Source organism: Poeciliopsis prolifica, unplaced genomic scaffold (genome assembly GCF_027474105.1).
Source record: "Poeciliopsis prolifica strain line A6 unplaced genomic scaffold, Auburn_PproV2 SCAFFOLD032, whole genome shotgun sequence".
NCBI lineage: Eukaryota > Metazoa > Chordata > Actinopteri > Cyprinodontiformes > Poeciliidae > Poeciliopsis > Poeciliopsis prolifica.
The window spans coordinates 886,693-1,015,001 of record NW_026562407.1 but is presented as its reverse complement, the minus strand read 5'-3'; the positions used below and the strand labels follow the sequence as shown (position 1 = coordinate 1,015,001).

The 128,309-nt window shown below is 41.6% G+C and overlaps 1 protein-coding gene across 2 annotated transcripts; it reads right to left on the bottom strand.

Moving 5' to 3' along the window:
• Positions 1-9,917: 9,917 nt before the first annotated feature.
• On the bottom strand, positions 9,918-117,077 carry efnb3b (ephrin-B3b). 2 transcript variants are annotated; one of them, XM_055050945.1, is made up of 5 exons: positions 115,633-117,077; positions 66,594-66,883; positions 24,114-24,206; positions 20,993-21,058; positions 9,918-15,569 (listed from the first exon to the last, which is right to left on the bottom strand). In XM_055050945.1, the coding sequence occupies exons 1-5, from the start codon at positions 115,779-115,781 to the stop codon at positions 15,148-15,150; spliced, it is 1,020 nt and encodes a 339-aa protein (XP_054906920.1). In that variant the 5' UTR covers positions 115,782-117,077; the 3' UTR covers positions 9,918-15,147. The 2 variants fall into 2 exon arrangements, with proteins under 2 accessions (XP_054906920.1, XP_054906921.1); XM_055050946.1 differs by lacking the exon at positions 20,993-21,058.
• Positions 117,078-128,309: the final 11,232 nt, after the last annotated feature.

The window sequence follows — 128,309 nt, the reverse complement described above, 5'->3', positions numbered from 1 at the left end:
TTTTTATTATTATTACCACTTTGTGGCAGCGATGCCACGGTTGCTAGACGACAAGACACATGATGCATGGGTGGGAAAATACTTGAAGGCTAGTCAGTCCAATTTTATATGTGCTCACTTCTGGTCTTTGTGGTCGTTTGACGTAGGCCGGGTCCTTTGGACACACCCATTTATCACTTCTTCTCCACTTCATAGTGAAGTTCTCCTTGTGTGGCCGTTAATTACATGAAATACAACGACAATACAGTAAACTTTGTGGTTGCCAAGTGACAGAATACAGAAAAGTTTATGGGGTATGACTGCTTTTGCAAGACACTGTACATCTCTAATCCTAGCGCTGGTAAAACCTTAACGCTGCAGAAAAGATGCAACGCACGCACAAAAAAAAAAAACCCTCTTGAATGTGCAACGAGGTGACACGCTTGAGTCAGACGCTCGTTGTTCTGAGCTGATGATTCACACTGAAGATGTGGAAATGATTAGCAGTCTCATTTTCTGTTATAACTGGGAAAGTCAGGAAAAACACCAACCAGACTGGATATTCTGTTCTCGTTTAATCCCGTTTTTGTACGTTGAGCTCGTCATTGGGAAAGCGTGCTCAAACACGATGAGCCGAGCGCACTCACAGGCTGGATTAAAGCTTTCCAAATATCCTCCTTTTTTTTCTTCTTTCACAACAGAACATTTCTGAGTGACGAGGCAAAACTCATCCGGCTGCAGAACGTGAAAGGAATAGTTCTGATTGTTGTAAAAGTGCTTTTACTGATCATTTTGTCTGATTTTAAAATCAGTTTGGTGGTTCGAAACATTTAAATGCAGCAAGAAATCAAAAAGGGAAGAAATCTCCAAGGTCACTGCACATGTAAAGGGTTTGAAAATAGCTCTGAAAAGAAGATCTAGCCTCGAAAGTAGCCGTGATCTTGAATATTGAAAATATTTAGTGTGAAGTTTCGCAGCTTGATATAAGAGCTGCCATAGAAACGGCAATCATAGTATTTCCATGAACGGGAAAGAATGCTGCAGCTCTTAATATTGTGAAACATTGTGCAGTATGTGGTAAAGTTGTGCAAGCTATATCAAATCAAAACGCCATTATTTCCTCTGACGACTCGAAGACGGATGAATGAAAAGAAGGAAGCACAATTGATTTTTTTTTTTTTTTTTTTGATTGAATTGTTTTCTCCTCACGCCTCCATGCACACCAGAGAAATCCGAAGCTTGACAAGCCTGCCATGCCTGGTTACTGTAAATTATGATTGGACAATTACTGCTCATGCAAGGAGTTTACCAAAACTGTCAGTTCAATGCCAGTGCATTCTCCAGCCAAACAAAGTGCTTGTCTCCACAGTTTGGGCTGTTCACCAGAACAGATCATAAGTTTCCGCAAACTTATTACTAGATGTCTTATTTTAACTGCTGGGGTTCAGAAGCCTCATTAGCTGAACACAACCTGCTTTGTGTTTTCCTGCAGGGCTCCAGTTGCATATGGTGCATCGATGCAGGAGAAGGTGTGGGGTGGGTGGAGGGGTGGTGTCAGGGGAGCATTTTGCGTGACAAAACTTTGGCTGCGGCGACTTGATCCACTTGAGAACATTTACAAGTTAATCATGTGAAATGAACGCTCCTGTGTCCTCCGGCTAAACAAACAGAGCAGCTCCAACCTGCTGCCGCGTCCCCTCCAACCACACTCCCACTGCGCAGCGGCACCGGCTCCTCACCGTCCCGCTCCCCGCTCCGGCTCACTGTCAGCTCCGCTTTAGCAGATCACTGCAGCGCTTGTCATCGGCTCTTTTATTAACAGTTTCTCACTCGGGGTAAAGAAAGTGAGGGATTTTTGGCAGGGAGAGGAGGAGAGGGGAATAAAAAAAGAACAGGCGTAAAGAGTGAGGAGCACATTTTCCATTAAGCTCCAAGGTTTTTCACGCTTAAGGTTTTTCACGCTTAAAAAAAATCCTGATGTTTGTTTATGGTTTTCACATTTCTAAGTGCGAAGAGAACCACTGGGTGCAGTGGTTAAACTGGGTGCGATGGTGGCTGTGAGTTGTGGGTTTGATTCCAGCTTCATCCTGCCAGATGTTGTTCCGCTCTGCAAACCGGTGCATGTTTCTGGTGAATTCATGACTTGTGGTGGGAAAAATACTTAAACTAGACCGATTGGTCAGTGAGTCAAAAACACCTCATGTAGGAACTACAAGTTCACATCTGGTTCAATATGACAACAAAACAATAACCAAAAATAATGCTTTTCAAAATTCATTTCTGGAGGTTTTTCACATTTTTCTTTGTTAAAAAATGTGATGTTTTCTATTATTTTTTAAATAATAAAACTTTATTTTCAGTTCCATATCCATCCATCCTTCCACCTGTCATCCACCCACCAATTCTAACCTTTTTCATAAAATTACTGCTTTACCAGCTAATATTGTTTTGCGTCTTCATGACACTAAGGGGTTAATGATTTCCACGTTGTGGTAAAACCAAAAACAAAATGTCCTAATTTGTGTTTTCTTTCCTTTTTCTTCTCTCAGTCTCAAACCGTTTCCCCTCCACAGATCTGGGAAAGGAATCTGGAGACTCAGACATGGCTGCCAGCATCAATCTTGTGAAATCGTGGATTTTCGTCTGATAATTCCTGATCCACTGAGGTTTAATTACTCTCCCTCGGAGCTGTCTGTGCTCCTCTGCACAGATAAAGCTTTCTGCATACAATCAAGCAGCTTGACCTTTTAACCCTTCACTCTTCTTCCTCCGGTTGTGACGTGACATTTCAGGTCTGTCAGGTGCAGGCCGTCCCTGAACCCTGCCAGGCCTCCCTCCTGCGGGTGTGAAGGCGGTGGGTAATCACAGCTACGTTACCCTGATTCAGCAGCTCATTCCTGGGGATTCTGCTTTGATTTCCAGCATCTCTCTCTCTCTCTCTCTCTCTCCCCCCATCTCTTCCTCTCATCCTTGACCTTCGCTCGCACCCCCCTCGGATAAACGTGCTTTACTCGTCGGTGAGTCAAGTAGGCCTCTGCTTTGGTTTCAAGTTGTGCTTCGCCAGCAAAGCTTTTCAAAATCTAATTTAGGGGATTATCTCTATTGATTTAACTTAAAACCGATTCTTTTCCCCATCCCTCCTTCAGCTGCCGTGATAATGACGGCACGTGCTCTTCCCCGGCTCTGCCGTTTCACTTGGCGACACACGGAAAGCGTGTTCGCCTTTGCGCGTCCAACTTCTTCTCTCCGTTTTCTATTTTTTTTATTTTTATTTATTTATTTATTTTTCTGCCTATCTGCATCTGTCTGTGTGTGTTCTAGCAGCACACGTGCACGACTATCATCCTCCGTGGCATTAATATTCATCTGTATGAGCAGTGAGCAGAACAGATTAGCAGGAGTAATGATGAGCATGTAATGATAAGGGGACCGCGGCAGTCCCGACAGTCTGAACAGGCCTCCTTTAAACCCAACTGGAAAGAAGCAAGCGGACTCATTAATGCCTAACAGCCATTAGATGAGCATTAGTTCCTCTTTGAAGGGAATATTGCTGCTGGTTTCCATGAATCTGCAGCTGTGGAGAGCCGCTCACAGTGCATTATTGCCACTGGTTTGCTATTAGAGTTAGCGATCTGTTGTCAGCTTCCATCTTCTTTATTGTTAGACTTGTCTTAATAGAGCTAATCAACCGCTACAGCTGCTGGCATGTTTTTTTGGGGGGGATTTGATATCACATGACAAAAACGGAGCGAATGCTGAGCTGCTTCTGCAATGAGGCGCCAGACACCACAGGATATTAGCTGCTTCTTCTCCGTCTCTGAATATCATTTATTAAAGTGGAGAAGAGTTATTGGCTCCCCGAAGTGGACTCACTCCCAGTATACTCCAGCTTGCTCACACCTCCTCCTTATGACGCATTCACACTCGTCAAAAATCCACTGTGTGTTTTTTTTTTCTTATTTTTTGAGAGATTGTAGAAAAAATAAAGTGAATCCTATTTAAATTCAAAGATATCTGAGGTGAAGCCTGATATGTTCTTCTTTCATTAATAGGAACCAACACTGTCAGAGGTTTGATTTTACTGACGTTCGGACTTGAAGGGAAAGACCCAGCAATGCCTTGAACAAGTTTTAAACTCTTTTATTCAAGGCATTTTATTGGCATTTTATGTTGTTCATAAAAATGAGGAGGGAGAAAAGATAAATATTTATCTCATCTGAACTTATTCGTACTTTCACAAGCCTGAGTTCTGCTGCTGTTTTTCTTGATTTGATGTTTTACGAAATGTTTAAGTGATCGCAGATTATCAAAGCTTTTAAGCTCATGACAGTAGTTTCGTCTTTTTTTTTGTTGTTGTCAATGATTCGATTCTTTTTGAACAGACTAACGGCTGCAGGATGTGTTTTTTAACATGCTTGTTTAAGAAATGAGAAGCTACTCATTGCATCAGTTCGGGTTAAGTCATTTGTTGTCCATGCAGTGACACGAGGCGAACAGGAAGCTCAGATCTATTCAACTAGTTACATTCAGGTGTTGAATTTTTTTGCCCCCTAACACACAAACTATTGTGCAGCATCTAACCCATCTGTTTTGTTGCTGCGTTGCAGTCAACCTTTAAAAATGCTCGGCAAATTAGACTCAGAACAAAGAAAGTCAAAATAAAAGAGAAAAAGCCCACTCCCACGGTTCTAACCAGGCGATCATCGGCCCCTCCTCTTTGACCTCTTTACAGGACCTTTGTTCCTTGTTTATGAAGAAGATTTGAAGAATGACGCTTCCTGTCTGGAATTTACTGTTGGTGCAGAACAGTTAGCAGCGGTCTACAGCTAAAGGTTAAAAAGCGACGGAGCTCGTCTTCAGGGCTTCCTGAACGTCTGAGCAAAAGTGGGACGGTGCACAGTGAACCTCCGCCTGGCCGCAGTTCAGCATCCACACATTTTTCTACAGAATTTAAATCCAAATCATTCAAGGAAAACATGTTTATTTTCAGTCCAGAAGCACCATTCACCTTTCTTGGTGCTGATTGGCGGAACCCCTGGACTGGAAATAGGGAGTAAACTGTGTGCTAGCTTGCTAATTGTAGATCAAATCAAAGCATATTAATGTTCTAGAACGGCCCAGTCAAAGTCCAGGCCCTAATCTGATTAAGAATCTGCCTCACACTCGTCCAATCTGACTGAGCTTCAGCTGGCTTGGAAATATTTATTTCTGTCTCCAGTCCAGACCGGAAGTGCAACACACAGCGAGAGATTATAGGTGTAGCTGGAACAAAAGGAGAGTACAATACAAATGGACGCCACACTTTAGATTTCTATTTGGACATTTTTGTGTCCACTTCACAGTTAAGTTGTGTTGGTCCATCACATAAAAGTGTTTGTAGCGTGACAAAATGTCAAGGCGTATTGATGCTTTTGCTACGTGATGCATTTTATTCAATCCGAACAATCAGTCTGAAAACCAAATTAGAAAGTTGAAAAAGTGTTAAAGGCCTCGGATGATGGTTGGATATTTAATCAGATATGTTCAAACTGAAGTTGGTTGTAAATATGTTGGATATTTTTGCATAATTAGCATAAAATTAAATTTCAGATAAAAGCAGCAATTGTCATCTTTTCCTGATGGAGATCCCAGAAACCTCTTTAAGGTTCCTGCTCCACCTGTTGTTTCACTTTCACACTGAACACTGTGAACCTCTACTAAAGGTCTGTAAATGTTGACGCAGGGGTGTTATTTCAAATTAAACAGGGCAAACTAAATATTTGGACACATTTGTTTCACTACCTGCTGCATTATGTGAATATTTGCAGATCTTTGGATAACAATATGACTGGAAATGTTTCAACTGCAAAGGCGACAAAATTATACCACATAAATGTACTGCTGGTGTTTATGCAGATGGGATTATCAATGTCAAACACCAGACAGGTGAGGCATCCTCTTCTTCTTCTTTTGTAGAATTTGAGGTTTTAAAAATGTTGATAAATATACATATGTATTTTTATTTCAAAAATCAAAAAAAGATTTAGCAAGTAAACAATTTCTGGATTACTCCCGGCGCTTGTTTAGTCAATGTCATGCTGAAATGGTTTTAATTTTAAAATGTCTGTTCTGAAAAAAAGAAAAAAAAAAGGTATTTGATATGAGAAATCACTTGAGATAAGAAGACTGCTGAGCCAGTTTTAATTAGAATCCAGTTCACAGTTCTTAGTCAACAGAGAAAAAAAATAAGCTTTTTGCTTTACAAGCTGTTTGTGATTGTGGTTTATAAGATTAGAGCTGAATTCTTCCTCCCGGACTGAATGTACAAATGGAAGGAAAGCAGATGAAAATGGGAAAACTGCTCCACAGGGAAGGTGTTGGGAAGATTAGCAGCCTCAGCAGGTTGCTGGTGGAAAGACGCTCGGTGTCTTCCCACATTCATTGTGTTCGGCCCTCAGAGCTGCTTTCCTTTTGCCACCAGCACCGAATCTGGCCTGGAGCTGGAGCCAGTTCCCATCTGGTTGATAAGTTAAGGGTTTGGTTTTACTCTGTCCTCCCAGACGTCTTCATGTCTTGGCTCGTACAGTGGATGTTGTATTTCTGTTCTATATTTTCACAAATGACTGTATTTGTGCCATTGTACCCATAAACAGATCGCTTTACATCATTACTCTGATTTATAAATGAAGTTTGAAACAAGAGTCTGTGTTTCTGATGCTCTTTCCCAGAACTGATGGCATTTCTGATCTTTGGTCTTTGATCAGAGAAGGAATTACGGACATTATTTCAAGCAAAATTTATAAATACCCACTTGTGATATAACAATACCCAAAAGTGTTTGGAAATGTTGTAGAAAATGACGCGCAAGATCCAAATGGAGTCAATAGGCATCATTATCTTAGTGATGTCGCTATAGTTTTTGAACATTGGGTTATTGACTAACTAATGTTTATTTAAAATTTCTGGAACTTTAACTCCAACACATTTAAAAATGTGCATCCATCAAAGGGCTGTTATATGATAAGATCACGATGAATTATATTTTTGGTGCTCTGTCCTTTCCTTTTGCTCAACAACGTTCACATGCTCATCGGTAGTTTCCTTGTTGACTTGGGGTTTAGTGCCTTGCCCAAAGAAACAATGACATGAGGTGGGGAAAAAAGCATTAGGTTTCTGACTCATCCACTGAACAGCCATCCCTGTGGCAAATGCTAACAAAAACTGTTTGGTCGTTATATCTCCTGTCTTTATTTATTCCGTACAGTTGAGCTGAAGAACAAACAAATTCACAAGGTGCGGAAATCTAAAATATAGCAAAGGTGCAATTACCCGCTTGAAATTTGCGCTCACACCCTTCGGGTTTATTTTGTTGAAGCACCATTTAATTTCTATTCAATCTTGTTTTCTGGTTGCAGTTAGAATCTCACGTAATATCTTGATAGTACTTACCCACGCTACGTTTGAAAAGACGTCCACATCGGTCCAATCGTGAGGACATCTCCGCCTCTTTGGCCGTCTCCACAGATTTTCTATCAAATTCCCTTCTGGAGTCTTTTTATAAAGTTATATAACTTGGTCTGGATGTCTTCTTGGTTTGAGAAAGTGATACGCCTCATTATCATTTTGTTTCCAAAAGAAAATTGAAGTTCTATGGAGAAAAATTTTGAATTTCGAATTGTTCAGTTCATATTTTATTAACCTTTTAAAACACCATCGTTCTATTTGTTGCACAACATGTTGCACTGTTGATATGATTGTTTTGGTGATGAATACTGTTGGTTTTTGTTCAGGACTTAACGTTTGCAGAGGAACAAAAGTTTCTAGTTTGGTGTGATTTTAGTCAGGCTTGGTTTGTTTCCTTGCTAAGGAAAAACTTTTATTTGACACTCCAACTTCTTAGGAGAGACACATTTATAATACAGGAGACTGTCGTCACATATAGAACATCACCGGTTTCTATAAGAAGTGCCTGCAGCTCCTTCAGAGATGCTCTCTGCCTCTTTGCAGCCTCCTTGAATCGTTTCCATCTTGTCTTTTCATCAGTTTTGAAGAAACATCCACTCTTTGTATTGCACTGTAGCCTCTACTTGATGATGACTACAGAGAATGTTGTTGATTTTTAAATTAAAGAATGCAAATAAGTGTCAACAAGTTCCTACAAGGATGGCTAAAACTATTTAATCCTCATCAGATTCATTATAACTGCTGTAAACTCAGGAAGACTGAGCCCTGAAATTGAATCAAAGTTGCTTGAACAGATTTAGTTTCAAAGGTTTCTCTAAAGTACCAAAACCTTAAAAGAAAATGCTTTTGGAACTAGTGACTGAATCTCAACAGGTCTCTGTGTGTAGTCCTAGTTTTTTGCTCATTTTGAACATTTTTAAGCACATTTAGCTTCCCCTAAATTTTTGTTTCTAGATACATTCGAAACTGAAATTTTCCTTGGCTGCTTTACAAACTTTCAGCTCAACAAAGTTCAACATCTGTGTTGGAGTTTTGGTTATCGACTGCTAAGATTCCTTCAAGCAGTCGGGCGTCTATATTCATGTTCTTGTTATGAAGTGGGTGGACATTGTTTATGCTGCAGTTCTGTTTCCTCTCTTCATATTCTCTCTCTTTTTTCCCCAAGACTTTTATTTTAAGCAAAAAGAAAAGGATATAAACATGAATACATAATCTAAGGGCATCATAGAACATGTAAATTATTAATGTCTATATTAAATTGGATCTCAAGAGTATTTTAAAGCAGATATAGTTTGAATTGAAGTTAGCTCTTCGGCATTAGCGTCCACTGTGTTTGGGCATTAGTGAAACTAATGTTTATGATGAGTGCTTTATGGATAACACAATTAACTCCCTAGCTTGTCATGTCCACTATCGGTTCTTATTTCTCTCTACCAGGGTGTGATGGGCTGTTTTCTAGATTTTTCAGCCCACTTCATGTTGTCAGGCAGTAGTTGGGCCGGGGTGTGGCGAGGTGAAATCTATATCAAATATATAAATTAACAGATAATCTCAGTTTTTATCTTTTGTTTTGTTTTGTTTTTTCTTAAGCTATAAGCAGACCAAAACAAACAGTCCACTTGAAGGTCTCAACATGGCACTTGAAACATTTCGGTTGCCTGTTGGTCTCCTGGAGCCCGCCGCCCACAGCAGCTGATGAAAGTCGTTTTTAGCTCTGTCCCAGTAGGAAGTTTCGTATTAGTTTGATTTTCTCAGTGCCAGTGCCGGGCTTTAGGAGTGGAAACAGAAAACTACTGGTTTGACAGAAAACAAACAAAAAAGTAAGAGCGATAGGTTGTCATGGCGGAGGCAACGACGAGCATCCTCTGGGACCAACGGCGACGGTGGGGTATTCCAGGAGATTGTGTCGACACATGTGGCTGTGTTTGTGTGGGTGGGACCACCGTATGAGAGTGTGTGTGACAGCGAGTAATCCACTCTCATGCATCATAGATCAAAGGGCAAAGGCAGCCGCCTGGTCATTTTACCCTCGGCCACCCTGATGGCACGGCATGCTTCCAAAGGCACCCCATAAAACACACACCAGCACATAGACCTACAACCGGATGGAGCGCATTTGGGAATGGACGCCAACAGTTGCCAGGGAAATGTCCCACAAAGCTGAAGGGGGAACCGGGGGAAGAAAAGGGGAGTCGAGACGGCGCTCTGACAATATGTCGCCAGGCAACGCTCAACACTAACGAAGCTGGGTTTGATAACTTGTTGATAACACTGGTGGGAGAGTTTGAAAGTGTGTGTGTGTGTGTGTGTCTGACATGGACTTGTTATTAGCAGAGGCAGTGAAAGAGCCCCTGCTGAGACCAACCCAAAGGAGAGATAAGGGCAGAGACCTGCTATTAGAGGCAGGGTTAGTGGGCCTCAGCAACCTTCTCTCTGCATCTACAGGCAGAACAAAAGAGCCGGCTTCATAATGAATCACACAGAAGAACCCAAAGTGTGGTGCTTAAACATTTTTGTTTGTTTTTTTATTCAATCTTTTTTTTTTCTTTTTTTTTTCCAAACCAGGAATGTACTAATTTTTCCTCTCTTTAGAGGTGTGTTGGAAGGGGAAAGGGCGGGTGAGGAGCAAAGAAAGGGAGATGGGGAAGGGGAGGAAGGAAGAGAGGAGAGGACAAACAGAGGAAGAAAAAAAAACAACTCTTTTCACACAGAGGTGTCCCCAAAATACAAAGTCGCAACACGTCACATAGGAGCGCCGCGTCGACCGGCGGCCTCCGCTGGCCGGCTATTGGCACAAAGAAGCTCACGCACGTTTTATGCACATACACACAGTTTTTACCAACGGGGAGATGAGGCAGCGGTTTTCTTTTTGTCTCTCTCTCTCTGTCTCCTCTGTACCACAGAAACAGCACTTTCTTTCTCTTTTTCAAAATAAAAAAAAAAAATCGTGGGCTGGGTCCGAGGTTTTTCTTCTTTTTTGTTTTCTTCTTTTCTTAGAAAACTTGAGAAACAGTGAGAGCTAGAGACACAACTTTGAGATATAACATCTTCATGAAGATAAAGGAGAAGAACTGAGTCCAAAAGGTACAGCTCTGCTCAAAAGTTTACATGAAGTCGTCATCGGGGTTCAATTTAAGCAAACTGCTCACTCCCAATGATGCAGTCGAAACCGTCCTTTTTTTTAACTTGGAATGATTATTCAATGAATGTCTTTTTAAACAAGGAACGGGTGCCGAAACTTGGATTTGTTGTGGTTGTTCAGGCTCTAATATATACATTCAAATCCACTAATATTTGGTGAAATTTCCCTTAGCAAATTGTACCTCAATCACAGCCTTTTGTAAGAGCCAGAAAGCTTTGCTGGATGTTTGACAAGTCTTTTTATAGAGTTAATTTAAAAGGTGTGTCCTCCAGCCACACAGTGCCATTTTACAGCATAATCAAGTGACTTTTTTATCTTCAGTTTTCATAATGTCAATGTTAAAGAAATTTGGCTTCATAATAACATCTGAAAATTGCCTTGTTAAAACCAACACCTCTAAGTTCAACTTAAATTTACAGCTGCTCATGAGGGACACACCAAAGTCTCTATTGAGAAATATTATTTGTCACAATGGACAAAGATTGACAAATGAATGACATGAAGGTGAAGATTCCAAACCAGTGTGTGTAAATAACCTTTGTGTCAATTGTTTGAAGTTGCATGTCATATCATCATCCCAGCCCAAAGAGGAATGGTTCAGACCGAAATCACTGATCGTCTCATGAAAGCCGATGAAAGATGGATGTAAACTTTTGATTAGACTGCAGCTGACATTCTGCTGAGAGGAAAAAAGCAGGAAAATAGACCAGAAAGTATTTTTTTGTTGTTTCATTTGAGTTCAGAAATTTTAACCATTCCCCCTTTCTTAGTCAAATTTTGTAATTCCAGAGAATAACAGACACTTCATTTGGCTTGGAGGATTCCTTTGAAGTACTTAAACATCATTCATTAAAAAAAGGAAAGAAATTATTGATCATTATACAAAAAAAGGAGAATTTGAGGTGCTTTTCCCCCCTCTCTCTGTCTTTTTGTTTTTCCAAAATCAATTTTAATACAGTCAAAATACAATCCAAACTCCTCCGTGGTATTAAAGAAGAAGAAAATAAAAAAGAAACATCGTCATGTGTGGAACAAAGTCATTTTAGACGAATGCGACACTTAGGTATGAAGGATTATATGATACTGATACAAAAACACGGCTGAGAAATGTGGAAAGGTTCAGATTTTTAACACTGGCTTCACACAGGAAACATGGCAATAACACTGGAGTCTTCATGTGTCTGCACAAAGTTGAAAAGAAAAAGAAAAAAGCATAAGCTCTCCGCGGTTTTACACATAAGCCAAAAAACATGTCTGAGCAACACAAAAACAGCTTTATTAGTATGCACAAGGTGAACATAAAGCACCTCCCCACACAGCGACGGGCTGCTGCTCTCTGAGGTCGAGGTGCAGGGCACTGGTGTGTGTTTATGTATGTATGTGTGTGTGAAGGAGGGAGGAAAACACAGCACAATCAATCTTTTTTTCTTTTTTAAATCCCTTCCCCGTCCGTCAGGTGATTCACAGGAACACAGATCAGACGAAAGCAACGTTTTCTTATGTTGAGTGTGGGTGAGCGTGTTTGCAGAATGTTGCTCGGCAGTCGTTAAAAAACAGTGTGAGATCTGAGAGCGTGTGTGTGTGTGTGCGTGTTTCAACACAAAATTTTGGCGGGAGAAAGAGAGGAACGCATCCGAAACGTGCCGGAGTCACAGTGGATGTGTGTGTGTGGATGTTTTGCGTGCGTGTAGAGTTCAACTCCTCCGAAAGTCCGTTTTTTTGCAGGATTTTTCTCTCTTTTTTTTTTTTTGGCTGACAGTCCAGCACCTCAGAGGGTTCTCCTCTTCGCCAGCCACTCTTTCATGTGCTCTCCGTCCATCCATCCTTCCTTCCTTCTACTGGATCCTTCATCTACTACTCCTGCTGCTCCTATTTTTTTCCTGTTTGCTTCACAGTCTCGTCTTTCCTCATCTCCCTCCCGCTCGTTTTTTTTCTTTTCCTTAAAGTTCTGCATTCAAACGCCGCTTTATTCCTCCTCCCAAGACAGCGCTCTCTCTCTTCTTTGTTCTTCTTTTTTCAAGTCGTCCTCTCTCTCTCTTTACCTTTCCCCTTCCCCGTCCTCCATCACCACCACCCCGCCCCTACCCCAGCTTCTTTTACGTCTGCCTTTTAAAACGAAAGAAAAAAAATAACAGAAAAACTTTCATTGATGGTTCTACCTCAACACTTCCACAAAAATGAGGTCTAGACCTCAAAACTACAGCATAGTACGATGAGCTATAAAAATATACACAGAGTTGACCTCGGGCGGGAGGAGGAGGGAGAGAATGAAAACAGAGAAACAACTTCCAAAAAACCAGGGATTTTAGTTAATGTACAGCGTCCAGCAAACGTTTCCATACCGTCTGAACTTTTTCACGTTTTGTCACAACACAACCCCAAACGTCAACACATTGATAGACCGATACAACACACTGCATGACTGCAAACCTTCAAAGTCAAGCTGCTTTAACTCTTCTACAGAATCGACAACTATTATCCACACAATCCTCAATTTGCTTACCAGCGATACAATACTGATCGATAACATAATTATTTTGGCCATTAAGCCAATAAGGCAATAACTTGCCAGTTTTTGAGCCATCAATTTAATATTTTGCCAATAAAGTTATTACAGCCAAACACTGCTGCCTGCGAATAGCTAACATTTCTGAAACCTCCTTCTGAAGAAGCTTATAAATGGCTATTTTAATAAGTTTATGTGTGTGAGCTTCATTGTGCACCAAATATACAGTAATGTGTGAATACTGAGCCACAAACAGACAATTGTCCCTGCTATACGGTTTATTCACATAGATTTAAGAATTGCAAACTGTAATACTTGCAGCTGGTGCATGCAATGATACGTTTTTTTGAAGTTGTCTGGTTTTGCAGGTTTTGTGCAGCTTGATAGTCAGAAATAGAAATAGGCAATGGGGCAGTAATATTTATTGTTTGCCAGATATGTGAATACAACTGAATTAAATTGGTGCTTTTGGTAGATGGATCACATAATGGAACGTTCTTAAATTTAGAAAGGACATTGGTTTTGTGACTAACATTAGTGGGAAATGGTTTATATTAATGGCTGCAAAACTTTACTGCACTATTGATCCTTATTAAATTACTGGTTTCTATGTCTGGCTTTTATGGAGAAGTGAAAACATTTGCACGCTGGGATGGGGATGCATCTTGTGGGAAGATGGATGATGATGAATACAGAGCAATGCTGGAGGAAAATATGTTTGTGGCTTAAAATGGGTTGTTCTGCATTTTATTAAATATGAGTAATTGAGGGTGAATTCAGACAAATGCCAGAATCTTCATATTGCTTCCTTTATCTTCCTCTTCTCAATTACGTAGCCCTTTGCGTTTGTCTATCTTCATATAAACCTAACAAATACATTGAAGTCTTTGGATGCAACGTGACAAAACGTGAAAACTTTTGGGAGGTGTGAATACTTTTGCAAGGCACTGCAAAATATAAAGGCAAAAGGGCAGGAAATAGGCAAAAAATAAAAAGTAAATAAAAACATTTAGAAACAGAAGTGTAGTTTAACAGAGTGGGTAAAAATAATAAACCAATAAAAAACATCTAGAAATTATTTACTGGATATTCATATATATAATCTATAAGTGTTGATAGCCATAAAAAATCTCACTTTTTTGATATTCGCTCACTATTTTGTGTTTTGGTATTTAAGACAAGTCTAAAGAACACACACACTCACACGCACACACAGAAAAGCACACACACACATTCACATGTATGCAAACTTGCTGAAGCACACTAACTGCACTCTAATGTGGAGCGGCAGCAGCATCGCCATAATTATCACCCAACTGTTTTGCACGCTCGCGCACAGTCACACAAACACACGCTTTATTAAAATATACACGATTCTGAGAGTCACCGATTGGTCAGACCTCGTCCGGGGATCCGGTGTCGGCTCAGGGTGTGAGTCCGAGAACCCCCCCCAAGCCTGTTTTCTCCATTGAAACAAACACGAACAAACTAGGAGGCTATTGTTGAGTTAGCGGCAAGGGGCTCGTCTCTGATTGGATGATAGAGATCTAAAAGGGGGGTGGGGTGCTGGGCAAGGCGGGTGTGGCTCTCTGAGAATCAGAGTTCATTGGTGCCAAGTGGGTCCAGGAGCGTAGTCCTCTTTTCAAAGTCCTTTCAGGCTTTTTTTTTTCTTTTAAAATATCCCAACACCATGTTCACACTCTTAAAAAAAAGTGTGTGGCACGTTAAAGGGTGGGGGGCTCTGCGATAACAAGAAGAGGGAATTCAGAGCCTCTTGCCCAATCATGAGGGCCTTGTTAGGAAGGGTTATGTGCGGTTACAACATAACCCCTCACTCACACTTAATGGCCTAGTTGTGTGAAATAGGGTTATGGAAGGAAGGGGGGGTTATTCAGCTAGAAACACAACAGTGGCCAGGGCAAGTAGGGTGGGGGTTTCCGAAGGACAATACTGGTACTACTGAGGCGATCCAGTTTGGAGCTATGATGGCAGATTCTGTAGTGGCTTCATTTAAGAGATGTTGGGTGTGATTGGCTGGTTGTGGTTGAAGGAAGGCGATCGTGTCCAGATGGCTGCCTCATACTTTGTAGTAAATGTTGGCCGGGCTCTGAGGCGGCATCTCCTGGACGATGTAGACGGGGTGCCCGTAGTCCCCGCTCACCTTCTCGTAGTGCGGGCAGTAGGCCGAGTCCGACGTCCGCAGGGGGATGATGATGTCGCTGGGCTCTGAGCCGTTGTTGTTGGAGCTGGTGATGCCGCCGCCACCGCCGCGCTTGGGGCTGGTGAGGGACGACAGCGACAGAGGAGGGTGGTGCGTGTCGGAGTGCTTGGCGTGCCTGCGGCGGTAGCACACGACGCAGATCACGGCAGTGACCAGCAGGAGGAAGGCGGAGCCTCCTGCGACACCAGCGATGAAGGCGATGTTGGTTGACTCGAGGGGTCCGTTTTCACCGTTGCCTTCATCAACATAGGGCCTTCGAGCTCGGGTGGTGTTTCCACCTGGAAAAAGTAAGAGAAGGTCATTCGGCGATATCAGTAAAAGGTCACTTCAATCATGGAAAGCTGCTACATCTTTTGGTAATATATGAATAGTAGTGCCTACTATATCAATTGGAGAGAGGAACCCTGGATAGTTTGCCAGTTTGCCTGCAAGTCACTAGGTAAGAGGCGGGGTACACCCAGAGCACACACACAATGACATCTAAATGTAGTTTTTAAGAGGCCAATTAACCCAACATGTATGTGTTGGGACTGTTGGAGGAAGCCAAAGCACCCAGAGAGAACCCACACATGCACAGAAGTGAAAATGAAAACTCCACGCAGAAAGGCCTGTGATTCAAACTCAAGCTTTCTTGCTGGCAACAAAGCAACAATGCTAACAACTGCAGCGCCATGCAAGCCACATTTCTGAATTCATGATATAATGGCAAAAATTCTTGAAGAGAAATGTAAAATTGATACAGACAGATCAAAGCTTGAAACCAAAATTGGTCACAGATCACGTATGGATGAACCTCAAGTTCTAGTTTTTGTTGCACCGTCCAAAGACTCAGTAAACAAACTATCTGCCCAGCCCTTTGAAAACTTTCTGAAGGCACCACTGAAACCCAAAGAAGCTTCTCAGTGCTTCTACATTAAACCCACCAAAACAATAACACTGCATGCTTTCACAACTCCTGCTTTCATGATGCTTCGGAGAAAACATACAGTTCTTTATGGCCCTGCACCACAATACCATGAGTAATGGTGATGGTTTAGCTTAATAAGCGGAGACTGTGTCGGCTCCAACCCAGCGGAATGCAGCAAGTATGCAGCAGATCTCACAGAAGCTTATTTGTGGTCTCTTTATTGATGTGATGAAGTGGACAGCAGCGCATATAAAACAGCGAGGAATGTCCGCAGTGAGCGAGAGGCGCTCCACACAGTATATGCTTTTGTGGAGAGCCAGGCTCAGCCGCAGTGTATATCAAGGTAAGAAACTGTATTTCCCCAACCCTGAAGATGGTATTTGCTTAGTATTACAGGCGGCCACATGAAGAAAGCCTCCTGGGTCTGCTCCCACCAACGGGCCACACACTGGCCCGCTCGCCTTTCTTCCTGAACATCTTTCTCTTTATCTGTTCTCACTCTGTCTTTCTGTTTTGTGAGTCTTCGTTTGCCTGAAAGTTGAGATTTTTACAGCCTGGAGTTGGCGGCTGTCCCCGCAGGAGGTCGGGTCAGAACTCAGCAGGTGAATGATGTTCTTAGGGTGGGTTTGTGCTGTTTCTCTATGTGTGTGTGTGTGTGTGTGGGTGTGTGTGTGTGTGCGTACACAGCCAGGGAGCGTGTGAGCAGGAGTTTCGAACTGGTTAAGGTTGCGATAGAGTCGCTTGGATTGGCCCATCATTATTCTTGGCACACATCCCTTTCTGCCTCTCTCCTGCTTCTCCCTGTTTCCTCCCCTCCTCCCTCCTCGCTCCGTGGTCCTCGCTGTCTTTGGGTTATTGTAGCCGTAATGACCTACCTTGCTCTGAGCTCAGTGCCTGGCAACAAAGACACACTGGTACACTCACACACCGACACGCACAAACACACGCAGTCATATGTGCGGATACACGCCGGCTCGGCTCGCCTCACAGACCCCCTCCCCTCCGCTCTCGGCGCCCCGTCGCGCTGGACCGACCGGGAGCAAAACCCTAATGCCGGACGTCGATTATGCTCCCTACTCCCGCTCTCTTCTTCCCTCCATTAACCCAACATCCCTCACTATCCGTCTCCATTATGGCCGCCGCTTTTCACCAAGTCTCTTTATTATATCCTCTTCTCTCTTACCATTCTTCCCTTGCTCCCCCCCTCCATTTCCCAACTCCCCTTCCTGTTTTTATCACCAGAGTTTAGACTCTGAGGCTTTATTCTCCATTTGCTTCCATTAACCATTTTATATCAATAATGAATTCACCTTAGAGACAAACACGCAACAAGCAAGAAATAAAAAAATAAGTAGCACCACCAGCTGTCCGTATTCTTCCCCCTTCACATTTACAATCACGGCAAACTATTGGGAATGTTTCAAGAGTTTCTGAAGGTTTTTTCAGAGTATTTACTTTTTAAGACTTTTATTAATTCAATTGAAAACCTAAGCTCAATAAAGTGCCAAGGAGAGTAAGCTCCTCTAAGCCCATGTTATAATTTTCAATGCTCCCTCCAGCAGAGGAGTTGAAGTATCTTTGATGCAGGATAGAGCCGGAGACGGATGGATGGGCTGAGGCCTGGTTTTCAGGAATATGGCCACTGCGTTGGCTCAGAAAGATCTGAGCTATAAAATAAATCTCTCCTTTTATCGTTTTATCCACAACAAGAGTGTCCAACTCCTGTGGTGGAGAGCTACTGTCCTGCATCCCTTCTCTACCACACCAAAATCAATTGATTCCCTCGATACCAGGCCTCTGCAGAGCTAAAAGACACAGACTCATTGTGACTCAAAGAAATTGTAGGATAGTAGCTTTTCAGAAATCTGACCTACAATTTGACCTTTAATGAGATGTGGACCATGACAGAGACCGATGCTCAGAAGTGTTTCTAACTCTGTCATTTCACATAATAATCTCTATAGCTAGACAACTTTGCTTCAACGCTTTAAAAACGCATCCCGATGCCACATTTTAGCCAGCTATTAAAATGATAGGCTATAAGATACCAGGAACGCTTACATTTGAACTGCTTAAGCCGGTAGATTGTGATGCTTAATGCGTTAGATGTTTCTGATTCAAATTACCTCTCAAGCATGTCATTAAACACTGCAGCTACACCGAAACACCTAAAACCTGCAGAACAGTAGAATCTGAGAACCAGGACGGTGAACTATTGGTCAAAATGTTCAATTGTCTAAAGAAGTTTTTTTAGATTTGCAGGGAATGCTGATTGAATTCCTTATTAACAAAAATCCTAATTTAGGAAATATCTAGTTGTAATTTGAGACCTGGGTGTCCTTAAGACATTTTAAGATGCCTATGTCATAACTGCTGCAACAATCTGAACGTTTAAAAATGTCTATGTCATAGCATGTAGCTAAAAGAATTACAGCTTGGCCTTATTAATGAGTCTCCAGGTCACATTTTCACTGGTTGCACTGGTGCAACTGCTATAAAAAGGTTGCACTTCAACTTTTCCCAGCTATTTCACAAAAGCACATTTTTAAAGGTCACATTTTTATCATTTCCCTGACAGAATGACAGCTATGCACATTAAATGTTCACACACAGACTCTAGCAACTCTGTGCTGGTTATTAAAGAATGATAGGAAATAAAGAGGAAAAGCATCGCAGTATGAGTTGAAGTGATACTGTGTTGTGCTGCACTCTGGAAGTACACATAAAACCTTAAACAACCATTTATAGCATTATATAGTTTTTTTTTTTTTAAATCAACAATTACAACTCCTGCTGCTAAACTAATTGAACATATTGGCCATTACAGTCATAATAATGTTTAATAACAGTTTTCAAGAGCCTATTGTGTAGATTATTAAACATTTTATCACTGTGCCTTTTATAGAGTAAGACCACATGTATTACAATGTAATATTATTTGGTTAATTAGAGAGGCAATCTGCTCAACAAACAGATTGCCTTTAATAGGCAAATTTGCTTGTAAAACTTTCATAGTTTCCACACCAAAAGTGTATATTTGGAAATAATTTCTTGACAGTTTAATTACTTTCTCTTGTAAAAATGGTAGGTAGTATCCTATTTTAGGCAGCTGTCCTGCAGTGCACAGTAATGGGTCATACAAGTAGATACTCTGGCCATTTTCTGTTTTAATTCAAAAACCTTGGAATATTTTGATGCTTGAACTGAGGACAGTAGTACACGGACAGACTGTGGTGGCACTATTGAAGAAAACTGAGAAATAAATAGATATGCGGTTTGGTTATGTGTCACTCAATGACCGTTGAGAGTTGGGTACTTGCTCCTCAGCCATACAAACACAAGCAGCCATAAACAGATCCCACCATTAAAACCCTAAGCAGAACACGTGAACTCTTGTTGCCCACCATGTTCAACCAAAGAAAAACACATGCAGCGTTTAAGTTCAACCTGTTTAAATTGTGCAGCGTTGGTGCATGTGTGTGCATGAGATTTCTGATCAGTTCACTTTATATGAGGCAGTCTGGTTTAGTTGTAATCAAAGAGTGTGCACCGCAGCATCAGGTGCACATAAAAGATTTGTTGGAGGATTATTTAATTAAAACTGATTGTGACGAAGCTATAACAATAACGCTGAAAAAAAAAACTAAACTGTTTGCATATTAAATCTAAAACAGTCCAAAGCTTTGTGGTTAACGTCCATGACTCCATCTGCATAATGAAAGCGCTTCCTCATACACAAGAGACAACAATCATCAGGAGCGCCTGATTCTCTGATATGAAGCAAACCCACGGATGTTCACTCTCAGTGGACTGTAAAGAGTGGGTTAGTGCCGAGTGAATAATTATCAGCGTGTTCTGATCTGGTTGAGTGGAGGTTGGTATAAATTAGATGACACAGAAAGTAAAATCCTAAAATAAAAAGACACCCCCCTTCACAACTCTGTCTATTTCTATATTGCACTGGGATTCGAGGGATGGAAATTGTTTTAATCTGACGATCAAAAATCATAAGGAGCTAAAAAATCATTTTAAAAAACGTATGTGTGGTTAAGAGTGAATCAAATCATCCTCATTTAAAAATCCAAAAGGTGTGAGGACTGTTGTTAAATGTGTGTGAGTATGTAATTAAGTCATTCATGCAGGCAGAGATACATACTATTGTTGCTTCTTTCACTCCTCACATATAGGATTTAAGCACAAACGATGTGAGAAAGCGCAAACGCATCAATTTACACGTTCTCTACGGAAGAGAAATTTACAGTGAGAAAAAGAAAAAAGAAAAATGGGAGCGGACGCAGCTGAGTGTGAATCATGTCTTTTCCCCTTCAGTGAATGACTTTGACTGAGAGCGAGAATCTGCTTGTTGCTGTGTTTCACCTCTCCTCTCACTCTGTCCCATCACTCCCTCCATGCATCTTCTCCTCTCATCTTCCCATCTTTTATTTCAATGCTTTTTGTCCCCTGACAGAAACACAGAATCCAGGCCACAATGACTCCTTGCCCTTTTCTTTCTTTCTCCTCCTGCTTCTTTCTGCCCTCCCTCTATTTTTCTTGTCCTTCTCCCAGGGTAGTTATTAGCCATCCCTCTCTTGCCGGCAGCACTTAGCTAGAAGGAGGAGAGGGATAGAAATATGGAATTAAACAGAGAGATCTGCAGATGTCACCGCTGCATATTCTCCATCTGTCGCCTCCCTCCCTTCCTCCTTCTCTGTCTCCTCTCTTGCTTTTCTTTAAATCTTTTCTCCTTCCGTCTATCCATTTTGTGGTTTGCTAGTGGGATCATCTTCCGCTTACGTTGCTCTCTTTTGGTCATGGGTTCCTCTGGCTGCTGCTCCTTCTTCGGGGGCAGTCCGTACGGGTCTGCATAAAGAGAAATGAAGGGGTGGATAAGAGGTGGAATGTTCTTCTTCTAAAAAAATAAAAAATGTCATTTTCTTTCCAAAAATTCTAAACTTTTCCAAACTGAAATTTCCAAAAGTTATGGGTCTGGAGATAGAAACATTCTTATTTCTCTAATCCTTTCCATGCTGCATCCAGACTCGGTTCTCATCTATCAGAACCGACACCGGGCCCCTTCCAGCGTAGAAAACAATCTCTGCAGAGATTTAATAAACACCTCCCTCCCTTCACCTCTTCTTATAACCGAGCACATATTGACAGAGCTCCGTGTGTTTGTTCAAATGGGAAACCAGAAAGAGGCCATTGGGTTGTTTTTGGAGCGAGTGATTTTTCACAAGACCATAACGGCTTGTAATCTGTAGTCTCTAAATCAGGCCATCTGTCTAGCAAGCCCTCTGTGATGCTGATGGCATTAAAGAGCATTTACATGTCAAACACACACACACACACACACACACACACACACACGCATGTTGTGTGAAGGGCGTCTTATCAAAAGCTGATTTAGATGGTAAGGAAAATACTCTTTTTTGCTCCCTTTCTTAGCCAACAGTAAAACGGGTGTTATTCTTTCACTGCACTTTATGCAATGTTTAATGTAAAAAAGTTATTTACAGGTTATTGCAGCAACCAGAGAGACTGAAAGCTCGATAATGTTGCAGTACAAAAGCAGAGTGAATTCATCTGGCATTCAGACTTTCTTGAAGTGGTCGTACTCAACAGTTGTCAAGGGTTCCTGAAAATCTTTCACGGGTTTGGTAACTTTGAACTGCGAGGCAGCAGACGTGTCAGCTGGCATGGTGGAGCATGTTTATCAGTTCAAATGTGTGGCACTAATGTGTGAGCAGGTATGAAAGACTAAAACAGACACTTTCAGCAGCTAAGCTGATTTATAGTCTATCTTGTTTAGATACATAACAATGTGGCACCATGCTGGCCACCGGAAAACTAACTGCCAATTGAAGCCCCTTGAACTTTTCCATATTTTATCATATAAAGACAAGTTGGTCACATTGTCATGACCAACTGATATATACAGTTGCCCCTCACCTATCCTAATTATTTGTGGGGGTTTTTTAGTAGCGAAAATGTCTGAGGTAGAGGTAAGACAGTTTCCACTGTTCTTATTAATACATACTAATGTATATTTAGTGTTTGAAGTATTAAAATAGGTGGTTATATGTGTTTTTAGAGGAGCTGTTGTCTCTGATTATTTTCTTGCCCAACCTAACCTGACAGGTTTGTGTCTACAAAATACATGAAAGTTTGTATTCATAGCAAAGTGTGAAAAGTTCCAAGGGCTCTGCATACTTTTTTAAGAAATGTTGCGTTGCATTGTACGATTCCTTGCAAATCCACAAAACACTCATTGGAGAGAAATAGGCAAAAAGTCGCCAAAGTCCAAAGAAGTTAAAAAAAAGACATTAAAAAAAGCTTTGGGAATGGTTAGCCAAGTCTACTTTAAAGGTCTGGCTGCTTGGAGGTAAATTATAAAGAAACAAGGGGTGAGTTAAGGTTTCTGTGTGCGTGTTCTGTGCACAGTGGTCCAAGTATATGTACTGACATTTAGAAAAGTGTAGGCCTATTGGCCAGCGGCTCCCTTTTGACAGTAAACCAAGCAGAAGTTGGAGGCGGTGATCAATAGGAACTGCTGTGTGGTCAGCAGGGGCAAGTGGAGGATGTGGGGTGGGGTGTGTGTGTGCAGGAGAAAGTGCGTGCATGTATGTGGCAGATCCAGAGAGTGAGAGAAAAAATGAGAGCAGACAGGTCGATGTATGTGTGTCTGTGTGTGCACTCCACGCTTCGCATCGGAGATCAGCGCGAGGCGGCATGCGGCTTATTTAGACGACAAACAGCACAGACGTGACCTTTCAGCCACATGACAGATAAGATGGAGAGACAGAGGGCGAAAAAAGTGACAACAAAAAGAGGTGTGAGGAGAGGCGGACGCCATGCAAAGAGAAACGGGAGAGAGAGGGGCGGGGGAGGATCGGAGAGAGAAGAGAGCAACTCAGATGAAGAAGAAAAGGAGAGGATGAAGAAAAAGTGAGAGAAGGTTGCTTTTTCCATTGCCTATGTGAGCCAGGGGAAATAAAGTGTGTGGTATTTCTATTGAGCTGAGCTGACTGTGCTGATGTTACAGGCTGATAGAGCCATAACAGCGCCACTTGGCTCTTTGCTGAAGAGAACCTCCAATACGCTGGGTCCGATAACACAGCACAGATCAAAGAAATAGAAATAGGCAGCTTGTATTTGTGTACTGGTGAGTGTGTGTATGGGAGGTCATGTGAAGGACAGGTGCCTATTATGAACAGGAACGTGCAGGTCAGTGAAAATGCTTAAATTGGCTGTTTTTTTTTCCACCACCACCCCAACCCCCCCAACTACTTTTCCTTTCTTTATGTGCTGCTTTCTTGAAAAACCAGCATGCGAGGGATCATTACCCGCGAATATTTTCCAAACAAATTAGAGGGGTGCACTGCCACGAGTCATTAAAAATCACTGACTGCGCGCTTTAACACCAAATGGAATCATTTTGTTATCGCGCCCTCGGCTGCGGGGGGAGACGTGTGTGTTCGGACGCCTGCCTGGACACCTCTGCGTCCGTGCGCGAGTGGGTCCAGAATGAGTCAGTAGCAGTTAAAAGGCAGAGTGAGGAGGGAGTCAACTGGGCTCGTTAGAGCTGACTGATCCTACACTTCTGCGCCGTTCTCACCACTTAACAAGGCCTAATACGCTTGGCGAGGGCACGCATGCAGCACAGCGAGAAAGAAAGGCGGGTCGGCGTGCGCTGGCTGGCGTGTGCGGGTCGCCGACACCGCAAGATTAGAGGAACGGTTTAAAAAGTAGGAGAGATGAGGTGCGCTAATGAACGCTGCTCTGATCTGTGACATTGTGTGCCGATCACGCTGAGTTGTTAAGTGATTTGATTATGTGCAATGGACAAAAAATAAATAAATAAATAAATGAGTGTTTAGCCAGTTCATCAGATGTGATTCATGTGAGGAAGACTTACTCTGTCCCACTTTCAGGACCACCTTCATGCCTTTCGTAGCGCACACGCCTCCTCTAATGCTGTCCAGGCCTTGACGCGTCCCATCCGACGTGGCTGCAGCGAGACAAACAAAAAGTTGGACAATTAGCATGGAGAGAAAACACACACACACACACACACACCCCTACACACACACACACACAAACCCTTTTTTAATATAAACCCACACTTATTCTGTGGATCCACAGAAGAAGTAAACAACAGATTCCTTCTCATGGAGTCAGCACCACTGGAGTGACATTTGCACAGGAAGTGATTTAAAACTCCACCAGAAGGTCTGAAAATGCCAAACTTCAAGGCAGCAGCACTTTAATAAGTCCTCATTTACCAGACTGCTGGAATTAATTTGCACCTCACCCTGATCCCCCCCCTCCACACTGTATGGACTCACCCGCTTGCAATCAACTACAATAGCTGTCCGGGCAGCAGGAAGGAGGACGAGGTTTTTAATCTAGAGAAGCAAAGACCAGCTGATAGAGGGAGATAAAATGGGACCTCGAAGATGTAAATCACTGCTTGATTTGAGAGAAAAACCAGACTTGATTTATTTGACTTGAGACTCTGATGGATGAGTGAAAGCAGCAATAGGTAACACCCCTTTACCTCCACTGGTCATGCTTTAATTAAGAAAAATGAAGGCCAATATTTTAAATGAAAGGTGTCGTAGATTCTAAAAGACTCATTTTGTACTGAAACGTTTTTATAACAAATTAAAATAAGACTCCCCATTCTATTTGGTTGAAGCTCATAAACAGCCACACAAGGAGATAATGTGACAATCCACAGTGTTGTCAGCATAAAAACAGAAAATCATGTTTAATACTCCATGAAGAGCAGTCAGAAAACTGATCCCTGGACGACACGTTACTCCACCACTTTTCAATTTATACTGAAAAAACAATAGATATAGAGGTGTAGTTGCAAACAAAATATCAAGATAATCAAAGATGATCTATCCGGCGGCCATGTTTGAAAACTGTTTTCTTTTGGGGCTTTTTGTTTCTTTTCCTTTAAGTCTGTATTCTAGTTACAGCTTGGTCAGAAGATGGCTGGGTGCATTACAAATTATCGGTGGACTTAGAATCTTAATCACAATATTTTGTGGTAGTATTGTGATAACAATAAAATTGAAAATAAAAATAAAAAAAACTCTTGATTACTTCTTTTAATCATAACTCCAAAAACACAAACACAGCGTTTGAAAGACATTCAATAAAAACAGGACACCACTTATCTAAAGAAGTGTTATTTAAATCACTAAACTGCACATATTCTGTCATATTTTCTAATTCACTCATATTACTGGAATAAACAGTGGAATAGTAAAAATAACATTGTCCAACAGTACAGTCAGTTTTGGCATTTTTTGAACATCGTTAATTGGAATTTATCGAGACAACGATAAATCAAAATTTCTATTGTGGCAACACATTTTTTACAACAAATACCTCCTCCCTTAGTTCAAATCAGTGGATGCATGGATGAATTTTAATATTTAATGCATATTTAATGGTGTGCTGTAAGTTTGAGATGAGTCAAATAATAATTAGCAGGATTCTGGAGGAATTAACTGCACATTGAGGAGGTAGTTCAGCTTGAACTAGCAGGACAGTGGCCCTCCAGGCCTGCAGTTGAAGACCCCCGATTTAGCATTACATACAGCGGGTCCATAAAAGCTCAGTGACCTTCCGGAGGGGAAAAGAGAAGACTCAGGATGGGAGAAAAGGAAGAAATGCTATTCTGAAGGACAAGTTTTTGATGACGCAGAGAAAGTGAGAGAATGCAAAGAGAGAGAAGAGTGAGAAGTAAGAAGACGAGAGGCACTTATCCCGATAATCACACCTCTTTCAGTTGACGCAGCTCTGCTTGCTTGTGCAGCTGGTTTCAATACTTGAGAAGCATCTTCTTGCTGTGCCCGGTTTCGGTTTCAATCACCAGTCCAAATGCCGGGCAGAAACTTCTATAATTGTCTTTAGGGTCTGTGCTGACAGACAGTCTAATGCGAAGCTGCAGCGGCTCATAAACCGTACGGTAATCATACCCTTCCTCCCTACAGCGTGGGCGCACACGCCACCCTTATATCCTTGTTTTCTCTCTTAAATATAAATTAGCCTCTCTGAAGCCGAGGAGAAGGAGAGAAATGGCAAATGGAAGACGGCATTCGGGAGTGAAAGGAACGAAGGTGTGAAAAAGAGGCAGCTTTACTTCTGACACCTTTCTTCTCAAGCCTTACAGGATGCAACGTGTGAAAACGAGCGAAGGAGAGAAGCGGGCGGAGGTCAAAGCAAAACATCAATCTGGTGGAAAAGCCAAAATAAAAAAAGAAACACGGGAAATATATTAGAATAATTTGTCGTAAAAAGTTTGCACATCCTCCGACTCTTAACACTGTTTGTTGAAGCACAAAATCTGTCAAGGACCTGTGAAAATATCTCTTTGTTACAAGGACACACTGATTAATCCAAATGAAGTTCAACCGAATAAAAAGAAGCAGAGAATGAAGGCTGTTAATCAGGACTGCTGCAGAGAATCAGACATTTTTACAAGCAGCTTAACTCAAACGTCATGTTTCCGTAGCAGCAGTAAAATCTAAAGATGATATAAAACAAAATACTGAAAAACTTCATTGAGAAAAAGATGCAGACTCATTCTGTGGAGGTTTCACTATCCAGTTTTCTGCTACTCCCAACCTTTTCACTGTCTCGTTCATTCCCAAGTTATTCACCAAAAGGATCACTCGTTAATTTTTAGTGCCTCTCTTTTTAATCATTTGTTTTGTGCACAGAGACGCGAGAAAAGAGGCCCTCTGCTTTCACACACTGGTTTCTGTGGGGATGTTTATTTTCAAGCTAACCAACTTGTTTGTGCTCCAATAAAATATAATTTATCCATTTAATAGCCAAGGTGCAGCCAACAAACAATTCTGCACACTCATGACTGAGGGCAATTTTGTGTCTCTAATTGGCCTGACATCCAATGTTTGTGTGTTTTTGAGCAAGAGGAAACCCGTTCTACACATTCGGAAATGAAGCACATCCAAAGAAATAAATCTGAATTATGAAGTTTGAATGGTCGACCCAAACTGTGCTTCTAATCAGATCCACCTTGAACCAATAATAAGCTGCCAAACTCGAGGAACATTCAGTTTATTAGGAGACAGTTTAGAAAATCAAGTTGTGGCGCGGAGAAATTTTGAGAAACTATCCGTTTGATTTCGTCTGTTTTCCACAAAACAAAACGAGAAAGAGAAAAACCAACCTCAAGGTGAGCATGATGGCTCAGGCAAACCAACCAGGTCCAACTGCGCAGATTTGATAATAAACTCAGCAGCGGGAAATCGTAATAAAAAAAAGGGGTACTTAGTTGTGAGAAATGATGCCAAGAAAGGAATTTAAAAGCTAATAGTTTTGTTGTGATTTTTTTATTTTTTTATTTTGGGGAAATAAATAAAACCCCAGCCCAATTATGAGCGATTGTCTGGATGTCTGCAGGGCAAATTGTTAAACTTTGCAACCAGGAGAACATTCAGTTTATTAATAAATATTTTTAAGAACTGAAGATATGTTTGAAACTATTTGTCTGTTCTCACCCCTCGGCCTTAAAAACAAACAAAAAAAAGAACAGGCAAAAGGAGAGAATAGTCTTCATCACCAGAGATAGATGAGTCCTGACATTAAAAACAAAAATCAAACATAGAAATTAACTTAAGCAATTTCACTGTAACCACTAACATTTAAATTGCCAAACACATAATATTACAATAAATGCTCACATGCAATAGTTGTAGAAAACTTTGTTCTTCAAAAGCCACCAATGCAGAAAAAATAAAGAGTCCTTCAGGGTCACTAAGCAAGATAAAGTACATGTTATTTTTCTTTTTACTGTGGGAGGAAGGTACCGACCAACAGATCCACACTGCAGCACAGACAAAAAAAAAAAAAAGATGAATGACAGAATTAAAAAAATGGTATTAATAGCAGCTCACTGTAAAACAAACATGTTTTATTTCTTTGTAATATTCTGATGTTTACATCATGTCTGATGAAATGGATGTTTTACTTTGACTATACACTGTCTCAGTGCAAGAAAGTTAAATTTGAGGTTTTGTGAAGGAAAAACATTGTGATTGTTTTGATCTTATTTACTTTTTCAGGTAAAAGATCAAAAATAATAAAATTTCAAAGTAATAACTAAGGAAGCAAAAACTAAAACAAAACTATGAACTACTATTTACAATACAGAAGAAGGTTTTTCAGTCATGTAAGGTAAAAATGTAAAGCAGTTCATTTTGTTTATTTACTATTCATGAACATTTTACACAGAATGAAATATTTTTAAAGCAAACAGAAAGCAAAATTTAGGATTCAGATTTTTTCTTGAAAAAAGTACATTTGAAACGCTTTACTGCTCTCCATAATTGATCCTTATTTTCCACTGTTTTAAGAGACGCTCGTCTCATATACGATCAGAAATAAACTTGGAAATAACATTAAATCTAAATCTGCCAGGGATATGATTATATTGGGGTTTAAAAGTACATTTTTTATTAATAATTAGAGACAGATATTTCATTGATGCCTTTTGAAACATCTGAATGCTTCAAGAGAGAGTGGAAACTAAAACTCCACAATTGAGAATTGTAACTGAAATAACTAATTACAAATAGTAAATACTAAACAAATTACATTGTAATGGATACCAAAAACTTTCTGATACTTCACTATTTCAAAACTTTAGATTTATATGACTTTATCTCTGTAACACTACAGAAAATATGATTTAAAAAGAGAAAGATATACTTTTCCAAATATTTATCAAGAATCACGTCAACAGTATTTAGATTTACAGATGTTTAAATGAGGAAAAGAAGATAAAAAAAAAAACAATCAACAAATTTATCAATTGAAAAATTAACGACTGTTAATCATATTCTTCAATTTGAAATGGACAGCACATAAAGAGTATTTGGAAAAATATTGCTTATGCATATAATTGAATGTTATCAGCAAAAAATGTCATTTTTGGAAACAAAGTACATTTTTCCCATGTTTTCCCTTCTTTTCATTTTCAAAACATCGAACTCAGCCTCATCTTTGGAAAACAGACCGAATCTGGAAACCTTCAATAAGGAGCCGTCCTGAGACTGATTACAGGATCTCACCCTCCGGTTTAACCCGAGCACAGAGGTGCCACCGGGAGAAATAACAGGACCAAAAATAAAAGAGGAATAAGAGCGCTGAAGATTTCTGAGAGTAATAACCACTGACACATGAAGGAGGACAACAAGGTGACGGGAGACGAGGGAGGTGTGGGAGACGAGGGAGACGAAAGGAGGAGGTGGAGGAGGTCGTGCAGCGAAGTGAGGCACAGAGACTGATTGCCTGCGACAAGCTGTTGGTGATATGGACACAGGAGACGATGTGGGACCACGGGGGGACGGAGAGCCGGGGGAGGAGGAGGACGAGAAAAAGTTGGAAAGTTAAAAAAAGAAAGAAAGGAAAGAGTTTAAATGACATGATAGAAAGTAGGGAGGTAAAATACTTTAATGTGTCCATTATGGAAAAGTGGGGAGGTAATGGATACAAAGGAGCAGGACGGAGACCAGAAAGGCAAATTGGACCAAAAGAGCCTCCACAAATTTTGCAAATGTAAGCTATTTTTTGTCTTTCAAACATCCTAATCAGGTTGAAAATATCACAAAGGTCATTTTCCTTTGTTAAAAGGGTGACACATCCTCTCAGAGGCTTGTCACCGTTTCCGTAAACCTCAGTTTCACGGGAACAAAGCGAACACAGAGATCCCAGCTGCTTTGCCCTTGGATCAAGAGAGCGCTCCTCCCAAAAATCTGAGCTGATGAGCACAAATGTTTCAAATTTTCTCCCACTCGAGGGGGTGAAGATATCGCCGAATCAAGGCAGAAATAATCACCGCACATCTGTGAAATGCTGATGAGAGGCAGGGATGGGAGGGAGGTGGAGGAGTTGCTTCCAGTCTTTCCCACCTTATTCTGGGAGGACGGGATCCAAAAAAAAATGGAGTGGGGAAGGAGTGAATGCAGCAATCTGGGATTAGATAAGGAGGAGGAAGGAAAAAAAGCGAGGGAGAGAGGCAGGAAGGGAGAGCAGGGATGAGTAATTGAGACAATGATCAGCAGTGATGGGGAGATGAGAAGCACCGGAGGACGGGGGAGAGGAAGGGCGTCGCTCCGCCGCCCTCGCCGACAAGAAGACAGGCGGGAGAGCCAGGGAAAGTGGAAAAACTTAATTAATGAAATAATACTGCAGTCAACCCCAATCAGACGCAAGCACACGAGGAATCAGCAGCCGGGCAGGCAGAGACGTGGCTGTGTATACACTTCATCCACAGCGGAGGGGAATCTCGCTCATACTCTGTTATTACCAAGGTCAGTGTGGGCCAGGCTTCCTCCCCACCTCCACTGTCACAGCACCAGCTTGCCAATTCTTATGAGGAAGAAAAAAAAAACAGACATTTGAAGTACAGTTTTCACTCGTTCAGGGATGTCGTTTGATTTAACACGTGGGGGCTGCACAGTGTGCCTTGCACCAAGAAGGTCCTGGGTTCGATTCTCGGCCCGGGGACCTGGCCTCTCGCCTAGGCACCACTCCCAAACCCATTAGGGACAAAATGGATGGATGAATTTAAGACGTGCTTCTGAACCGAATGTTTGGCAACGCTGGCTGTTCGGCTGAATTCCTCTCTGTCTTTCTGTAGTTTGAGTTTTCCAGATGGTAAGTTAGAGTCAGACAAAACAACATTTCTTTCCATATGATTTGTAGATTTGCTGATGTTATCATTTTTTTCATTTACTTCTGAGAAGTTTGTGGTATTTTTACTTTGTTCTGAAGTTTCGAGAAGCGCTCTTTTTATTGCCTGGTGTAGCACAATCCAGCTTTGGGAGATTCTCTCCCTTTGTAACTTTTCCTGTGATTGATATTCCAAAAAATGTATCTAAAAGCAAAATTAACTCGGATTTAAGCATAAATTTCAAAGAACCTTTGATGTTATACACTGGCAACGCCGTTGTGCTGCAACATTGTGTTTCAGTGATGCGTAAAGATGCTGATAATGTAGCATTCATAATCTGATCACCATTCCACGGCCTCAGCATTCCAGCGTACAGACCTTTGACACAGACTGCAGTGTCTGATTAATATGACCTATAACTGTAACTGAAGAAATGCCTTTCTGTTGATTATCGTCATGTACTGCTGTTAACTGTTCTAGTATTGATTTTACGGAGGTGACATGTCGATGTGCTGCTTTTTGTAAAGAAACAAAAGTAACTGCAATGAGAAATTAATTATTTTTTCTTGGCAAAACTGCAATACAAATCTAGCAAAGACCTCATAAAAACTACATTTAACCTCATTCGATGCTATGCAGACACTCCATCTGCACCATTGAAGATTCACTCACCTGTACATGCTGAAAGCTTGAGGAGAGGAATTGGACTCAATGTCGAGCGTTTAATATTGTTAAAATAAAGAATTTTTTTTTGCTCTGACAAGAACTTTTGAGCTTGTTAGTTGTAATCATGTTCAGAAACCTAAAGGCGAAACATCCAGTAAGTAATCTACAACTCGTATATATTATAGATTGATCAAATTCTTAAATATTCATTCTTCCCAGTGAATATTTCTCTCTCCCCCCAACTCTAAACGCATCAACAGATAACATAGTTTTGTGCACTTTGATTTGACTTCAGGAAGAATCAGATCCAGGTTAGGGGCTTGGATGCGTACATGGGGTTAATATTTTGATCCTTATATTTTATTGTTGGATTCATAACTTCAAACTCTATCAAGGGACCCAAATATGTTGGGTTAGGGTTATTCTGTCACCCAGAAAAAAATGCCTGACAGGTGCATCTCTAAGACTTTGGAACAACATCTTTATATTAATTATTTTATTAAGAATCTGGGGGACAAAAAGAAAGAATAAAAAAAATATCTGACAGCTGGATGCTGAAAGTAATGACTGTTTTATCCGAACGATTGTTGCTTTATAGTACAAACCTTCCCGGTGAAGTGAAACATTAGGCTTTAAGTGGAGGTAATGTGCCTCCCTTTACAGTGTCAGCTCTGCTTACTACAATAGAAATGTTTACCTGCTAAATTAATGTCATCAGCGTAGCTTTTTTTATTCTTATTTTTCCTAATTGGAGGCACAAAGGAGGCATTTTATACAATAGATAGTTTAATTGCCCATTGTTTTTTTCTAACAGACTGTTGCTCGTTCCTTTCACTTTCCTCACATGCTTTGAGTTTAAAGGTTTCGGGGTGTTTTTTATTTATGTATTTAATTATTATTCTAATGGCAGTGAGATTAAAGTGAGCAAAATTGACCTGCATCAAATAGGCACATTACACAACAAACAGAATGAATAAATAGCTGGAGTCAGGACACTCGTGCTGCTGCGCTGTGCCGGAAAGAGCGAACCCTGTGCGTCTCTGTCGAGGACGAGTGATTGGAAGAAATCTGCGTCACACATTTGTCAGGTTAGCAGAGGAACAAAAAGGAAGAGATGAAATGTAAAAGCAGCTTTTTTTATGAGCTGGGGGGCCACATGACTGCATCCTGAGGTTAGTTAGGCTGGCGTGTGTTTGTGCAACTCAACATAAAACCAAATGTGTGGCTTTGTCTTTAAAATCCTGATCTGCTTTTGGGTTCCAGCTGTTTAGCTTTTGTGCCGATTTTTCATGAACAACAACAGCAACATTAAGCCTCGCCATGTGGGTGGGCTGGAAAATTGGTGGGGACTTTTATTTGTGTGTCTCTGCAGAAGGTTCTCGAAGGCGGGCTATGCTGAATCCTTCCCATTAAAGGCTAGATGATGAAGAGCATAAAAAACCTGATCTCCTCTCCCCTGAGGCGACGCTTAAGGATACAATCTCGCTCTCTGCTTCTTACTGTGTCTTCTTCTTACGTTATTTAAAAAAAAAAAAAAAAGCACGGATCTTGCCGTCGAAATTTCCTGTAACTAAAACCGTCTTCATAAATCTCCTATGACACTTTTATAACCTGGCTATGACGCACTAACGAAGCTATCGCAAGCCATTACCTCGCCACGGTGGCAAAAGACATTAAGTTGTGTGCTGGAACAGAACAGACATTATTTTAGCTCCCCCTTATAAACCACTCACAAGCCCAGTATATTGTTTTTTCTTTTTTTACTTGCATTCCACCTTCAATTATACACCAAACACACCATTACTTCCAATATATACGTTTTTTTTTTTTTGTTCTTTTAGCTGCGAACGGGGCAAGCTTTCCTCTTCTATTGTTGCAGACAAAGGCTCCCTGTCTGGCTGTGTTGTGGTGGTTTTGGTCCACAGATGGGACCAGCTACAAACAAGTACGTTCCTGAAACAAAGATGTCTGAGTGATTGGCGCCTCTGGTGCACGGTGAGGTAACGGTATGCGAGAGGTCTGAGAGCAGAATAAGTTTATTATGTGCATGACTTAAGAGATTTGTGCAGATAAAAATCTAGAACCGCAGAAATATTTGCTCAGTAACGGCAAGCAGCCTGATATAGCACCCAGAGATATTTTGGTGGAGTTTAAGAAAGTACATTTCTGGGTCAGAAGTTTATATAAACGCACCATGGACATCAAAACCAGTTTAATTTGTAGCTTTTATAGGTTTATTTGATTTGAACCAAACCAGATCCGCGTGTAAACCTCACCCAAGCCTTGGTTTGGTTTAAGTGAACTCTTGTGCGGTTTGAATGCAAGTGTGGATGCAAGCAAGCGGACTGGAGACCGCCCCAAAAGCAGGAAGAGAACTATAGTGCAAGGCATTCTGGGTAAATACAACCTAAACAGATGTGCAAGGCTAGCGCTAGCGGGAGAAATGGTGAAAGTGATCGGCACCAGCTGAAAATGTCCAATTGAACAGAATCTACTGGACTATCAAGCGGGAAATCACCTTTTATCTCATCCAAATATTTATCGTTTTTTCTCCAGAGGAATGTATCCATGTGGAGCTTGAAGATGTCCATTTGGAGCATGGCTCTCATTTTTTTAATAATTGTTGACATAGTGTTGGTTTTACTGGTGGTCCAGCAGTTTCCCTTAGTTTATAATCTTCCTAATCTTTAATGAGTTTCTTGGACCTTCTCCATTGTTCCAGAGTATTTTTAAATCCCGTGAGTTCTGTCAAACAAACCCTTTGTAAACTAAAACTACCAGCTGGAGCGTCAATTAAGACATTCTTGAACTTCTTTCAAAACATTTGAGTTGATTTTGGTATGTACTAAACATAAAAATCAGGATTGGAAACTTTAAAATCATTTTTGTGATTGGTACCTCATGGACAAAGACCTGCTGAGGCTGACTAACTCGCTAAAATTAAACACAACGTACTTACTGGACAGGTAAAACCATAAAACAATAGAAATTCAAATATATTTTCTTGTCCTGATGGATTTAGTAGAGCAACAACAATTTGATGGACGTGATATATTGTAGCTCATCATTTCCAGTTCAGTCCTTTGGCTTTAAAGCTGCGTCTCTCAACCTCCTGCACATGAACGGAGCGCCGGAGGCGACGGGACCTGACAGGGCCAATGTTGGAGTCACAGGCTAAACTCATATGATCTGTCACATGCTGACCCCGGAGACGGACACGCAACGATTCAGAGAAAAAAAACTCACGCAAGGCGCTGTATTTATTTATTTTTTTTCCTTTCCTCTGATAGAGATGTAGTTCCCTTGAACTGTGGGCCCCACATGGAGCCCCTTATACATGCTCATATGACCCCAGACCCACACACACACACACACACACAGCTGGGGTAATGATCTCAGTGTCTTTGCTTGCGTGCGGTTGATCTTTCCCTCCATGCTCATGACATTTTAATTCTCAGCAGTTATTCTCCTTCCGTCCATCCTGTTCTATTAGAATCATCCACCCACTGTCCACCTATCCAAACCCACCCCTGCCGTCTGCCCACTCCCTCCTTCTGCGTCTCCTGCGAGCCTGAGGAGCGGCCGACTCCCAATCGCATCGTATCAATCTCCGGAAAACTTCTGCCTTCCCCTTCAAAGTAACAAACATAAATCATGGGCCTCCATATCAGTCAGTTAAGGCTACAGAAGTAAGCTAAGGATTCAAAACTGCAAAACGTCCTGGGTCCTAAAGTCATTTTAATTATATGGGAAAGAAAGTGTTGGATATTCTCTGGATGCAAGGACCACAAACATGCTTTAACTAGGCCCGTGTTTTCCATAATAGCTCTTAAATTGCATTTAGTTGCATCTGAATTGTGGACGTTTGTTCATTCTTTGCTTCTTTCATCAACATTTTCAAATTATTTCTTGGCTTTGGTTTTCAGTAGGGAGCCATTTGCCTTCTTTTTATTCGGCAATGTGTCAATCTGGCTCAGGAATGTGGGTGTTATTATACTGAGACAAAACTATTAACCCTCCGGACGCAGGGCTGCAAACACCCCAATTTGGAAGGAGTTTGTCTGAGGATATTCAGCTTTACTGCATCTTATAATTTTTAGGCAATTAAAGTGAAAACATACCTGCTAAAACCCCAAAACTGCCATTTTTTTCTACTGAGGTTTTGCTGTAAAAGAGGCACTTAAAGACCTTTTTAGAAACCACTGTGAGGCTGCCTTTACACTGCAGGAAGGCGTTTAAATGAAAACACCTGACAAAGATATGTTATCTTGCTTAAGTTCTAAATTGCAATTGTTCTCTCTTGAAAAGATCCGACTGAAACCTGCAGACACCCTGACACAGGAAGCTGGAGCGTTAATGTTCTCTGTCCTGCGGAGCCTTTTCTTCTCGATGTATTTTTGCGATTGTTTCACATTGCTGAGACTTTTGGGTTTGGAACCTAAAGAAAACAACAAACTGTGAAGAAGAGGAAGGAAGGGAGGACAGAAAAGATGGGTGGATGGAAAAGAGGATAAACAGATGGCTGTGTGGATGTGTAATCATGCGGACGGATGGATAGATGATGACTTGATTAATAGACAGATGTAGTGATGGATGGAGGAATGGGCAGATGGGTGGATTCAAATTGTCCTGAAATACAAATGTTTTATTTCCAACTTTATTTTCTTTTTCCATACTTACCCAGACCTGGAAAAACACTTAAATCAAATGCCATATTTTTTCCAGACTGAGTGGGAACCCTGAATGCAGCACTGCTTTACACTGCTGGTCAGCTGGCTGAAAAGGGCTCCTACTTTTTCTCCTTTGTTTTGAAGACAAAAATATTTGGTTGTTTGAAAATATTTGATAATCCCAAACAGTCGTCGTGTGAAAACTACAGAAACACCAACCTTATTATTGTCTTGTTAAAATTTCAAGTTCAAAGCTACTATTGCTAATAAGCTACAAGCAGCTTTCCTGGCTGCAATTTTGCTACTTTAGCAGACAGCCTGACTAATTAACCAGCCAGCTATTCTTAGGAAGATCTGCACTTGAAAACAACCAAATTATTAAAAAAAGAGATATAAAAAGAAAATAATACGTAGTCATAAAGTACTTAACAGAACATAATAAAATTATAATCGTAAATATTAATAATAATTAATTAATTAATGTTTACCTCAAACATTGGACATAGACTTCAACGTAATGTAAATTTTCTGTATTTCTGTGGCAGAAGTAGAGATGTAGTTGCTTCTGTTTTTCAGAATAAAACGTCTGTCCATCCGTCCATGATCTGTACCAGCTTGTCCATGCAGGGACATGGGGGGGCGGAGGTGCCTATGTCCAGGGTTCAGTGGCTGAGTGGGAGTGGAGAAACACCCTGGACAGATATAGAGTACCTAATTAACCTAACTGTCCTGTTTTTGGACTTTGGGAGGAAGCTGAAATACCTGGAGAGAATTCATACATTCACAGGGAGAACATACAAACTCCATGCAAAAATAAATTAAAAAAAAAAATCCAAGCTGGGATTGAAACCTGGGATCTTCTTGCCACAAAACAACAGTGTTACCAACTGTGCCACTGTGATGTTCCAGGTTTTTATCTTTGCTTAGGTGCCAGATCATCGCATCTGACACATTTGCACACTTGGAGCTGGAACCGATAGTCTGGTTGCGTGTGACTTAGTTCCACATTATCAAAGCATGTTGTTATGGTCCAGTTTGCATAAATCCACACAAACCCCACATCTGCCATGCCGATAATCCATCTGGGAATTATCCTGCTGCATGTGTGGCTAACCTGTTCCACGCGGGCAGAGGTCAGATATGTTTACAACTGTGATAGTGTATTTGTAGGAGCAACAAATCCACTGGTTCATAATCGGGTTTACAGCAGCACTACGGCCGGATGTATGCATGATGAATGTATGCTGGCCCCTACATTTACAAACAATTTTTGCGCTGCATCTTTAAATCCGTTTACTGCCTTCAAAAGATAAATATGCATGCATGTGCATTTATATACACGGACACGCACTAAACAGGAAGACGGAGTAAAGAAGGTGATCAGCAGGCATGAGCACAGAGGCTGATTTACTTTCGCCTGTTCTTGGCTTAATGAAATGACGAGAAAACAAATCGTGGCCACATCAGTGCAATAAGTCTGACTAGCCATTCTGGGAATTTAATGCATGCCGGCTTAATGTGGCTGCCAGAGCACAGACGTGCATAATGGAGCAAAAAGAAAAGATCGGCAGGGACAAAGGCAGCAGCGAGGGGAAAAAAATAAACTAAAAGTGCTAATGCAAAAGAAAAGAGGGAGCCGGCCGTTAAAAGGAGGCCCTGTGACTGGGTGGATAAGCCTTGTGTAACGTTGGTAAAGTGCCGGCCATGTAGGACAGTCATGACCAATGTTCCTTACAACTGGGTCAATGCTCCCGTCCCGGGGCAGCGAGGGCATTCTGTGTGTGGGTGTGTGTGTGTCTATGAAGTGGCTATCTGTTAACTTCCCCCAAAACCCTACTAGAAACTTTCAGTCAAGTGCACTTCTGTGTGAACCTGCATGGATATTGAATGACTTCAATGACTACTTATCAATACTTAATGAATACTTATCAGTGAATCCCAGAGTGACTTCTGGAGAAGTGATTTTTTTATTATTATTTTAAAGGTATAGAAGTCTTTTTAGACACGGCGCATTCCCGCCGTCGCAGCCGAGGGGAAGAGTAGCCGGAGTTGAGCTGGCGGAACCCGTGGAGCGGGCCAACGAGTTCACGGTCAAGTCTCAGCGTCTCAGTGGGATGTTTTCCTGTGCTGGTGGAGGTGATGCTAGATTTGCAGCAGTCACACAGAATAAGAGGGAAGGCTTGAAGTGCTCACATGGAATCTATTTGTGCGCAGAACTTCGTAGTGCATGTCTATACACATCTTCATCTGCTGGTGTCTGCTGGCGGCGCCTATTCGTCTTCGGCTCTGGCGCACGCGCGTGCGAGCGGGTTAGCCGTTCTCCATTATATCAGGAACAACACTTGAGGCCTGGAGAAATGGGTCAGCGCCGGCGTCATAGCTTCCTTCTCACTGTCTCTCCCTGCTTTTTTCGGCGAGTTATTTTATTTTCGCCGCCTCTCTTATTCCCAGGTCGGTCCCAGAATAAAAACGAAACACCTCTGGTTGTCTGCTCCTCCTGCGGCCACCTGGATGTGGGTTAAACTCGCAAAGTCCGTCACTGCTCCTGTCTTCCCGATGTGCAGGGTGTTTTTTGTGTCACCATCGGTTCTCCATCTAAGCTGGTAGGGTTAAGAGAGAGTGGGGCGGGAAGAGGACGGAGCGATACGACCTTGACATGTCACCATTGATTACAGCACAGATAGAGGAAGAGACGTACAGGACAAACAGCACTCACTACTGGGAAAGTTAGTCATCTATTCACTGAACATGTATATTTTTTATGACACCTGATGTACCTACAGGCGACATGAGCTGCATTTCCATTGACCATATAAGTACGAAAATTGGAATTACTAAAATATATTTGCTTAATGGGAATACATCAATTTCTAAAAAACACGCTTTTCGACAAAAAGGTTTTCCAATAGAATGGAGTGGGTTCTTTGGTTGTATCAAAACTGACATATTTTTTGAAACTGCAATAAAAAAGACTTTTTTCACACCACACAAGTCATGTGATCAACAACCCGCTGTTACTACTGGCGTAAAAGACAAAGAAAACAACAAGAAGTGGTGGGAAAATCATGGCAGGCAATATTTTTAAATGACTTCTTGCCTTGTTCACAAGTGATTTTATTTGCATTACAACACAATTGCAAAATAGTTTTTTTTTGCAGTTGGAATAGCAACAAAGTTTTGCACACATTGGCAATGGAAACAGCTACAAGCTACCATACACCACTGACATGTTTATAAAATAAAGTTCTTCTTGTGTGGTATAACTAATTCTACAACCCATGAACTTTATGAGCAACAATGTAGAAAAGTCAACATTGTTGCTCATAAAATGAAAGTTTAGAGACACTTTGATGCCAAGTTCGTATCAAACGAGCTTCAAAGCTCAACTGGACCATTCAGGGTTTTTATTAAGGCGGTTGCACTTTTACATAGGCATTGTATGATTATAGTTATCAGTGACAACATTTCTCTCGGTTAGTATTAATGTAATAAGGCTAGATTTTCCAACAGGTGCTGCATCACTGACGTAAGATGCCGTTGTGTATTTATCGGTTTCTACCAAACCTTCCAGGTAACTGCATCACCACTAAATTAAAGTACAATGGATTTCTGTTAAAATACAAGGTTTTGCGAAGCAAAGACTCGATTAAACAGAAAAATTAATCTGATAGGAGAAGAAATGTAAACAAAAACAAGAAAAAACATCCATTAACCTGTTGCTAAAAACATGCACCCTTAAAACTGATACTTTGTTGAAGCACCTTTTTAAACTACAACCTTGTTGAATTTGATTAACTGGAAATAAAGCTCTACTGTCCTACTCAGATTATCTTAAGACTGGTTCTCTAGTTGAAGCAATTGTTTGCAGAGAGTCTGTAAAATGGTACAACTGTATAAAAGTATCAATCAGGGGAAGGGTACAAACAATTCCAGCGCATAAAGTGGAAGTGGTAGAGGAATCATCAGTAACTAGAGAAATCATGGGACTATGACATAATGGAAGCAAAAAGTTTCTTCAAATGGATTGAAAAGACAAGAACACCGATCAGAGAAGCTTATAGCGAAATTCAGTCCTCCATCTATGTCTGTCAGTGATCTCTCATCTTCTCTATATACTGAAGTCTTTGTTTTTTCAAAGAACACATCTAGTTCTGGCTGTAATATTTTACAACCCTTTTGGAGAATCAATTACGGTCTGACGAAGCCAAAACAAGTTGATTTTGGTTTCATTTTAACGCAACTTTACAAATATGTGATAATATTGATAATTGTCACTAATATGCACACAAATGTGATATAAAATGTACAAATTGTTAATGTCCCTGTTCTCACACACACTCAAATGTGCTGGTAGAACTGCCCAACACACACAACAGCAAACCACAGTCCTAAATAATGGAGTGGTGTGGCATCCATCTTTGAGTAATACCTTCATTAGTCATCCTGCTGTGTTTTTTGGGCCACTGTGTTGTCCTCCAAACACTTCCACTGACTCTCCCGCCAAACGCCTCACACTCCCACATTCACAAATTCAGGAAAGCAAGGGAAACTTACACACCTGTGTGAGTACAAGATCGCTACAGAAAAACTCACATTATTCTGATTTACTGGCTCAATTTAGGCATGAATTCAGTGCAGCGAGGAGGAAAACAAGAGATAACTCCGCCTTAACTCGCAGCTCCTTGTCTCCTGTCACCCCATCATCCTTTCATCACATCGTAAGAGAAGAAGAAAAAAAAACACAATAAGGCATCTGCTGCAGCAATCACTTTCTTCTCCCCGAAGCTCCTCTCCTTTCAATTACTGCCCTAATGTTTCCCACTCTTAGTGGGGGCTTCCTCACAAGCAGAACCTGACTGTGACATTGTTTGTCATTGGAGGATTACGTCGCTGGCGCCTCGCTGCGAAACATGTTTTAGGCAACCCTCACGGCGCGCGAGTTCTCTGCAAAGCCAGCCGACGACGACAAACACAAACCTTGGAACTGTGCGTGCATCCGAAGCCAAAACTTCTCTACAAGACATAGAGATTTTCTTATTGAGACTGACTTTGACTCAACTTCGCTGCCGAAGTTGATGTTGATTTCCACAAGCAGACTGGTGTGAAACCGATTAAGGAATGCTGGGAATGCAACTTGACTCAACGGTTGCTAAAGGCCGGAAAAGGCTATTTAGGGTTCAGCAACTGGCAGACATTCGGTGACACTGTTTTGTGTCTTGTGCTTTAAAATCAAAACAAAGCACAACAGTTAGCATTCCTTTGGAGCAGCAGCTAACAAAGGAGCAGAAATCCCACTTACAGTTCGGGGGAACATGGCAAACAATCCAATGAAGGTGTGGTGACCTAAATAGAACTGTTTTTGGCTGCATGAAAGACATTATGGTGGAGCAGTCGCAGCAGTATCATGCTTAGCAGACACCTGGTCACAGCTAAAAACAGGACAGTCCTGGTAAAAGTCTTGGGGTGGATGTTCAACTTCCAACAGGAAAACGTCTATAAGCACATAATGGTTTAGAGTGAAGCATCATAATTTGTCAAGATGGTCCAGTCAAAGTCCAGACCTTAATTTCAACCAAGAATCTGTGCCAAAACTCAAAGACTTGCTGTTTTTAGATGCTCAAGGTCACATCTGACTGAACTGAAGAGATTTTGCAATGAAATTTTAGCAAAAATATCAGATCCCTGTTGAGCAAAACTGCAAAACATTTTTACCCCAAACACTTTCTTGACTCAGGGGGGAGGAACATAAATTCCTGCCACACTTTTCAGATTTTTTAATACCCCATATTAAGTTTTTCTAACAAGGTCAACCTTGTTTTTAGTCTGATAAAACATTTAGCTGTAACATAAAAAAGTCTGAATTACTTTAAGGGGTGTAAAGACTTTTGCATTGAGCAAGCAGCCTTTCGAATCTCTAAATTCCACGATTGTGAGAGGTTCTAAGGACTTTTCAGGTAACAGAAATATGGAAAAGAGGGCACTGGGAGGAGGACAAGAGTTGCATGGTTGAAGGACAATCGTCTGGCGAAACAGGAATCTGGAAACGATGCGGAAAAGGAGGGAAGTGGGTCAGCGGTCTGAAGGGAGGAACGTGACAGCGATCTGTAACACGTAGCAGGGAGAGAAAGTGAGCCGGAGCGGCCGGGAAGATGGCGGCTTAGACAAGGGACAGGTTTCTAAATTAAGAGAAAGGAAAGCAGAAGCCAGCGTGTGAAGGAGGAGGAAGACTGGAAAGAAAAAATAAGAGAAAGAAAAATCCAAGACAGGCAAAGGCTATAAGCAGTGCGGGCCTCATAAATGTCACTCCTTTCCGGGTGATATTAATGGCAAATGTCAAAGACGGAACTTACGGGAGGTTAATGTTTCTAAATACACACAGCCTTGTATGATTTCCCAATGACTTCTGGAAGCAGGCAGTGAGAAAGTGGGCCTGCAGAGGAGCTCTACATCTTAAAGACTGTAATTACACACACCCATCAGTCTAATTAAAGCTTTTAATGAACACTGAGAGAGCTAAGACAGGACAAAAACCTGCCAGCCACTGGAACACAAGCGTGTTTGTTTGCGCATGTGATAAATGATGCGCTCAAGGAAGAAAGTGCAGCACAATCAAACACTTTAATGAGGCTAAAAGCAGCTTTGAGGTCCACCATCTAATAAACATGTGTACCTTTGAGGGTCGCCCGTTGCAGCAGACTTACATGGAAACACGCACATGCAGAAAACTAATTATTCCCGTCACTTTGCGCGGTGATAAAGTGTTCCAGTTCTGCCCACTGCAGAGGCGTGACCCGACCCACGCTGAAGACCTTTGAGACGATTGCATTCGCCATCGAGGGAAAAGTTTATTTAAGATTTAGCTTAAATGCTCCACAACAGAGGTTTTATCTGCATAATTCATCATTAAGCTCGGCTGCTGAGACTCTTGGCTGCCTTCTCCTGCCGGCTGGGCTGGTGGTGAGAAAATGGGACGAAAAAATGTTTTGGGTCTGGATCTGAGAGGAGATATGGAGCAACAAAAAAATCAAATGTTTACTTGTGGGTGGGCAAATGCTGGACCGGCTGAAAGCTTTGCACAGTTTTTCGAGATAGTTTAGAGTGTTTCTGGTGGAACCTGAAGATATGTAGCAGCTCCATTTCAACAAAGTGATGCAAGTGGAGACGCACTGAACAGTTTTTTTACCGGCTCAGACATATAACTGGTTTTCTCTGAGGTTTAACCAGTTGATAAGATTTTATGAGCAAAATCTACGAAGTCTAAGCCGAGATTTTAAGTTTCCTTACTTGAAAACAGTACTGAATCTCCCTGGTAAAGATGTGCAAAATATTATTATATATTATTTATTAAAAAAATAATAGCAATGCATTTCCCTACATTGAAGACTCCGAAGAGACTGAGAGGTTTTATATTTATTTGATAACAAAAATGTGCAAAATTTGCAAAAAGTATAAAAGACAGAGTTTACAAACCAGAAATCTGTGTCTCAATTCTGATGAATCCAGAAATAAAGTATGTATAAGATATTTATAAATCTCATAGAAAACAAGACACAGATTAAAGTTTGGGAAATTAAACTTTTTCCAGAATCCTTTTCTTCTCCTGTTTTCGAGACCCTCGGCTCGGTCGTCATTAGTCAGAGATAAAAAGGAACATTTGTGAAGCACGGCTGTTGCAGGAGGATTTTAGACTTGTATTAGATGGTACACAGTTGATGCACGCAGGAGAAACAAGGTTAGATGAGGATAAAATAACAGGTTTCTGAGCCAGAACACGGGTTCTGTGGTTCATGATTGATGCATTAATCCCCTGCCACCGGGTCAACTGTGGCATCGGCGTGTTAAGCTACTTTCTCTTTTTTTTTTTTTTTATTAATGCAATCTCGATCAAAGCTTTTTTTGTAGCACAGCATTGTTGTAGTTGTATAACAGAGCAGTTACAACTAACTGTGTGACTTTAGCGACATACTTGGGTCTTTACTGCAGATTCTGATTGTTTTAGTTTTATTGTCTGTGTCAGAGGCTGCACTTTGTTTCAGGACATTAATGTGTGGAATAGACTCACTAAATCAGAATACCATTGAAAAGTTTATTCAAATCAATTTAATACAATAAAAAGTATGATATGATATAAGCTTAATTTTAATGTTAATTTTGATTATTGTGACTTAAAGATAATAAAAACCTGAAATTCTGTTTCTCAAAAATGTCAACAATTTATGGATCCTTCCATCCTTTGTTCTTGCAGAGTTTCAGGGAACCAATGCCTGTTTCCAGCGGTCAGGGAGCACATAATCCTGAAAGCAAACCATCTTCTTTACCTGTTACTCTTTATGGATTTCCCTCCTTGTTGGTGGATTTAATAATGATGGACTGCAGGTTAGTAAGCAGTCGTTCTCATGACTACGAAGATTGAAACCCGTCCATGATGCAACATCTGTGTTGTTATTATTGCCCTCAAATTGTCACAGAGTGCAGCTGCATCCAGCCACATTAATGGAAAGTTAAAGTGTGTAGCAGAAAATGGTGCATAAGCAGCAGGGGTAAGTGCGGAGTGGAGATGAAAGTGGAGCAAAGCGCATTCAACATTTCTTTTATCCTCATTTTTATTGAGTGCAGATTTTCCACAGCACACAGCAGAGTGGCATTGTGCTTTACAATCTTTTTATAGTTAGTTTAGCTAGTCTCATGCAAAAAAAATAAATAAATGTCAAATGTTTAGAATGCTGACATGTAAATGGAAAGTTAAGTGGAAGGAAACACTATGGGAGGGAAGGGTATAAAAGCATTAGGGATGAAAACTATTCCTGGGTCAACATTTCTACTTTTTAAAATCCTCTTGTATTACTTTTACGTAACAATTCAATTTTCATAAACCTTTAAAACTATATCCCTGCCTGTAATCACTTTAAATGACACACAAGTTTGATTTTTGAATTAAAAAACAAGAAAAAAAATTCATGTTCTTCTGATTTACTGAGAAGCATTTTTAAGTGAATAAAGCAGCAGGGGGAACAAAGAGAAACGTCTCTTCTCATCCTCCCTTAAGGTTTCTTCTTTTGTTGAACGCCACTCTGTCAACCAGCTGTTATGTCATCCATCCACACACGCGCACGCACACACACACACACTTTTAAATGTTTAAATGTACCAGCCAAGACCGAGCTGCCGAGCACGGAGGTCCTTCTAATGGATCACCACAGATTCAACACAACATGCCACTGTGTGCATGTGACGTGTTTTCCTTAAATGTCCTTGAACCGAAGCAATAATACCAGCAAACTGCATGTGTGTGTTTCCGTGCATGTGTGCGTGCCCAAGCGTGTGTTTGTGTGTGCGGTGCCCTTTGTAATGTAATACAGGTTCTGAAATGTTTCACTAATCTTTACCAGGCCAGTCTCTCTTTCTCACCCTCCTCACCTACATCCCTGCTCCCCTACGCAATATTATTCTTGCTTCCAAAACAGGAAAGAAGGAGAAACACACACATGCTCGTACACTCACACACACACACACACATATGTACACAAAACATGGGAGCCAGCCAGCCGAAATAATACATCTTGACATCTGTGCCTGCATACAGCTCGAGGGAGAGATCAGGAAGAGAGTAAGCGGAAAGAAGAGAGGCTGAGTATGAAGGGGAAGATGATGGACAGGGGAAAGCAGTGGGGGCAGTTATATACCGTCGGTGCATGTGTTGGAAACGTACACTTCTTGTATTGGGGTGTGTGTGTGTGCGTGTGTGTGTGTGTGGAGATTGATGATAGTGGTGTTTGTTTAGCTCTTCTGTGATTAAAGCAGCCTGCCTAAAACTACGTGCTCCGCTGTTTGCCGGTCTGTCTCTGCCTCGGTCGGGTGTGTGCAGACATGTGGGCGTGTTTGCACTCCGTACATCCAGCTCTACCTTTAGCATAAGCGTGTTTACAGTTGTGCCTGTTAATCTCATTTGCACCTCAGAAGCATATCTCGAGGTAAATGCATGGGAATAACATCTGCGTTGCAGTCTGTCTGCATCTCCTCCCTTAAATATGTGTGTGTGTGCGTGCGTGTGTTTGTGTGTGTTACTGTTTAATCTCCCTCTAGTCCCGTTTGCTTAAGTTAAATCATCCACTGATGTCTGGTTTAACGCGGGACTGGAAAAACCTGCTCTCATTAGCGTTTGTTTGCGTTCCCGCCTGTTTGATGTGGAGTTTATTTCACCCGACTGCTGAAAGATAACTGTCTCTTTGTGTCACCTCGAGTTCAGCAAACTTTATCGGCCTGATAAGATCACACTAACGGCGTGAAAAAAACAAGAGCCGAGTCTGACGAGGTGGGTGAAAAACGAGAGGCTAGGATAAACCGGTGCAGCCTGTATAACAAATACAAAACGGTGGAGCATTATTACATGCCACAACTATGTTTAAAAGATATTAACTGATTATAAGCAGTGGCCTAACTCCTTAAAGCCTGAAACAAGAGAAAATCATCAAGAAATCCTGTGCTTTACTTTCCACAGAAGTAGACTTTGCAGGCATTAATCAGACAGGAAAGGAGAGGGAAGGAGTGAAGGCATGCAGCAACAATCCTGAGGTCTGGAATCGAACCCGAACAGATTCCATTGTACGGGGCGCTCCCATCGCACTCTACACTTAAAACATGCAACTATTTTAGTCTAAATAATGATATTAATACATTGAAGCATAATTAAAGTCTAAATTATTTTTAAATATTTACCTTTACTAGTTCTTATTGTCTTTACTACTAGTTTTGTATTCTGTTATTTAGCAAATAAAAATGTCAGAAAGTGGCTTTCTATTTCTATTAACTATATAACTATATCTATATATATAACTATATATCTATATATATAACTATCTATATATATATATATATATATATATATATATATATATATATATATATATATATATATATATATATATATATATATATATATATATGTGTGTGATGTGGTTTTACTTTGGCCCTTAAAATAGAAACAAATATTTTTTAAAACAACTGAAGTATCTTAACTGGCAGGAAGGATCAACTTTGATCTCTTATCAGTCTCATTGTTAAAAGTTTCTGTTGGTTTAAATGTTTCAACAGCTGCTTTGATGGCAGATATGAGGAAGTTTAGCCATTTCCTTGAAGACGTTTTCTGATTTCTCCTTTACTCGTTTTCTAGTGTTACGCATTTTTACAACTAGTCTGAAAGATATGGGCCCTCTGTGTCACATCACATTTACACACTGCAGGAACAGAAAGCTGTGAATAGCAACTTAGAAATTTATATTACAGTTTAAATTACAAAAATTGTTCGGATGACTTTGCAAAAAGTAAGCATAGGATATTTCCCCCTTCCCCCCTTTTTGTTCCTCAAATCAAAGGTTGAACTTTTCATAATTCTTCAGAGTGAGATTATGCTGATGTAAACAAATAATTAACTGGAATTAATAATTAAAACTGCATATTTTAGTTGTATGAGTTTATTGTCAACTGTTCAGCTTGAAGTTTCACTAGTCATATTGTGTAGTAATAATACTGGTAAGGAAGCAGACATTTATATTATTTTAGATTATTGTGATGGAGAAGGTCAAAAAGCCATTATATCATAATTTATGGCATTCAACGTGTATTTAGTGCATTTTAATGCTTTATTCTCTTGTTTTTCCCATTTCTAATACTATTTATGTAATTTTTACTAAATAAAATGAAAAATAAAAAGTTACTCAAAACTTTAAAAAGCAAAGCTGAAATTAGACACGTGGAGAATTATGGCGTAATTATATCCTTCATACGCTTTTCCTCCACTGAATAAATGTACTCCAAAGTTTAAACTGTATTTCTACATTTATTTGTATGAAAAAAAAAATCAAACTTGATCAGAATGCTTTTCACTCATCGTTACCTGAAGAAGAAACATGAAAACCTTTAGAAAACCCTCCATTAGCGGATTTTACTCCGGGTTGTGAATCCTGCCTCGCTTAAAGCCGTCGTGTTTCCTGTTTACCCGCAGCAAAAAGAGCAGATGTGTTCTTACCGTCTCATGCTCCTTTTGACAGTCGTCGAGGAACGAAAAGAGGAGGTGAAAGAGCAACGTAGAGAGCAGGGAGTTCAGAGAGAGGGTGGCAGACGTGGTAAGGCGAAGAGATTTTCCCACCGTAAAAGTCAAACTTTTAACGGGGTCAAATGAGCAATTTTGTTGTAAAAAGCCATATTCGTCAGTGACGGTGGAAATGTGTTGCTTTGTAGTTCCTGTAGGATCACCAGCCAACTAGTTTTACCTCTAAGGACTTCCAGAAGCTCTTTAAAGCCTTTCCTTCTTATTTTGATGCCAAAAATCTGGCAGATGGCTGATATCTCCACTCACAAACTGACTGGGAAAAATCTCACAAACAAGATGAGCTCATGCAGTGAAAAACACCCTCGAATAAGTTAGATGTAATGTTTACTCTCACTGAGCAAACGTGAGTGCCCCTCAGTGTTTTCTCCGAGGTGTACTCAGCTAAAAATATCATCTCCACAGGAGAACGGCGAAGAAAGAGCGCAAAAGAAATCCCTGAAAACCGGCCGAATCATCTCACAAACCCTTAAATAATCTGTGACTAAGGCGTCCCTCTGTGTCACGCTGGCGACCCCCTTTTTTTTAAAAATGACTTTCTTGGAGGCGCAGCCAAAACTTCTTCGATTACTTTTATTGGTAATCCCTTTAAACCCCGCTCGCTCCAAATACTGTAAATCTGTCCCGCTGCTCTAATCTTGGATTCATCACACGTTTCCTAATCACACTCCAGAAATAACAAACCTGGAACTGCTTAAGTCTCTTCCTTCTCTGAAAAAAATAAAAAAGAAAGAGAAAACACACAAGACGAGCCAAACGCAATCAAAAGGTTTTATACGTTGTGAGCATGAATCACGGAGGACTCATGAAACTGCGCTGTTTGTCTTGTTACACTGAAATAAAATAAAAAATATGAACACTCCGGTTTTAATTAAATCTCCTTGTGATTTAGCATGGAGATGCATTAATGTAGAGGAGCTCTACAGCCAAGGTCAGGAGTGTAAAAGCAGTTCTTAAATCTCCAAAAAGGACAAACATGGATAAAAAAAAAATAAAAAAAGCAAAGCCAATAAAAAAAAGAAAAAAAAGAAAGTGGGGGAGCGAGAACTCTCCATTAAACTTTCGCTTTCCTCCCAGACGGCTGGCCTCCGGAGCAGAACTGTTGCTACAGATGAGGTAAGAAGCCATTTGCCACAACGAGGCCCTCTTCTTTCGCAGCGCCACCAAGAGAGCAGCGGAGCGAGCGAGCGAGGCTCCGAGGTGCCCATGAATTAGTTCACTGTTTGCGCTCATTATGCCGAAATGACTGCCTCACTTTTTTCTCTGTCTTTATTTACAACCTTTTCTTCATCTTCGACTTCTCTGGCACCGCACGCACGCACGCACACACACACACACACACACACACACACACACACACACACACACACATAGAAAGAGCCAACAAAGAGTCCGCTCATAATGAGGGCATGGCGGTGTCTGAGTGTGTGTTATTCTTTGTGTGGCTGGTGTATGTGAGCAGAGAGGGGAAGGATTATGGCAGCTCCAACGCTGTGAATAGGGGCCAGGCTGGGCCTCGGCCCCGGCTGAATTAATTACTCTAATTAGCTTCTTAATTGCATATATTAAACCAGTGGTTAGTGGGGCTGGAGCCGTGGTTGGGACCTGGATTTAAAGCTGGAGCTGGGGGCCCAGGAGGGGGCAGATACAGGCGGACAAAAGGCCATTACACACACACACACACACACACACACACACACACACACACACACACCATCTTCAGATGGCTTGAAGTGGAATAAGAAGACCAGAAGCCCTGATGAGGGCGTTCAATTATCCGAACCACCTCCCTCATCAATATATAATCAGCACATGCTGCAGCAGCAGATGTGTGGTACCAATATGGATGACAAACCCCCCACCACCACCACCACCACCCTCCACTCGAACTCCGGAGGGAGAGGAGAGGATTAATTTTAAAGCTTCGGGGACGACTTGAAGTCATCTTCATCTGAAACCCGGCAGTGCATCAGTCGCTGGAGGTTCTACTTCCTGCAGCATTCAGGAAGCCCAGAGTCTGGTCCAATGACACATCACAGACCTATACGGACCCAAACAACATCCGGACCAAGAGCTCCACCGAAGCTTTTAGCTTTAAAAACTACTTTACAAATATCACTTGGCATCAGTTTTTCTGTGTGATAGAGTGACCAGGATATTTTTCCAGGTATTTAAAGTTCTCAACGTTGCCCCTCCCCAACTTGTTGCCACACTCTCCCAGTCAGCTGGATGAAGGGAGGTGACTGCTTTCCTTCCTTATTGACAACATAGACTAATTTGAATGTGTAAATCTACTTATTAAAGCCTAAAACGAGGAACGGACAGTTGAACCTTTTGAGGAAATAGAAAAAGAAAGTATGGTGCAGAAGTTAATCAGACTGCAACCCTGATCCAGCATCCTTTCAATCACACTTCCCGGATGATTTGCACTCGACTCAACCTGTGGCTACAACAAGCGACAAAGTGGAGCTGGAAGACGTCAAGCAAAAGCTAAAAACGGGAGAAGTTACACTGTTTACTTAAATTACGGACGAAAAACAAAAGCAGGTTAGTTGTAATTAAATAATGTCAAGTTTACTTTGGGCTTGGGCCTATAATTAAAGTTAATTATTCGAGTCGGATCGGACTTGGACATATTCCATATGGACTCCGGACAGGTCCGATCTAAGCTCTACACAGAGAGAGAGAGAAAGTGGAAAAACGTACAAGTTTTTCAAAAGTTATTGTTTTCAAACAGCTAAAATTTTCTGTCAGAAGGTTCCTACAGTTTAGAGGACGAGTTTTCAAAGGAAACATCAGAGCCACTCTAGAATCTTATCCAGCTGTTGCTGCATGCTGATGCTCAGCAGGCTGAAAGCATGACATCATGAAACTTTGGCATTTCTACTTTAGGTTCTCAAGCTGTCCAATGGTTATTGAGGAATGATCAATAGAGGGAGTGTGAATAAAATCAAAAGGTGTGAGAGCGGGGCAAAGAATGTTTTACAAAACTGCAGAAAAAGCCTTGTTGTATTTGTGAAACGTACCTAAAGTATCTCCCAACAATGGCGATTAGTCGAGAACAAGCAAACAGCGAGGCCCGCTAATGAATCACTCTGCAATAAACAAGTGGAGCACAGAGCCACGCACACACACACACAGCACACACACACGAGCAAAGAGCGATAATGACGTTCTTTGTGGCGTTTTTGGGGTAATTAGGGCTGCCTAAATGGTGGGTGAAAAGGATTTGCAGCTGATTGTTTGTCCTTGTGTCTTTGAGCTATAGGCCCTCTTGCTCCGCTGAGTGTCAACACTGTCTCCCATACTGTCTCCTTGCAGCGAGCGAGGAAAAAAAAATAGAACTTTTCTTTTTTATCCCGTCCAACAACCGAGCCTTCCCCCTGCCTCGGTCGTTTCTTCTCGGTCTTCTTTTTCTTGCGTGTTCAAATTATCCGAGCTTGTCAGTTTCCCCTACGGTTTACACTCTCGGCTCACTATTCTTTCTCTTGCCGGTACTCTTCCTTCCCCATCTTCTGCTGCAGAACAGCTGCTGGCTCCAATTGTGTGGCAAGAACACCATAATCTGTCTCTCACATGCCAAAAGATCATGCCTGCTTCTGGGTTAAAAATAAAAAATAAAAAACTCAAAAACAGCAGAACTGTGTACCCTTCCTCCTCTTAAAGCAACAGTTCAGTTTTGAGAGATATAGAGATCTTAGCTCAGCTACAGTTTGCCAAATTATGCAATACTTTAGTTTTAAACGAGGAAGATATTAGGGAATAATTTTGTGATTATCTTTAACTTTTTCATCTATTTTACTTGAGCTTTCTTGTAGCTTTAACTCAGGACGAACTGTCCAGGGGATGATGGACATTTCACTTCTATTCGCCAGCTAGATGTTCTGCTCCAGCTTTGACAGCCACTAATTTAAAGTAATTTTCCATAATCCGCTTGTAGTTTACTGTAAGGAAATGTGGTTCTATGATTCCAGTAAATAATATATACTTGTGGGAGGTTGCTTGCTTGGAGCTATTTTGGTTTGATGGGCATAATATGTAATTTCATCACAGTCAACTAACGCACATGTGGCTCAGACCCACAATCAATTGAAAGAGTGGAGGCTAATATAAAATCCTCAGGGATTATTGTGCAATTAGGTTGAAATATACATCATATGTAGCCCTTTTTGTTCCCATTTATCTTCATAACTCAGCAAAATACTACAAAGAATAAAAAAAGATTATCCAATTTAAGATTGGTTGCTTTTTTGGAAGAAGAAAGGGACAAAATGCAAACTTTAAAAAATTAGGGTGCAAATGTTGGATATCGTGTATTTATGCTCTATAGCTGGAACTATATTCTTTGCTAAAAAAATGTTCATCATTACCAGATCTGAGTTCTGCAGCATTAGATGATGTTAGCATTAGCATGATGATGCTAACATAAGCGGCTAATTGTTCAAACTTAGAAATCCTCCCAAATGAAACAACAAATTCTCAGATGTCTCAGGCTGATTCAGAGAATCTGATGGTGGCTAGAAAACTTTCTGAAACTGAACTCATAACCTCGTTAAGTCTGAAAGCTAAACACGCTAATGATGACAGCTTTTCAAACAAATGCTCACTTCAGAAATATTTTCACACAATACAACTCCAAAAACGGCTCGCCTGTGATGTTTTTAAACTTGTATCAAAGGAAAACGTTAAAATACATCATGGTGGTAAGATAATGGTGTGGGTTTTATTTTGCCACAATTTGGATCTTCTAACAGTTGAGCTTTGATTCAACACCACAAACTAAGCAAACGTATTACTGCTGACTATGCCCAAAGTGTAAAAACCTTCAGAAAGATAGTGTGCCATGTCTAAAAGTTTAAATCAAATGTCACGCTATGTTTACTTTTCCCAATGGGCTGGGATGGTTTGGATAGATTTTCCCCTTAATTGAAAGAATCATTACTTCAATCATTTACTCAGGTTTACGTTGTTTTATGTTTTTTGAAGATCTGAAAAATGTAACTATGAAAAAAGGAGTGAAGACAGAAGAAATAGGCTGCCGCTTTGACTACAAAGAGTCAAATGAAAAAAAGGAGTTCTTGGTTGGTATCACCCCGGGATCCAAATTTTTAAATAACAATTTTAATTTCAGAGAGAGCGATGCTAACTTCTGTTCCCAGTCTTTACGGTCGGCTAACTCCCCTCTGCTCCAGGCATTTTTCCCCCTCCATCTTACAAAGGCAGCATATATATTTCCCAAAATGGCGAACAGATGGGTTACCCAGAAAACTTTCATCATTAAGTTCATCAGCGTGTGAAAGCAAACACACACCTCATGTCTGCATGTCTGTATGCAGGGTCCAAACATCTGTCTGTGTGAACATGCTCATTATGTTGATCAGGGGTCATGTTTGCATGAACCTTGAGCACTAAATCAAGGCTATATTAGCAGGGTAATATGCTCCACTGATGGCAGAGGTCAGCCTAAAGGTGCGCTTGGTTTAAACACCCCCTCTGCCTGATTATCAGCGCTCACGCCGTCCTGGAAGACGCGGGCGGCCGCAGCACAATGCCGACTTTGTTTTTGTGGAGCCGTGACAGCCGAGCGAGAGCGGTTTGCGTAACCGTGCCAGTGTGGACGCATAGACAGTGCAGGAAGGTTAAATGAATCATACATTGTTAACCAGGCCCAATCCAATTAGGGAGGTATTCTTCTTGTCTGACCTTTAGCAGAAGAGAAGTATTCACACTCACTCATGCAATCAACCCCAACACCGCTGCCACCCCGGCCGACTCTCACAAACAACATCGGCACAAACACGCCGCCTCGCAAACATGACAGTCACGCAAGCATCATGCAAACACCTACAAAACGCAGCCACGCGCACACACACACACACACACACACGCATACACACACGCACACAGCGAACCTCACAGACAGTAGCGGCGCTCTGATTGCTGACCTAAATCGGCCAGGCGATCTGTCACTTTCTCTTACTCACACTCAGCACACATCTTTTTTTTTTCGTCTTTTTCCTTATCTTTTTTTTTTCCTGCACAAATATCCCTCACTCTTTCTCTCTCCTCCTGTGTCACTTCAAATCAGCTCATACCCGTCTCTCCCTCCTCTATTATTTTTACCAGAAAAAGCCTCTGCTTTATTTGTAGCACTAATAAAGGCGATATGGATACAGGCATAAAGTGCTGAACGCCTACTGTTGTCTTGTACACACATTCCCATGCTTATAATGAAAATACGTCTAGGCAGCCTGAAGGAGGAACAAGGCATAATTGTTTAACACTTGAGTTGACTACTACTATTTTAAATTAAGCCATCCTTTCCACTATCCTTTTCCTCTTATCCACAGAGAGATGCAGATAAACTTTATCTCTAGGGGGTATATTAGCTGGATCCTGTGTGCAGAAACCCCTGCTGGTCCTCCTCTATTCCATTTTCCACTTATGCACTTTATTTGAGGCTATTTTCACAGACGAGAGTTTGACTGAGGCAGTTTGCCCGAAGTATTCGACGTGTTTGGTGGAGTGTGAAAAATGTGTTGCGGGCTCAAAAAAAGCAGTCCTGAGGTCCACCTTTTAGAAGAGCTGCCGCTGCAGGGGCCCGGCCAGAAGCAAACTGCAGCCGCGTCCCCCGGGGGCCGCAAACACAAACACGCTTGAAGTTGAAAAATGTATCGCAGTTTAGCACAATTTGATCCAGGGTGGTCTGAATGGGGGACTTCCTTTCATGGGTTAAAGAGTCGGGTTTCTTGCACCTTCACCAATGTCAAATTCAAGCTCTTTTCAAACGTTTCTGTGGAGAAATTCTAGTGTGTTTTTTTTTTTCCAACAATGATAAACTTCACTGTAAGTAGCATAAAAGTACTTAAAGTGCCTTTTCACTCTTTATTGCATGCAACAAAATGTTCTTTTGGTTCAAAGTAGAAAAGCTGACACGGGAGCAAAAGTTTAAAATGATTCCTGTGCGAGTCCTTGAGGAAGGCACCTGTTCTACCCTAAATAATAAAAACGCATGAAGGAAGAAGTTGGCGAAAATATTTAAAAAGTATGACAAGCAAAGATTCAAGTTGTCTGAATGAAAGAAAAAAAATGTTCTAATATATTAACAAAGTGAGGCGGAACAGAGTTTAAAACAAAGAGGGGAAATACACTTCATGATGTGTTACATTTTATCTTAATGTCATGAAACTCACAATCTCATTATTTCTACATCTTAATACACCAAAATGCATCCTATTATTTTTATTTGCATCTTGTCATTCAAAATAAATTTCTTGGTACTGTTTTATTGTAACTCGTCGTATCTTTTTGTAGCTCATTATATCCTGATGTCTCTTGTTGTATTGAACTGTGTCATACTGTATTTCAACTGAATGCAAAAATAATGAATTGTATCCAATAATTCATGTTGTGCATTTTACTCTACTGTTTTACGGATCATATTGTGTCATATTTTATTTTACTGAACTGTACTACTTGTACTACTTATTCTGTCACATTATATTGTTTTATGTCGTATGTCATATTTTTAGTTGTATCTTTTTTACATCTAAAATAAGCCATAAAGTCAGATAGCATCTATTTTGCACTGTTAACTAAAATATGACACACTGTGAATGCAGTAGATCAAAATGTTTAAAAGAGAAAATAAAATCTAGAGATACAAAACTGGATGTTTCTTTATCGGATCAAACCACATAGCATCATGTTATCTCAACACTCAAAACATTTTGTACCTGTTGGGTTTTTTGGTCAATTTTAAATGTAAGTATTGTAAAGGATTTGCAGCTCTCGTAAAAACACTGTGTAGTAAGTAAAGCTATTTTAAGGCCAAGTTTCATTTTATCAGCATTCTAAGACTGATGTTCCCAATTGTATATAAGTTTCTGAAGCAATTTGTTGTGATTTTTTTTTCCTTTAACTGGACAAACTTCAGGTTTTTAACCCGCGAGTTGCCACCAGACAGGTGGGAAAAAAAACCAGACATGCTCGCGTTTCCTTCCTCCTCCCCTTTCACTCCTTTCAGCAGCTTTTCCTGCGTTCTCCCTTGTGCCGTTGCTCACTTTAGAGCCTGGCAGGAGGCTTAAATCAGAGGGCTTAAGCATGATCAAATATTCAGCAGATATAGATTTCCAAGAGTGCCTCGATCTGCCGCCTCCTTCACTCAGCTGCTTTTCATCCTCTCCTTCCCTTCTCTGACTTGTCCACTGTTGCTCCTCTCACTTCAGTCACAAACAAACTTGTGTAAGTGTACACACACACCCCCACACACGCACACACACACACACACACACGCACACACGCTCGTACGCACATGGGGAATCAGAACACAGCTCATTTAGTCTGCAGTGTTTCTCTTCTCTCATTGTCTCTTCTTCTCTCCCTTTATTTTGAAGTTGTTGCCCATAATTTCCAGCTTAACCCTGATAAATAAACCAGAGAGTTCCTCTGCATTATTGAGCACTGTGACATTGCTGGCCGCCTGCCCCGCCATGTCCAGCAATTAGTCCGCATTCACACGCTCAAATACAGGACTCCACCCTGTGCAAGCAGAATTGCACAAATTGATTTCGTCACGTCACAACCGCAAACTTCAAGCGTCTTTGTTGGGATATTACATGACAGACAAATACAAAGTAGCAAAAAACTGTGAAGATCAAGGAGAATTGCATCAAAAATGTGTGATGTGTATTTTGCAATAAAAACAGCGAATTAGTGAGCAGAGTCCACCTGTGTGTAGTCTAACCTCTGCATAAATCCAGCTGCTCTGCGAAAGCCACAGACGCTTGTTATTTAATCTGTGAGAACAAGAAACAGCAGGCAGGTCAGCCAGGAAGTTTTAGAGAAGCTCAACGTACAATTAGGTGATAAAATGACATAAAATGCTCCATGGACCTCTGCAACTGAAATACTGTTAGCACTGATACTGCAACTTGATATTTTGCAGAAGTTTCATTTCTACAAGTGACTTGCTGAAGAATGTGGCAGAAAGGGCTTTAGTACAGCATTCCTCAAAAAGCTATTTATGGCAAAAATCTAATATTTCATTAATGCACCTGTAAAACAAGCAGTAGGACAAGCTGGTCTGAGTTGATGGGAAGACAGATAGAGCTCTGAATCACTTATTTCGGTTAACTCAGTTAAATAAATCAGAGAATGCTTCTGCATTATTGAACAGCAGCACAATCCAGCAGGAAACATACCAGGAGCAAATACAGGCATGAGAAAACCGACATCACAAAAAGTAATATCCCAAACACACTGTACCCACTAAAAGTCACAGACTTCCACTACACTACGCTCACATGCATGAGATCTCACATTTTTAGCTCCTCGGCTCTTCTATAATTCATTTTGGTGAGGTAGGGTTGTTTATCCCCGCCGTTGTTCATCTGCATGGACCCCAGGGGGCCGCGCTCCATAAACACACCACCGGGAGCCGTCCGTGCAACACAGAAAAGCACCTTCACAAGCGCAGCCGTACAGGTTGCACCTGCTGACGGCAAAGTCGAGGAGCACACACTCACACCCCAAGAAAATACCTGCCTCTGCTCTAAATATGCACACACACACACACACACACACACACACACACACACACACACACACACGCACGCACAAGCCACCATCTGTCACAGTGTGCAACAACAACAGCACTGCAGTCCCACAACGACTGACCCGTTGTGACCAAATCTTGGTGTGCACATGAGCATATGTGAGCTATTTTTGGGGTGGATTTTGCGCGGTTGCGACCGTGTTTGTGCGAGTGTGTGAGTGCGTACACTGATGAGAGAGGTCCTGTGCATGGAGATGTGAGCATGCATACGTTAGCGCCAAAGAAGATTACCGACATCTGCGTGTGCATGTGTGTGTGTGTGTGTGTGAGAGAGAGAAAGAGAGAGACATCAGTCACATTTGAGGTCATATGTAAGTTGACTGTGAGGCTGCAATCATTCACTGTGTGCGCGCTCCGCTCCCCTGACAGCAGCGGCAGTGATTGAAAGTGGCCACGTTGTTTCAGTGTCACCCTGCAGATGAGATGCAGCAGAGGCAGTGCATCAACAGCAACGCGCATGACTGCATCACCCGCCTCTGTGTGTTGTCATCCCCATTTTCCTTTTCTTTTAGCCTCTCTGCACATGCGAGCCCAAAAAATGTCTGTCTGCATCTTTCCAGTCCTTCGCCTCAAAGCAAATGGTTCTGGTTAGACTGCCAGCAGCTCATGTGATGGTGCAGCCAGTTTTTGTCATGGTCTGTGGTTTTGTTATGCTCTCTTCTTCTTTGTTCTAGGTTCGGCCTCAAATGCCTTCGTTTTGCTTTCAAACAGTTTCTCCGTTGTTCATTGTGTCGCATTTTCGCCGTCATTTGTCTTTCACCGCAGTTTCAGTTTGCCTATTACCACACCTGTTCTTCATTTGGTTTGGGACTCTGTGAATATACACCGATCAGGAGTTGTTCCACGCTTTGAAGAGCCCGTGACTTGGCTGTTTGCAAAATATATTTATGAACTGTCGAACTAAGGCCAAGAATACCATTTCTTCCCAACTGACTGGTAGACACAAAACCAAGCTGAGCAACTCGTTTTGTTTTTTTTTTTTTTTTGCTGTCTTGTTCAAGACTGTTTTGGAGGACGCAGAGAAAGTACTTGAGAAAATGACATATATATATGTGCCAAATGGCAAATTAACACCCAATGCTGTGATGCAGGTTTGTCCAGAAGAACATGAAGGGAGCAGGATCAGCGGGGTGAGAACTCTGGTCCGAATCTTCTGGCTGTTTGTAACCTGTTTGCTTTTAAAACAATTCATTATATTGTGATTGCCTTTCAGTTTGACCTGCTGCTGCTGCTGCTTATTTCTACTTCCCCACTGAGGACATGTGCAGATTTTGTCTCTAAAGTAGCCATCTGTCATGGGTCACTTCCACTGTCGGCGGTTTAAACTAATCTGCTTTAATCTTCTCATATAGTATTTACCAGAACTGAATGCAGTTACGCCAGTCCAACAAATAAAATCTCAGAAAAGAAAGCGTTTGCTGAAGTTACTTTGGTCTGATCGGGGATCAGAACCGTTCTCTTGTTCAGCGAGTGACCTGGCCTAGATTGGGATCAGAACCACCTGGGACCAAACAGGCTGTTGCACAGAGCTGCTTCTTGTCTTGCAGTACATGTCGGACGATTTGAAATGTGGGTCCAGATGTGGAGACATATGATGGATTTTCTAAAACATTAAGCCTTTGAAGTTTATATGTCATGTTTGAAGCCGCAGTTTACTTACATGGCCTGTATGTTGGCATGAAGGGTGTAAAGTTTAGTTTGTTGAACTTGCTTTCAATGTGACATAATTTCCTGTGTTTGTTCTGTTTCTATATGTGACGATTATATCTTGGGCTTAAAGTTAACAGTCTGAGTGTCGTGAGGTGGAGACATAATTATCAGATCATGCAATCAAAACTTACAGAAGGTCCAAAATATTGGGGCTCTTCTGATTTATCTTAATAAAATGTTGTTGTTGTTTATTCTAATAAGCATGAACAATACTTTTCCTAAATTCCATTTTATTTAGAGAAACTGACACAAATCAAAATAACAAAGATTAGCCTGGATTTTGCTCTTCTGAATGATTTTTGAGGTTAATATCGACTTTATTTCCACACTCAGACGCATTACAGCGTCAACATGTGGTTGCATAAAAAACATCTGGATAAATGTAACCTTATACTGACATATCACCTGCGCAGCTCAGCATGACATTAGGGTCAAATGTTTAAATGCTCTCTCATCTCACCTGTTCACATTCTTATGTGTCACAATGACCCACAATGCTTTGCTGCAGACGAATGTCACACAAAAGCTTCACTTCAATGTAACTTTCTGATGCCTGTTTTTTTTTCCAGAAATAATTCCAAAAAGTCTTGCTGGCGTTTCGTGGATGTTGCCGACTTTCTTTGGGAAAGTGTGAAGTAAATTAACCAACCTAAAAAAATTATAGAATACATGTGCATTCGTGCAGGATACTGTGTCTTCCATAAGCCCAGCTGTTCTCAAAGCATTCTTTAAATGCAGTGAAAGGAATGATTTGTGGTTTTTGGTGATGTGTGAGTGTGTTGCAGGATCTGAATGGTGAAAGACACATGGGTGGAGACGCTGAAAGGGAGCGAGCGCGAGAGAGGGAGGGAGAAAAATCAGACTGAGAGAGGCGGGGAGTGAGAGAGTGACACAGAAATAGGCTTACATAAACTCTGACCTCGTGTTAGGAATGAAAACATCAATCAATAAGTATGACAAATCAATTTCCCTCGCTCTTTCTCTCCTCTCCCCAGGATACGGAAGAAAAGAATTACATTTAATGAGATTCAAGTAATCTGATTACAAAAGAGAGGCATCTGTGGTGAATTAGAGGCTCTTAAAGCTGAGGAGAGTTTAGATTTAACTGGTAAATCACTAGGTTATCTTTAAAGAAGATCAATTTCATTACTTGCTGATAATTTAAGAGTAGAAATCAGAACATGCAGAGTTTCATTATGACTTTATGTGTTTATTATGGTGACAAATTGCACAGGAAACGGTTCAGCCGGTGGGCTTTAACCAAGTTACAGGTACCCTGTAATGGGTTTGACTTTGAAATTAACTTCCACCGACCCGCTTCCTCCACCGTTCAAACATTTTTCATGTGTGCCCACTCTGCAGTGTGCAAATGAAATTACGGTACGTTATACTTCTTAATTAAAATAAGATAACCCCGAGGCTTCTGCATACATCGGTGCCTTTACGTGCATGCACAAACATGCTCGCTCCCAACTAAACTCATCCACTAAACGCAGTCCACGGCGTGTTCTGTGTAATTTCCACTGACATGGCCGGTTAGCAGATACGCGGCTGTAAATTCACAGCTGGATAAACTGTAATTAATTATCTCACGAGAGACTGAATACAATTCTTCATTAGTGACACGCAATCACAGGCGCGCTGCAGTCTGAAGATGTACTCAGTTATCTCCTTACCCCTCCATTTGTAAAATCTGGAGCGTATATGAAAGTGACGGAGCGTTTGCGACCTTGTGTTGCGGCCAAAGATCGACCGGGCTAGAGGCTGTCCATCGATCGGTCTGGGCTGCGTGAGAGCAGATAAAGGCGTTTGTGTCTCGAGAAAACCTGATTGTCAGGTGAGAGTCCAGAAGAGGGAGACGGACACAAGAGATTGTTCGGAAAGGGTGGATTTGTACATTATTGCTTTTATCCAACATCTGCGGGTTGAAGATAACGTTTGGATTCTGAGCAGAAAATAAAGTCAACGCCTGTAGAGCTTCAGATCTCGGACGGTGCTGTGTGAACCTGTTGCACCAACAAGCTCCCAGTTACTGGTTTGACACGTAATAAAGGGTGAAAGGTTAAAAATGTTACAGTTTTGAAAATCTGAAAACATTCCTGCCACTATGTGTGAAAGAAGGCTTTCGCCTTGTTTATAGGAAGGGCTAACTCAGCTGCTTAAAGTAGAAAATGACATGGCAGCTTTTCCTGAGCACTGCTGGTCAGCTTGCAGTAGCGACCCACACGTTTCCTTTGATTCGATTAGAGAGAAATTCAGTTGTTTAGAAGTATTTTCAGACACAGAAAACTGAAAGACTTGCCTCAGTTTGAATGCGTATGTGAATGCCAAGCAGACTGGAGACTGCTTAAAAACGCAGGGCATTTTGGGTAAATTCAACCAAAACAAACCTAAAAATGGTCCATAGTCTTTAAAGAGAAATCCTACAACTGCTAAAATCTGATGTTATTCCATTTTTATTTACATTTCTGACGAAGGAAGTTGCACTCAGCGTCTCCTTCAGAGGTTTTTGTGTCGTTTATTTTAGTTGCCCTCGATGTGGCGCCACCACAGGTGAGGAGGGGAACAGACTTTTCAAAGTTTTTGACACAGTTGAGTGTGAAAGCGACTGAACTGTGTCCCCAATCAAACTGAGTCCATCTGACTTTCAGATGTGAAAACACCTTCAATGTTTGTGTAAAGCGATGTTTCTAATCAGGGTTATTCATTCATGCTTCAAACACAAAAAAATAAGGAAAACTAGTGATCCACACACGCAGTGATCAAAGCAAATTTTCCCTTAAATGTCTCTGACAAGTGATCGGCTGGTCAGTGGATTTTTGTTCTGTTCATTAAATGGTTTGAAAAAGAAAAACTCCACTAATATTCATAATGCAACATCAAACAGCGAGCTCTTTGACGCAGCAAAAGGTTAGTGATGTCTCCTTTGATGGATAAAAGGGAACAATCTTGTAAATCCTTCATTTTCTGATGGATTTAACTCAGACTCTATCAAAGAACCCACAGCACATTTCTAACAAGGCTGTTAAATTTAATTGGTGAACAATTTTCACAAAGCTTTTTATGTATGTGTTAAAGTCCTTAAAATCACCAGGTAAATGGTTTAAAGAAAACCAAAAACTGGTAAATGCTGCTTACCAGTGCCTATCTAAGAAATATATTTCTATGTTGGAACCACTTGTTTGCAGGTTTCTTTTAAAAAGAAAATCTATATAATCTCTACATTTACCTGATTGTAAAACAACGAGATGTTTCCTTTATGATTAGGACCAAAGTATTACAGAGAAATTAAAAAGTGTTTGCCTTTTAATAATCAGGATTTTTGCAGTCTCTTTAATTCCAGACCTTTCTGGTGACTTTTATCCAAATGCAAGTTTTGGTGCTCTTACATCTGCTTCCTATAATAATTAAACATGTCTAAAATCTGATTTTAGTCCTAAAATTTTCAAATTGGGTGTGCTTCTTTTAATAAGGAAAACTTGCCAAACTTTTTTTTTTTTTCTGTAAACAATTTGGCTACTTTATTTAGTTTTGTTAGTTTATTGATTTCAGGGGAAATAAAGATTTTTTTTTTTCCATTTTTATTTATTTCATTTGGCTCAAGTAGTTTTGACTCGACAAGTGTGGCCCATTAAACTCTGTAGTTTGCACAGTTCTCTCTGCAGAATCAACTCTTCAGTGAGGATCCTTGTCCAGTTTTCAGTTCCCAGACTGAGGAAGGTACTTTTTTAACATTAATACCAAAAAAAGCATGGAAGTTTCCTCTTTCGTTACTCGCCAGCTGCTGCTCAGTTCATGCTTTTTGCCCCCCATTTAAACTGACTCCTCTTTCATAAACTGCAGTGTCAGATTCCTTTCACATGGTTTGTAAACCAGGTTGTTACTTAAGAGAAGATATTTCTAAGCAAACTCAAATGTGAGGATACGACTTTCAGATCAGTGCCTCAACATTATGTAACACTGCAAAAGTCCTCATTGTAAACCACATTTTTAAAGATGAAGATCAATTATACGCCCAGCGATTTTAAAGCAGTGGTTAAATTTGGTTGTCTGAGTTTATGTTTTATGTTCCCTCTAAGTGTCAGTTTCTCTTAGGACGATTTTATGGCGACTTCAGACCCGGGCGTCACTTTTTAATTTACCATCCAGGCTTATTACTACTAACATTTCCTGCAGTGTTTAAACATTTATTCCATTACTAAACTCATACATGAATCAGTTGAGACAATCAAAATCTACCTTTTAGATTTCCAGACTGTAAGGTAGCATCGAAAATGTTCCTCTGTGAATTCAGACATGTCTGTCGATGTCCATTATGAAAAAACTCCAATAAAAGTTTAGTTGGTTTTGTAGAGGAAGCTGGTTGATGGGAAGATGGACGGAGCTATAAGTACAGCAGTAAAAACTATTAGAGGCTGCAAAAGACTTAAGCATTTCAGTGGAGGATGTTAGGATGGTCTAGTCAAAGCCAATTAAGGATCCATGATAGGGAAGTTTCTACTCAAGGGGGCTGAATATGAATGCAGAGTTTTATTTGTAAAATAAACTTAAAGGTAAATCATGTTTCATTTTTCTTCCTCTCCAGATTAAACTCCATGCTATTTTGATCTATGATGAAAAAAACCTTTAAAAAAAAAACACATTGAAATTTGTTGGCGCATGGTTACAAAATGTAATCAAATTCAAAAGGTATAAATCCTTCTGTAAGGCATTGAATATTTTTTATTCTCATTGTGTTTGTAGTAATTTGTTCACTGTTGTTTTCAAGCTACATGTGATTGGTACATTATTTCCCTTCAAGTAACAATAAAAACAGGGCAGGAGATGAAGGGAGATTTCCCATAAAGTCATTCACACCCAATCTGACAACCGAATTAGAGCAAATATTTGAATGTAAATGGGACCTGTTTGCATTTTCTGTGAAACTGAGACGACTTTTGTTGTGAATGAACCGAATAAAGCTGGACAGACCCATTAGTATGCAGCAGCTGAGGCAGGGTGGAGGGGAAACATGCCCAGTGCATCACCTCTCCTCACAAAACGTGGCGGCCATGAGAACTGATAATGGAAACCAAGAGCAAGAAAAGAAACAGCGAACAAATATAGAACACAAAGAGGCAAGAGGGACTCGACTGACTTTGGAAGATTCCTTATTCTCTTTGTTTATTTCTCTCTCTCTCTCTCTCTCTCTCTCTCCCTGTATGTCCCACCTTCCCGTTCCTACGTTTTCATTTTGTTTTTCTCCCTCCTCTCCAGCAGCAGCAGACGGAAAGCAGTGAAAAGAGCATGTGCACACCTGAGTGAAAAGAGCTTGCAGGTGCGTGGGCGGAGAGCTGTGGGAATCAAACAGGGTCTCTCTCTTTGTCTATTCTGCTCAATCTCTCGCTCCTGGGGTGTTTTTACAGGGCCTGTGTTTGTATTGGAAACTTGTGGGCGGTGGGAGTGCTTCTCGTATGCAAGCATGTGCGCTTTGTGTTTCTCGGCAGCGAGTGCTACAGCCGCTTGACTCTGGGCATGTGTTTAGAAACAACCCCAGGGTTTCGTATGACGCGGCCTTTCCTTTCCCCCCAGATCGTTCCGTCCGATACGAGACGCTCGGCCGGGCTCGATTCGATGACCTCATCGGGCTCAGCCCAACTCCAAACAAACCTTTCTGAGTAAACCAAAACAAAAATCCGCCTCTCCGTTCACAGTCGCTGCAAAGCTGGCAGTGACGACAAACAGATGCCAAGTCGCGACTGGGACAAAGCGCAGTGGATCGAGTGGCGTTTGCAAAATCCCACAAAAAAGAAGATAAAAAGTTTTTGTTCCCTTGTCATTTCTCCCTCTGCCACATTAGAACCATAAACGTTGAGATATGTCACTGAGATTTTATGCAAGAAACTAAGAAGAAGTGCAACCAGAAGCATTGATGAGTCAACATGAAGGCGACTAGCATTTAGCAAGAGTAACATTTTAGAAGAGAGGATGTTTTGTTTTTTTAGGGGATGGTTGAGTTACCTCTTTTCCAACTTTATGCACACAGTGGTCATGTGTGCAAACAGCAATCAGTCAAAATGACAGACGGCCTTGACATTTTTCTATTAATTTTTTAAAACACCAATCAAAAACAGAAAATACTCATTTAAAGCAGTCAGATGGGACCAAAAAGTGACTTTTGTGTCTGTATTCAGAGCATCACATGGCTTTTTGAAAGAGAGGGGAGAGAAACAAGAAGCTACTCAGACCTGGATGAAGTATCTGCATCAACAGACCCTAAACATGCTTGAACGGCCTTGTCAAAGTAAAAAACTTAATCCAACTAACAATCTGTGAAAAGGCCTGCAGATGAATGTTCGGAGATGCCGCAACGGGCCAAGCTGGGAATGATACAACCCAACAGACTTCCGGTCAGTAAATGGAGCAAATGATAGTCTCACAAAGTCTGAACATTTTTCAGTGCAGTTATGAGCTACCTTTGGGGTCGAACATGACTTTCCAATAAAATACAAAGAGGCTTGTGGTTGCAGTGCAGCCAAATGTGAACAAGGTCAAGAAATATCATTACTTTCTTTTGACAGAGAAGTCAAAAGAATAAGGCGGGGAAAAGATTCCCTCAGCAACAACAAGAGTTTATTTGGAGACATTTTACTGCTGGAATCCGTACGGTCATCTGGTGATTTTTGTATGATGAGCGTCCTGTAGTTTTGTGCCAGCCTGCAGACCAGATTAAACACAGATCTCTGACATAATTACCATAAACACACCCGCCCAATCTGCGTCTTCATCATGGGGGAATAAACAAACACACTCAGGCACAATCAGAAATCAACCATGCAATCATAACAACCCACCCCCCCTCTTATCCCCTCCAACCAAGCGCCACCCACACCCTGCAGGATGGCTCAACACACAACCGCTCCGCTCACCGATTATGTAGTAGTCGTGCATGCTCTTAAACTCGTGGCCCCAGAGGTTCGGCGAGAACTCCTGGAACTTGATGGTGAAGCGGCGCTCCCGTGTGGGCTCGTCGCACGTCAGCACGATGTTGGGCGTGCCCATCACCTCGCAGTGGTCCGCCTGCTCCCGCGTCGACACGAGGTAGAGCTTGTAGAACTCGTACTCCGGCGTGGAGCGGGCGGTGTCCAGCGGGGGGCAGATGAGGTCCAGCCGGTCCCCGATCTGAGGGTAGAGAACGTAGCCCTTGTCGTCACTGAACCTGGAGGAGGAGAAGCAGGGAGACACGGAGAGGGGAGTTATCAGGCGGGGGCGGTTAATTAAAGTCTTTATACACCACCTGTCTTTGCCGCTGAATGAGCAACAGATGGGTCTTTTAGCTCTCTTAGTTCCACTATGTTTTAATTTTTCTCACTTCTTAGAAAACAGGTGTCTGTAGGATGTAGAAGCTGTGCAGAAAATAGAAAAAACACTGAAAATAATCACCATACGGAACAAAAGAGGTCAAGGCATTTTCTCACTTTCATCTATGATGTATTGATGCTGTATTTTTAAACACTGGGAGTCATAAAACCATTAAAATTCCAACTTTATGATTTAAAGATAACTTAAAAAAAGCAAAGGGCAAGAAAGAGACTGTTGAGCTTTTTCAGGGGGAATTTTTAATTTTATTCACTTCCTAATTGGCAAATTTTATACATTTATCCATTAGATTGTTCATTTTTGTTGGATGTTTGAAATAACTTTATTTTCAATATACCACATGTCAGCTTACAGGCTTAAAGATTAATTAGAGCAATAATAGAGCAGTCATGATCAGATGCAGATTTTGTTTGAAATCTTTAAATATTTTAAAAGATGGGAAATAATTTATTTTCTCCACTTGCTATTCCTACTGTTTGTGAGAAGAACTGCAACCAGTGTGCCAGAATAAACACTTTCGGACCTCACCACCGGTCTGTTGCAGTTCTCCTCATCGTCTGGACTCTTTGTTGAAAGCATTGCTGGCCAGTGTCTGCATTACAGCGAAAGCCGTAATGCTCCCCCCGTGAAAATAAATCTGTTGGGCTTCACCTCAGTACAGAAACAACTCAGAGTGCTTCACTGCCAGACAGGATACGTCAAAACAGAAACATTTCGTCTAATTTTTTTTCATTTTCCCAACCTGCATCGTCTTCTAAATACATCAGATGCGCTCTCTGGAGAAATGACCAGATATGTGAATTTTTAATGAGTAATTTTGAATTGCGCTCAACAGAAAAATCCACTAATACTGAACCGCAAATATACAAACTCCCCCTGCAGATCGAATTGTGCTTAACTACCATTTGCTGCTTTATGTCTGTAATAAATTGACTCTATATATGTATTGATGTAGAGAAACTCCACCCTTAGGCCCAGAGCTGTACAAATATCACACATGTAAGTTGTCTTTATTCATATATTTTTACTTTTAAGGTTTCAAAAAGTATAGAGACACTTTACAATAAAGACTTCTCTTCTCCAAATATGAATGTATGCATAAAGTACAGATCAAAACAGCAGTTCAAAGCGTTTTATGAAAAGTTTTTTTCCTTTTTGAAGAACGTCTTCTCTTTGAGCTCATTTTCATTTTTTTCTCCAGCATTCATTTGTGCTGTGTTTATATTTAGAAGTGAGAACTGAGGCATGTCCGTGGAGGTAGAAACACAGGCAGACAACCATCTGAGCAGAGCTGCAGAACAAAGAACAACGCTGTCAGAGCCAGATCTCAGGTATGTACAGTTAATTAGTTTGGAAATAAGCAGTCTTGGTGTCAGTATGTCATCCACTCCAGGATGAAGCGTGTTTGCACAGCGATCCAACATCTGTCATCCAAATCCACAAAGTGATTCTAATTCAAGCCTCTGGACTGGAGAACGTTCTCCCACCTATTCTTTTTGATTTTAAATTAAATTAATTTCAGCTTAATGCATCAGAAGCTCAGTTTTGAGGGAATATTTCAATATTCATGTGCAGCTCTGACCTGAGCTGAAAGAAAAAGGCCAAGAACTCAAGCAGTGAGTCAGGCTGTGTCATCCCGACTCACAACACAGCACAAGGCCATCAAACCCTGATAAGGCCAAATACTGAGTTATGAACCGAGCTCCCGAGGCCGACAGTAACTCTAATTCAGCGGGTTAGCAGACGCAGCAGACAGCGGAGGAACAGAAAGAAGCACAGGGGCGTGTGTTGTGACACTTTCTCAGTTTAACTGAATGTTACAACTGAAGGAAGCAGACAAAACAGTTTGCAGCAGGAAAGATTCAAATGGGAGGGGGAAGGCGTTCCACTCTCATAAAATCCTAAGTGACACGGTGATGTGGAAGTGGGAGGAAGTGATTGAATGTTAAACTAGCCTATATTACTTTGTTTTACCTCTGCAGAAGATGCTGCTTCTGATTTTCAACAAATCCACAGGAGCACTTGGGAATCACAGAAACATGAAAAAAATAATAATAATAAAAATCCCCGCTTAATTATTCTCTCTGTTCTGCTGTCAGACAACCATTTGAGTATTAAAAGTAAACAATGCAAGATCACAAAGCACACAAAGACAATGAGGGGATGTTGCATAACTGCGCTGTCAGAAGCAGCAAATAAAGCGGGAAGTGACAGTTTTATTTGTTGAATCGAAGGGGAAAAAAATAAAAAAGCAATTTCACCTTTTAGCCTGACCTGTCACAATTATTTAGTAATTTCAGGATTGCAGTCATTTAGTCTTGCTAAAGCCATTTAGCATAATCCGAGGCATTGTTTCCATTCACCCGTAAAACAACAAGTGGAGGCAGATAACAGAAATGATTCATTTATGCCTCTCCTTCCCGTCCCCCTTTATGTAGCTTTATGGAGCCATCTGTTTATTTCAAAGACTTTCGCACCGTGCGTGTGAGAAGGAGAATATTGTAAACAGCAACATATAATAGTTTACTTTAATTGGAATTTTCTGAATATGGATGAAGATTAAAAGTCCAGGATTACAAGATTTTTGTCAGAAACTGGTAAAACAAGCTAACAAAACTGGGTTATAGCCTTCAAACATTTTTTTTCTTAAAGAAAACTTTTGTAACTTTCTTTGGAAGCCAAAAATAATCATAGAAGTTCACGATTAAGAACATTACGAGGCACTGAAAATGAGACAATTTGATTTTTGGTAATAGAATTAGATAGAAAAGCAAGAACTTTTTCACAGGCAGTGCCTTTCTCATTAGTTTCAGCTGTACAGACTGCAGGCATAACTCACTAATTTAATTTCGCTCCTAGATAAACTGGTCTGCTGCTGTTTTTAGGAACCGCAGCTGCAAAAAGAGAAAAAAAAAAGCAAAAGAGAAAAAATGTACTCGGTTTTTAGTCCTTATAACATCCACTCTTAATAAACCTGACTATTTTCTCCTATTTTATTTATGTAATAAGGGCTGGAAGATAATAATTACTAAGAAAAAGGTTTTATGTGTGTTTACAAAAAACCGAAAGCATAAGCATTTTACCTGTGTAAAGTATTTTGTTTAACTGTTTCAAGTTATATCACAACTGCTAAATTCACCAGCATGTTTTCCTAATATTATGCAGCACAAATTAGAGGGAAACTGGGATCAGATCCACAACGAATGCGGAAAATGTTTAATACATTTTTAGTTTCATGAGAATTAAGCTATTTTTCTTTCTTTTTCCTTAATTAATTTACCAAAATGCAAATAAAATGATATGCAAACGTTTAGGTCAGGGGTCTGCAAGTTTTGCAATTCAAAGAGGAATCTTTGACCTGAGTCCAGCTAAATAAAACTAGTTTAGAGTTTAGAGTTGCATGAGTTTTAGAAAAAGGATAAGGTGGGAAGGAGGAACAGATTAAAATCATTTTGTTTCTATTTTTAGGTTAAAAGAAAAGGAGAAAGAAACAAACTGTTTACAAAAAGAAAATACAATGGGACCCCTGCATAGTTTCTGTTCAGAGATGATGGATTGTTTTATGAGATGTGACTCTTACATATTTAGAGAAAATTTGAAGATTTTTTTCAGATATCTAAAATGTTCAAAAGAAAAAGCAGTTTAGGAAGTTGCTGCTTGACATGCTATTAGCTGTCATTTGCCGAGCAGCCAATCCAGACGCAGCATCATCAACTGCACAGCGAACTGGACAACATCTCTCTGAATGAACATGGTCCTTTAGACTTTAAGCAAATTCCACCACTTTTCAGATTTGCAGCTGGAACTCCATGAAATAGCGGAGAGCATCATTCCCAGATCCGAGGTAAACAGAAACCCCCTTTAATCTTCCGCTGTGCCCCCGTCCTCCCAACCACATCCATCAAGGTTGCAGTTCCCTCCTATTGCTTAGAGTCAAAAGACCTGCTGCTACAAAATGAGATGCAGCCGTTATCAGCAGGTGTGTTTGGCTCGAGGCGGGCGCTCAGAGCGCGGCGCGAGCGGGCGAGGAGCGTCGGCTCAGACCGGGCCCCCGAGGCCTGCTGGGAAAACCACTGTTCCACTTCTCATTACGCAGGTCACTGGGGGTTATCGGGCCATACTTGGGCTGGAGAGGCGAGGCGCTCAGCTTCACTCAACACTTATAAACACAGACATATCTCTCCTTCCTGTCGGCTTCAAACTGGCATTCGCACCATTTATAGACTCTGAAATGTAAACATGATGGTAGATCCTGAAGCTTCTGCAGCCATGAAAAAAAAAAAATCTGTTTAACTGGTAGGCTACACACACACACACACACATCCCTGGTGCTGAACACAAAAGGTTTGTCCAGGCTTATCCACCCACATTCACACACAGGTTTGGTTTTCTCCAAACCTAAACAATGAAATCAACTGGCACCCACTCTTATGAAAACAAGCACCTTTTTGCTTCCTGCATGACACATTGTGTAAGCTTTATCTGATGGTATCCTGAGTCACAGCCGAGCTGCGCCGCAGAATGGCAGAACAAACACGCGCTTGCATGCTCACAGGGCAAGTGTTGAGAGGTAAAGAAGCTTCTGGGCGGCTTTCAGGTGGAAGACGGAGAGAAAAGAAAAACAAGCAGGAATCAGTGGAAATATGGTGGAGGGGAGGAAAGAGATGTGGATTCTGAAGAGATTCACGGCATCCATGTTCAAAGTATTGGATTTACTGTGATAACCTAGGTTAACCTAGCTGACATGTGTTTGTGTGTGAGAGTGGGTGATAGCAGCTGAGTGCACAGCAAACAGGATGAGGTTTGGAGACCTTGTCCCAATCTAATAAAGCAGCGCAGAAAAAGGAAGACGGCGCGGATTTATCCCAGAATTCACACTTTCCGGCTCCCGGATTGCAGCGCAGCATCCCGTAGCACCAATAAAGTTTGTGTGGATGCTCTAAATCCACTTTTAAGTTCAATGGGATAAGAAAAAATGGAGGTTAGTTTGTGAGCCTTGGCGATGGCTGTAAAATTCACAAACTGTAAAGAGAAAAAGACGAGGATGAATCTGAGAAAAAAAACGTGAAGTGCGCTGAGCCTGTAAACTGTTTTTTAGAGTTCCTCCATGACCAGATCTAAATAAATCATCCAATTCAGAAGCGGCCCAGAGCAACACTACATTTTCCCTTTTCTCTTTTCTTTTCGGGCACATTTCTCTCTCAGAGTCTTTCACTACTCTTTCTTTTTCTTCTTTATTCCCCTCACTCCCTCTCATCTCTGCCTCTGTCCACTCTGCCTCGCTCCGTGTCTCCCCTTCCCTTTTTCTCAGCCTTTAACAATGGAGCCATTCATGTGGCCACACTTTGAAACATGGCATGGGAGGCTGGAGGGGGCCAGAGGTGACACGGAGAGGTGGGGTGAGCGATGGGTGGGGAAGGTGATGGAGAGGGTGGGCTTTCAAACCTTTTCTCTTCTCGGCTCTTTCATGAGGGCAGAAACATCATTTTCTCAACCAGAGCATCGCCCCGCCGCGACCCTTGAGCGGAGCCGAGAACACTCAAGTGTCACTCGCCCCCACCCCACCCGCACGACCTTTTACACCTCCAGCTTGCCATCCCTCATCTATCATTCTGCGCTTTCAGTTTTAAAACTTCTTAAATTTTGCACAACCTGCTTCATTTCTAATAAAATTCACCCCCATTTCGTGGTTCACCAGCTGCGCCTGCTTTCGTGTGTCTTCCTGAGTGCACACAGTTCCCTAAAAACCCACATTTAGTCACTTTGCAACAAAGTCTCAGCACAAAAGTGGAGCACGACTGTGAAGTGGAAGGGAAGTGATTTTGCGAATACAAATCTGGGAAGTTTGCCTGCCATATCCAGCCCTATTTACTCAGAGAGAAAGCTATAAACTGACTTTGGATGGAACTTTTCACCTATAAAACCCAAGGTATGGCAGAAAATTAACACTTTTCGATGCATCACTTCTTCCACGGGGCGGTCAGTGGAAGCTGGATGTTGCATTCCAGCCGCGCTGTGAACTGGGAAGTCCCAACTTCCCATTCGGAAAACTCAACTGGAACAACCTCTGAAGTTGGATTTCCCACTGGGAAACTGGGAGCAACTCCGAGTTACGACTTGTAAGGCCGACTTTGTGTTTCAATATGGCCGCTCCTCAGACCAACAGTAATAAGCTGTGGTGGAAACATGATGATTTTAATACACACAATCAAAAGCGAGTTTAAAATCAGTGCTACATGCAGCAACTCCAAGCTCAACTAATTAAAAGTGTCGTTTGCTTGTGGAAAGCAAAGCTTAAAATGATGCTTGTCGGCGCTACTGCAACAATGTTTATGTCCGTCATTGTGTTCAAATTTCAACTTCTGTACTAGAACGGTGTTACCTAAGGTCTGATGTCAAATGTATTTCAGAGTTCCCACTTCCCAGGTAACTGGAACGCAGCATAAATACAAGACAGAAACCAGTAAACGACTCACCTTCCAGCAGGACAACAGCCGTCATGATACAGTCTGAACTATGATTGAGTCGTTTAGATAAAATTACACCGATGTTCCCAAAATGGCCCAGTCAAAGTCCAGACCTAAAATTTGTTGAGATTTTTTTTGTCAAGACATGCTCCATCCAATCTGAATGAGCCTGAGTAATTCTACAAACCAGAATGAATGAAGCAGTAAGAGAGAAACCCCAGAATGCAGAACATTTGATCATTTTTTTTCATGTAATTTCACAAATATGTATCACTTTCTTGCATAAAACCCCATAAAGACAGATCTGTACTTCTCTACTCTTGTGCATCTGTGCGTTGCCTCCCCTGCTTGGCTTTGCATATCAGGCAGCTCAAACATTTCCCAGATTCCAAAGCCGCAACCTGAGCCACGTTCGGCAGCAAAGCTGGGCACACAGGTGCAGCCAGGTGGAGAGGGGCGGGAAGGCAGCAAAACGTGTCTGAGTGTGTGGGACGGGGGTAGGTGAGCGAGAGCGCCCAGAAAACCCTCGGGAACGAACAAAGAGCCACGATGGCGAAGAGAGAGAAAAGTGATAAACCATCAAAGGGCAAAGACCAAGACGAGTGTGTTTGAATCCTGTGAACTTCAGCTTCCTGGTCTGTCTGTTGGGGGTTTGAGGTGGAACCTGAGTGCAGCCAGGGAGTGACAGCCGCGTCTTCGTCTATAAGAGAGCTAAGCAAACAATGACAGCGTTGCTGGGCGGGTTGGAGGGGGGATTTATGGCTGGGCCTCCGGTGCATAAAGCTGTCTGCTCTAATCTCATGGTATACGCAGCATAATCACACACCGAGAGTCCCAAATGACCTCGCCTTGCCTCCTCCTCGTTTGTAAAGTATGGACACACGCTGTCAAACGCACGGAAGGGGGAACGGGAGTTATGGCGTCCATGCTCAGAGGAGCAGCAAACCGATTGGCCACGGCAGGACTCCTGCTGAGCCACAACACCTGCACGCCGTCGAAGTGGCTGCTGCTCAAGGAAAGTCCTCAGGGTCTCATTTTCTAGAGAGGCACTCCCCCAATCTATGTCCGTTTTCATCAATTTCATTTCTTGAGCCCTAAAGGGGACCTACTGTGCAAAATTAACTTTTTGCATGTTGCTAGCACTTCCATTTGGATCTCAACTGCCTCTAAAAGAAGTGCTTAAAAGAAACCACCCACACATTTTTTGCAACAACTTAATGTTTTTTGATGTCTGGAAACGCTCATTTCAGCGCGTTTGGTCAGCTGGTTTTACTGCTGTATGTGGTGTACAATGGCTGCAAGGAAGGAAAAGTGTTTTGTTCTTGACAGAAACTGCTTGCTGCACTCTTGTTGGTTGTGCAGGAGGCTCTACTTCTGCTTTTCAAAGCAGAATTTGAACTGTTTGCAACCTTTTTCATATGCGAGTGTAAATGTTGAATTGGGAGACGTGGCCATCTCCTTACTTGGATTTAAAGTGACAAGACACCATAAAAGAAAATGTAACATGTTTTATGTAGACCATGGACCCATTTTAACCTATTCAAGGAAGGATAATAGATCACATTTAAATGTTGGACTCAAATCTGCTGTTTTTTTTTCTCAAATGATCTGTAATGAGGCTCCAATCGACCAAGAGAAGACATGACAGGTTTTCGAGTACGAACACAATGATTGAGACAATCTGCAGATGTAAAGTTATCCACTTCTCCTCACAGGCAGCTTTAACTTTTTTTTTTAAGAAAAATATTGTTTCAAGCCTGAGCACTGGATTAAATCAACTTTTTAAAAATTTTTATTTCTGGGCACCCACACAGAGAGGGGACTATCCATTTCCAGCCTCCTGTTGGAGCAATCAGGAGCCTTGGAAGAAACACCAACAATATATAACGTGAAACATCTGCTTGGGTGCATGGAAATCACAAACTGAACCAATTTGTCTCTTGAGAGCAGACTTTGTAAAAGGGGAAAAAAAAACAAATCTGCGTTTTCCAGCACTCCTGACCGGTTATGTTCTACACGGCTCGGCTAGGTTTACAATAAAAAATTCAGGAGCTTTTAAATTTTACTCATGTTGTTGCTCTTTTATCCTGACCTCATCTTTGATCAGCGCAGACGCCGTCTGAAACCCCCCGATCTGCTGGCTGAACCTAAGGACCCCCGCATCAAAAAATCATACAACCACGAGGAGGTGCATGGAAATGTCTTCCACATGCATGCCAGAAATCAGCTTCAACACAATCTGTTGTCTGCTTTTTAATTGTGTTATTATCCATCCATCAGGCACATCCTGCGTTTGTTCTCGAAGATCCTCTCTCGACGGACGGGTCCTTTTGATCCCAGACTCTGAGACTTCTGCCTTCATAAGTGCACAGGGCCCGTCAGATGGTTTTAAAATATCCATAATCATTATTACTGTCTTCATTAAAGAACCATATACCCTGGAGTGGAGCTGCAGAAAGTGGTCTTTGACTGTGTGTATGCAGCTGCAGAGAGATGGAGGCCCATTTGTATGAGATGGAGGGAGACAGAGAATGGTTAGGAAAGAGACACAGAGGAGGGAACAGAGAGCTATAATGTAAATTGATGAGAGTCTCTCTCCAAAAGCAGTGGCCCAGATACCTCCCAACATTTTTATTATGGATGAGAATGGATGTGAATGGAGAGCGGGGAAGGATGGAAAGCTTTCCATCCAGGAACTTTTGTTTTTAATGACGTTTGTTCAGTTGGCGGGTGGACGTAAAGAGGAAGATTTACTTCGTTTCAATACAAACTGGCTCAGGTTACGTGATCAAAGCACTCTCAGATGGCCTCCAAAAAAGACTCCAGATACTGTGTCGGGATGAAATCAGAATGAGGCCACTAAGAAACACAATATGATGAGTTTTCCCTATAAATCAGCGTTTCGGGGCTTGGATTTGTAGCAATGAATGCAGCTTTAATCAGGACTTTATAAAAAAGAAGGGAACGTTTCGAACGTGCATTTGGAGCGTTGCTGTTTCCGGGGGGTTCAGTGGATAATTTAAAACATTCTGATAACATTCCTGCCAGTTTGTATAAAAAGTCACAAGGAAAGCACAAGGTTTGATTATTATTTAAAGACTGAAGGTTTTCTCCTTGGTCTGGAAAAGAAATGGAAATACAGTTCATAATTTGTAAGTTCTGGATACACAGAGAAGGAAAAAGACTGGAAAAACGTTCATTTATCAAGTCTTTGATCCCTATTCTACTTTATTCAGGATCTATTTGCCCTTTCATCCATCCTTCTATGCATCCATCTGTTCATCATTCGTCCTCAAATCCATTCATTTTTCTTTTGTTCTGTCCTTCACACACCTTTCCTAGCAGTTAATATCTAAAATCAATTCTTGTATTCGAAGCTTCTGCAATCACAACCATCTAAAATCTCCGGGTCAAGTGAGAGTTATGCACCTGGTGTCTTAATCTTTACTGAATACTTCACTGACCTTGACTTTCTGCATACTGTATGTCTAAAAAAAGTTTCTTAGAAGCGAGAAAAAAAAAAAAAAAACACATCTTGAAATACTGTATTTCCAATGACAGCATTTCTGTGGCCTATTAAGAATTGGACATTGATCTAAAGTATGGCGAAAGCCACCTGGTCCAGCCTCAAAAAGACAGATACACCCGTCTCCACTGACCTTGTTATTGTGAGTCTTCAAAAATCTACAAAGAATGAACCCGCTAATAGTAGGACGTCTAGAGGATAAATAGACAGCTAAGTCTCTACGGAGTTGGCGAAGCCCAAAATAAAGCTCAAATAAGGGTGAAAATTTTTCAATGCAAAAGCTAATTGTATGTAAAATCATTTCTAAGAGAAGAGAAACAGAAGACGCAGTGGTGTCATTCAGGACAAAATCCATCCACCAAAACAATTTACAAGCAAGATTTACAGCCTCATGCGGCAAAACAAAGGGATGTGGGGGGTAAAATTGATGTTTCGGGGGAAATGGAAACAGGCAGGTGAAAGAACAACAGATAAGCCTGCTATGAGGAGCGGCGTGAACAAGGAGACGGGAGCACGAGGTTGATGTAAAGTCAGTGAGCATCGAAAAAGCCCCCAGGAATGTTGGTGGTGAGAAACGACAACGGCTGTAATGGTTTCCATATGGCGCGGGAGAACGAGGGATGAGGGGAAGAGAGGAAGAGGGGAAGGTAAAGCCAGAACGATAAGGCTTGCAGCAGCAGGGAGACGGGAGGAGGCGGTCAGCAGGAGGGGGGATGCAAAGCCCTGTTTGAATAGTTAGTTGGCATCATGGGACTTTGAAGGTAACTGTGTCCTTGTCATTGCACACACACACACCCACACACACACACACACACACACACACACACACACACGCACACACACACACAAAGCTCATCCTGCTGTCCGAAGGCGGTCCACAGCGCTGCAGCGTCCATGTCACATCCAGTACATATCACACTCTGGATAACCGCAGAGACACGGGATGGAGGCACGCTGGATGCTTTGGCATTTGAAAAGAGCACGTCACACACACACACACACACACACACCCACACACACACCCACACACACACGCACACGTCCGCATACAAATTGCAACACACAGTGCGTTTGTCTGCACCATGAAAAAACACACCCCTCATCTGTCGTGTTGCTCTGCTCCCGCTGCGTTCACTACCTTCCATACAATACGATGCAATGCGGCGGACGAGCGTATTGCATTAAGCTGAAACTTGTAGCTGCATCATGAAGAGAAACTGAAGCTAACCGGAAAAAAGAAAAACTGTGGAGAGATACTTCTTTTCCTTCTTTGAACAAAGCTGAACAACGCAGCCAAATTCAGGTCAGACAGAAACTTTTCTCAAGCAAACATCCCCCCACCTTCTTTTCTTGCTCATCTCTTTCTCATTTGCATCCTTGTTCCTGTTTTTTTTTATGTTTCTCCTCCTGCATCACCGGCTCAGAACTTTTTCTCCGCCGTTTCTTTTGACTCCTACAAATGTTCGCTCTAGAAAGTAATCTATATACAGCCTCTTGTGTCTCAGTGAACCTCTGCCTTGCTCGTTTTCTAACATCTCCATCGCTCTATACCTTTTTTCGTTACTCTTCCTTTTTTCTCCAACAATGCATTGGTTCAGTTGCTTGAAGCATTCCTAAAATATCTCTGTAAGAAGGAAGCAAGCTGAATCCTAAGAACAAGATTTATTAGATAATTATTAACCAGTTAAATAAATGATTTTCATATGTTCACATTATTGATTTGTTTAATGCCCTGGACTGATTTTCTGGTATCCATGAACTTAAATTGATGGCTATATGCACATCAATATATTGCCTCAAATTCACTTTTTTTCAGGCTGTGGTCAAATCCAGCACTAAAAGGAAAAAAATACTAGTGAAAAGTAGTTTGTCTGGGTATGTCAGGATTATGGTTATATTGCTTTGGCTTTTTATCATGGCGGCTGTTAATGACAAGTTTTAAAGGAACTTTCACACAGACTTTTGGGTTTGAGAAGAAGTCCAGCTGGCTTACGACAAGCTAATGCTAGCTGGTGCTAATGCTAGCTTGCCAGCTGTTTCTTGCGCCCCTGGCACCGCTGCCCAGCGACAGCCACAGACGGTCGACGGACGTGCCAAAACTGAAAGTGCAAATTGTTGGGAAAATGGACTCTGTTTTTGTATGACTTTTCTTTGGATCTATTTTTTCAGAATTTAAGATTCTGCAAAGGCAATAGATTATGATGAACCGAGTATGATCTCACTAGGGCTGACCATGTGGAACCTGGTTGCTTTTAGGGAGGCGACCATCTGGATTCTATTGGAGGAGAAAAGTTAAAACGTGTAAGCTAATAGCATACCACAAATCTCTCTCTTTTTTTTTGTGTAAATTTTAATACACTTTTGTGTTATACGTAATATCTCAAGCACATCTGATGAAATGAATTCAGTGTCTGCCCATTGAAAGAAATAATCCTATCCCAACCCTGACCCTAAGGAAACCCTTGATTCTCAGCTTTGTGGTAATAAATCTTGAGGTCGTAATGAGTTAGTTTAAGAAGTTGGCGCCTTTTCTCGACTCATAAAGAAAGGTGTAGTTTTCATCCTTGAGTATTTTTCTAACGGTGTCAGCTAAGGTTGGCAGCATTACACAGGTGTCTAAAAGCGAACTTGATGACTGACCAGGAACCAAAAAGCCACAGAGACGTTTTCTGTCCAAAGCCATGTTTTGATTTGTTTCTAAGTGGGGAAATCTAACCATCCCTCTGGGTGATCATATAAACCTAAATCATATTCCTGACTTCCTATCTCACATATACAGCATTCCCAATATTTCTTTTTTTTTATTTTTTTTACTTAATCTTGACTCTTAAATCTGCTCTAGTGCCTCTTTAGTCTCCCCCACCCTGCCTGTTTCCAGTGCACTCTGGATGATTTGCAGCAGGCTGAATTGGTCCCATTAAGGATGTCTTGCAGAGGTGTGAGGTGACAGAGCAACTGCAGACCCTGACAGCTCTGTGTGTGTTCCTGTGTGTGCTCAAGTATGTAAGCATGAGCGAGAGGAAGAGAAAAAGAAGACCCCTGCTGCTTACAAACAGACATCATGTGAAACGACTCGACGGAGGCTGCAAGAGACCCTCCATACCCAGACAAGCTGCGTTTTCATGACAAATGTGAGCAAAGCTTTGTCCCCGTGTAAAAAAAATTAAACAAGAAAGGCGTTGAAAAACACACAGTGCCATCCAACCACTTCCTGTTGTCTTTTTTGTCGTTTCTTCCAGTAGTAACATTTGGTTGTTGATCACATAACTCGTGTGATATGAAAAAAAATAAAAAAAAAATTAAATACAGACAAAAAACCAGTTAGCACAAAAACTTTTGATCAAAAAACAAGTTTGTTTTTATGTTTCTCATAATTGCCATGTTATCATTATTTTTTGTAATTTCCATTGAACGTATCTCAACGGAAATGCAGCCACATTCATGCCAGAGACCTTCTGCAGCTCCCACTGAGCTTCTCAGTATGTTTAACTTTACAGCTTACCATGACATAGATCATAAAAATACACATACATGTATGGATAGTAGCAGCTGGTGTTTCCCCCTGATGTGAGAAAGGCCTTTCAGCCTTTAACTCATTCACTCCAACCACCTCACTAATTTAATTAGGTCACCCTGGGCTCCGGAGGAATAGAGGTTAAAATGCATGCAGCGGCTCTCAGTCCTGTTCTCTGAGCTTTACTCACACACAGAAAGAGAAACATCTACTATTCATCCCACTGGGAGGGAAGGAGTGAGGTGAGACGCTGACCTGCCCCAGTGTGGGTCACCTACATTTTCAGTGCTCCCTGCATCAGCAGTCTGTGTGTGAGTGTGTGTGTGTGTGTGCTTCGGAGGGCATCCACATGCGTTCATGCATGTAGGAGCTCTCTCGAGGGGCCTGCCCTCCCCATGCGCGACCTGAGAGGGGTGTGTGCATGCATGTGTGGAAGTTCAACTTTGCTCCACAGAGGCCACAGGGTGCAAGGAGTCTGAAACTTTAGCTAAAGGCGACTCAGCTTAAGCTCAGTCAGGCCACGGTGTCAGGAGTACAATGTAATCCATAGGGGCCCCTGGGGGCCACCAAGAATGCAGGGTTCCTGAGATTTTTCTTTTCTCGGTTACTGAGAAAGCAGGAGTATGAAATTAATCTTTGAACGCCTATTTGTGAAGAAACACATTTTTCTGCTACTGCATACCCTAAATATGTCATGTTTGGTGTTTGAAAACCTAAAGGAAGAGCAAATACTCTCTTTAGCAGCTAAGTACAAGAAAAAACACTGAACAATGTCTCAGGTTATCCCTCCTTTCTTTATAGCTGGCTTTCCAAGCAGCGTTAGTCTTTGTTTAGAGCTGCACAAAGTAATTGCCAAGGGTTTGTAAGGTTTATAAAAACAACATTCTTCAATGTGGAAATTGTTACCACAAGAATAAGAATGAAAACAAGCAGGTTTTGGCCAAAGCCAGGAGAGATATTCTCAAAATCTTCACAAATTCTGAAGAAATGTCTTCAAATAAGATCAATGTTAAACTTGTTTGCCTGCTTGCAAAACTGCAACATGGTTGAGGCTGCATGATGCTGTGGGATTGATGGATGCAGAGCAAAACAGAACAACATGGGTCAAAAGTCTGTTAGTGGCAGGCAAAAGGGTTTGAGATTATGATGGAGGTTCAACTTCCAGACGGACAAAAACTTTAAACAGGGTCAGAGTCAGTCTGAGACAGAAGACAATAGAAAACAAACTGTTCCCGTGACTTTTCCATGACGCACTGAAAAACTATTCAGGAGAGTATCTTTGATGCACCACATGTTTAAGACGAGAAATTTGCTAAAATACAAACATGAACTTTGAGAGTTTGGTACAAAGACTGAAAATTAGTGTAAGGAAAAAAGAAACACTGGTGATTAAAGACAAAATCTGGCTGCTTGGGTACAAAGTGAGGAGAAATTAAAGTTGGTAAAGGACTCTTTTCTCAGTGCAGAAAATAAATGTAGACATAATCTGCCTTTAAACATCAAGTGAAAAAAAAAAAGTTTGTGCGAAGAGATTTAGATGCGAAACCCGTCCAAGGTTATGTTTGGGTCTTGTGCATCTGCAGCAGCACTTAATCCACCATTGGAAATGGGAGCCTGGCTTCCATTCGGTTTCCCCACAGGCTCCCAGCAGTGCTACCCGACTCCTCCCACTGCACTGCATCTTGAAGCTATTTGAGGTTCAAACCCTCTTCTGCTGCTTCTCTCTTCTTCCCCCCCACCTCCTCCATCTCTCTCGCTTCGACTCCGTGCCACTCGATCGTGTCCTCTTACTCTCGTCTGAGGTAAGAAATGGGGCTTTTAGGGGTTACAAAGTCCTGGGGAGAAATTCTCAGCGCAACTCCTGGAGGTTACAGAGCACCCTGCACCACTTCCCCCGCGCCGCCAAAATAAAGTGAAGCAGTCTCTGACATGACAGAGAGTGAGGCCAGCAATTGCACACCTTCCACATCATCATGGCTGCACACAAACCCCTCAGGGTCATCGAAAAAAAAAAAAAACTCGCTCCCGTCAGGATATTGAGGGGCGTCATGCCAATATTTCAGAGCTGATAGCTTTGCCAGATTGTGTGTGTGTGTGTCAGTGTGTGATGGCTCTGTGTGGGCGTGTGCTTGAGCACGCCCGTGTGCACCTCGCCACTTCTCCTCCTCTTTATTTTCTAAAGAGAGGCTTTTTGAAAAGTCGCCTGGGTATATTGAAGAGAGAGAGAGTGAGGGAGAGAGGGGGGTTCTGTCTAATTCATGCAGGTGAAGTGTTTTAAAGTTGCATTCCTCGTTTACCTGCGGGGACTGCGCTCCCTCTTCCTTCTCCTCCACTTTTATCCCGACTTCTATCCGTTTTGTCCTTCACTTTGTCCCTCCACACCTGCCTCCCCTTCGCTGCTCTCACTCCTTCTCCTGCTTTTCATCTCTTATTTCCACTCATCCCTCCTGCTTTCATTTTTTTATTTTTTTACCCTCATCTGTCCCTCATCCTCGCTCTCTCCATCTCTGCCTCTCTCGTAGCGTTTGAAGCCGAGTGTTTGTCTCCGGGGCTGGATGATTGACAGCTGAGAGGGAGCCAGGCAGCTCTCTGGTGACAGATAAGGACTTTGGCTCTATTACTCACTGGGTCCAACACACACACACGCACGCAAACATTTCCTCACCCGTATATAGACTCACACACTCCGGGTCCCATGCTGCTCCCACAGTTCGGCGGGGAGCAGCAGAACCTATTTGCATTAGGAAGCAGAGTGTAAAATAAATAAAGAATTGGATGAATCGAGGAATAAATAGACAGGAGACGCTGCTGAGGGATGAGTGGGACTGATGTGTGTGTGTGTGTGCTCTGTTTTTTTTTCCTCCTAACCTCCTGAGTGGTGAGAGCAGCAGTGCAGCAAGAGAAACACCCTGTTGAACACACACATACACACCCAAACACACACAGAGTCAAATAGAAATCAAAGGCTTCAACAAAGCCCGAATCATTATGGTAATCAAAAATGAAAGAGTTTAAAAATACTTTTTTTCTTTTTTCTTTTTTTTTTTTATTCCAACCTCCGTTTCAGGGAACTCCAGAGAGACCGCAGACTGCTGATGAACAAAATCTACTGATACGGAAAGAAAGAAATGTAAAGATAGTTCTGCTTTTTTTATTAAAATCTCTTTGCAAACCGCAGCGTCTCAAGTTTGCAAAGAAGGAGTAACGACTGGGTGCAGCTGGTTTTATTCTGAATGCATTCGAAATGCATTCATAAACCGTCTATTTCATATTGTGACGAGTAAAACTGCAAACTTTAATGTCTGTGAAGAACAAACTGAAGATGAAAAAATAATAGAAGGCATTCTGTGCTCACTCTGGTTGCTGAATAGTTGTAATTTCTGAGCCCTATTGAACACACCACTGGTCAGAGTGAAACTGCAAAAGAAAAATGAACCATACCAGGATGTTGAAATTACATGTGAAGCTAATGCATGTTGCCACTAGCTTAAATATGCTAACAGCTCAGACGCACAGGGTGTTTTCTTTCTAAAAGCGGTCTTTTAATTATTTCATAAGTCTAACCCCAATACAACCCAAAGTCTATTTTTTGTCAGTGTGCAAACCCTGTCAAACTTTTTTGAGAGCATTTGAGCAGCTAATGTCAGATCTTTTTACCACCAACAATGAAGACGTCTGTCACATCACAATCCCACCTCTTGTTTCTGACCACACATCCAGACTTCCCTGTGCAAGTTTCAATCAGTTTACCACAAAAACCCATTGTTATCAGTTCTGCTTTCTTTTTCTTAGCTTTTTTGTCTTGTCGTCTCCCACCGCTGAACATTTTTAAAATCGATTTCTAACTATGAGGCTTTTAATGGAAGAGTTGCGGCACCAAATAGGTGGGCTCAATTTAGAGGATTTTATTTGAAGGCATCAGATTAAAGGGGGTTGAATATAAATTCACCCCACACTTGCCAGACTCTTTGCTTTGGGCTTGTCTTCCTCACCTTAAGTTATGTTTTGTTTTTTCAAAGTACAAAAGGTACAAAAATGTCAAGGTTCATGGTAGGAAAATAAAAAGTATATTTAAAAAAAGACTCAAGATAAAGAAAACCTCTTTGTTGACAGGCTGATTGACAGCTGAAGATGGCGCATAAACAGGTGCAGCATCCAAGATGCAGACAGAGGAGAAACCAATTTAGGAAAAAAGAGAAAAGTAGGAATTAGAAAAACAACACTCAGGTAAGTCTGCGTGGGGAAAAAAAAAAAAACAGGTAGAAAATGTTCACCGAAATGAGGGGAGCAGAGACTGATGAGGAGACAGATGAAAGACGGCGAGGTACATGCTGAGCTACAGGTGTGAGCGGTGGGAAGGAGAGACACGAGCGAGGGGGTAATTAGGCCGACCTCCAGCTGAGGACGGTGGCAGGTGAAAAGGACAAACGGAGCAAAGGAAAGAGAAATGAACGGAGAGGAGGGGGAGGAAAGATGGATGGGTGGCGCAGCAGATGAAGGGTGGGAGGCAATGACGCTGCGACATTGTCGAGGAAAGGCATAACTAAAGAGATGGCAGGCTCAGCGTGAGGGGAGAGGGGCGAGGAGGGCCGCCCGGAGGACAGAAGTTTGAAAAAGTGAGAGGAGAAAGGAGGAGAGGGAGGTGACAGAGATAGACGCAGAGCGTGAAAATGGCCTTTGTCATCTCTTCTCGAGCACAGCGCCTCAAGACAAAGGGAGCCGCTTTTCGCCGGCATCTCCTCGATGACAATAGCTGTTTGTCTCATCATCAGAGAGAAGAAAGGAGGGAACACACTGTTCTTTATGTCTTTCCCTTCTTATCGCTGTCCTCTTCTAACCTCCTCATCCATCTGAAAACACCCTTTAAACTTCTCCGTACCTCAGCCCTGTCAGCTCTGAGTGGGTGCAGGGAAGCACCGCCTCCCCCAACCCCCTTATTATATGAGGTTGGAGGTTAAGGGTCACGCTTGAGTGCTGATGGTGCATCCAGCCAGACAAAGCAGATTAACATAGAGAGACAGAGAGAGTAGAGGTATGTCGGGCCTCCTCCTCTCCTCCCTCGCAGCTTGATTCGGGGTCTAACGTCTCATTGGGTGAGACGCTATCATATGTTGCCGTTTGCGCCAATCAGAGGTCAAGGCCCCCCCCCCGATTGTGCTTGCGGTCAGCGGTCAAACCAACTCTCGCCAAGGCCACTGCTTGGTTAGTATTCAAAGTCCACAAATTGCAGATTAACAGGGAGCAGGGTGCGCGTTCGCTCGCTGACTCTGATCCTTATCACAAATGATAAGGATCAAATGTTTTCAAAAAGATGTTTTCTGTGTGCTAAGCACACATTTATTCATTAATCCACATTTAAAGTCACAATGAACCATTTACACAAATCTTTTTATTGACGCTTCATCTGTTACTGTTGGTAATTAGGTATATCTGTGAATGTTCACACACTGATGTTACCCAATAAGTTGCAAACTATCAGTTTAATGTGATTAAAAGTATTACAAACGCAAAAAACTGTTTATAAGAACATTTACTATGTTTCATACTCAAGGCAGCCACTTTGGAGTCAGACTGAGGCTACGTTAACACAACAGTTCTTGATGCAAAACTCCAATATTTTGCTGAAATCAGATTTTTTTGTGTGTGGCTCTCATACTAATAAATAAATAAAATCGTAATCAGACTTCTGTGTGAACATTTTACAACCTGCATAAACAGAATATTGACATCATGCAGCACTGCACTGTCTGCGGATCTAATAACAGATGAAGCTGATGGATTTCATAGTTTAATTAGCAATGGGAGAGCATTGTCACAAAATCATAACAACACCAAAAATGATAAGAAACAGAAAGCACAACTAACAGCAACAAACTTTTGTGGATTAGTCTGGATGTGTTGTCACATCCAGGACTGGTGTGACTGTGATGAGCAACAGTGACACAGACTTCTTTCATAATTTCATGATTATAGTTTCCAGCCTTTGTTTATGTCCGGATTTACTGCGTCTGGCTTTTTATGGTGCAGAAAATGACTAATGTCTCACATTAATGACATAACAGATAAGATGCAGCTGAAAAACAGTGGATTACAACTTTTTATCACGTGGACGTTTTTTACCACATGTGGAAGTTTTTTATCACATGTGGACGTTTTTTATCACATGTGGACGTTTTTTATCACATGTGGAAGTTTTTTATCACATGTGGACGTTTTTTATCACATGTGGAAGTTTTTTATCACATGTGGACGTTTTTTATCACATGTGGACGTGACAGATGAGATTTTTTGCGGGGATAGATTGGAGTTCAGCCGTTCAGACTGCTGTGAAGAAGTCAGATACATGTAGCTAGCAAATGGGCAAAAAAGTGGATTTGTGCCGTATTTGCCTGCTGTCTGAACGCAGCTTTCATAAGAATTCAGACTTCATCTGTCTTTCCTCGTCTCTCCAGTTTGGGAGTCGGTTTAAGCTTCAAGCAGAGGAGATCAAGTATCTTTAAGATGTGAAACCAAACCAAAGAGAAAAGCAGATGAAATGAGTTCAGGACAGGGCCAGGGATGAGGTGAGGAGATCTGGGATGAGTTGCTGCTCCTGTTCATAGGAAATAGTTTGGTTTTTGGAGATAAAGTGACATGTCTCTCTGGCAGAGGACCCCAGGGTAAACCTGCTGGAGGGACTAGAGTTCAGATCCACCAGTATGAGGCGCGTGTCACTGAGGACAGGATCCTCTGTGGTTCTTGACTCATTTACTGTTGTTATTTTCTTGTAATTGAATAGCAAAAATTAAAAATAAGCCAAAATAACAGCCCTAATCCATTAGACGGTGATAAATTCAGAATTAGCACTTTGAAATACAAAAGAAAGTACTTTTAAGAATTGTTCATCAGGCCTTAAAGTTTTCATTGCTTCATCACCATTTCTGATGAATAATTAAACATTTAGTGGTTTTCACAAGGGAGGGAAAATAACACAACTGTTGTATTACTGGCTTAACATTTCATGATTTAATCATTTTCTTTTTTCCAAATGTATAAAAATAATAGCAGAAAAGGTTGTTTTTTTGTTGTTTTGTTTTTACAATATTTATTTTTGCAGTGGCCTGGCATAAGATGAATTTAAATACTTTGCTGGTTCTGTATGTATGAGAACCATAAAGCTTTTTGCCCTTAGACAAGCCTTCAAAACCTGATTCTGTGCTGGTAATTGGTGAATTCTGGTCGGTGGCTTTGCTTTGCGTTCGTTCCTCGTTAACCGAGCGATGTTTTAATAATTTTAATCCAGCCATGTAATCCGATTCCTTCATGCTTGGAGAAATCTGCTCTCCGTCTACAATTGTTGCTATTTGGGGAGGGAATCGATAGTTTTGTTTTGTAAGTAAGACATTTCTGCAACTGCAGGAACAGATTTGTTGAGCTCAGTTCCCTTTCCACTTGATTTCAAGGGGAATTGGATGATATTAAAACCGATCTTTCTTGGAAATACAGCTGGGTTTGCTTTGGACCGCCTCCGAGTTTATGTCGTAGCGCCATAAACTGAACTGACTGAACTTACAGATGTGCAAATATCTATTTCTGGGTTTTCTAAGATGGTTTCCATTATTTGTTCCTGTTTTATTGTTCCAGAATGATGACAAATAAAGAAAAGCTCTGTTCACAGCCAACATTCAGAGAGGAAAAAAAATAGTTTCTAACTACATTAGGGAGCCACAAATGCCACACCAGTGGAAACTAAGTCAAACTGTTTCCAATAACAAAATTTCCATGGGGTGGTCAATAGACTGCTGCTCCGACGAGCCAAGAAAAATGACTTGACTCGGAGAATTAATTGAAACAAGTTAATTAATATCGGAAACAGCTTGAAATGCCCTTGCTGAGCTGGTGGATTTCTGCAAAACAGCACCGACCGAGAGAAATATGTTTACGAAACACTCAGCCCAGGGAAGAATGCAAAACAAGAGCAGATCAATCCCAACGTCCTTTATTTGAGCCGTGGATCTGAGTGTGAGGTCCTGCCTCTGATCTGGCGTCAGTGGGCAGCTCTGCCAGTGTGTTTAGAAGTGTTAAATGCCCCCCTGACCCGCTGCAGTCTGTCATTAGACCCTCCAGACTGCCAGCACCGCGAGCTCACGCTGGCACCGGTGCCCACGCCTGGCAACAGCCACAAATCACTCAAGAAACGCAGCCGCACACGTGCAGAACACTTCCACGCACACACACGGGCCCGGCGGGCGATCATCGGAGGGTGACTAGCTGGTGATCTTCCTCCTCCTTCCGCCTTATCAGTGAGCCGCGTTCCGCCTTAGCCGCGCATACTGTACAGTCATTAATCATGATTCTCATTAATTATCTATGCGCCCGGCTGGCTAATTAACACATCAGCTCAAGCAGAACTAATGCTGCATGCTAGTTCACCTCCCACTCACACCCAGCTTCACCCAACCCACACACACTCACTCACTCACACCCTGAAACTTTACTTTCCGTCAGCTGTGAGGGTGAGACTGACTTGTGAGAAGAAACATTTCTGGCACCAGACAGAAATGGGCCAGCCCGGAGCAGCGGACCCCGGCGACGCCCCGACCCGCCCGGGTTTCTCACTCCGTACATGCTCGATGTCTTCAGTTGGGATTTGCATCGTCCTCGAGCTGCGTTTTCTGGTGTTGTCGTGTTGTTTTAGCGCCTCGCTAACGTCCATTTCACCCAGTTTACTTGACAAGCCCCGGCAGGCAGAGGGGAGCTGCATTCATCAGCAGGCCCAGCGCAGATCTCAGCCCGCACAAGCTGAACTGAAAGGCCCAAGGTGTCTTCAAACAGACGAGGGTTATTTTGCATGATCGGTGTTTTGTTTTTTAAATGACTCTGCTGTTGAGTAATGTTCTTTGAAGAGGATATTTAGCATTACAACACTCATTTACATGCTTCCAATAGCTGAGTTTTTTGCTTTTTTTGTTGTTTTTTTACTCCCCCCACCCAGAAAAAAAAAACAGAAAATGCAAATGAGGCACATTTCCATTAGCTGGTTTGGAGCAAACAAACAAGGCTGCACTGTGGCATCTAGAAGGCGGTGTTACAGACTGGGTTTAGAGGTCAGAACAAACAAAACAAACAGGCTTGGCTCGAGTGAAAAGGACCAATGGTTCGTCTCCAGAAGCAGAACAGTATCAGTGGATCGTCTTCAAGGCACTCAGGGAAGAGCCAATGATTTTAGCAATATTTAATTAACTGATTTAATTGATTTATGTTGAATTATTTTAGAATCTTTTTTTTATTTTTATAATAATTTCTGCTTCAATGATTCTTTCGGGATTCAAATTTTTTTCACGTTTTAAAAATGTCCTGAAATTTTGGGTGCAAAACGTTCACATGGGCAGGGGTTTATTTACCCATAAGTTGACAATTTTAAAGCTCAGCGGTGGCTCTGTGGCGCCTTAAAGGGCTGTTTCACAATTTAGATCAAGCTTTGTTTACAGCTAGCGTCTGTGCTAACAGTTTCCATGTTGGGGAATGGAAACAGGCTGAAATAAAAGACTTGGTTGCACTGGTGAGACTGATCCTGCCTCCTTGGAAAAAAGAGATTCTTTGAGACTTTTATATGTTTAACCAGAGCTGCACACAACCCACACGCACAACACAGGATGTTGTCTCGGGGCTGCGGTCTGCAACCTGCGGCTTCGGAGTCAGCTGTGCCTCTTTATCCTCCTCTTCGCCTCAGACTGTCACAAAAATCCTCATTGAATCAAAAACCTTTATATTTTCATATGGTCGTGTCTCTGCTGTTTATTCCACATAATGATGCTAATACAAAAGGAGCAGCATGAAGGCCGGGCTGCTGAAGTTTACTCAGCCATGTAAAACACATTATTAACAGAGTTATGAACTGATGCAACCATTTCCACGGTTTTAGCAGCAGCTCAAACTTCATCAGAATGTTTTCGAAGCTAAATCTTTCATTATGAATATCGTAATTATTATGAATTGCTGGTGGAACAGTGGTGTGATCTACAAAACAACATTTCTAAACAAAAATGAGTCAAACTGGTGAGCAAACATTACCCAAAAAAATAAATAATTAGTAGAGTTTCTCATGTGTTTTGGCAATGACTTGATTTTTAGTCAAACAGACTGGAGAATAATAAGTCGCGGCCATAACAACAAGAACAGGAATGTGTTTTTTTACAATATATCATTCTGTAAGAAAAAATGGGATCTCATAATTACAACAGGGCTTTAATTTGGCTTTTTTTATTTAATTATTTTTAACAAATGGGAAAAGCACAGTGCAGGGAGCAAAAAACTGACCTTAGGGATATCAACTTTACTCCTACATTAAGTGTTTTATTGACAACATTTCACGTCAGGCACACAATTAAAGGGCTATTTCACTCTTTTTAAAGAAATCTTGCTTTACTCTACATTCGATCATCTGTATTTCAGAGTCTAGTATAATAAAACCTTTTGAAAGTAATAGAAAATACTACCTTCACAAATATTTTTTGAGGCACAGGTTGAGATGTATAAAGAAATTAATCCGTTTGTGATAATTGGGGGCAAACTGGTTTAAAGCTAAAGGTTAGTCCTTCCAAGTTCTGGTTAATTTATTTTAAAAAAAGATCTACAAGAGTTTTTTTGTTTGTTTCTTTATGTTTCTTCATATAGCTCATGCTTTTCTTCAGTTCCACCTTTAAAAGCACAAAAAATGTATCTAAATTAATTCTGTCTCAACAAAATGACTTTGTCTGATATGTTTAAATCAGAGAAGGCTTCACCGACATGTCAGGGTGTACTTGTATCTCCACTTGCACATTTTAGGCAGCCACATGCAGAAAACATTTGAAAATCGTTTTTCAAGCATCATACATAATCTACGCAAAATTTGCATGTTTCAGCTGTAGAGCAAAACCTTCTTCCAATGTCTATCGCCCTTAAACTTTCACAAAGTCTAGCAACAAGTCAGCAGACCGAAGACTTTCATGTGATGCAGTGAGCAGAAGCTGCAGGAAGTTCACAGTTTAAGTAACCTCACGCTGATAAGCATCTAATCTTAATTCATCTTAATTTCGGAGTACTTTTGCTTTTATTTCGAGCATTAAGCACAAATGAGAGCAGATCAGATAAAAAGAAGGGATACGTAATGCTGGGAAATGTGGCCGCTGCATGTGGTTTTATATGCGGGTCCGGCCCCCGCACTATTTACCCCCCTTCAGTCTCCCATGAGGCCTGGGGCTGGAGTGGGATATGTGCCTGGGGGTAAAATGGAGGGTAATTCACACTGAGACATAGAATTATAATGTTTCCATGCATGAAGGCTCTGAATAATTTACAGCTTTGAATGGCTTAACATTACTCATCCTGCACACACACACACACACACACACACACACACACACACACACACACACGCGCAGGCAGGTCTGCAGTTGGTCGGGGTGCAGATTTTGTCATCGCCCTCGCCTCACCAGCCTCTCACTGGTGCATCACTAAACACAGTCCCCTCATCTCACTCTTCCTGACAGGCGGTGCAGCATGTAATTACGTCCCCTCTGAAACCAGAGCAGTAATCTTGGACACTTATTGGACTCTTTTTTTTGCCTTCCCCTGCCTTCGACCTCTCTGGCGCACAACCCGCCCTTTTGGCTGAGCTCTGATTTCTTTATCTTCTCTTCTTCATATCTCTGTCCCTTTTCTATGGCCCAGGAGTCTGAATGAGAGGAAGGACGAGCAAGAGAAAGAGGCGCCCTGACATTAACGAGATTGCTCGTTAAGAAAAGGGAGACAGAGGGAGAAGGAGAGGAGGAGGAGGAGGTGGAAAATGGAGTGGCTGTAATTGGGAGGTTTTTGAAAAGGAGAAAAAAGAAAGAACAGAATTAGGTTTCCATCCAGGGTCTGTCTGAAGGCGTGTGGGTGTGTGTGTGTGTGCGCGTGTGTGTGTGTGTGCATGAAGGAACAGGAGGGACTAAATATAAGGTGAGAAAATGACTTTCTGGATTTCTCAAGTGGTGCTAAAGGTCAGACACATCTATCAATCAGGTTCGTACAAAGAACCTGAGTCTGCTGCCCCCTACGCCTCACTCCCGCTGCCGACATCTTTTCTGCCGAGACAAAGAAACACTTTACAGAACCGGGCTCCTGGAGAATATTTCTGCAGCGCTGTCAGCAGGCCCATTACTGAAATGCATTCCTTTGGCATTTCGCATCTTGTATAGCGAAGAGCCCTGAAAGCTGCATCAAACCGCACGACTTCTGCAGAGACATTAGTATAAAGGAACATAGAGGAGAGACAGGTTTGCTCTGTATGGAGGAACAAATACATGTTGGCTTTAATAGATAAAAGTTAAGCTACAAAACTGACTTCATCCAAACTCTTGGGAAGAGCCTGAGGGGTGGAACCATCTGCTTCTTCAAATTAACTTTTTCCAGGGCGGCATTTTGGTTCCTTTCTTTTCTGTCATGATCAACGTCAGGATCTCAGAGACTGAAACCTGCAGCAGGTGAATCAAAGCCGATGAGAATCTGTCCAAATATGTTACTGGATTACCAGTTAACAACGCATGAGACGTGAAATGTATGAGCCTTACAAATTCGGCATTCCAGCAGCTTTTGCAATTGAAACATTACACATACTGATGCTGCCGTGGCAACTGTGGTTCATTTATCTTATTAAAATATTTGTGGTTACAATTAGATGCTGAGAAATAGCTGATAAAAAATTGTGTTTCTCTTAAAAAGATTTATCAGAACTGCTGTGAGTTTTTCCTAAACGCATGCTGCCATTTGTGGCCGATCTAAAAAGTAACACAAGAAATAAAAAAGCAGCTCAGGCTGAAGCCAGCCTGATACATTCAATCCAATCATACCAAATCAATTAAGAGTAATGTATTTCAATCCAGTCTCCGTCTGATCCATTTAATTTAATTTACTTCAGTTCAGCTCCGTTGAGTTTATTCACAGGGCGTCAACTGATGACAAAAAAAGACACTTGGAGGAAATTTACGAGACAAAAGATCCAGTTGACATCCATCCAAACAGAATCTAATTTGGTCCAAATTTAATTCAAACTCATCCAAAGAAATCCTAAAGAGACCAAAAACTTATTCACATCCAACTATTTCAAACAAATCAGTTATAAAACCAAACATGAAAATTAAAAGCCTGCACCGAGCTTTCGTTTCTGCAGCAATGCCTCATCCTGAATAAGAAGTTTGTAAAAGTTTGTATATTTTAGCCTCCTGATGTAGCACCTATGTAAGTCAAAGGAGTCGGTGGCGACCATTGAACCTGCATCGGTTTGCTAACACGGTTTGCTAACACAGTGGCAACGTTTTAGCCGAAAGTCTTCATCAGTAAGCCTTCCCTTTGCTCCGTAGCATTCAGACCAGATTGTTGCGCCTCTACCTGCAAATAAATTAGTAAGAAACTGATTTTCTCAAGAAGCGAGCCAGTGTGTGGCTTTGTATTTCCCAATATGCAAAATATGTGCCAAAAACGAAGTCTCTGCGTGTGTCTGCGTGTTTGTGTGTGTGTCTAAGTCAGAGTAATCCTTCGCTACAGGATGCTCTCCCTTTTTCCTGTGCCAGATGAGGAGATATCCTGCCAACTTCAATGGGCAAACGGGGCTGCCAACTGCGAACATACACTCTCAACCACACACCCAAATCATACGCTGGCATGTCACACGCGCACACAGGGACACAAAGAGCTGCTGCGCGCGCGTGTGTGTGTGTGTGTGTCTGTGTGTGTGCTGGAGGTTTATTCTTGTCCGCAGGTCTGGAAGAAATGTTGGGAGGATTAGAGAGGAAGCCCACAAAGAGGTAGATGGAGATAGGTGGAGGAAGAAGGAGGAGAAAAAGATTGGAGTTGGACTGAAAATTGGATGCAGAGGCCTGCTGCTGCCGTGAAAGAGTTAAACCCACGGTTCATACAGCAGGATGGATTATCTCTACCTTTGTCCCCCCTCCTCTTCTATACTCCAATCGCAATCTCCATTGTGCGCTCCTATAGAGCTGTATGGAAGCAGCGGTGGGGGCGATTCAACGAAATTCCCTCTTTTTCTCCTGCTAAATTAATAATACGAAGCGCTCCATCCCTCTCAGGCTCCTTTATCCCTCTATTTGCCCTCCCGCATCTCCGCTTTATCTCAGACTATTCCTTTATTTTATTATTCCCTCGGCCGTGCGTTTGAGTTGCACACCGGTGAGCGTCGGAGAGGCCGGTTCAGTCGAGAAGTTTTCTCTTTCTTCTTCTGCCGCTCGCTGGTGGCGGCGGTGGCGACAGACCGAGAATGAGATCGAGTGAGAAATGGTGGGAGAAAAAGGGACGGAGGGGAGAAAGCAACGCGCGCAGACGAAGGTGTGAGATGAGACCAAATAGATCAGAGTCACAGTTTCTAATAAGAGCCATGACACGTTCTCATCCATCACCGTTCGCACCGTTTTCTCCTGCTCATTTCTCCCCTTCTGCTGGAAACAGGAGAGAAGAAACTCAACCGACTGCGAGTGTCAGCTTCACACGCACAAGACGTGAGACGGAACTAATCACGCAGAGAATTAATAATTGAATTTAAGAGTGTTTATCAATAATACAAAATATGAAAGCTGCCTCATGCGCACAAATTATCCACCGGCTTCGGCGCGGAAAGCTTTATGGATTTTGGAGCAATTAAAGGAAATCTAAGCCTCCATCCGTTCATTTTTAGGCTGCTACACATTTTCTGTCAGAAGTTTACTCAGGATGTCATATTTTGATCATGTGTTTTTTTCCATGGTGGAATTAGATGCATGAATTGTATCATAAATACCAACAAATGATTAGATAAAGATGCTTTACTGACTCCTCAACTAGAGGAGTTTTGTAGCCATCAACAAGAACCAGTTATTCTGGCTGAACATTTGACCACTCTTTGCTAAACTTGCTGGGTTATTTTCTGACAAAACTCAAGATTTCTTAGCATAGTCCACAAACTTTCAACGAGTTTGAAGCCAAAGCTTTGGGAAGACCTTTCCAAAACCTCTAAATAAATCTTCCAGAACCAGCCTTAATAAGTTTAGCGAGTGTTTTGGACTGTTATCCTCCTGGAACCTCCGACATTTTTCAAACTTTCAACCATCTGACGAGAACCATCACCACAGTTTATGAAACAGCAAAAGACACGCTGATTAAAAATGTGAAACATTGAACTGAGTTTTACATCACTATGATCCCAAACAGCAGCCAATCTAGGAGCACCATTTATTTTCCATAGCGCCGATTGGCTGTACCTCCAAGAGGGGAAATAATACCGCAGACGTTGGCTTCTGTGGTAGCTCTAAGACGGTTTCTGCTCTGTGTGCTAATGCAGATTAACGTATATTTGTATTTGAGTGGAGATGAATCTAAAGTATTTGCATGTGTGGTTCCAAAACCTTGTGAACGCCAAAAGTCTGCTGCATTTAGAGATAATATGAAGAAATATGTTTGGGGTAATGATGAGGCTTTGCAAATGTAAAGCATGATGGTGGATGCATCATTTTGTAGGATTATTTTCTGACAGTGGTGCTGGTGTGTTGGTAAAATGGAAGAACAGTAGAAATAAGACGAGGTCTACCACCGAAATGTTTAGATTTAATTTAACTCAGCAGGTGGATGGTTGAAGTTTTGCCACACTTTGTTGTAGAAACAGGATATTGACCCCAAACAAGCTAACATTATAGCATGTGTACATGAACTTTTTTACCAGAACTGTGGGTGAGAACAGGTTGTTTTTAATAATAATAAACTTTTAGATTAACTTCTCCCTTATATAATCTAGCCTGTTCAGCTGCATCTACTTGAAAAAGTTTCCCAACCAACACGTGTTGAGCTTCTTCCCTTGACTCATTCTTTCAGATCAGCCTTAAATTACATGATTTCTGATTTCTCTTCAGCGATATCAGAGCGGCTTTGTGCTTCCACCGAGGCAGAGCGACCCACCGCGGCTCGCCGTTCGGCATTAACCTACAGCGAAGCAGCGTGAGAAAACATGCTCCTCTGTATTTACACAAGGTCACAGTTAGAACTTCTCCAGACTGAAATCAGACCAAGAGCCGCTTTGATTGGTGCTCTGTTTATTAATGCTTGGCTTGGATCCGAAACAAGTTCGAGGGCCAGACGACTTGTGCATCACAAAGGAAATAATTTTATCTTCTGAATGCCGACGTTCATGAGGGAATCTATGGAGATAAGGCCTTTTGAAGTCATGAGTATTACACCAGGAATGCATGACGTGGAGATTGGTTCAAACAGGTTGATGATCTTATTTGCTTTATTATTCTGTTACATACCTCATAATGTTTTCAGTCCATTATGGGTCTAGTTTCCACAGCAAACATCTCAGTACTTTTGAAATAAGACAAATCTAGCTGAAAAGTCATTTTTAGCTAGATTTAAGAGAGTGTTTCAAGTAAATAATTTCTTAATAGTGATGAAAAAAAATTTAAAAAGTTCTAGTTCCACTGACAGATTATTTATAAAACATCAACAGACCCAGTTAATGTCCTGCTTTTCACCCAGTTCAGCTACAGTGATAAGAGATCTAATCACTTAGGGAACAGAGACTAAATTTATTTAAATTTTGTCAGTTTAATTTAACCAAAACTCCAAACATAACTCAGTTACAGAAAAAGAAAACAAGGTGTTTCCCGGAAGACTGTCAGATGAAAACCTGGCACAAAGTAAGTAACGAAAGGCTGCTGCATTTCTGAGGTTCTGCGCAGAGTTTCTGTCTTTCAGATGCCATTCAGTAAGTCGAACTGCAATCATTATCACAAGTGAATAAGTCTGACTCTATAATTACAAAGATTTGTTTGAACGCATTGGTTGTAGTTTATGTTCAAACCTGAGATAAATCTTAGTGACCAAAAAGGTAGTGGAGACATTTGAATGAAGGAAAACAGTCATTATTATCGATTTTCAATCAAAACATCAAAATTTGGTGTTTTTTCCGAATAACTTGGAGCCTTTTTCAGTCTTTCCCTTCCCTCAGTCGTAAACCCACATTGGTGAGTAAGACGTCGTGGTCTGGCACAAGCACTGAAGTGAAATGAGTAGAGAAAGCAGCCAAAGTCCAAAGAAAACTTTGGAAACACTTTTAGAAAACTTGAGTAAATACCGGGGAAGAAAATCTTACAAAAAAAATAAAGTCACAAAACGTATTAAATGTTTGATTAGAATGTGAAGAGTGTTGCAACTCACTAGCAGATAACTGTTTTGGAGTCTGAAAATTAAATTAAATTGAAATTAAAGAGTGTTTTTGCACCGCCATGATGTGATGTGGAAACATGCAACTAGATTAAAAATGAACAGTATTGACTAATAAGTCATTATCCTTTGTGCCAGTCTTCTGGATCGGCTCCTCGGCCTCCTTTCCTGCACTTCCTCTCCTTTCTTTGTCTCCCCCGCTTTGTTTCGGCATCTCTCTGCCAGAGGATGTCTTTAATCAGGGCGTCAATCAGAGAACAACACATGTAAGAGAATGAAGTTAAATCCAATACAAGATGCACAAGATAACACAGCTGTTAAAAGCGTCAGCTGCCTGCTTGATAACAACCCTGTCACCCGCATTAAGTCTCTCCCTCTTGCTCCCCGCGTTTTTTATTCTCTCTCCTCGCACGTCTTTGCTCTTCGCCGCTGTGTAATCTCGCTCGCTTAATGGCGAAATGAATGGTTGTTAAATCTTTCCATCTCTTCATCGGCTTTTTTGTTAAATTGAAGGCGCTTTGCATCATAGTCTCCTTGGGGGTGATTATTGTTAACAAGAAGTCTGAATCTGGCCATTTCAATTGGATGAATTGAAATGAGATTTAAGATTATGGCACAATGAATCAGAAGCTTCAAAAAATGTCAAAACTCCGGCAAAGACAGGGAGTATTTAAGTTTGTTGGGGTTTTTTCCCCTTGAAGATACAATTTTAAATTTTAAGAGGCTTGAATTAAAACAAGTCGCCTTTAATTAAACACCGCTGTGACACTGTTCAAGCCTTGACCTTTCAATCGCCTTTTCACAGCTAGGACAAACAAACCGTCGACTATCCCATACCGCCCATTCCTGGATTAAAGCGATGGGATTGAGGCAGATTAACCAGTTAATAGTCCCTCAGCAAACCGGACCGATTAGGTATGGAAAAACCGAAAAGCGTGAGGCACTGGGAGATCTAGCAGCCGGAATGGAAAGTCAATTTTGAAAAACACAAGCAGACAGACAGCAGGTGATAAAACAGGACTAAAAGGTGGGCCGACCAGTTAAAGGGAGCGAAGACTGAAAGCTCGATCGAGCGCTGACAGAGGCTTAAACCAAACAGACATTTAACAGACACATCGATGGAGAGATAGTCAGTGTGGAGGAGCTGTGAATTAATCGAGGGTGACTGCGGGAGGAGAGGCTTCTGTCACCACCTGCAGGAGCGTGGGGAGCCAGTGCTCGGCTTTTAAACAGTACGGCTAAAGACGGCGCGATAAGATAGGACTCCGAGCTATTCATCACATTTATAGGAAAGGTGACATTTAGCCGGGCGACAGGTTGACATGTCTGCTCTGTAACGGTGTAAAGGCCACTGAAAGGACAAAAAGCTTGTGCAAGTGAGAATGATGTATGATTTAGGTTATATTTTTGCTCATATTAGGCGTTGAGTGTTCTACATAACTTTGACCTCAGTCTCATTTGTTGCTTTTCTTTAAACTATTGGTGCAGATGTAGGTGAGAATAAAAGACAAAACTTCTGGCCCAATTTTCATTCTTGAAGTGAAAATCGATCTGATAAAAATGAACCACTTTCAAAGAATGAAAAAGGAAATGGCAATTTGAATTTACTTGCTTACTTGTCTCGAATTAGTTTACATGTTTTAACCTACTGGGTCATTTATTTAACTCAAGAAATGATCTGAAATGACCTTATTGAGAAAGTAACATTTGGAATACCTTATAATTTGTTTAATTCTGATTCTAAACTAGTTGGAGTTAAAAAATAAATAAATAAACGAACACAAATTTGAAGAACACTTCAATAAATAGAGCCTGCTGACACTTTCAGTTTCTTTCATTGGTTAGCCAGCATTAGCTTCCACTAGCTACTTAGCAGGTAACTCAGGTAAATAAACATGGCCTCTTGTGTGAACCTAAGTTATTAACGAAGCACATTTTGGTAAATGTCTTCACTGTCTGTGTTGATAATGAGATGTTTACATTAGAGGCGGGGTTCTGTCGCAGGGCAACATAGAAACAAACAGGACAAACAACCATGCACACACATGGCAAGACCAATTAACCTAACAGTCATGTTTTTGGACTGTGGGAGGAAGCCGGAGTACCCGGAGAGAACCCACGCATGCACAGGGAGAACATGCAAACTCCGTGCAGAAAGACCCGAATCCAGGACCTTCTTGCTGCAAGGCAATAGTGCTACCAACTGCACCACTGTGCAGCCCTCATTTCTGTCCCAAAAGCATGAATCCTGCATTTTGATTTAAGAAATAGAAACTCCTGGTACTTTGTTCAAACTATAAAAATAATGAATGCAATCATTTAGCAGAAATATGTTGTGCCATCGTCATCGCTCTACCAAACCCTGCTGGGTTACGTTAAACCAGGAATGGATTTGTCCAGATTTGAACCAGGAGCAGATGGGGAAAGTAACCTAAATTGAGTAACTTTATCCCTGCAGTTTTTAATGTGTAGTTATGTTCAAGCACATTTTGTGATGATTTACATCTGAAAATATGCAAATTATTTTGGATGTTTGTGCTTGAAAGCGGCGTTGCAAGCCTTCATTCTCCAGTCACACCCATGTGACAGCTGTCACCTGCTAAACAAACACCTGTCACTTGTCAAGGTGAGAAATAATGCCCAGGTGGGAGGAAGAGATAAAGAAAGAGCAGGTAAGGCTTTAGAAAGCGCGGACACAGAGGGGACGAATGGAAAGCCCGAGATAAACCGAGGAGGAAGAATCAGCGCCAGACACAGTTCCTCGAGAGAGGACAGAGGACGAGGGCGGACAAGTTTAAAGGCAGAAACAGGGGCAGGACATGAGCTGTGGTAATGGGCGAGGGAGGAAGAAAAAAAAGATGGGTGAGGAAGAGGAGGGAGCGTCCGCGGGGTTCATAATCCCCTTACAGACAGCTTTGTTGAGTGATTGATGGCCGAGTGCGCCACCTTAGAGCCAGGGCACCCCCACCATGACTGGAAGGATTATCTCTCCCACAGTTTACACCCCCACCCACCACCACCCAATCATCACCACCTCATCACCTCCCTCTCAACAGGGTCAAGTGGTACAACAGAGCAGTTTTTTTTTTGTTGTTGTTTCCACTCTCCCTATTTAAAAGAAAAAAGAAAAATAAAGAAGCTTTGTCCTGCATGATTGTGTTGTTTCAATGCGGCGATGCTGAGGGGGGTAGGTAAGCAGCAGGGGAGGGGTGTACACAGTCCTACGCAGGGCATGTACACAAGCGCACGCGCCCACGCATGACGCATGCCTGACATCCACACAGCAGCTCACAAGCAGCCACATTAAGCTCCATCTATTCACCACAACACAGCACAGGCACTTAAACAAGTCCTTGAGTGCAGTCTTTTGTTCTATAAGTAAAGTCGTAATGGGGTCACACACAAAAAGATTAAATTCAAGTTAAAGCGTAAAGAGAAAGCTAAAGTGTTGATTAAAATGAGATAGCATTAAAAACGCAGTTGAATTGCAGCATTTACAGAGGATAGCAGCCGTCGCTTTTCTCCCTTTCTTTTTTTTTTTGGCTGCTATACAGCAGCTGCATTAAAGCTTCGAAAAAATCAGATAATGTGCCAGAACACACCTAGGAGACTGCAGCGTTCAGCTGTGTACACAGACTGAGCGCGCATGCATACATGCAACGGCCACCCAGCCACTCGGCCTCCAGATGGGCCGGGCCTAACTGGGACCAGTGGCTTTACAGAAGCATGCAAACACAAACACAAACACACACACACACACGCACGCACCAGAGCAGCGACTGAGACAGACGAAGGGTTATTTTCAGTACCGAGCAGCGGAGATAAGCATCTCAAACATATGAGGATGCAAACAGAAAGTGTGGCTCCAGTGTACACAGCCCTGATAAGATGGCTTTTGTGATGTAAATAAATGATGCCCACAGGTAATTACAATACTTTTTTCCAGGAATAATATATTTATGCTACACCATTCAACTGAAAATCAAAACCTTTAGAGGAAAAATACACAGAAATAGGTCAAAAACTTTCCACATGATTATTTATCTATGGTAGACTGCAAAACCTTTCTGTTTAAAAGTGAAGTCCTGCTTCATATTCTGCTTTTCTAGCCGGTTTGTAGACAAACTGAACGTTAATCAAACTGTTCAACACAACAGATGCTCAACACAAAACTTTAGACCCAAGTACAAACTTTTTTTTTTAACATCAACTCTTCCCTGCATTATCTTTCTTTGTGTGGCGGGGACAGAATAACAGAAAGAAAAGAGTGCGCTCCGTCTGGTTTCTCCTCCCCCCTGCGAGTAAAAGTGATGCAGAGGAGGGAAAGTTTCAGGAAGGGAGGTCAGCTAATGAGGGAAGAGGCTTCCTGGTTTGCAGAATATTCGAAAGAAAGGGTGGAAATGCTGTGCTTGCGTGTGTGTCGACAGTCACTCCCAAATTACTTTGACACCGCAGTGAGAGGCAATCGTGATCATTCATTCCCCTTTCCCTCCTGAGGTCCCATTTACTGCTGGACAGTGATGAGCAAATGAGGAGAAACAGAGACTCCAGATCAAGAACCACCCACAAAGAAGAAGCGTAACAAAAGAAGCCGTTGGGTGGAAAAAAAGGAAACAGAGGAGGAGATGAGAGCAATTTATTAAAAAGAAAAAAAAAAGCGAGAGAGAGAGAAGGAATAAATTTTACTGTCTGCCAACCAGCTGTAACATGATAACGGCTTGGATATGCGGAGAAGGAAACTTACACTGGCGAGTGAGTCAGGCAACAAGAGAGAGCGGCAAACGAAAAGACAAAGGAATTGAAAGGGAGATTAGCGCAGAAAAGTGGACTGGGTTTTGCAGACGACGAGAGGAATAAGAGTGCGTGTGGGAGAGTGTGAAGCCGGAGAGTCGAGTGTGTGCGAGGGCTTTCAGTGGAAGCTCGAGGAAGGGAGCTCTTTTGTTCATGGGGAGCAACAGAGAGAGAGGGAGAGAGCGGAGATGGAGGAGAGGAAGAAGGGATTGAGGGGCATGCTGCTGATGAAAAGAGAGGAGAAGAAGAAGGAGGAGGAGGAGGAAGAGGAGTGTACCTCAGAGGAAATTCAAACCCTCCACTTGGACTTTCTCCAGGACTGGAAGCAACAACATTTTTCATCTGTGCATGCATGAGAATGTGTGTGTGAACATTCAGGGCCCTCCACTGTGTGCACGCATTGCCTGTGAGTGCAAGGCAGCTCATATATGAATGCTGGTGTGTGTTAGCATTCGCTGGGAGACTTGAGGACAAAAGGCGAAAGAGAGACAGAGCGGAGGAGACCAGAACAGCTTGAAAGCCGCTCTGTCATTTCAAGAGTTGCATGTTCTACCCAGAGCCGCGGTATCAGATGATGGGACGTGGAAACATCAACAACAATCCATTTCACCGTGCCTCTCTGTACAAGATGGATCTTATTAGAGTTACTTGTTCCCAACAACAAAGCACAAACGTGGAGGCCTTGCACTGGAGAACGCTGCCATTCGGAGGTAGTCGCTACTTCACTTTAGTGCGGTTCTTAAATCATTCTTTCAGCTGGAGACACTCATATATGGCTGGAAAATCTCTGCAGTTCAGGCAGTGGGAAGTTGTTTTAGCTCGACAACCATTTTGTTTTAGTTGTTTTAGTGTGACAACTGCGCATTCTTGAGATTATCCATAGCGAGTCTGGAGCCCACGACTGAGCATAACTTTCTCAGTCTAAGAAAACAACAAGGACTGTTTAACTTTAAGGAAAACAAAGGAATGTTTCTTTTGTTTTTTTTTCCATTGCACAAACCCAAAAGTTGGATAAACAATCCAGTATACAAGGGAATTCAGTTGCTATCTTATTTAACCAGAAAAAAAGTTGATCAATTTCCTCTGCTTCTCACTTGACTGCTTTACTTAGCATTTAGCCAGACCAACAAACCATGTCTAGAAAAAGAAAAATACCTTAAATCTCATTTAACCCGTCTTGTTTCGGCTTATATCATTTCATGTGCTTCTTTCTGGAATCCAAGACAGCACTTTTATAATAAAAAATACTCATTCATATGTTTACATGTTGTAAAATGTTCAAGTTGAAGGTACTGATTTCAGTATCTGAACTGCAACTAAACTAACTTTTCAGCGAACCCTCTTTAGCCGTAGCATTTGTTCATAATTTCTTATCTTTGACTCAGTTATTTAGCGTTAAACAAGCCAATGTTTGAAGGTTAGTGCTTTGATATGTTCAAACCAGCAACATTTGCACATTCATAGTGCTTTTATCAGTAAATTATTGCATTTGGAAATTATTATAGTCTGGAAATATCCTGCATTAATCATAGCAAATCCTAATAGCAGCAAACTAAACCTTTCTTGATATTTTCTATTTTTTGTTTGGAATCAAGTTTAACCAAGTTTCATTTGATCATGTTTTTATATCTGATGATAATCTAAAGTTATAAGCTACTTGGAGCAGTCAAGTTATGGTTTTATGAGCAAAACTTGAGATGTTTCTTTTTTAAGTAACAAAAAAACATTTTTTAAAAAATGTGTAAATGTCATTAAAAACCGACAGGAAAAGAAAAAACATTACACAGAAAATGTGTACTTTTTTAAATGTAGTTGGAAAACTGCTGCGATTAACCAGTCAAGCTGGATTTTCCACTTCTTTTTTAAAGCTTAATTTAAAATCAGGATTTTGACTAAAAGAGTCACATTTCTAAAGTATCTTGTGGACTCAGAGGATAATGACTGGCTTACCTTGCACAGCCACAATGAGGATCGCCACGGTTCTTAACTTTCACCACATTTTAAAATATTTTCTCCCCGATAACTTTGAAAAATGCAATAAGTTATTTTCAGATAAACACGTGACATGGTAAAGCTGGCCCAAATCTCAGGATAGAATTTCTTCAAGCTTAAGAGATATAAACAACTAAAACAAGAGTTAACCCAATCTTAAACTTTCATCACAAACTGGCATTTTTATGTCAGAACCACTTAAATTAGGCCCAACACAGAAACCAGTAAATGAGGCATAAATTCTCCCCTGAAAGCGTGCCAAGGTCAGCCTCTACAAAGACTATAACAACAATGGGCTAATGCCAAAGCCAGATGCTTTACGCTCACTCCACTGTCTTTTAACTCCTAATTAGAACTACGCATACATGTGCACAATCAAGCAACTAGGAAAAGAAAGTGTGAAGCCTGGAAAAATAATCAGACTGCTGAGGGAACGGCATGGAGAATATTGCAAAAGATCTGAGCTAGAGACCTAAGCTTTTGCATATAGGGGCTAATAAATGTGTTCCTTTATTAGAAAGCCAAGTTTCAATAGGACTGGTTGCTATTAACGCAGGGAACACCAGACCAAGACAGCATTTCCCACCAAAGCCTCTTAGCATGAGGATCATCTCTGACCTATTGTGAGTCAATGGTAAAGATTATGTTAAAGCTAAGATGCTTGGGAGTGCTGGGAGTAATAGGTCTCTCACAAGAGACCAGACAGCTACTATACAGCCAAAGGACCCCATGAACACACACACACACACACACACACACACACACACCACCCACACCACACACACACACACACACACACACACACACACACACACACACAGACATGCAATTTGAGTCGTGTTTTGTAGCCAAGCAGTGAGAAGTTGTTCTGCTTTGTTAACACTCTGCTTGCAGCCGCGGTGATTCATGTATGCTTACTTCTTGTGGCTCTTTGTGTTTCTGCAAATCTCAGGATAACAGCTTCTCATGCCAAAAATATAAATTCGAATCAGGTTATTTAAAGCAGGGCCCACCTGTAACCACTTCATCACATCCGAATGCAACTATCTGCTTGGGTTTGTTTAACTTTGTGTTTTTGCCATCCCTGGAATGATTTCGTAAGGCTGCGGTCCATTGGAGCTATGAAAAGCGGGAAAATATTCTCGTAAACTCGTAGTGACAGAACAGAGAATACCAAAGAGCTTTAAGACTCTGCAACAATCTAACCAAGGCGGGCTAGATGGTTGGAACTGCTTTCTCGTTCTGGTCTTTCTGTAATTCTTGCAATGCATCTGTCTGTAAACTGAAGAAAAACAGGATGGAATGCAAATTACAAGGCTTCATCCTGAACTGAAGTGAACTCCAAAAATTGATTATAGAGTGGAAGAGCAGCTTTCCTGTGAAAGGGATTGATTTGGCTTTAGGCTAATGAAGTCTATCAACACATTGTTCCGCTAGGAGGCAACTGCCGTCATTTCGGCCACTCTTAAGCTATACAAACTGTCTCCTGACTGTTGTAAAAGCCCGGTATGTGTTTGTAGTGTGTCATCATATCACATGAATTCAATAAAATATAGATCGTGGGGAAAGGCTAACTACTCAATTGCTCTTTGATAAGTTTTTTCAAAGAGCTCTTTCTGCCCTAAATGTCAATAAAGTCCTTACAAGCTTACTAGATTTCATGCCGGACCTTACAGAGGCTAAATATTATGGCAGTTGCCAGTAATGAGGAATGAGGGGTAAGCTCATTTTTTTGTTATTTTTTTTTAGCAGGAAGCAGCTAGTCATGGTGGTGACCTACCGATCATCAGTCACTCTCCCTGTCTGAGCCGTGTCTCCTCAGCCACTAGCTTTGTCAAACCCGGATGGCCTCCCAAACCATCAATCTCTCTCCTCAGTCAACCCTCTCTTGCACTTCAGTCCTGCTTTTTTGTGCCTGTCAGCTGTCTTGCTATCTTCTATCGTTGCCTCATCCCGTCCTGACAGCCCCCCGCTCCTTCCATTTTTGCCCTTCTGCTCATATTGGTCTAAGATGTTTGCCAAAACTTCAACTGTGACACGGCACAGCTGTCCACCAGTAAACCGACTCATTTGTCTCTCTTGTGTAGACACACACACATGCTCCCTCCTTAACATTCAGCTAGGAGAACCATTTTGGGCCTGTGTCCAATCGCCGCTCTGCGTTGACATCCATTGGCAGACGGAGAGAAGGGACTGATGGAGTTCTGCTGCTGATGAAAGTGACGGGATGTAAAGACCGACAATAGGGATGAGTTCTGGCAGGAACAATGAACCAACTGCTAGATAAGAGCACAAAACGTTAGTGTCTTGCTTTGCATTTGCAATTTACACATAACTGGATGCCGAACCATTCAAATCAGGATTCAAAAGCTGTGTTGCCTGAGGGGAAAACAGGTGCACAACCACTTTTAAAGGTATTGTTTTAATGAATCAATTCAGGGATTACAATGGTGCACGGTGTTATTACCAAAGGAGTGCCTCAACTTGTTGTCAACATATTTTTCAATAATTTACCAGTAGGTGTTGAATGCATAAAGTATTGTGCAAAAACATTTCAACCGCACCACCTGTCAGTCTTCTATATACACTTCACCCAGAGTGGTGGTGGGATGGGAGACTGGTGCCTCTGCCCAGTGGCCAATGGACAAAGCAAGTTACCAGGCCATCACAAAACAACGAGATAAAGGTAATCATCCAAAGTATGCCACGCATTCAGGAGTGTCTCAGAGAGCTGGGAGAGAAACCATCAACCATTTTCCGCCTAGCAGTATCAGAGTGCAGTATCTGACCTATGTGTCTAAATGTGGAAGAGCAGCTTCTTTTTCTCCCTATGCTTCTCACAGTTGAGTCCTACCACCTTAAGGAGGCAGACCATTTCAGTCTTGTATCAGGAGTCCTTACTTTTTGGTCAAATTTAAAGTCTTAAGACCAAATATGAAGGTTATTGAAATAGATATAGACCCAAATGTGAAGACCCTGCCTTTTCACCGCAACAGATCAGAGCAATGCTTGCATAACAGAAGAAGGGGCACCAATCTGTTTCTTCACCAACATCTTCAAAACTGAGATACTTGGGTGCTTCTGTTGCCACCTCCAGGTGGAAACCATGGGCTCAGACTTGCAGAATCCATGTGTAAATAAGCAAAAACTATACCAATGAAGAGCTTGTTGTAATACAATTGTGCGACTATGTAAATAAACCACTTCTAAAGCTTTTATCTTTCCCTGAGTAGTCCATTTCTTGCACCTGACCATGACAGCCAGACAAAGTAACACACCAGGCCCCTTTTTAATAAGAAGGAAAATGTTCAGACTTTGCATAAAACCCAAGAGGCATCATTCTTTACTTGATCATCAAGCTTTCAGTAAATGGCTCTTTAGAATAACTTTATTGTCACTTTCTGTGTGTCAAAATGAGGTGTCTGTTTTCTTTAAATAGGTCTAACTCAAACAGACGGAACAAATTGTTCCAGCACCTAAAGATCCAGATTGAAATTAGTTGTTTGCTACGTTGGCTGTTGTGAGCATAAAATGGAGCGACACAAGACCTTTGCACACGTCTGTTGTGAGACACTTCTGGAAACGAGCTGAATGCAGGTTGAACTGATCTTCCTACGCAATCAAAACAAGACTCCAGCACTTAATGACAGTGTAAACTACCAGATAAGAAGATTTGCGTGTGTTGCACTCGAAACATCTTGCAGCTTGTAAAATCTTAACACCCGGGTTAGTGTTTCTCGTGCAAACACGCACCTGCCGGCACATGAGAATCCAGAAGCACTAATTAACAATAAACGTCCTTCCGCCGAGATGCTGTTTACCTGGAGTGATGCCAGAGTCACTGCTGCAACATGAGCCAGATTCAGCACAGGGGAAATAATGCAAAGGAACAAACTGAGCTGAGGTTCAAATAAGGAGGGAGTCCATGGATGGAGGTAGAGGCTAAAGCGATTATGAGAGGAGGAGGAAACGAACAATGTGACAGAAGCTGGTTGGCCCCCTGTCCTGTACATATAGATTCTTTGTGCCCCCCCTGGAGGGGACGAGGATTGACCTGGCCCAGTCCGAACGCTGCCAGGAGGATTAGATGATCCTGCTTAGGCAGAGCGTGCTGTGAAGCAAGCTAATGAGAGGCCTGTGTGTATAAGGGGCTCCAAGTTCAGACACACAGGACAATCTGCCCAGTGATGCTGGGACACATGTGACCCCAACAGACCTATGGCCTGGATTACTGTTACCACCGCCACCCTGTGAAGAGCCTGCGCATTTCTGAGCCACGTTTCCAGGGGTGAAGGGGGGGGGAGAACAAGTTGCTTGTTCCTGTACGGGGTTCAACATTTTGAACGAGCTCACCCAGCCGTGCACTTTTAATCTGCTTCATCCTAAACATCAGCACTTTTAACAATTACAAAAATCCCAAAGTCATTTCTGAAGCTCACGGAGGGTGAGGGAGGCAGGGGAGTAAATTAGTTCTTGAGCTAACCCCAGCATATTTACAAGAGCGCTTTATAGCTGTTATGATGTTGATGAATGTGCGCCGCCCCGGCCAAATAAACTTATAATCGAGCGATAAAATAATGAATGAATTCCTCCTGGAACAACAATCCGTGACGGGTGCCAATAACCTCATCTCTGCTCCGCATGTGTGCGGACGTGTGTGTGTGTGTGTGTGTTCACATCTGCCGTAGCTTGTTTAGCATCTTTCCCAAGTGCATTTAGTGCACACTTGTGCAAGCAACTAAAAAGACCACACACTTTCCACATGTGTCTAACAGAGGCTGGAGCAGAGTTTGAGCCTCTCGGAGAGATCAGTGTAACTTATGGGGCTTTTATGTGAAAAACAAACACAGAGTGATACATTAATAGGAAGTGGGAGAACTATGATATGTGTGGAGTTCATATTTTTTTCTACTCCTTAACCTGACACCTCAAAATAACATTCTGTGCAGTCTGCTTCCTGACTTTTCTCGGAAGATTAAAGTCAGAATTCTGAGAAGAAATGAATAATCTGAGCTTATTTTGCTGTTTCAACTGGAAGTGTATTTTTTAGATCCTCAGGATTGTCAATCAGCGCTATAAATAAATGCATTCAATTGAATTGAATTCTAAAAATAGAAGCATATTGTGTGGTGGGTGGCCTAGTCAAAGTCCAGACCTATATCTACTTAAGAATCAGTGGCGAAATCTGAAAAGCGATCATTTCCCTTCTGTTTGACTGAGCTTCAACTGTTTTGCAAGGAAGAATGCACAATTTTACACCCGCCACTTTTTATTAGTCTGTCACGTAAACGCCAAATAAAACACATTAAAGTTTGTAGCTTTAATGCAACAGAATGTCCCCCTCATGGCGTACTGTTGTACATGTGAAATATATGTACAAAGTACATGTGAAACTAGAACACTTCTCTGTCTTTCACATGTATTTTCACCCGACAAGACGCATACCTGTCCGTCCCGCCTGCCCCGCAACACCCAAAGAAAAGAAGAAACAAGGGGGGAAAAAGAGATTTCAGCCTCTGGCTGGACTTGGCTGCTCTCCTTTTCCTCCTTCTTCCCCTGGCCTTTTTATCCTGCCACATCAGCTGAAACTTCTTTTCACAGCTCCTGTTGCTCTCAGCTCGTAAACTCATGCACACTCCTCTTTTTCACCAAATGGGGGGAAAAAAAAGGTAGGGGGTGAGACGGAGTCTGGGTTAACAGGCAGCTTGTGCAATGTGGTTCTTATTATTTTAGCCCCTTTCTTTCTCCGACTCTCAAACTTAAAGAAAACAGAAAAAAAGAACTCGCGAGGAGACGTCTAATTAAATCGCCTAAGGAGATTAGCTGCAGGCACTTCTTCGTGGTTACAGTGTGGATGAATGCATAATGCAGAAATGGGTGGATTCCATGCGGGTGAGAGCGGGCGTGGAGTTTCGGGTGTTAGACATGACATCCTGTTTGACCTGCTAATATGTCCTCCACTGGCAGCATTCTCTCCAAAATCCCCTCACCACCAAGACATTTCCTGCCTCCTTTTATCTCCTTGTTATATTTCTCTTTTTAGTTAGAACACTTAGCCTAGTTATAGCTGGCCTTTTATACGGCGCCAATTAGTTGCTGATTAATGAATTATTAAGAAGCAAGTGAGTGGATGAGGGGGGGGGATTAAAATTTAATGTGGATCTTAAGGGGAATAGTTGTACTACAAGCCACCGCAAGCGCCAAGCGAAGAGACGCCCACCCTCAGCAAGCGTTTACAATAATCCACAGCCGTTTACTAAAGTATGGAAAGAGAGAGAAGAAGAAAAAAAACAAAGAGAAAGCAGATGCTGAAATTAAACCGGCAAAAAGGCCAAAGAAACGTCAGAACTCCATATGCCGTGATCAGAGAACGGCAAAATCCTCTCGGATTTTGTTCATATTCTCCGTGCGCAGCTCTGGGTTTGTGGGGGGTCACCTTCCACCCCGGCGACCGCTCCATCATTACACCACCACTACACCCTGCCGCACAAACTCCCCAGCTGTAATGTAAGATTCGATCTTTCATTAGGGCGGCCGTGTAAGACCAATAATGGGAGATGCTGAGATAAGGATAATGTATGTCCGAGCTCCGGGTGCTGGAGAGCGGGGGATCTTCCCAAGGTGATCGTTCTGGTTCAGCTCCCTCTTCCTCCAGCAGAAACTGTATTGGCACTTGAGACTTAACTGCTATTGATTTACTTAGGGTTAGGACTATCTCTGCCTCCTCTCTGCTCCCTCTTCTGTTTTCCCTTTTCTCTGTTTATGGTTCTCCCTGAACACCTCTGTCTCTTTCCCTTTCAGTCAGGCTGCAGTAATTTCAGTGGGGGTCAATAAAAGGGTGGATGCAGCACTCTATGACCCTAATCTAAAGTTTACAGCTGACGCTATCGACCTGGCGGATGATGTCGTGCGCAAAAGCTGATGTCACGGTATCCATTGCATGGCCAGCCATTCCCTCCATTATCACGGATGTCCAAGAACATCTTTCTTTTTTACGGCTATTTCCAGTCATTGTCTCATCTATTTAAAAAAGATGATGATATTTAGACATTTCTGGCAGATATTTATTTAAGCTAAACAAAGACAATGAAAGTCAAACTTGGTTAGACCATGTTTAGAAATCGACAGAATCCTTTACGTCGTTGGCTCTGCACTTTTCCAAAACATTTTCTTTTTGTTTTTTTTGTCTTTTCAACTGAGTTTTAGTGCAATGCATTGCGTGATTGTGAAGTAATCTCAATTTTCTAAAATTGGGTCGTAAGCCTGAAAAACTGAGATGTCAAGCAGTTTTTGAATGTCTTTCTACAATAGGCTACGTTTATCAAAAATGTTGCTAAAACTTAATATTCTCCTATATTACTTGTTACCAATAACCTAGTAATAATGTATTAAACGAGAAAAGGTTCTTTTGTACGAGTACGTAAAATCCAAAAGGTGCTTTTTTATCAAAATGTCATGAAGAATACAAATAAACCCATACAGTTATGATCATTTTGATTTTCCTTTATTGTGAACAGCAACTGTACTAAAAATTCAAAAACTGCTCCAAAAGAAATCAGGCAATCTAAGTTGCCTGATTTTGAAACAATCTGCTTTTCTCCCCGTGTCTTATGGTCTCATTACTGCTGCGTAAAACTATCATTATTTTTCAATAGTGACTCCTACAGTTGAGGAGTAGAGTTACTCAAAGAGTAGAGAGCAATGACATCAGATCTCCTTCGAGATGTGACAGATCCACCAGAGTATTCCAACTTTCAACTGTTTTAGTCGTTTATTTTTGACTATTTTTATAAGTTTTCGTGTCTAAAATCTATCAAAATATCTAAGTAAAAATAGAAATAAACATATAGGCAGCAGTCAAGTGTAAAGGTATTAAATGGAAGAAGGTTGAGAAGAAATAGCAACGTGACCCGGAGCTGTTTTAATTACTAGCATGAGGATTTATTTATCATACATTGCAGTGTGAAGGTACTGCAGCCACAGATGGCTCTCTTTCCTGCATCACCTCTCTCATCCCCAACACATTTTTTGTTTGCATCATTGACTGCTGCAGTGCCGTAATTAGTAGCTGGATGTGACACATGTTTCCAATTTGCTACGTCTGGTCGTTGCACCAAAGGGAGGGAATGACAGAGCGAAGAAAGGACAGAGACAGACGGAAACCGACAGAAGGAGAGAGAACATCGAGACGGGGAAGCATGAAGAGAGCGCAGGAGGCAGTGTGGAGTGGTAAAAAAGAAAAAAAACAAAGATGGCAGATAAGGTGGAGGCAGGCTGCAGGTGGACGGTCCGCACTTCAAAGCTGCGTCTTGAGAAAAGGTCCGGAGGTTAACAACGTGACAGTCCATTTGCTTCGCAAGGCAACATGTGACCCAAACGTGAACTCGCTCCGCCACCTGATTGATACAGGCTCCTGCTCGCTCTTTGGCTCATTTCAGGGCTGAAAAAAACACAGATGCATGTGTGGGCTCTGGGAGCTTATCGCTGGAAGATGCACACTATTTAAACAAGCAGCGGCTCTCAACATATTTCAGCCCTGAGCAAAAAGCTATTTCGCCCCGGGGTTAGCCGAAACTAAAGTACAGCTCTTGTCAAGTAGGCAGCAAGGAAGAAACAAGCACATGAAAGTATGTAAAAGCACCAAGAAAATAAACTCACAGAATGACTAAGCTGATTAACTATGAATAGTAAGCTCCATGAATAAGCCCCATAGAATACAATAGGCTTTGTACTTTGAATATATGAGTGAGTAAATCTGCAGGAATGACTGCGGAGTCTGGCGTCTAATTGCCAGCCGGGCCCGTCCGCTGAGCCCTGACATCCACCCAACGCTAAACTCCATTAGGAGACAATGGCGTGGAATCACCTGTAAGGCCTCAAAAAGCCAAAGCTCTTTGCTTCCTCGGTGGAAATTACCCTCCCGTGTCCAGCTCTTACACTCCCCTGTTGGGCGAATCCACCCACTGCTGACAAAAAGCCCTCATTAAGGGCTCCGTGCCTCACTCCACAGCAGGGGCCCACGCACGGCCGCCTCTGTGAGGAGAGGAGGTGGTGGAGCTCGGAGCGGGCCGTGGCCTACAGCATGTGAAAACCTGTTAGTCCCCCTGAAAAAAAAAAAAAAAAAAAAAACACACAGAAAGCGCCTCTGGCATGGGTGTGAGCTGAGGATGGTTTTGGGGGGTTGCCATCGCTGTCTTTCCACAATGAGGTGTGTAATGTAGGCACATTCACCAGGAACATGAGCTATTCAAGACCAGCGTTCCGTGCTGGCAGTTTTTCATCAAGCTGGAAAATATCTGTACTCTAATTTATTCCCAATTTCACCTCCACACAAGCAGCCACCACCGCAGCCTCCTCCTCACCTCCTTCCAGGTCCAGCCACCACTCAGACAAATTGGCAGAGCGGCGAGGTAAAGTGGTGTCGGCCGTTAAGGCTGGACAGAGGAGAGGTGTTTAAAATGGCATTTCCTCAGCATATAATGCCTAACACCTCCACCAGAGGACATGGAGGGGGGACACACAAATGAGGGACGCAAACACGAGTGGCCAAGTGGGCAACGTATGGTGATTTAGAGCCGCACCGGCGCTCAACCTGAGCTCTAATCAAGGTCAGCCAGCAGCAGCAATTACAGCGTCATACAAGAGTCTTTATAGCTGCAGTTCCCAGGGATTTTTCCAACACTGGTGCCACCAACTAAGAGGGAGAGAACCCAACCCTCCAAATATCAAACCCTTTTATGTGCATATGTGTTCTGGGATGCATTTTTTTCACTCCTCGCCCCTTTTTGTGGAGAATATCGTTGCTTTAATCACCAGAAAGGTCATGAAGATATATTTATGTCATTAAGGCTTTCTTCAAGTTTGAAATGCAGAAAGAGTCTCCTTCAGGCACATAGAGCACAAAAACATAATAAAATCAAATCCGACCCTCCCCCACCTGTTGCTACGGGTCAGATTGCTGAAACTAAAATTTTTACTTGCTCAAAAACAGACAAATTTGGCTGTTCAGAAAAGTTAAAAACTTACGGCAACACTTTGTGCCAAACTACTAAATTAACTACAAGCAGAGTGTCTGTAGAGCAGCAGACTGCAGGCTAGCCGTCGGAGCAGATAGCTTGTCTAATTAACAAGCTAATTTCAAGTTGTTCTCGTTTCCCTCTATAATCATGAACTTGTCTTGGAAGTTACACCCAGTTTGATAGGATTTTAGAGGCAAATAATTACACCAGTGTGATTTACTAGTGGCAGTGCAACCTGACAATAATATCTCTTTCTGTCTGACAGACTCAAACACTTTCTAAGTGTAACAGAGCTTGCATGGTCCTGTGTGTCACACTGGGTTAAATATAAACCATTCAAAGTGCTCGTAAACTACAGACACCTACAACTTTCACTACATTTCATGTGCATGACAGTCATACTTTGTGTAGAACTTGGAATGGATCCACATTTCCAGTCATAATTACAACCTGAAGGATAGTTATTATAATATTTTCATCTGGGAATTTGGAAAATCTGACTTCAGATTACAGAGAACATAACGAGCAAAATGGTAAAAAAAAATGTGTTAAATATAAAAAAAAAATAGAAAAGTTAAAAGCATCCAAATACCTACTTAATTTAATGGGAGTTTGATCTTTTTTTATTTATTGTTTTTCCTTACCCTTTGAAATGTTGTAACTCTGGGAAACATAAATAGTTTATGAAAATCTGATTATTTCCTGTTTGAATTAGAGATCGTCCTGTTGAGCCACCCGGGTGACAACTTCCTAGAGCCGCCTCTGCTTTCCGGGAACCTGCGTCAGGCTCCCGGTGGCGGCTGTGAGGAGCAGGCTGGTGTCTGACGCTCAAACCCCTTTTAAAGGGTCATTTGATGACCGCTCAGGTCAACGCGAGGCTGCGCCTGAGGAAGGCCTGCTCTCTAACTTTACCGTGCATGTCATGTTGCATTACTAAGCTCCTCGGGAGTTTCGTTAAATCCGCCTCGCAGACAGAGTTCCCTGAAATCAAGCATGCTTTTTGAAGGAATTAACTTTTTTTAGAGATATAATTAAAACTTTGAGCTCAGACCTGCTGTGTCGTCTTACCTTTCGTTCATGGAATTCCAGTAGATGGGCTCCATGTTGCTGGCGGTGGTTCCCAGTAAATCCAGTAGGAATACCAGCAGGACCCACAATCCATTCCCGCTCCTTCGACACGCCATCTCTACCCTGACACCCAGCATGTGCGGCCCCATCGAAAAGGAAGCAACAATAATCGCCGGAGGGGCTCGCAGAGCTGCTTTCAATAATTTTTTTCTTCCTTTTTTTTTTTGCAGCTAGACGCTTCAAAACAATGGACGGATCAACCGATCAGGATTAAAGGCATACAGAGTTACAGTGGGATCAAGGAGCCAGCCGCGCAAAACCACATGGATCCGAAATGCTGAATGCTGGAGGAGAAACTTGTTCAATCCGTGCGTCCTGGTCTCCAAATCGACAGGTTCTTCTGCGCACTATTTCAGAGCCATTCCCGTGACTTCCCCATTCATTTCTCACCAGAAACAGTTTCTTTACAAAAAAAAAAAGAAAACACTCACACTAGGGCTCAAGCAGATCTCCACTGAATTGGGCTTTTTTTTTAATAGATTATCGCCTCCAGAAAGCAGAAGCCTTTTCTGTGCGCCCTAATTGTCTGTTTTCCTCGCTGAACAACGTTCCCTTGTTCTCTTTGGCTCTCTCTGTCTGATTTCTCTCCCATTACCTTGTTCTCTCACGTCCGAGCATATCTGGCTCAGCCGAATTTAAATATGGTCACTTTGTTGAGGAGACGAAGACAAAAGAGAGATAAAAACAGCTGGGAATGTGTTTAAAACGAGAAAGATGCCACTTGTATCCACAGCTCCATCCTCATACAAAAAAAGACGTGTTGATGCTGAGGGAGTCAAGTACAATCCTTTCTCTTTCTCTTTTATTTGCCAGAAAATGCAGAGGCAGTAAATCCACAAAATATGTTCGTTTCTACAGTAAAAAAAAAAAAAGGAAACCAAGATCCAGCTCGAAAATTAATCCGAGAGCAAATTCAGAGGACAAAAAAAAACTGACAGGAACAAGCCAAAGAGCTGGAAAAGCGAGTCCCTCCTAACGATGCCACACGCAGGCCGGCGTGAAACTTGTGAAGTGGTGAAGAAAATAAAGATGCGACTCAGCGGGCATCGGACGTCTTTCCGACGGAGCGCAGGAACGAAACGGCCCGAGGAGCGCGCTCTCCGTGCAGTTATCTCATCCGTCTGCGCGCCTCAAAAATCCCACCGGTTTGACTCGCCCTAATGCTCGCAGCGCACTGACAGAGCGACTGGCTTGTTTGAGAGGAGGCGGAGGATGAGGAGGGGAAAAGGGGACGTGGATGAATGGAAAAAAATCCCCATCCTCCGACTGGCAAGGCAGGGCGCACGGACCGAGCGCAATTCTTCCAGGCTCTCCGTGGAGAGGGGAGGAGAGCGGACCTCCTATTCTCCTCCTCCTTTTTTAGTTTCGGAGGGGGCGGGGGGGCAGTCTCGGACCTCTGGACTCCCAGGCGCTGTATTCTGCCTTCTTTCAGACACTAAAGAACTCTCTCCCTCCTCCCCGCGTAGTACGCACACGCAGACGCACACATCGCTTTTAGAGGCTCACCAATCTGCTGAGCAACCTGACTGAAGAGTAAGAGCGCCCTCAGTGCACTTGCAGCGCATCACATGGAGGGTTTCACTGGAAAATGAACCCAGATGCAGTTTCAGAAGGACACCATGCCAGCTTGACATTCTCTATGAGCTCTGAATGTGTTTCAGAGATCAGGATCCCAAGTGGATCAGCTCCTGGAGAGTAATTCTGACTGGGTTTCAGTTCAATTCAGCGGGGAAACAATTGCATCATGATGGAAAAATCTAGGTGTAGCCCGTTCTAAACAGGGAGAACCTGCATGTTTCAGCCTCTCCATCCTGCAGCAGCAGCGGCAAGGTGATGAGCTGGGTGACAGGGTCTGCCGAGGACCACACACACACACCCACACACACACACACACACTCCCCACGCACACACACACACACACACCTCTGTTTCCTCTGACCCCCCTGTCTCACCGCTAATACCATTTCACGCACTAACACACTGGAGACACGGGAGGACTCTCAAAGCTGTGGCTGCACTGCCCCCATGTGGCAGTCAGTGTGCATGAACACGTCTATAGGATTGACTTCAGCATTTTTGTTTACATTTGTGGAATAAAATGTGAAATATGCGGAAGCTGCAGGTCACTGACTTTATTTATTTTTTATTTTTGTTATATTTCTGGCATAAAATCACTTTTATAAAAGTGCTGATAGTTTTATGTTGGTAACTTTTCAGAATTTGCATTTAATTTCTTATTTATTGTCATGATTTCACTAAATATTAGCGCAGCAGATGCATTGTGTGGCTTTGGGTAACAGTAGAAACATTACTGCTTGTAAAATCTTTACCTATTCGGTTTGTTAGCTGAACTAATCAGTAAAAACGCTTTAATAAACAGACCTAATTTTATATGATCATATCTTCATTTTTAAAATATTTATCCTAAATTCTCACATCACTGAACCCTTCATGCAGCATCACAGAATGCAGTAATTGATGTCTTATCTGGGATTTGAACCCAGAATGTCTTCTACCCAAAAACTTTACCAGCCAAGTAAATCCCTTGATTTTATGTGCTAAAATCTTGAAATAAAACTATCTACGTCTCATTTGGTTTTATTTTTTATCCGTTTGTCACATTAAAGCCACATAATTCAGTGTAATTTATTGGGATTTTAAGCAACAAAGCAACATAAAGTAGTGCATAATTTTGAAATGTGAAACCAACCAGTTTATGAAGGAAGAAATGTAACTATTTGGGGGCTTATCCAGGATTTGGGACCATCACCTAGCTTAAAAGCATCTAATATTATAATCCTAATATTTTTCAGATTTTTCTTTGATTTAACACTTCATTTTAAAAAATCACATTTCCTGCCTGTACGCCACTTTATCTCATCTAATATTTAGCAAGTGGAACCTGACTTTTGCCAAACACCACTTGAAAGCAAAACAGCTAATTTCATGCAATGAAATCTTGACTGTATAATTAAATTTTAACAACCTATGATTTTTTATAACATTTAGTTGCAATGACATTATAAAAAGTGATTGAAATGTTCTTGAATTTGATTGTTGGAAGGCTGATTCCTACTCCTGCAGGTGCTCCATTTGTCGGGTGATCCAGGGGATCCCCGAGTTACAGCTCAGCACAACACAACTCCAGCTACCCCCCGAGCGAGGGGAAACATGCAGAGGAAAAGCCTCTTCATATTTGTCACTTACAATGATTCCCTTTACATTAGCTGAAAAGGGGAAAGAGCTCGTCTCACCATCAACACCTCCTGCTGCTCCTGCACAACCAGGGAGACGAAAGTGCAGAATTACTGGAGAGTTGTGAATAAAAGAAAGGTGCAGCTGGAGCTGTCGTGCTGAAGGGTATAGCTGCAAATGAGTGATCACAAAGCATTCTGCATGCTGGAGGATCACTGCAGACAGCAAAACAGGATGTAATTGCTTGCTTGGAGAAACAAGAAGCAAATACAGCGAGGAAGTTTCAGAAAGCAGAGAAATGCAGGAGGAGAAAATAGAGCAGACGTGTTGCTGTTTGTGTTCAGCTGCCCTCTGGAAAACCTTGGCAGGGCTGCTGACAGAGCTAAATGTAGCAGAGGAAGATAGACCGGTTTAGAGACAATAACAGCAGTTCAGAGGTGGAGCTGGCATGAAAAACAAACCTCCTGCTCTGTCTGGGAATCTGACTGTGTGGGAAAACCGGCTGACCCCGTGTGTCTTGCCGCCGTGCTGGTTGTACCTGAGCGGGTTGACGTGTGAGAGGAAGACGTCGCTCACACACTGCCGCTGTGCCGGCCGCTTTATTAGTGCTCATTTATTCAGGCCGACCTCATTCACTGCACTGACCTTCAACTCTTTTTCATAACCGCATCCCTGCTCCCTTTCTCTCCCCCGTCCCTGGTGACTCTGGCTGCAGTCTGCTCCAGCTGCCAGGCTTCACCACACACACATGAACCCGTTTCCACAACCAGCACGTGTAGCTTAAAACCAATTACAGTAAGTGCACGGCTGATATGAAGCAGGCATTGTAAGAATTAAGGTTAAAGGCGTGCACACAAACACATCCAGACCGACACAAAGCCCCGAGACAGGAAAACATGCACCCTGGTGGGAATGAAATTCACACCGAGGGTGGCTGGTGCAGGTTTCTGCGTGCGGATGTGGGTCGTTGTCAGGGCATGACAGCCCCCGCTCCCCTCGCAGCTGATAGATCTCAGCTGCAAATCTTTATCCTTCAGCATCTGTCGATCCTTGTGAGCTTCCTCCTTCTCCCTCGCTCTCAAACACACACACACGCGCGCGCACGCACTGTAACTGCAGCATTAAAACACTCCTCTGCTGCCTGAACACACACACCTCCTGGTGCTTTCCTGTGACACAGAGCAACAGGGGCAGTGGGGGGATTAAATACGGCCGGGGAGGGGGGTCTGGGCAACATGTGATGTTCAGATCACACAGATGAAACACGCTGAGTGGATCACAGATCCTGTGTCCATAAACATTTTTTATTTTTACCTTGCGCACACATTTTTGTTCGTTTGCATACTAAATGTGTCATTTTTATATTCGTAATTTCTGAGGCCACTAACCGTGTTTGAAAGGAGCCTTCTTTGAAAAAAAACTGCTGTTTGAGTTTATTTGTCTCAGTAATTGAGAGTATCATCAAATTTTAATTGTTTCTTAAAATAAAGTAGGAATATTTATCTGGTCATTTATTGAATGACTGGACAAGACAAAATAATTCATTGCTAAAAAGAGGCTGGGTCTAAATTCAGGGATTTTTCCGAGCAAACTAAAGAAAAATTGAGTGGAAGAAAGAAAAAGATTAATAGCAAAAGCTGGAATTTTATTGGTTGTAAGTCACAGTTATCAAAATTAACTAAACAAATGCTTGCAAATAAATAATTTCCAAATACTACATCCCCTAAAACCTTTTATTTAAAAATTGGGGAAAAAAAATAAAAGTTCATTTGGGTGTTTTTTTACTTCAAGTTTGTGAAGCAAAATATGTTCATTTATACTCGGTATTATCTGGTGAACATATTTAACTATTTATTCACACAAAAAGCAAAACAGCTGATCAAATGGTAACTATTTATTGCATCTAGATGTGGAGAAGTTGACTAGCTGAAATTAAAACTGAGCTTAGGAAAGTTCAAGACGCCATGGTTGCTAATGGCTGACTGGCTGTTTTGAGCTCTTTGGTAACTGTTGATCTACTGGGATGTCATGCAGAAATATTTCTCCTGTCCGTAGAAATAGTCCAAAAAAGAAAATATATCCAGTGAGTGACAAATATGTGGAGGAAAATTAGATTCCTGTTCCCAGTCAGGAAACATCTAACAAGACGAATGACTTCAGTTGTGAAGGACCTTCATCAGGCGCCAATGATGTTTGTAATGACGGTATAATTTACCAATGCTAAACTATAACAACATTCATCTTCAGATCAATTTTCTGTCAAAAATATCTAATAAGCAGCTCTAAATTCAAAAGTATAGAATTTCTGATTGTTGTATGGATCAGGCTTTAGAGGGTTAACTCCTCTCTCTGTACAATACTTGTTTTGTGACTCACAACATTAAAGACTAAACTAAGCGTTGCAGGGATGCTGGACAGACAGAATGGCCAGATAAAGTCTCTCCGCTCTGGGTGTGAGTGAAGGCTGATGGGAAGTGACAGCTCTTAAATCTCAGCCTGACATCCCTCAGCGACAGGCTGGAGCTCCTGGATGGCTGGCCAGGAATAAAAGCGCCCGTTCTCATTGGACACCTGAGACCGCCCCTGAACATGCATGCATGTTATCGCAGGGCCTGAAGTCTGTGCTGCAGCCAGGTGATAACAAATTTCACATCTCTCTGATGCCTGATCGGTTCTAACCACAGGGACTGCAGTCAAAACGTAGAGCTGAAAGGCTCTGACAGCATCAAAATGGGGTTTGTTTTGGGAATTTGCTGAAAGTTGATAGAGGCTACTGCAATGCAACAACAAACCTGCAGACTCCAGGGAATTTAGCTGCTCACCCTGCAACCTTCTATGAAGTGGACATAATCCAGAAGCTGCTTGTCTCATTTGAGAATGGCTTGTCCTATCAAAAAGGTGTTGGATGTCTGTTGAGAAAAAAAAAAACAAACATTGATAATACAGTGAACAAGCCTGAGACCAGGGGTGTCCAAAGTGTGGTCTGGGGGCCACTTGTGGCTCTCAAAGTGATTTTGTGTGGTCCCTGTCAATAGCAACAACTTTGGTTTTGCAGCTCAAAGTTGGAGCTTTAAAAACTTATAAGATAAAATAATCTTACAAATACAATTTCAGTGTATTAAAAAAAGACAATTGAAATCTTCTAAAAGTGCTCATCTCTTATCTTTTTCACCTGAATTCAACTTCAGAAACAAAATTTTGGTTGATTCTTGTGGTGATTCTTGAAGAACAAGCAACCATTATCCTGTCCTTCTTGCATTATACATACAAAAATAGTTAAAAACAATCTTTATTCAGGGCTTTTTGCAGATTTATGTTTCCGATGTGCAAGGATTTGCAGCTCCTCTTTCTACAAAAGTCAAACTTTTTTATTTTATTAGAATATTCTGTTTATTATGCTCATTATTGTCCTGTTCAAAGGGAAGCATTTTGCAAATAAAAGTTTTAAAAACCGCATTTTCAATTAAAATGTTTTAAAAATCTACATTTTGTGGCCCTAAATTACTTTCATCTTGGCCCATGTGGTGAAAGGTTTGGACACCGCTGTTCTGAATCATCATTAATTCCTCTGCATGTTGCTTCCAAACAGCTGGACTCCTCTATAATCAGTTAAACACTCTTGATCAACACTTCTCTATGCTGCATATTAATGCATTTCAAGATACATTTGGTGTTTTAACTATTAAAATAGGCATCGGGGGTGTTTGTGTTGTATTTCCAACTTGGTAATCCGATCCCTAGGTAGATATCAAACCGACCAAAATCATTGGAATTTCATCTAAAGGCACTCTATCTTCTCTTGCACATTTATCCGTTAAAGGTGGCTGTACACATGCAAGAGCAGTGTTACTCTTTGAAAAGATTAGTTAGACAGGTAGTTAAAGTATTGAATGAAATACTTTTGTTTTGTTATTCTCATCATAGAAGTTTCACAATAATGCTAATGGCAGATTTACTGATTCATGGTTTTCCATAACTTGTGTAAAGACCAACTTCTTCCATTTTATGCTCCATATAATAAACCTTTAACCGTAAAGATCCATGCAAAGTAAGTGATACAATCTGAGCCCGGGTCAGTCTGTTTTATATGAGCTGTTTTAAGGTTGTTGCGTCTCAGGTTGTATTTTTGTTTTAGCGTGAGGTAACGTTGCTCAAGCGTGGCACAGTAGTTTCCTGAGATTTTATATTACTCTTTCAAAAACATTGGTGAGCCACACGCCCCCTTCCACCCTTTGTCATAGTTTTAACATCTTTCATGCAGAACATCAACATATTTGCACAATTGGCTTCTGATTAAGATGATTGTATGTAGGGGTTTGGGGAAATTACTTGACCACTTTCATACAGCTGCAGATGAGTTTGCTAACTTTAAACGACTCTTATTTCCTCTCTGAATTCATTATAAGTTTGGTCTGGTTTGGTCATTTCATGATACTCCATAAAAATTTGACGGGAAGTGCAGGCCACCTTCAGAGATAAGTGAAAGTTTGCCTCCAGGGCTCCCTTTCGGTGAGGTAAAATTAAGTCATATCCGTTCTGCACATAGTTAGACACTTTCACTCCCAGAGCTGGAGTTATGTGGAGGTGGATGCCTGTTTTGACTTGTTAGAAGAATGCTCAGAGACGCACTCCCCTTTTCACAGCGATGAGTCATCGCTTTACTTGGATTAGGCAAAAGAAAAAGTCTACTTGGTTATTATTTGTTTAAACAACATTGGATTCTTAATCAAGTTTGGAAAAGACGACAAATCTTCATTATTAATTCAGCTGTCATAAGGTGCTGTCTGGATAAAAAATGTCTCTACACTGTTACTTGAGGGCAGAATAAACAGCCAGTTTTTTCAGGGCGTAACTTACTAATAACAGTGACAGACTTGTAAGCATAAAACTATAAACACATTGCTATTGAGCTAATTAAGAAAAAACTATAAAACTTTAGCAGAGATGCCATCAAAACGTGTGATCAGAGCATTGGCATAGAGGATTGGCATGGAGGAGTTTTAGCTGTCAAAAATAACAGCAAGAACTGAATCTTCACTGTTTCTGTACAAGCTAGCATTAGCACTGCAGTCCAGGTAGGTTTGACAGGAAGCTAGAAAAAAAATAAAAAAACTACTATTTCTTTTTGTTTGTTTTTGATTCCTCTCCAGTTTTTAACTATTAAAAAAGCATTTACTGATGAAATTGAATCTCTGCTTTTACCTGTTTACATAGAAACCAGCAGGTGAAAAGGGTATTTCCTGTCATCTATCATTTATTTCGCTATGATAAAAGACAGTAAGAAAAATAACAGCAGCTAATCTCTACTAGTTTTTTCAGAATTAGGTAGCATTAGCACTGCAGCACAGCCAGCCCATATATGAAACTCAAAAACAAAATATGGTTAAAAACTTTTGGAGTTTTTGCTTAGTTTGTTGTTCAATCTTTATATGTTTTTTTTTTTCATCAGCGGGAGAGAGAAAGGAAACATCGCTATAACTGAATTTCTACTTTTCGTTCCAGTTCAGGTACGTGCTTGTTTTAGGAAACAGCTGCAACTTAACCAGTCATTAGAGTAGCAATTAAAAAAAAATTATATCCTTGATTTAACTGTGTATTTGTTGGTATTTATTTGATTATATTTGATTAATATTTAACTTTGTTTTTTTCCACAAAGGAGAGCAATAACTGAACACAAATCAGATAAAAACTGATGTAAACTTGTTGCTCCTGATACAAACTGTATGTCTTTTATGATTTTAGTCAGCAAAATTAACAGTGTACTGTAGCGCAGCTAGCTGCTACAGGACAATGGAGCCTTTAAAATCGCTCTACACTTGCTTTGTTTTAAAACGAGCAATTAATTGTTACTGGTTCAAAAGCCACCTGATATTTTACGGTCTTTTTATAGCTTTTTTTGTTATTAAAAAGAATAAAATAACATCAGTGAACCTCCTTTTGTCATTCTACTAGAAAAATAGCAGTTGAAATCTACTTTAAACCATTACTTTACAACTTGAGGGACCCTGACATGTGGCAACAATTTTCACAGATAATTACTGTAGTGACTGAGAACATTCTTCTCAGTGGGTTTAATTTTGGCAGTCTATAGCAAATGTTCTCAAGTTTTATGAAAAGCCAGTCTTGTACGTTACTAATAGCACATTTATGAGTAAAATTCTGCGAAATTTTACAAAACAAAGGAAAGGTTTCCCATATCCATCCCCAAATTCAGCTTCAGAAGCCATTTTTGAGGATCCTAAAGATCTTTTTGAGACTTCAAAAAGAAGAAAATACACTACATATTTCTTCACTTAAAATTTGCTCTCACTCCTTTTCTCAGGTTGTCAGCAGGACACTTTCTAATCTCCCACTCTATCTGTCTCCTCAGCACCTTCGCAGAGCTCATCTGGCCTAACCCACTGCTCAACCTGTCTCCCCTTTAGCCCTCTTCACGGCTGACTCCTAAAAAAGAAAGAAAAAAAAATGAAACCTGGCCGCAGCAGAGACGGGAACGAGAGAGGGCCAGTGGTTTTTAGAAAGGATCCATGCTGGGATGAGACTTGTCCATGCAGCCCAAGGGCAGGAAAAGGGATGAATTCAGACCTTATACTGCTCTACCTTTCCCCAGTGTGCAATTACACACGCAATTACTCTCCCTGGGCGCCGAACATCCTCTAAAACCGTCAAGATCACATCCAATCTGCCGAGGCCGGCTGGGAGACTGGCTTCTTAATGTACTTGAAAAGGCTCTCTCTGAGGATAACTAGCTGCAGAGATCGCCAGAGGGAAAGTGTGTAGAGCAGGAAGAGGATATTGAGGGAGGATGAGAAGATAAGAAGAGGATGAGGTGAAGGCAAGGGGACACAGAGGCACACACACTCAAGTTGATACTCTGTATGCATGAGGGCTTGTTTATGCGTGAGGGAAATATCAATGCGGAGCCACTCGTCTGTACTTGTCTGCAGCTGAAGAGTTCGATGATGTGACACATCTCCAGTCTGCATTAATCTCCCCGAGCTATTTCAGACGGATATCCATGAGTGCGCCTTCACATCTGGATTGAATAGAAGGAGATCAAACTCTGGGGTGAAATGAAAACCTCAGCTGCTGTGCTTTTTCCTGGCTTCAGAGCATGTGCGGGGAGTGCAGGTGCCAATTATTTTCACATCTAATGTAAACCAGAGAACAAGGACGCGTCAATCACAGCTGCAGCCTTTTGGAATGGAAATGGGGATGAATTCATAGGAACGCAGATATTTTTTTGGCGGCCGATGAAATAGGTTGGTAGGGACTTATAAAAATAATATCCCCGCAGATTCGGGCCCCTAAAGAGGAAAAACCTCAAGCCATTTGAACTTCGGATTGGTCCATCTGTAATGAGCAGAAATGGTGGCGAAGGGGAGGTGGAAATGATATTCTGTTACAGACTGTGAACAATGAGGTGTTTCAGGTTTGGAGTTGGGCTCGTAAAGGCATTTATTATTTTTAGATTAAGCTTCTCTCTCGACGGTCCCCAACAGAAGAAGCCATTGATCATCCGTATGTTGGCAACTTTAGAATGGAGTAATACAACGAGTCAGGACACACAAAGCTGTCGTCATAATAAGCGGAGCAATTTGTCAAAAACAGATTGACAAAAACATTCGTATACCGACTTATTTCACAAAAGTTCTAATAGTCTTTAACATAAATTGCCAACATTTGCAGCTACAAGACCTAAACTCAGATTAATTTGCACAGAAAAGTTAGGAAGCCATGGCACCGTAACGTATAGCAAGAGTCCTTTTTACGCAAGCAGGCTTTAAGGGCCATTGTAGTACAGATTCCTGCTACAAGAAGTTTGAAAAGCAGGAAAAAAGAACTATCTGGTGTCTGATATTTAGTATTTGATAATCCTTTATTCATTTCCCGGCACAATAATTATGCACATTGCTGCCTATTGACGTCTCTAACTAACTGTTAGTTAATCATTGCTTAAGAAACAAAACATGAACAACGTATCCTTAAGTATTGGGTAATTAATACATTTTTAAAAATTAATTAAACTAGTTAAAACTAGTTAATGATGAGTTTATACATATGTAATAAATATGAACAATACAACATAAAATAAAGCTTAATTGGCATACGATTAAATGTGAGCTTTTAGTAAAAATAATTATAGTTTTTAACAGTGAGATATGGTGTTTAATAGTCAATAGAAGCAACAAACATAATATTGTTGCATATTCGCTCTATATTTAAAAAAGGTCAACAGAAAACCTTATCAAAGTCAGATTCCTGCAGAAAAATATAAATAATTCATCACTGGTTATGGTTAATTAGCAGCTGTGATAAAAGTTACTTACAGAATATGTCATAAGTTATTGATTATACATTATTTATAGTTAGTAATGCAGCGATATGAGCACTCCATATTAGTTCTTTACTAATGTAATGCACGGTTAATTAGTAGGTATTAGCAGGCAACCTACTAATATAGATATTAGTAGGTTAATTAGTACATATGTTCTATTAGTTTACATGTAGCAAAGCAGATTTTGTAGCCCTCATTTTAAATGGGCTACATTTTCAGCCTTTTAGCGGTAGATGCCCTAAATGTAACACAATAGGACTGAAAAAAACGCAATTGATGAATGCAGGCTATGACCCAATTAGCTTATCTAATTAAAAATAATGGCGATAATGATAGGCCTTGCTGATGCTGCTGAAATAAGAGGTTATACTTCCCCAAAACTCAACATTGCGATGAGCCAAGTCTATAACTTCATGATTGTGTCTCACATTTTTTCTGCTGGGTGTGAAATCCATCAGTTCAGAGGCACAAGGCGAAGGCATAAAGATGACAGAGGAAGTGAGACTTTGTTTCACGCATGCAGCCATTTACAACCAACATTACTTAATCATGACACAACTCCGCTGCTTTATTGCATTCCCCCTCTGTATTTCACTGTGCCTGTTAGTGGATATGCTAGTTTCTTTCTCTATATATTCAGCCTCGCTTCAGTTACACAGAGGGATTAACATGTCAGCCCCGTTCAGACTTTGCAGATGTCGATAAGAATTGCTCATGGCTCTACCCGCCGAGCGGGCTCTGTCCTCTGGCTGCAGTTTAGCAATTGAGACATCCTTCAAAACGTCTTGTTGAGACAGATTTTTCAGGTCAGAGGCAGGGGGACCGAGGAGAGGGGAGAAACAAATTAGATAAGTGAGGTAAGCCCCTGGAGATTGTGTCGGATTGCCTATAGATCTTTCTCACAGCAGATATTTTCACATGTCAAAGCAGGAAATCCAGGGAAGATTAATAGGGCTCCATTCCACCACAGGAAAGATTTTGGAGCTCTGCACACTGCTTCATTGTCAAACCAGGACGTTAATGCAAAAATTGGGCTACGTGAAATAATGAATAACTTTTTATTACACCCTTAAAATGAGGTTTA

Excerpts from the sequence above, each read along its gene's own strand:
- efnb3b (XM_055050945.1), bottom strand. The coding sequence starts at position 115,781 with ATGGGGCCGCACATGCTGGGTGTCAGGGTAGAGATGGCGTGTCGAAGG. Across the intron at positions 24,207-66,593 it reads GCACGACTACTACATAATCG|CCACGTCGGATGGGACGCGT; the intron begins GTGAGCGGAGCG and ends GTCTCGCTGCAG. Across the intron at positions 15,570-20,992 it reads CATGACCAAAAGAGAGCAAC|GTGGAAACACCACCCGAGCT; the intron begins GTAAGCGGAAGA and ends TACTTTTTCCAG.